Below are 144,179 nucleotides of genomic sequence, written 5' to 3'. Positions count from 1 at the left end.
CGTAGTGGGCAAAAGAACGATGGATTTAACCCAGATCTCTTGACTGGGGGAGAATGTCTGCATTGTCAGCATTCCGTCCATCATTTGTTTGTTGTAACGCTTTTCGCCCTAAGTGGGATGGGTATTCCCAGACGTGGGACCCGTGCTCACTGCGCCACTGGAGTCAAGCTATCCTGGCTGATGACGGCTGATAGCCAGAAACCGGTCCTAGGATGCTTGATTCCGGTCCAGGGAAGACATGGCTTGGCAGTTCGGGCTGGACTGTTCCCATGAGGCACAGGGTCAAGGCTGATTTGCATATGGCCATGTCTAAACTGGGGTGGCGTAGTGGGCAAAAGAACGATGGATTTAACCCAGATCTCTTGACTGGGGGAGAATGTCTGCATTGTCAGCATTCCGTCCATCATTTGTTTGTTGTAACGCTTTTCGCCCTAAGTGGGATGGGTATTCCCAGACGTGGGACCCGTGCTCACTACGCCACTGGAGTCAAGCTATCCTGGCTGATGACGGCTGATAGCCAGAAACCGGTCCTAGGATGCTTGATTCCGGTCCAGGGAAGACATGGCTTGGCAGTTCGGGCTGGACTGTTCCCATGAGGCACAGGGTCAAGGCTGATTTGCATATGGCCATGTCTAAACTGGGGTGGCGTAGTGGGCAAAAGAACGATGGATTTAACCCAGATCTCTTGACTGGGGGAGAATGTCTGCATTGTCAGCATTCCGTCCATCATTTGTTTGTTGTAACGCTTTTCGCCCTAAGTGGGATGGGTATTCCCAGACGTGGGACCCGTGCTCACTACGCCACTGGAGTCAAGCTATCCTGGCTGATGACGGCTGATAGCCAGAAACCGGTCCTAGGATGCTTGATTCCGGTCCAGGGAAGACATGGCTTGGCAGTTCGGGCTGGACTGTTCCCATGAGGCACAGGGTCAAGGCTGATTTGCATATGGCCATGTCTAAACTGGGGTGGCGTAGTGGGCAAAAGAACGATGGATTTAACCCAGATCTCTTGACTGGGGGAGAATGTCTGCATTGTCAGCATTCCGTCCATCATTTGTTTGTTGTAACGCTTTTCGCCCTAAGTGGGATGGGTATTCCCAGACGTGGGACCCGTGCTCACTACGCCACTGGAGTCAAGCTATCCTGGCTGATGACGGCTGATAGCCAGAAACCGGTCCTAGGATGCTTGATTCCGGTCCAGGGAAGACATGGCTTGGCAGTTCGGGCTGGACTGTTCCCATGAGGCGCAGGGTCAAGGCTGATTTGCATATGGCCATGTCTAAACTGGGGTGGCGTAGTGGGCAAAAGAACGATGGATTTAACCCAGATCTCTTGACTGGGGGAGAATGTCTGCATTGTCAGCATTCCGTCCATCATTTGTTTGTTGTAACGCTTTTCGCCCTAAGTGGGATGGGTATTCCCAGACGTGGGACCCGTGCTCACTACACCACTGGAGTCAAGCTATCCTGGCTGATGACGGCTGATAGCCAGAAACCGGTCCTAGGATGCTTGATTCTGGTCCAGGGAAGACATGGCTTGGCAGTTCGGGCTGGACTGTTCCCATGAGGCACAGGGTCAAGGCTGATTTGCATATGGCCATGTCTAAACTGGGGTGGCGTAGTGGGCAAAAGAACGATGGATTTAACCCAGATCTCTTGACTGGGGGAGAATGTCTGCATTGTCAGCATTCCGTCTATCATTTGTTTGTTGTAACGCTTTTCGCCCTAAGTGGGATGGGTATTCCCAGACGTGGGACCCGTGCTCACTACGCCACTGGAGTCAAGCTATCCTGGCTGATGACGGCTGATAGCCAGAAACCGGTCCTAGGATGCTTGATTCCGGTCCAGGGAAGACATGGCTTGGCAGTTCGGGCTGGACTGTTCCCATGAGGCACAGGGTCAAGGCTGATTTGCATATGGCCATGTCTAAACTGGGGTGGCATAGTGGGCAAAAGAACGATGGATTTAACCCAGATCTCTTGACTGGGGGAGAATGTCTGCATTGTCAGCATTCCGTCCATCATTTGTTTGTTGTATCACCCAAATTATAGCGTGTGGGAGTCAGAAGCTAGACTGCTCCCTGCGCTACTTCCAAGATGGCGGGCGCGCTGAAAAGCAAGTAATCTTTCCACTTATAGATTTATGTAAAATCGGCTACAGTTAAAAGCGTCCTGGTTTAAAGCGCAGTAAAAGAACCCATAAGAGAACCCCAGCATAAGTAAGATAAAACACTGTGAGAGATGACAATTATAAAAGTAAAAGTAAAAGCTACCGTTTAAAAAAAAAGGAACGAGTTAGATCGTTTTCAGTGTTCAGCAAGCAATCGCTCTCCGTCTCCCGGCTCAAGCCTCAGGAGATGTGTCAGTGCACCCTTGCGCCATCACCCAAATTATAGCGTGTGGGAGTCAGACGCTAGACTGCTCCCCACGCTACTTTCAAGATGGCGGGCGCACTGAAAAGCAGGTAATCTTTCCACTTATAGATTTATGTAAAATCGGCTACAGTTAAAAGCGTCCTGGTTTAAAGAGCAGTAAAAGAACCCATAAGAGAACCCCAGCATAAGTAAGATAAAACACTGTGAGAGATGACAATTATAAAAGTAAAAGTAAAAGCTACCGTTTTTTAAAAAAGGAAACTAGTTAGATCGTTTTCAGTGTTCAGCAAACAATCGCCCTCCGTCTCCCGGCTCAAGCCTCAGGAGATGTGTCAGAGGATATCATACATGTATGTGGTTAGAGAATTGGATGGAGTATACAAAGGATGATGGTGTTATAGCTTTTCCACAGCATGGTTCATTTAATGTAAGAATATTGTAGAATTTGAGATATCGAATGAATTCCTTAGAGCCGAATCCCAGACTTGCACAGTACGAAGCATTGGAGGAATGGGAAGTTGAGGCATTTGAGAGAGAAAGATATAGAAGTAACAAAAGTTACAGGAGTATGATGTTTAGATACCCTTTTGAGAGTAGAGAAGATAAGCTCAAAAGATGGAGGAGAGCTGAGATAACAGAAGGTTTGTACCCAGTCTTACTTGCTGAAGATCAGACAGGAGGCAAGTGTAAAGAGAAAAAGAAAAATATAGAAACTTCAAGCTTGAGGGATGATCTAAACGATTTTGAGGATGATGAGTTACTAGAGGATATAATGAACAAAATACCTCCACCATATGAAGAAAATTCATGGAAGGTGACTCCAAGTGCCCCACAAATGGGAACCCTATTGGCTCCACAAGTCACAAAAATAGCTAAAGTAGTATGAGAAAATGAAATGAATTTGTTGAATAAAGCAAGAATTGAGCAGGTCCAGAAACTGAATCAGTTGAGTCTGAATGCAGAAGCATTGACGGTACCGGTAACAATCGGTCCCATAGGTCCATTGTATGGGGGAAACAGAATTTATTACAAGTACATACGTTGACAGTTCCAAGAACCAAGAAGTTGTGTCAGGAGCGAAATGATGACGGTAGCAAATGAGAATAGACAGGCTGATCCGAATAACACATTGTTAGATCTTCCACTGGGTGAAATGATAACAGAAACCCCTAGAAGAAGTATCCAAATAGACCCAAGAAAAATAGGACCGAATGTCACTCGAGTAGCAGGGAGTTCAGCAGGTCCTTCACCAGAAGAATTGAATAATTGGATAAAAGAAATGGCAAACCCAAAACCTTAACCCCAGAGTACAAATTTGAGTCAATTGAAAGTAGATTTGGAAGAGATGATTATTGGTACAATAATTCCAGACAGATTGGAGACTTACCGAGATGAAGAACTATTGTTCTTGTGTAAAATATTTACTTGGAGAGCGAAGAATCTTCATTACAAAATATCAGAAGCTGCTAGTGAGTTAGACATAGAAAAATCGAAAGTGTTGCAGAAATCTTATAGAATGACCTTTACTGAAAAGGATCTAGAGAGTTTGAATGCGTCTGGAAAAAGATTGCAAATAAAAGAATTGATGAATATCTTGAAATGGGGAGATGTAGATCGATGGAAAAAAAGATGGACGAGAAAGAATGAAGAAGCAGCTGGTAAAGGAGCGTCTATGTTTGCGTTAAAAGAGACAGAGCAAGTTGAAAGGGTGTGTCCGATGACAGAAGTTCCAGGTGGTGGATATGTTCACATTCCTTGGACGAGACAGGATATATTGTCTTTCACAAATGATTTTCCTAGATAAAGGGAAAAACCTGTTGAGTGATACAAACAGGTATTTTAAAAATATACAAAACTCAATGTGTCCCGGTTGCCACATACGGTGCCGAAGTCTGGGGAATTGCCAGATGTTCTGATATAATTGCTGAGGAATATAGATTTTGTAGGCAGCTTCTCTGTGTTCCTATTGCTTCACCACATTTTATATGTCATAGGGAATTGGGGCTGCATTTTATAGGGGATTTTATTCGTGCTCGTCCAGCCCTCTTTTGGCTGGCGATTTGGAAAAACCCTGCTGCCAAATTGACTAGGGACCTCATTGAGGACTGTTTACGCTGCGACCGGGGCACGGCTATCCCCTGGTTATCAGGGGTGCTGAGCGTATTTCGCTGCGTGAACCTTGAAAACATTTTCCTAAAACCTACCAGTAGCGTGCTTCCCACTAAATGTGAACTTAAAAAAGTACTTTTTATGTCATTTAATGCTGAAAGGGAAGCGAGGGAGTCTTCGAAATCTAGTGTTTCCAGATACTTAGCCCGTAATCTTTCAATTTTTCCCACACCCAGTTATCTAACTCTCCCATTGAGCCACTGGGAGCGTGGCCTTTTATTCCGTCTTAGGGCAGGCACTATTAAATATGCACTTAGTTTCCCTTTATGGAACTTTAACGACCAATGTGCTGAGCCATGCCCTTGTGACTTTCAGAGTAGGCAAACAATTTTACATTTTTTATTCTTTTGTAAATTTTACATGAAGGATATTAAATGGTTTTTAATTCCGTATTTTAAAAAACTAAAACCTATTAGCCTGGATGTTGCATTTTTAATGATTTTGTCCCTGGAAGACCATGAACTCGTGTTCCGTGTGAGCTCTTTCTTAAAAACTGTGGTTCGTGCCCGGCTAACAATGTGTTAAAATTTATATGGACTACCCCCATGTATAAAACAGCATTTTATTGTATAATTGTATGTCTTTTTGTACTTTTATGGATTGTTAAGATTCCGAATAAAGTTTCTTGACTTGACTTGAGGTAGAGAGGTTTGTGAAGGTTTCAAAGGTTTTGTTAAAGGATCTAGATGTATTGTTTAAGGTTGTCGTTCCTGTGATTTATGGACAGAGTGTAAGATCACTGTCGATTGGCCAAAAGAAGAATATCTTAGAGACCCTAAAACAGGTGCACATTCAGATAAAGTAATGAAAAAGTATAATCAGGTAATCACTTATTTGAAAGGGAAGATTTCTCAGAAGGAAACAGATTGGGTTAAAATTGACAGGACGACTCAAGAACCAAAAGAATCAGTACATGCCTATTATGAAAGGTTATTGCAGGTTTTCAAGCAGTAAAGTAGGTTCAAGAATATTGGAGATAAAGATATGGGACATTTTGTGTACCGTTTTGTGTTTGGATTGAGACCAGAGATTAGCAATAAGATACTGCAGCATTTTATTTGCTGGCAGAGCAAAACAGTTGATGAAATCCTAAGGTATGCAAAGTATTGTAGTGACGAAAATGATACCAAACATAACAAGCATTTACAATGCAATGGTCTCGGCAATATTATAGGTAGAGCTATTGGTATTGCTCATTATTTTTTTATCATTTTTGTATCCCTAAATAAATGGCATTGTCATTTCTATTGGCATTAGCTTTTTTTTTGCATATGTGATACCTATTGCATTAGCAGAGAGAGAGAGAGAGTGAGGTATTGAAATAGAGAGTGAGGTAGTGAGAGAGAGTGAGGTAGATAGAGAATGAGGTAGTGAGATAGAGAGAGTGAAAGAGTGAGGTAGTGAGGGAGAGGGATGTTGTGAGGTAGTGATATATAAGCACAGAGTGATGTTGTGATGTAGTGAGATAGAGAGAGAGGTAGTGAAAGATAGAGTGAAAGTGAGTTAGTGAGATAGAAAGAGTGAGGTAGTGAGATAGAGAGTGATTGAGGTAGTGAGTGAGATAGAGAGAGAGGTAGTGAAAGAGAGAGTGAAAGTGAGTTAGTGAGATAGAAAGAGTGAGGTAGTGAGATAGAGAGTGATTGAGGTAGTGAGTGAGTGAGAGTGAAGTTGTGAGGTTATGAGCTTCTAATTCTGAACTCTGCATTTTATTAATTTTCGGTCAATGCATATACGCTGTTCTCTTAAACCTACTCTGCACATTTCTTTGAAACCTCGCTGGCTCAGGAAAGAGCTCCGTACCAGCCCAGGCCTTATAATCTTGAAATACCCTGAATGTACGGGTGCATTATAGCGGAAAAGTCGGCTGTCAGCCGGGGGTGATGACCTGACCCAGTGGGGGCGGCCGCCACTATCCCTGAAAGCAGTCGGGAGCGCTATTGACTGCAACTCGGATCCTACAACCGGGGCCTAGAGAGGGGTAGCAAGAGCTGCAAAATGACCGTGGGCTGAACGACCATTGATGGCAGCCAATGCCCACTAGAAGATCATACAAGCGGCAGAGCACTGCCTGAAGAGATCCGGAGGCTGCTCCGAGGACGAAGGAGGTGGCGGCCGCTGCGCGGATCCAATGGTGAGCGGACTGATGTAAAAGGAGATGGTCCGACTGGTAGACGGACCCCTGTGGGGTGAGCAGTGCTACGGCTGCAACGTGCAACGAGACCCAGGAGCTGACGAAGTAGCAGATGCTGGCAAGAGGTGAGCCCGGCAGTTACACCGGAGTCCCCGGGGGCACAAAATCGGTCCGCGTGAGACAGTGATGCAGCAGATAGAGCGAGAGATCCCCATGGGAGCTGTGTGCTTAACCTGGGTTCAAATAACAGAGGATCTCAGCTACACCTAGCAGGCATCCGAGGGGCAGTGGAAGATATACAGGCCCCAGAAGACCTGCATGACCACCGGAATGATTTTGGCCGAAAACGGTGATGGGCTGGGGTGGCGCAGTGCGATGCAGAAACGAAGCGGGTGGGATAGCCCTGCTCCCTCAGCCTGAACGTAGAAGCAGCAAAATTGGTCACACAGAGATGGATCAAAGCCCAACAGTAGTGTAAGAATAGAGGCAGTGGGGCCTCTAGGAAGGGGAACATCAACCGGATATAAAAAATGCTGAAACATACCCAAATGAAACTAGTCCCACGGCACTGCCTAAATACGACTGCTCAGTCCTGTGGGGTGCATCTAGCTTGAGCTAATGAGTCTCGGATATCAATAATGCATAGGAGTAGGACCTAGATCCTCTGAGACACGATTGGAGAGTCATTCACTCCGTGCTGGTTACGGACTGCATCCGGACAATATAAACAGTTTTAAGTAACTATAGCAGATATCAGGGAGCCAAGAGCAGGGGGAGAGGACGCCATGAACACCGCCGCCTTTCTCCGAGGCGAAGAAGAAATGCCTCGGAGAAACGCAGCGGTGGTTTCAGATTCGGGGGCATGTTTCTTTTTCTCTCCTCTTGCCATTGGCAGGAGGAGAGAAAAACACGCCTAAAAAAGGGCGTTGCTAAAAAGTGGAAAGAACTGCAAGAAACACGCCCCCGAATCTGAAAAAGACGGAGCCTATTTGGAGGGACGGCTCTCTCCTCCAATGGCTGGCCTCCGTTTAGGAAGCCAGCCAATGGAGGAGAGGCAAAAAGAGAGGCGGGCTAAGGAACCACTCTCAGAAACATTAAATCTCCGACTTCCGGTTCTGCCTTCGGCAGACCGGACGGTCCTCGACCTAAAAAGTTGAAAGAGAAAATGATGTGGGCACAAGTGAAGGTAGCAGAGCAGCAAGAAAACAATAATACTCAAACAGGTTACCAAATGAATGGTGAGAATCAGAATGGCCAGGTACCCAGTGGAGGTGGAGGTAGAGGTAAAATGAGCAGAGAGGAAGCTATGAAGAAATCTCCATGTCATATGTGTGGAAAGCATGGACATTGGAAGAACAAGTGTAGATCTGCTAATAAGAATAATGGGGTAAATCAAAATTTAATTCCACAGATGCAGAAGGAGGTGGGTTTAAACCAACAGCAGCAGCAGATAGTTACTCCACAGTTACAGGTGCCACAAGCTCCCATGCCAAATAATGTGAATGCTCAAGTGCAGAGGTACAGTGCGAATACTGGATTTCACTGAGGTGATCAAGTTGTTAAGAATCAAAGTGTGCAAATGGTTCCGCAATACTGGGTGCAATGCAATGAGAATGATTCAGACTCATCTCTTTGACGGTGCCTGAAAGGGGAGGAAGAGTGCGTACTTAGCGCATCCTTGGAGGTAGATCATTCAGGTCCATTTGTTGACGGAAAAGTGGAAGGAAATGATATTACATTCCTAGTGGATAATGGTGCTACCCGTTCTACTGTGAGAGCAGCAGAAATTCCGAACCTACCCCTCTCTGGAGAAACTATCCAAGTTGTAGGAGTCTCGAATAAGCATATTAGAACACCAGTCACAAAGCCAATAGAAGTTCATATTAGAAACTTCAGACATGCATCGGTTTGTGGTATGTGGCTTGAGTCCAGTAAATCTCTAGGTATAGATTTATTATGCAAGATGAACTGCACCATCTTTTGTACGCTGGATGGTATTGCATTTCAGACACCCGATGAGGATGTCAAATTAAAGATGATGATAGCGAAGCAAGGGACAGAAGTGGATGAGTTGTTTTCACTTCTCACAGTAGAGAATTTCCCTGAAGAATTGAAAAGTGCAGTAAGATCGGATGTGTGGGAGTTTTCAGGAAAAGAAATTGGCCTAATAACAAATTTAGATCCAATTCAGATTACAGTGTAAGAGGGTGCTGTATGTCCCAACACACCTCAGTACAAAATGAGTCCAGAAGTAATTGCAGGAGTCACTCCTGTGATCGACCAAATGATTGAACAGGGAATTCTGAAAGAAATACTGAGCAGTCCTTGTAATTCGCCTATTATAGGAATTAAAAAGCCCAGTGGAAAATACAGAATAGTGCAGGATTTGAGAAAAATGAATACAATTACCACATTCCCTGTGATGCTGAATGGTACACAGTGATTGATTTCTGCCAAGCATTTTTCTCTATTCCTTTTCATCCGGAAAACCAGTATTTATTTGCATTCCGGTTCGGAGACCATGTTTTGGCATGGTGCCGAGTTTCTCAATGGTACACAGAGAGAACCGCAATCTTTAGATCTTGAAAAAATGTCTGGAGACTTTAGTTATGCCAGGAAATTCAGTTTTGGTTCAATATATTGATGACCTGTTGCATCAAAGACACAAGAGGCCTGTATGACAGACACAGTTGCCCTATTGAACCATTTGGCGGAAGGAGGACACAAAATAGCCCCAGCAAAATTACAATTGTGTAAACAGGAAGTCCAGTACCTAGGACACAAAATACAAACAAGCATTGGCATAGCCAATAGGTCTCGCCTTTGGGACCTTATAAGTGTATAACCATGCAACAGTTAATGTTGTTGCCCCAAGGATATTGTGCTGCATAACTAAATACTTATAAGGTCCCAAAAGCGAGACCTATTGGCTATGCCAATGCTTGTTTAGGACTTGTGCCCTGCTTTCATGAGTTACATTGGAAGTAAGCAAGACTGACCCTGGTTAGGGGCAACTCCTTTGGGATGATGTAACTTACTGCTCCAAGACACAATGGAAAGGCAAACACTAAGCCATATAAAAAATAAGTTTAAAAAAACACATACAAAGAAACACAAAGCTTTATAAAGAATGCACATTTGGTATGTTGGTTGCCTGTGAAGCACTTTCTGCCCCCTCAAGCCAACCCAAAACCTGGGATGGGGGGCAGTTATAAAGTGCATATGGGCAAGATAAATGTATTCCTTCTACACAAGTAGAATCTTTGTGAAGTATTACAATGTGTTACAATAACATTACTGATCTATAGATGTGATATTATCGCTAAGCTAGCCAAGTATGTAGATATAAAAAAATAATTCGTTTTTGTGTTTTCATAAATGCATTTCTCAAAACTGAGCGTATTATCATCTGAATATGGTAATGCACTTGTTTAGTTTGGTTTTATTTTCTAAGACGGTCTCAAAAACCTGCTCAGTTTGTGCAGAAAACCGTAATACTTTAAACTTGCATGCATTTTCCAAGCTTAGGAACGTTGTCATTCAATGTGTTTCCATGTGTGATGTTTGTGTAGGCATTAAATCACGAGCCAGTGCACAACTAACTGCTAATGGAATCACACGTTACGCTGACTACTGGGTGTGTGTGTGTGATTATGTTAGATACACTTTTCTTCTTTAATGTTGTTACAGTTCTATTTCTGTTTATGTTTTATTTCGCATCAATGTGGTCTGTTTTGTTTATAGAGAGAGGATGGGTTATAGGAAAAGCTTGCGTGCATTTTCAAACTTAGAAATGTTTTCATGCAATGTTCTGTTTCCATGTATGTTTGTGTGGGAATTCAATTACGGGTCAGTTGTTCACTGGCTAGTATGGAACCACCATTTGGGTTGCTGTTGTAAATGTATTCTACTGTACTCGTAACTGTGTTCTTACCTCGAGAATACTCACCCGTGTTCCAGTTCCACCCTTTGATTCTAAGAACGGCAGTTAGCGGTTGGTCAGCTGGCGATGAGTTGCTCTGATCGTTTTTCTGCTATTAAATAGATATATGCCAACTCTTCCCATCTAGCGTCTTACTTTCAACAGTTGCCAATCCCATTAAAGTCACTTTCATTCTCCTACTGAGCCACCTTTGCAAAATAAAGCATAAGTGTCTGCAAACCTTGCGGTGTTTAGAAATGGTTTTGATCCTGAAGCTGCATGCTGCCAAGCAACAGTCTATTATGATCCTGCCGACGCACGTGGCGACAGTCTACTCTCTAGATTGTTACGCTTGGTATTACAACATGAGTATCTCGAATACAACTACAACTTCGGAGACAAAATATAGTCGAAACAGTCCAACTGTGAACTGCTCTCACGTAAAAAACTTCCATTTTATGTGTTGCCTTTTAAGAAAGATGCCACGAAAAATTGTCTTTGAAGTGATACTTTTTTTTAACACCACACCACATTGCATTCGATTACTATACTGCCAAGTAAACCCAAAAGTAATACTTCCTGATACCACATGCTGCAAGAAATTGCTCTTTGAAAATAGTCTTGCGCGCAATTATATATAACGAGCTAGAACAGTTCCCTTCTAGAAAAGTCAACAAATAAAGTAATGATTTTCCAGTGAGCAAGAAATTACAAACCTGGAAATAATCCAAAAAGAACAGATCCTCTCATTCAGAATACACGAAATTTGGTAAACACAAAAATAAATTACACTGACCATTACTTTTTTAAGGAAATATTACATATTAGATTTCCCTTCACAGGCTTCAATATTTATCATTCAGAAGGCCTACAAAGATTATCTTAAAGCAATAAATGCGCAAAGTTATCGAGTTTAGCCTCATGGGAACACTTGAAACAGCTGTCTCTTTATCCATTTAGAATGCAGCCACACTTAAACGTATTCAGAGTACTTTGAGGAAAGTACCGAACACCACTTTCTTGACCCGCATTAGTGAGTTCACACAGGATTTTGCTTAATATTCCAGCTAAGGAGGTTCGAGGGTTCATATTAGGAAGTCAGTGCTAACTCGCACCCCGAGTTCCTGCACACCCCTGGGCTCTCTCACCCTGATGCCCTTCACCACAGTGATGTTATCGTTCTCGTCAGCCCCGAAGGAGACGTGCCGGGTACTGCTGTTGTCCCCTATTGTGCCGGGGCTGGCAGTAGGGGAGAGGTGGGGAAGCTGCGAGCTGCAGGTCACCTTTGCCAGTCACAGGCGGCCACGGACTGTCTCAGTAGCGGGCAGCGAAAGGTGAACACACAGCGCGCCTGACAGATTGCCCTTCGCTTCTGCCAGGCCTCTGCACTACAAAACAATGTGCACCGCCATTGGGCGAAAGCTCTAGAAGGCTCGCACTCATTGGATGAGAGGCGTACGCGGTGCTCTGTTAGAACAGCAGACAGGGAAGTTTTTCAGCATGAGCCGGCTGGCATACAGTGGTGGAGTCTGTTTGGCTACCGCACGTGTGCGCTGTCACAACCCTGAGCAGTTAGCAACATTTCTGTTCCCTCAACAAATAACGCCCCATCACACATGTACCGCTCTATAATATTCTCCCAGACGGGTAGGTTTAGCTCTTAATAAACCTTACTAAGGAGATGCATGTTTTTTTTTTCTTCAGTTTTATATAGTGCGAATTCGACCCAAAGGTATTGGAGCGCCTCACTTGAGCACCAGTTAAATTACACATTCACATTCCAAACTCGCTCGTGACAGATGTGTATCTGGCGCCAGTGCTTTAATTGTAAAAGAACAAGCGCTCGCTTTGGTGACGTAGTCATTTTCTCTTTTTGTGCCGTCCCACTTGGACGGCCTGGCCTGCTTTCCTTCAGAAGTAAAAGGTTTGTTATCTTTATGGGGCCATGTGTTTGGCCCCATAAAGATAAGAAACCTTTTACGACGCAAGGAAGGCAGACGAGCCCGTCCAAATGGGACGGCTCAAAAAGTCAAATGAAAACGTCACTACCAACTCTTTTCAAATGGCTGGCCACCGTTTAGCATAAACGGTGACACCAGCCAATGGAAAAGAGGGGCAGGGCTTAATGCCCTTTACACAAAATACCCAAAATCATTCAATCTCGCCAGCGAGACAGCGCATGTGCGCAGCCTACGCCAGGCGAGGCCTAAAAAGGAGTTCGAAAAGTGACACCAGAGAGAATTAATGTGATCAAACAAATGAATCTGCTCAAAACTCAGAAAGAAGTACGAATGTTTTTGGGAATGGTTGGATACTGTAGGCAGTGGATCAGTAGTTTCTCACTGATTGCAAAACCTCTACAGAGGCTGACACGGAAAGATGTGAAAGATCCAATTGTTCTGGATGATGAGATTATGGAAGCTTTTACTAAATTGAGAAGTAGTCTTTGTAGAGCACCTGCATTGGGAATGCCAGATTATGCAAAACGGTTTGCGTTGTACTGCTGTGAGAGAGATGAGTGTGCACTTTCAGTACTAACTCAGAAACATGGAATGGCACGATGTCCAGTAGCATATTTTTCTGCTACTTTGGATTCAGTGGCTGCAGCTTTACCAGGCTGATTGAAAGCATTAGCCGCCACTTGCGTGAGTCTGGAACAAAGTGAAGCGATTGTGATGGGATATCCAGTCAAGGTGTATGTGCCACACTCTGTTGAGATTCTTTTAACTGGCACCAGGACGCAGCAACTGACTTCTAGTCAGCTGACTAAGTACGAGTGCATGATTCTGGGTGCTGAAAATATGACTGTGGTGAGGTGCACAACTGTAAATGAGGCAACTCTATTGCCGAATTCTCGTTGTGAGGAAGTGAGAGAGGAAGCGGATCACGATTGTTTGGATGTGACAGAACTGTGCACCAAACCCAGGCCTGATATAGCGCATGTTCCATTGGAAGATTCAGACGGTGAGATATTTGTGGATGGGTCATGTCATAGCTGGAGTTCCTGAAGCATCCTGTCTAAAAGGGGTAAATGCCACTGAAATTGCTGAATTGATAGCTCCGATTAGAGTGTGCAAAATTGCAAAAAGCCGGGGAGCTAGAGGGCGCGCATGCAAGATGGTCGCACTTGCGTGAGGCTCCTTGTCGCCTAGGCCCACAATCCGTCACAATCCTGGCCTAACGTCCGTCTTTCTACTTCAACAGCGTGGGAACAGAGATCGTAATGTCAGCTGTAACCCTGCAGCTAACTAAACAGCGTCAAGAAGCAGTATAACCGCTGTAAATGCCGAGTGACCTGTGAGCTCCTACCATGGTGATGCAAATGGCGGCATTTCCGCAATCGTAACAGATCGACCTAGAGGGGCAGGGACGGGGACTGCCAGCCTGCTGATCTTCAGGGGACCCCCTCCGCGGCAAGACAACTGTGCAGGACTCCGAGCTGCAGAGGCGAAGTGTGGTGCTGGAGAACATGTGCTTTCGCTGCATGGGATGCCACCTGCAGCGGCACTGAACGTACGGAAGACCGCGAGGCCTGTCCCCACTGATAACTGTGAGTGGGCTACTGTTGCGGTATGAGGGGGTGGAGAGGCTGCAGTAGCTCGGAGCCGGCCCGGCCCCCCAGTGTGACCCTCCGTGGCAAGACAACGGTGCAGGACTCCGTGCTGCAGTGTTGGAGTGCGGTGCTGGACAATGCTTGCTATTGCTGCGTGGGATGCCACCCACAGCGGCGCCGAACACCCGAAGATCGCGAGGCCTGTCTCAACCGATAGCTGTGAGTAGGCTGCTGTTGCGGTGCGCGGGGAGGGAAATCTGCACTGGCTCGGAGCCTGCCAGGCCCCCCAGCGTGACCCACTCAGGGGCTGCCTTGAGGAACAGCTGGAATAGAGATCTCCACAACGAATACTGCTGGTGGTAGCGTACACGGAGTCAGTGGCCTACCGGGACCGGGTGAGCATCTGGAGGCAGGGTGCTCGTCATAGTGCGGCCACAGGCTGGGCGCATTCCAGCATATCTGCGGCAACGGAGGCTCACAGAGGGGAAGTCTGGTTTGCTGCATTGGAAAAGGCAGGGAACCAGTGCCTCTTAAAGAGCTCTGTGTGCTCCTCGGATTTTACCCTATCCTGCATACTGTTAAGGGCGAGCTGGGCTGCTGACTACACCTACGGGGACGAGGTCCCAGGTACATGAGACGTAGGGAGCGCTTGGCTGCAGGGCTCTAAGCACAGTTTTCCACCGGTAGGGACGACAGGGGCCACATCCAGACTCATTAACGGAGCGGGCTCTGCTGGGAGTTCCGATCCTCTGAAGGGCTGTGGAGAGCCGCCCAGGTGCGCGGGCCAGGAACGCGCCAACAAAAGCTGGCACTGTTGAATCCTAGCCTGAAGATTTATTTGGCAAGGCCCGAGTCTGGCGTGATCTGCCAGGATAACTCAGTTTGTCCCCCTGGGTGGCCCAGCGCAGCAGGCATACCAGGTAGGGAGCAAACTATGGGCAAAACTGACAGCAGACAGTCCAAACTAACTTTTGAGGCATGTAAATTGACCAGAGCTGTGAGTGATCCCGAACAAGCCATGGCCGACGACGCCAGCTCAGGCTCCCAGACCTCCACTGATGATCTTAAGGAACTGCTCCTTACAATGAGACACAGTCTTACATCAATAGAAGCCAAGATGGACGTTATGAACACACGGATGGACACCGTCACTCACAAGCTCAACCAACACGACGAGCACATCAAGGAGACGGAACAACGCATTTCTAATTTGGAAGACACATCCGCGGGGAGGGTGGAGCAGATTCTCAACATGGAGCGCCTGCTAAAGGTTATAGCGGCGAAATATGAAGATTTGGTGTCGAAATCGCGCCACACCAACGTAAGAATTCTTGGCATTCCGGAATACGCCAACACTGGTCGGATGGAGGAATTTGTTTAATGCTTGCTCGCGACGATATTTGAAAGAAGCGCCTTCTCCACGATGTTCATATTGGAAAGAGCACATCGCTCCCTGGCCGTTCGACCACCATCTGGGGCTCCCGCGAGACCGATTATTGCTCGAATGTTGAATTATCGCGACCGCGACACAGCCCTGAGTCTAGCACGAGAACGCAAAACACTTTCCTTTGAGGGCTCTGAAATTGCTATCTTCCCAGATTTCACACTAGCAGTTCAGGAAGCCCGGAAAAAGTTCCTGCCCCTCAAGAAGAAACTACAGCAGGCCAACATCCCCTACGCCATGCTCTTCCCTGCGAAGCTCCAGGTGACACAGCAGGGCAAACAGCATTACTTCACCAACTCGCAACATGTCACAGATTTATTGACAACCACTCCCTGAAGATCCCCTCGAAATGAACTATCTCTGAGCCCGACTCACTCCAATACAGTCCTATCTGACATAGAATGATGCCGCCAGGAATAAGATGGTCTCTCCAATAGCCTGCTCTGTTGCTTCGGGTCTTGTCCCGGCGGTCTGCTTAACGGAAAAGGCGGCAGAGCCACACAAGGCTCACCTGATCACTGAACACTGGTATCGCCTGCTTTTGATGCCATCAGGCACTGTGGCTGCATTCTCCACTCATGACATGGACATGCATTTAGGACGAAGGGACACTGACTTAGTGCCTGGGTACCCTCGTGCCCACGAGGGGAGACTCTTGTGCCCTCAAGCGTTTATTCCCAAAGGGTCATGGCTTTCTTCTGTTAGATGAGATTCCAGCCACTCACGAACTGACACATGATTCATATGTAAACCAAACAGGTGATGACAAATGAGACATGCATGATGATTCCTAACATCTTCTAGTTTGTTTAACTTTTCCTTGGTTTGCACGGGCTGTTTTTTCCCTGCATTGTGCACAGGGTGGGAGGGGTGGGATTGTACGGCACAGCAGGATTGGGTTGCTGATGTGGGAGGGAGGCAGGATTGGACTGCCGAACGGGGGGGAGGGGAGGGACTGTTGGAAAAGCTCAACAACACTTTATACACAGCCACTAACACAGGCTACTGTTCCGTCCGCACAGAACTTCTTAACTTCTTAAGCTACTTTACTATATAATGCAATTTCATTACTCCATACCTGACTCAACCAAGTCCCCCAAGCTATAACTTCCTCACTTGGAATGGGAGGGGCCTGTGGAACCCCAGGAAACGGTGACATGTACTAGCCTACCTGGATGGACACAACATACACTGCGCTTTGCTACAGGTGTGTCAGGGGTCACGGCAGCTCCATTCGCACAGGCAGGCGCTAAGGCTGGCAAAGACTACATTTCCCAGCAGCCTCGGCATGCCGCCTGACGTCGGACGCCGCGACGATCACTACGTCCCACGTGATGCGGAAGCAGTGATTTGGCGAGGCAGCGGGAAGAAATGCTGCCGATTATTCTGCCGGATTCAGGATCCTCGCTGGCCGTTTCCTTGTCCCTGGGGTCGGGTAAGGGTGCCCGTGGCACCGCTCGTTCCATTCATTGTGTTCACTGGAGTCTGTGAGTTCCTTGGCAGCCTTTCTCTTCCACTGTGGATGTCCTTTACGAAGAGAAGCGCGCTGTGTATTCCTTGTCATTCCACATGAGAGCTCATATCATAAATTGCCAGAAGCTCTTATGAGGGATCAGGGATTTTCGTCCTTTGGTTATATTTACCGTGAGAACCTCCGTACTTGTCCTCAGAGTGCTCTGTTTACCTCGTGAAGGACTGCTTTGGGGCATATGGTGTGTCTTTCCCTGCGTTGGCGAACTCTTCCCTGAATCTTATTACAGAGTTCATGCGAGGGAAAAACAACCAAATCCTTTACGAGTTAGGGGTTGCCCTCAAACCGCAGTTATCCCATGTGACATTGCAATATGTATGAGTGACGTAACTCTACAAAGTATTGTACCTGTTTCTACTGGATGACATTGGCGAACTATTATTGTTAGACATTGTGTGCATCACTGTACAACTTGCCTCATAGTGACTATTGCAGCCAAAAACACATGTTGTTTATGATATTCTTTCATTCTCCACAGGGGTGACTTACAGAGCTGAGGTGTTTCCCTCGCATTCTAAGGTATATACCTGGCGCCTGAACAGTTTAGGTCTAGGTGTTCTCCAGCAGGAAAGGTGTGTTCAAAATTATCTTTGTATTTTTGCAGCTTATCACATGCATAGAGGCTTCACGCTCAGCACCCCTGTTGGCTGGTCATCGTTATTTTCCTTTACAGGTTAGTGGAAGTATGGGTACTAGAGAACTATAGAAAGAGAGAGAAGAGGTGAAAGGTTCTTTTAGTACTCCTTGTTCATTTTTGTGTCTTACAACAGGTCTCCCTCCCTGCTGTCCCCATCCTTCCCTTCCCCCGCTTAACCACCCTTTAGTCTGTGTATTATTTGTATCCAGACTTGGGGCTGTTGAGAGGTGGACCACTAGAGCATCAATTCGATCATGAGGATACGTTCAGGCCTGGGACAGAATAATCGGCCCACAAATAGATTTATCCTCCCAGTCAAGTTGATTCTACAATGGCCACGTTAGAGGACATCATGGCGGCCCTTGCTTCAGTACAGGTAGAACTTACAGCTTCACGGAATGAAACCGCGGCGTTACAAGCAAGGGTAGACCGACTGCAGCGTAATCTGTTTGACTTTGGCAATCCTTCACAACCCACAACTAGTTCTATGGTAGAGGAAATTCCAACCCCTATCCCTCTTGCCCCACCTGAACGATTCACAGGGGACATTCATAAGGTCCAAGTGTTTTTAACTCGGATTCTATTACACTTTAGCTGCAAGCCTAAGTTGTTTTCAACCAACCAGGCCCGAGTATCGTTTCTGATTTCATACCTAGCCGGAGACGCAGCTCAATGGGCAGTCCCTTTGGTCAGACAAGATGATCCGATGTTACATGATTGGGACACTTTTAAGGAGGAATTCGAAAAAACCCTCGACCGCAGAGCCGACATCTTTTCAGCAGATAGAGAATTATTGGAGCTGAAGCAAGGGAACAAAGACCTATTAGGGTACCTCAACACCTTCCAACAGTTGATAGCAGAAACTCAGTGGCCCGAAAGCAAACAATCTGCTATCTTCTATCAAGGCCTTAGAGATGAATTAAAAGACGTGATCGCACAGGTAGATCCCCCAACCTCAGTCATGTGCTGCATTGATTGAATTGACCATGCGATTGGATCACAGATTGAGGGAACGCAGAGGGGAAGGCAAGAAGAAAGAAAGATATCCCGCTCGTTTTGAGAGAACAAGATCCCTAGAACCTGGTGTGTCTTCTCCGGAACCAATGGAAATCGGAACGGTGGAGCCCCATTGATGGTGGAGGAAAGAGACCATCGGAGAAAAAACGGATTGTGCTTATACTGTGGGAAGAAGGGCCATTATCTGAGGGAGTGTCCGATAAAACCCAAGTTCAGTCGCACACGTGCAGGGGCATCTATGTTGAATACTCCGAAGACATTGATGGAAAACTGAAGAGCTCGAAAATTATCGAAGGGGAGTCTTCGAGTGCACTGTGTATCCCTTCCCTCAAGAATGAACCTGGCATTAATAAGGAACATTTCTTCATAACTATACAACTGCATATCAACAAAGAAACCTGTACCACACAAGCCATGGTGGATTCTGGAGCCACAGGGTGTTTTATGGACAGTACCGAAGCCCACAGATTAGGGGTCCAACTGGTGTCCAAAGCAATACCGGAGGTGGTATTTGCAGTAGATGGCAAACAACTGGAGTCTGGTCCCATATGCCAAGCCACAGAATCATGCATTGTCGAATGCCTACAAGGACATCAAGAACTCTTGTCTTTTAACATCATTCAAGCTCCGTTATACGGGGTGATATTGGGATTACCTTGGCTCTCCACTCACAATCCTGAAATCAATTGGAGTCAGAGAACTATGACCTTGAATTCTGAGTTTTGTAAGGAACATTGCTGGAAATCTCTCACTCCCATCAAAGAAACCCATCTCCATATCGCCACCGCTGCAGAGAAGGAGATTGAACTGCCTTCATGCTATTGACAGTTCAAAGATGTCTTTGATGACCAGAAGGCGGAAGTGCTACCTCCCCACAGGCCCTATGATTGTAGGATCGATTTGATGCCGGGTTCCGTGGTACCATGTGGCAGAGTGTACGCTTTAACAGAGCCTGAAAACAAACATCTGCGCCTGTACCTGGATAAGTATTTGGCTATGGGGTTTATCCGTCCATCCTGTTCTCCCGCATCTTCCCCTCTATTTTTCATACCCAAAGCGAATGATGAGTTAAGGACATGCATTGACTTCCGCGCATTGAACAACATCACTATACGTAATCAGTATCCTCTCCCGCTGATTCCGGTACTATTGGAGCAGGTAAAGGGAGCCGTGATTTTCACCAAGCTGGATCTTCGTGGGGCCTACCATCTGGTAAGGATGGGTCAGGGAGATGAATGGAAGACGGCATTCAAGACGCGGTAAGGACTATATGAATACCTAGTAATGCCTTTCGGCCCCTGTAATGCGCCTGCAGCCTTCCAATTCTTCCTGAACGACGTATTAAGGGAATACCTAGACCGGATAGTCGACGTATACATCGACGACATCTTGATTTACTCTACGCATGAAGAAGAACACGTGAAGCATGTGAGTTTGATCCTACAGGCTTTGCGAGAAAACCATATTTTCTGCAAAATAAGCAAATGCGAGTTCCATGTCTCCACGGTTGAGTTTTTGGGTGTCATGCTCACTTCCTCAGGTCAGGAAATGGCGGAGGGCAAAGTGAAAGCAATCACCGAATGGCCTTGTCCAAAAAATATTAAAGATATCCAGTGCTTCATGGGATTTGCGAATTTCTATAGGCGTTTTATATTCCCATTCTCCAACAAAGCAGCACTGCTTACTCGCCTAACGAAGAAGAATGTGCGGTTTCAATGGACACAGGAGACACAGAAAGCCTTTGATATACTGAAGGAAGCATCCATAACTGCTTCCATTTTGGTGCATGCCAATCCCATCTTACCTTTTATTCTGGAAGCGGATGCCTCTGATGTGGCGATTGGAGCCGTGCTGTCCCAGCGAGACACCACCACAGGACAATTGCATCCAGTTGCCTTCATGTCCAAGAAGTTGAACGGAGCAGAATAAAATTACACCAGCACAGAAAAAGAATTGCTTGCCATCAAAGAAGCATTTGGAGAGTGGAGGCACTGGCTGTTAGGCGCACATCATACAGTCACGGTATACACTGATCACCGTAATCTCCAGTTTTTAAAGACCACTCGCCAATTTACCCCTAGATTACTCATATGGATGATTTTTTTTGAAGAATATGACTTCATCGTAACATTCCGTCCTGGAAGCCTGAACAAAAAAGCAGATGCTTTATCCAGGCAGGAATCCACTGCCGTACACTGGACCCAGCCGGAACGATCTATCCTTGACCCGCAAACGGTTCTCGGGGTTGTGCATATCGACCAGTTCCTACAAGAAGTCGGAAGAGGACTTCAGACCTTTCAATGGAAAGATTGGCTGAAACACCATCCAGAATGGAGAAACAAACAAGGAGTGGTTATGAAAGGGACTCAGGTTCTCATACCCACTATTAAATTAAGACAAAAAGTCTTCCAATGATGCCACACAGACCCTAGCGCGGGTCATCAAGGCAAGGAAAAAACTTGTGTAAAGATCCTGCGTCAGTGCTGGTGGCATTCTCTTAGAAAAGACATACCTGAATGGATAAAGGCTTGTGTGGTGTGTGCTCAAACCAAGACCCTACCGGGGAAACCACAAGGGCTATTACAACCCCTACCTACTCCAGATGTTCCATGGGAAAGATTTTCATTGGATTTCATAGTGGGGCTTCCAGCTGACAAAGGACATACAGTCATTATGGTCATCATTGACTATTTAACAAAAATGGGACATTTCGTAGCCTGCAAGGCTCTTCCCACAACAGGACATCTAGCCAAACTGCTGATGGAGCATGTAGTGAGATTGCACAGCTTGCCTAGAGTGATTGTGTCAGACCGTGAAACCCAATTTACAGCCAAATTCTGGAAGGTGTGGTGTTCCTCGTTACATATCTCGTCGGCCCTGTCAACTAGCTTTCACCGGCAAACAGATGGGCAGACAGAAAGACTAAACCGTACATTAAAACAGTATTTCAGGTGTTATATTGACTATAATACCGACACCTGGGTGGAGTGGCTATGGTTAGCAGAAACCACATACAATAATGCCCTACACAGTTCCACTAAACATACTCCTTTCAACAGCACATATGGTTTTCACCCTCGTTTTCTACCATTCAGCGCGCCTGGTAGGTGTGAGCGTATTCCAGAAGTGCAGGATAGGATAGGGCAGATACAGGGAATTCTGCAGCACACGAGGAAACATTTGATACATGCTAAGGTGCTGTATAAAAGACAGGCTGACAAACATCACAGGCCAGGGCCTGCTTACCAGAAGGGGGATTTTGTGTGGCTGTCGACACCTAATATCCGTTTCAAGAGATATAGTGTGTTCAATCCCAGCTACATAGGCCCCTACAGAGTAGTGAGACTTATCAACCCAGTGGCTGTGAAGATAGCTCTGCCCTCTCACATGAGAATCCACCCTGTGTTCCACGTCTCTTTGTTGAAGCCTACGGTCCGGCGCATGCTCGACCGGCGCCTGTTTGGGTAGATCAGGAGGAGAAATACGAGGTGGAGAGAATCCTTGGTTCTAAGATCTGCCGTAACAAGCTTTGGTTCTTGATCGCCTGGAAAGGATATGGCGCAGATGAGAACTCTTGGGAACCCAAATCGTCTGTGCATGCCCCCAGACTGGTCGCTGCATTTTACGGACGACACCCCAACAAGCCGTGTGCCTGCCTGTGCTCTCCGGGAGGGGGATGTACTGTCAGGGGTCACGGCAGCTCCGTTCGCACAGGCAGGCGCTAAGGCTGGGAAAGACTACATTTCCCAGCAGCCTCTGCGTCCCACGTGATGCGGAAGCAGTGATATGGCGAGGCAGCGGGAAGAAACGCTGCCGATTATTCCGCCGGATTCAGGATCCTCACTGGCCGTTTCCTTGTTCCTGGGGTCAGGTAAGGGTGCCCGTGGCACCGCTCGGTCCATTCATTGTGTTCACTGGAGTCTGAGAGTTCCTTGGCAGCCTTTCTCTTCCGCTGTGGATGTCCTTTACGAAGAGAAGTGCACTGTGTATTCCTTGTCATTCCACATGAGAGCTCATATCATACCTTGCCAGAAACTCTTATGAGGGATCAGGGATTTTCGCCCTTTGGTTATATTTACTGTGAGGAACTTGTCCTCAGAGTGCTCTGTTTAACTCGTCAAGGACTGCTTTGGGGCATATGGTGTGTCTTTCCCTGCGTTGGCAAACTCTTCCCTGAATCTTATTACAGAGTTCATGTGAGGGAAAAACAACCAAATCCTTTACAAGTTAGGGGTTGCCCTCAAACCGCAGCTATCTCATGTGACATTGCAATATGTATGAGTGACGTAACTCTACAAAGTATTGTACCTGTTTCTACTGGATGACATTGGCGAACTATTATTGTTAGACATTGTGTGCATCGCTGTACAACTTGCCTCATAGTGACTATTGCAGCCAAAAACACATGTTGTTTGTGATATTCTTTCATTCTCCACAGGGGTGACTTACAGAGCTGAGGTGTTTCCCTCGCATTCTAAGGTATATACCTGGCACCTGAACAGTTTAGGTCTAGGTGTTCTCTAGCAGGAAAGGTGTGTTCAAATGTATCTTTGTATTTTTACAGCTTATATCATGCATAGAGGCTTCACGCTCAGCACCCCTGTTGGCTGGTCATCGTTATTTTCCTTTACAGGTTAGTGGAAGTATGGGTACTAGAGAACTATAGAAAGAGGGAGAAGAGGTGAAAGGTTCTTGTAGTAATCCTTGTTCATCTTTGTGTCTTACAACGGGTCTTCCTCCCTGCTATCCCCATCCTTCCCTTCCCCCGCGTAACCACCCTTTAGTCTATGTATTATTTGTATCCAGACTTGGGGCTGTTGAGAGGTGGACCACTAGAGCATCGATTCGATCCTGAGGATACGTTCAGGCCTGGGACAAGGTGACTCACATAGGACCCAACATCCCATCCACCTTCGCTGCCCGGTGGGCTTCGTACAGATGCTTTTTGACATATTCCACCTATGCCCGTGGGACGGTAATCCTGATTTTAAAAAGACGTCCCTTATGTACCCATTGGAGCACTCGCCAACCCTCAAGGGCGCTACTGCCTTACGTGGGGACGGATGGCATCTCAATCCATAACTATTGGATGCTGCTATGGGCCTAACCACGATGATCCCAACTTTTTCAATGTCCTTTGGGGTAAACTTTTAGACACGGGCTCCACTCATTTGGCTTGGGGCAGGGATTTCAACGTCACTATAGATCTGACAATAGATCGGCAACAACCGCTCCCATACCGCACACGGTCTGATAGACACATGGATAAATCTACAACCCACTGTCAGAGAAGGCACATGTTACTCTTCCACACACTCAACATGGTGGCGCATAGATGGTTGGCTATTGACCAGGGGTCTAAAATCATGGCTCACAGCAGCGAGACATCTCCCGCGCACCTACTCTGATCACGCTCCCGTGTTGATATCCCTTACTCTGCCTTGTTCATCGATGCCTTACCAATCTTGGAGACTCCTTGTATCTGCTCTGCTCGATCCCCTGTCCACTCAGAATTAGAACAAGAGATCACAGACTTCTTCCCACGCAACATAGACACGATGCCTCAGATTTCTATGGTCTTGGAGGCGTTTAATGTGACAATTAGAGGGGTCTGCATTGCAAAAGGGGGAGGCATCTTAAAAGACATCCGGAAGACTCTTCATTCCTTAGAAACCGATCTTAAAAAATTGGAGGTGCAAATGAGCTCCAATCCCAGCGCTGCTTTACAAGGGCAGATCAGGGATAAGCTAACAGATTATCAAGAGAGCGCAGAACGGGAATGCAAATTTAGAGGAAAGTATCACAGCGCCCACCGATATGGGGAAGGGGAGCGCCCTGGGAAGGCTCTGGCAGAACTAACCCAGAAACCCCGTTTTTCTGGCACTGTGTTGGAAATTTTTGACCCAACGCGTAGGGTGCACAGGGACACTCCAGATATATTAGATGCCTTCCATGACTTCTGCAGCTCTCTGTATGAGACTCATCGGGCGCAACCGATTGATTTCAAGCCATTTTTTGAGGATGTGGCGCTGGGATGGCTGGGAGATTCCCAGAGGGAATTCTTGCTGGCAGACTTTGAAGATGACAAGATACTATCCGCCATCATGCAGCTCCAGTCTGGCCGGGCCCCCGGCCCGGACGGCCTGCAGAATTCTATAAAATATACAGCAAGGCCCTCATCCCTATCTTAAAACACGTATATGATGAGTCTCGGAAGAGGGGCACGCTTCCGCAATCAATGCAAGAAGCACTCATCATCTCTCTGCTGAAGCCGGGGAAACCAGGAAATAAGTGCGACACCTATAGACCACTCTCACTCATAAACTGTGATGCTAAAATCTTGGCGAAATTTCTCGCCACCCGAATAAGCCCTCTGATGACAGCGCTGGCCCTGACGGACCAATCGGGGTTCATCCCTGGCAGGGCAACTTCGCACAACCTTCGCCCTTATGCAGGACATTGACCCGGATCAGGACGCAGTGGCGGTCTTCTTAGACGTCACCAAAGCCTTAGACTCCCTGGAATGGGATTATTTGGCTTTTGTTCTGAACCGGATGGGCTTCTCTCCCCTTTCTAGCATGGATCCAATTGTTGTACGCGAAACCACAGGCCACAGGCCAAAATACTTATCAAGGGCATGTGCTCTCCCCGATTCCACATCCCGAGAGGAACGAGGCAGGGCTGCCCGCTCTCCCCGCTCCTATTTGCCCTGGCCATGGAGCCATTGGCAGTTAAGCTCCGGCAACACCACCGTGAACATGCCCTCATATACCCTGAAAGACAAATCCTCATATCCCTGTATGCAGACGACCTTACCTTATATTTGCGTGATCCCGAGTTGAGTCGGAATCCTATATTACGGGTGTTCTTGCAGTTTGGCAGGCTTTCGGGGATCGATATTAATTGGAGTAAGTCACTGATCTTCCCCCTTACAGACGTGGTAAAGAAATACATCCCAGACTTTCCTTTAACCTGGTGTGAGGGTGAGATAAAATACCTCGGAATAGTCATTACCAGAGTCCATTGAGGGCCAACTATGGCACTGCGCTGGACACACGAACGGATTCCATCACAAGATGGATTGCAATGCCTCAATCGATTGCTGGCCGCATAGCTTTAATAAAAATGATTATTCTCCCTAAGATGCTCTATTACTTCACTAATATACCCTATGCGCCCAGTAAAGCCTTCTTCAAAGCCCTCAAAATGCAGCACATTCGATTGACTTGGGGGGCCAAACAACCCCGGCTGAGGTGGGAGACTCTGACCCTTCCCTTCGATCAAGAAGGTTTTGAAGTGCCTGATATGGAGTTATATTATTGGTGTGCCCTGGCACACTTTGCTGCTTTCTGGATGCATCCCCCACCATTCATGCCACATCTTGCAGTAGAGCATTGGCCAATGGTGCCGACCCCGTACTCGGCTTACATAAGCGCTCCTATCAGTCCCAAAGACACTGATCCCACCACTGTGGAATGCAGAAATAGAGCTTGTAGGGCAATAGTTAAGCACAGGAATATAGACATGTTATACTTTACGCTACTGCCGCTACCAGGCAGGCTAGACATCCCAGTTACGAGAGAGGAACAATACCGGCAAATGCTTCGCAAATTTGATATTCACACCTGGGGTGCACTATATGATGAAGGCACTTTCCAGTCACGGGAACACTTCTTTACCAACTGCCAGGCCACCACCATGGAATTGTTTATGTTCATACAGCTCCAGCAGGATGTTAAGTCCGACACGCCTAACTTTCCCACTGAACCACCTACCTCTGCCCCGCTTCACACGCTATTACAGCGGTCTCCCCCAACACATGTAGTATCCATGCTATACCGAGCCTCTCAAGCGGATAGTCCTTACGCCTCTAATGGAGCGCAATCAAGATGGGAGGCTGAGTTAGAATCCCCCATCACTGACGATCAATGGAAATTTTGCTGACAGCAAACAGGTAAAATCTCGGTAAGCAGTAGACTGCATATAATACATTTCAAATACCTTCACCGCCTCTACTACACCACTGCACGACTATGCCGATTCGGACTTCGGGAAAATGACAAATGTGACTGATGTGGGAGGGAGGGAGCAGATGTCTTACACATAGCATGGGAATGCGCCCCTATTTATTCATACTGGACCACAATAACTGAGACCATTAGCCAGAAGACAGGGCAACACATATCTAATACCCCACTTCTCACACTATTGGGGCACACACAAAACCTCAAGGCACCATTCAGGACGTACATATAGTTGGGGTTACTCCTGACCAAACGGAGGGTGACTTGCAGGTGGGGTAGAGGGAGAGCACCAAAGTTTAAGGACTGGTTGCGCGACCTCCTCTTCTGCCAGGAGCAGCTGACGGTGTACGCTGAGCTGATGCCACCTACGTCTTGCCCACGAGACATTTGGGAACCCCTAAGGGCATATTTGCGGGTGCAACCTGACGCGAAGGCAGAATTAAGGGACAACACTGTCAACCTGGAAACCGCACTCCCAGAAATGCGATGAGGGGGAGAGAGATGGGATTGTACTAAACTGGAATGCACAGGTTATGGATGTTATCCAACGCATGTCACCTGCGGAGGAAAACTGTAGACAAATGGATGTATATCAGCAACAAACTATGAGATTTTCTGTTTACACTATACTTTCTATAACACTGGTTATGTTCATATAGTTTGTAGGGCTGGCAAGCTGTCGGCCCATATGTGTCTGATTCCTGGTGAAAATCAATAAACAAATATAAAAACAAATAATAATTTGCCAAAAGCCTGAGGGTGACTATATTTACGTATAGCCAATACGGGTTCAGGGTTGTCCATGATTTTGGTCAGCTATGGATGCAAAGGGGATTTCTGACTTCTTCAGATTCCCCTATCAGAAACAGCAAAACTGTAAAATAATTATTGGATGCTTTGCAATTGCCCAAAAGAATTGCAGTGGTCAAATGTGCCACACATAAATCAGGAGAGGATTATGTAATGGAGGGCAACAGATACGCTGACCAAACAGCACGTTTCTGTGCACGAAACTTAATGGCCTTAAACAAATAAATTGAGAGGGGAAATCCCGAATGCCATCTTATGTTTACAACCACATTTGAAACTTGGGATGAAGTTAGGCAGATGCAAGAAGAGGCAAGTGATGAGGAAAAGGAAAAATGGAGTAATTCAGGCTGCAGAAAGAGAGCAGAGGACGAATTGTGGGTCTATTTAGATGAAAGACCAGTCTTGCCAGATTCTTTACTTTCCTATATGGCCAGAGTGTACCATGGAATTGTACATATTGGAAGAGATGCAATGAACAGAGCCTTTAAGCAGTCATGGTATAACCCAAAGTTCAGGGTCATTGTAGAGAGCCTTTGCCAGAGGTGCGTCACCTGTCAGCAGCAAAATCCAGGCAAAAAGACAGTTGTTAGTTGGGGACAAATTGGAAGAGCAGGAGGACCATTTACCCGACTCCAATTGGATTTTATCGAACTTCCCCCATGTAATGGGTTAAAGTATGTGTTGGTTGTCATCTGCTTGTTCTCTTGCTGGGTGGAAGCCTATCCCACAAGAAGTAATGATAGCCTCACAGTAGCTAAACTGCTTTTGAGAGAATTGATTCCTAGGTTTGGATTTTCAGTCACTTTAGAGACAGATAGAGGAACTCACTTTAACAATGAGATAATTCGGATGATTTGTGCAGCATTAAAAATTGAGCAGAAGCTGCATTGTGCCTATCAACCTGAAGCAACTGCAGGTTAGGGAAGTGTGTGCATCCACAACACTGAAATAGCCTGACGCTTTACCCCTTGTACTGCTCAGTCCTAAGTTTTCCTGACAAAAAGAAAGAATTGAGTCCTCACGGAATTCTAATGGGAAGAGCAATGAGACAAGCATACATACCAGCAAACAAACTGATGAGTATATCTGATGATCTAGTACTTGACTATTGCAGAGGATTGGCTGATCTGGTGCGTTCTGTGTTTCACCAGGTTGGAGAAGATCCACTACAACACAGCGAAATCAAGCTCATGATCTGAGTCCGGGTGAATGGGTTCTCGTCAAAAAGCACGTGAGGAAATCGTGTCTAGAACCCAGGTGAAATTGACCTTATAAAATTATACTGGTGATGACAACAGCAATGAAATCTGGTGGGTTGCCAAATTGGATTCATGCGAGCCATACCAGATGAGTGCTAAGTCCACTTGAAAGACCAAAAGAGCAAAAACTAGTAAATCAAAGTCAAAGACCAGTGGCCGAAATGTGTGAAGATGGCGAATCTAGAGTGACAGATGATGAACAACCGAGCACAAGTCAAGTAGAGTGGGCAGCAGATATTGGGACTCAAGAGACTGCAGTGGAGCCAGAAGAAAGAGTTCACGGCTGAACCAGAAACAAGTGAATTCACAGCTAAACCAGAAACAAATTAGACTACTGTTGAACCAGAAGGAAGTGAGTTCACAGTTGAAAAAGAAATTACTGTTGAATCAGCAGATACAGAAGTTGCTGAAAATCAGGAAGAAGAACAGATAGAAGAAAGGCCAAATAAAAGAACCTGTGAATCAGATGCAGAAGGTAAAAAAGTAGTTAAAACTAAGAAACCAAGAAAAGGTGATAATTGGCCAAGTGGAGTGTAAAGGTTGAAGTGCACTCTTGTGAAGAGAAAGTCAAAGAAAAGACCAGAGCAAAGTAATGAGGTCTCAAGTCAAACAGAACAAGAAGAGTCAGTAGAAGAATTAGTACGAAATACAAGGAGAGTAAGAATTCCAAGCAATGAAATACACAGCACCTGAATGGACTTACGTCATTTTGGAAGAAATTGAAAACTCAGATCCAAGTGAAGAAGTTGATGAAAGCAAATTGAGACCACCTTAAGAGAACTGTGACAAGTTGAGGTGCAACCTTGCCAACCGAAAAGAAAACAAATAAAAAGATTCAGAAAACCCAAAGAAAAGAAAGAAAAGAAGGGGGTAAAGAAGAAAGCCTTGAAGTGTAGGATTCCACTATTATTTTTTAGAAATGTTTTGAGCCGATTAGAGTTGATAGGTTTAGATAGATTTGTATTTTATAGAATACAAATTGTCTGAAGTAGAAGTGACTGAACATCCAAAATTTAGTCTAAAATGTAGATGTATTAAATCTTGCTAATGTAATGTCATTCCATTAACATTTATGTGGCTATTATTAACTGTCCTTGTACCTATTCTAATGGTAACTAATAATGGAAACAATACTAGTGATGTAACAAGTGAAAGAATGAGTGATGTCACTAATGAAACCCCTAAAACTAATATAGAACCAATGGATGGAAGCATTCTCCATCATGATAAATCAATTAGTGATTTCTCGTTAAATGTCTTTACTAAATTGTTATATGAATACATAAATACAATGAACATGAGTGTTTGTTATGTGTGCATGCAATTACCTTTGTCTGTCTCAGAGGGGGTGACCTATCACCATCTACCCTTAACATATGGTGTGTCTTGCAGTGTTTGAACTATCCTGTTTTACGTGACGGGAAGCTCGAATATCAGTATTCCAATATAGATTTAGTATATTCAGAAATACCTGTTATTAAGGAGCTGAATAGGATTTTAAGTAGTAAAAATGCACGTTATATGGGAGAGTTCTTCCATATTACCAAAACTTTAGATATAGAATATGCTTATAAAAATAACCTAACTTGTAGTTTACTGATTTTCATAGAAATGGTAGAAGATAGAAGAGAAAGTTTTCAAAGAAAGGCTGCTGAACAGAAGTCACAGGTACCACCGTGGGCTTTTAGAGAAGGAAAATATGAAAAAGGCGAGACATACGCTGTAATGTCCCTGGACTGATCTCAAAAAGGAAAAATCTGTTGCTTAGAATGAAAACTAACTATAACAATTATTTAATTGGTACTAGTGAATATGAGCATACTATCCAACTTATTGGAGGTTGGGGATTGAAAGGTGGAACTGATCCTATCTTTCCAGCAGTCTATTATGTGTGTGGTAAGAAAGCCTACTATAGGCTGCCTGCACATTGGTATGGTAGTTGTTACTTTTCAATAGTTTTCCTCACAGTCTATCATGTAGACAGAAACAATAATAGACTAAGTGAAATAAAACTAACACATAACAAGAGAGCAATTTTATCAGAAATTGTAGGTGATATTTTTGGTGCACGGATACCCTCGGTTGGAGTTGTTCTGAATTCTCACAAAATTCGAAAGTTGTCCACAGTGGTTGATCGTTTATCAACAGATACTGCTGGTGGGTTCTTGATGATTGACACAGAAATGGTTGCAATCAGATCAATGACTTTGCAAAATTGACTTTCCCTTGATATTCTATTGGCAAAAGAGGGTGGAGTCTGTGGCATGTTGAAAATTCAACACTGCTGTATATATATCCCGGATAAGAGTAAGGAATTGAGGGATATATAAAGAATATTACAAAATTACATGAAGATTTGACCCAACTGGAGGTTGACGGTTTTTGGAAGAAACTTGATAAGAGTTTCTCCTCTGTAGGTAAATGGTTTTCTACCTTTGGAAGTAGTTTATTAAGAAAAATAATAATGCCAATTATTTCAGTAGCCACAGTAGCCTTAGTGATAATAATAACATATAAATGTTGTAAGTGGAAGAGTGGAAGAAAAGAAGCGACAGAATCAAAGAATCAATGAAGAGCAAGAAAGAGAAAAAGAGAGGAGATAGAATTAGAAGATACAAAAGGAGAATACTATGACATGATGAAAGATTTAGACGAAAGTGCCATAAAAAGAGAGAAGAATACTGAATTTTAGATGAATGAAGATGGTACCCGGTATGGTAGGTATTTTATGATGGCTCCACGAAGTCATCAGAGGGGGTATTGATGGAGCAGGATTTCGCAAAAAGAAACCTGCTCGAATGAATACCTTATAATACGCACTAACAGTAAGTAGTAGTAGAAAACTAACGTGCACCTTACATAAACACGAGGCAAATAGCTTTGCGCATGTATGCACTAGATGTGAAAAAATATATGAAAGAACTAAAACTGTATTTACAGTGTGATTGAATGACACGAGAAATAATGCATGACTAGGCCCCATGTCCATTTCGTAGTTTGCATGTTGCATCTTGCCTTAAAATAATAAATAATACTGCTTTTGCTTAAAGCTATGCTAGGAAAAAACGTTAATCGGGAATAGTGCAAAGGTGGGTGGTAAACAGTTAAAAGTACATTATCATATAATTAACGAATGCTTATGTTCCATTTGCTATAGTGAGCTGGATGAGACGCCATTTTCCCTCATCTTAGCCAGATAGAGGAGGAGTGAAGAAAGGAGTGAAAATGATCTGTCAAAGGCAAGACAGAAGTGCTGAGCACAGCAGATGTGTCACAAAAGAGTCAAGGCCGATATGCTGAAGGAGAATATTGAGTGCCTGCCAAAGGATGTGACCGACAGTGGGACCAAAGACTCTTTCCGTAGACATTGCTGAATATTATGAATATAAAAATGTTTAAATGTATCTTATGACAAAATCGTGAGAACAAGTCAAGAATTAAGCCATGGGAAAGGATGTAGAACAATAACATGACTAAAAATTGAGTGAAGTCACCGTGGTGTGACAGGGCTACCTCCTAAACTCACCAATCAACTGTCGTGTTTTGTCAAATGTTTCAACTGATGTGGGACGGACATGTAGGTTTTAGGGTATAACTGGAGTGCCTTTAGGGGTGTGGTGAGTGGTCTTGCGGGGTGTAAGAGAAAAAGGGTGAATGCGTCGCTGTTCGTCGGTTTGCAGAGAGGCCTAGCTGTTCCTGTCCCTCTCCTGCTCCTGGGTTCTGAAATCTTTGTTCCCTGATTCTATTTCAGGGAACCTCCACCATTACTTTGGCCAGGGGGGTGGTTTTCCACAGACCTTTAGGTTTGTATTATTCTGACTCGTTCTTACAAAATTACTTGCAAATGTATTTTGTCTCTGAAACATTTTTCTCTTCGCCTATCCAGTCTGTCATGGGTACATCGGCACGTATAATTTTAGATGAAACTGTTGTCTCTTCATCTATCCCCTCCATTAGATGTATTTTGTTTCGCATTTAATTTTGCTGAAACCTAATATCTCTTAATCTACCCCCTCCTTCATGCGATGTCATTGCTTGTATAATGAGTTTGTATCTTTTTGAAATTGCTGATGTTTTCTCTCACTTTGTGGATTTCATTGTTTGCATTTGTGACCATATGCAATGAGCATTTAATCATTTAATTTGAGATAAAGCCTTATTAACTTTACCGAGAGTCTGTGATTATTTAGCTGACTGAATAGTTAGTTAGATAGTATTATCATTACCATCAACTATTCAACTAATTGGTTCATCGACCAAATAGAAGGAAAGTTGATGTATAAGTTAGATAAGTATTTTGTGATGTCACACATGGATAAATAGAAGGAAGAGAATTGAACGTATATAAATTGACCCCAGCGCCTCAGGGATTTGGTGAATGTGTATGGGCCATTGTTCTGTGATATTATCGAGTATTGATCCCTGATCAGGTATTGGCCTAGCGCTGGATCATGCCTAACTTGGGAGCTTGGTTTATAGACTATTCCCCAGTGCTGCTGACTCTGGAGATCCCTGCATTAAAATGTTATGTTATGTTATTTAGGCTTTTAAAGCGCACTGTTACCCAAGGGTGTCCTGGCGCTGAGCACTATCTAACTGGCGCCCCTCTGCCCCTGAGCTCAGAATGAGATTAAACTTAGAACAACCAGGTTTTCAGACCTTTCCTAAAAGAAAGAAGATCCGTGGCAGACCTTAGATGTATAGGAAGGTCGTTCCAGGCATTGGTGGCTCCTCGGACACAGCCCCTACCACTCCAATTAGCCTTCTTTGCTCTAGGAACGATCACTCGCTTAGCTTCCATTGAGTGCAGCATTCTCCCCGGGACATACCATTGTATGCTCTTTTTTAGGTCTTCTGGGCCGATACCCATCAGGGACTTAAAAACCGTACAAAGAGCTTTAAATTGAGCCCGTTGTTTAATCGGGAGCCAATGAAGGTATCGTAGGCCATTTCTAACCGAAATAAACCTTGGTGTGCCCGTTAGCAGCCTGGCAGCCACATTCTGCATCATCTGTAAACTGCTAAGATGTTTCTTTGGAATAATCAAATACAGGCTGTTACAATAGTCCAGACGGGACAGAATGAGGGCTGAGACAACTGTTCTGAAGCTTTCCCATGCAAGGAAGGCAGGGTTCTCAGGATGAAAAAACGTGTTGAAACCACCCCGCTGACCTGGTCCCCAAACGTCAGTATGTTGTACATGATCACCCCCAAGTTCTTGACTTTCGGCGATGGGAGTGGGGGGTTGCCCATTTCATTGGACCACCATGCTGGTGAGCAGAAGTTGGGGTTATTCCCAAAAATAATCACCTCTGTTTTGCCTGCATTCAACTTCAGGTAGTTCGCAGACATCCAGCCAGTTACTGCTAACATGTAGTCGTGACAACTAGGGGCCATTTCAGCTTCTTTGCCCCGCTGAAGGGACTGCACGATTTGTGTATCGTCTACATAATTAGTTATTAGCAGCCCAAAGGATCTTATGAGGGCAGCCAGCAGGCTAACATATATATTAAAAAGCGTCGGACTGAGGGACGACCCCTGAGGCACTCCACAGGGGAGGGAGAACGGTTTTGACCTGTCCCTTCCTGACCATACACTGGTGTTGACCATACACTGGTGCTTACGTTTAGAAAATCTGGAAGGCAGCATGTTCTGCAAGTAACTGCAAACAGAAATCACAGACAACGTTGAGTCGGTGAGCAGTATTGGCAGTGTTTGGGAGGCCATTAAGGTCACAGTCAGAGAAGCACGCATCTCAAAACAAAATGGCATACTTAAGTCACTCCATACACATTGAGGTAATATTAAGTGTGGCATTAGGAAATTGGCACAATAGCTCACTAAGGTCGATACCGGGGTTAAACCTGGATCAGAATAGAAGCAAGATCACTGATTACTCAGAGGTGGTAGAACAAGAGAATAAGTTCCAGGGTAAATATGTCAGAGCAAGAGCTTACAGGGAAGGTGAGAGACCCGGCAGCTCTCTAGCTACACTTCATCAAATACCCATGTGCAGCAAGTGAGATTTTATAGATTCATGACCGAATAGGTAATAACCATGAAGACAACGCACAAACACTACATACCTTTGCCAAATACTTATATACCGTCAGGACTCAAGATGCTTATCACAAATAGCTGACTACCTGGCAGATTCCGCCTTGATCTGGCAGGATGTTGCTCAGAGGCTATGGCTGATGTAACCATTCACGCCTGACAAATCTTAAAAAGTAATAGGAGAGCGCCCAACTGGTAAAGCACCGGGTCTGATGCCTCTCAGCTGAATATTATAAACACTATATAGATATCCTTACGCCATATCTCCTTGCTGTGTATGACGAAGCAAGAGAGCAGGGAAGTCTTCCCCCTACTATGAGCGAGGCAATGATCATAGTATTACTGAAACCAGAAAAACCTCAATACAGGGGTGACTCCTACCGATCCTTCACTGAATAATTGCAATACAAAAATATTACCTAAATTGATTGCCAATGCTAACCTACTTAACTTACAACTGCCTTACATGATGAGAACGGATCAGTCCAGTTTTGGCAAGATGGAAGGTGAGGTATGTACTCTTGTACAAGTAGAAGTATATTGCTTACATTCCTCCAGCTGGAGGGAGGAGACCTAGACACTTGAGTGAGGAAATCAAAGAAAGGGCTCCTTTAGATATTCTAAGAGACCTTTTGGTTAGCAAGGCATAGCTGGTTAGTCTCCCTGAACACCGCTATTTGGTGGATGGTAGGAGTGAGGTGTGGGACTGCAGACCCTGTTGTGAAAGGTGAGGAAGCTTGCCCTTTATCTTTCCCCGATTACTGGGCTCAGCTGGGCTGATGACAGACAGGTGTGGAAACCTCACTATTCTTTTGTCCCTTTTGTGGGTGCTGCAGGGTGGAGCGACCTTGCTGTGAGTAGCATCACTCTACACAAAGGCTGTGCCTGGGGAAAAGAGTGGAAAATACCCTTCAAAGAAAACCTAGTCTGTTGGAAATGTGATTTGCCTTCACTACCCTATTGTTGCTGAACCCATTTTTTTTGGCTTGAGCACTCTGCACACTTTACTCCTGCCAATCACTGGGAAAGTGCTTTTGCTCTCCTTTCCTAACCTAGTAAAATCGTTTACAGCCGGTTGGTACCTTTAATTCACTTATAATTCCCTAGTAAATAGTACTGCATGTACTCAGGGCATGCAAATTAAATGCTATTAGTAGACAGCACACTCATTGTACCACCTGCTAATGGAGAATAGTAAAGCATGTCTCAGGCTGCCATTGCAATATTTAGTGTGCTTTTAAACTGCCATTTAGACATGGCAAAATAAACATTTGGCTGGGTATAGACCACAGTTACTCATAGTACGGCCCGCGGGCCGCCAGCGGCCCGGCAAGCCTTCCTTGGCGGCCCGCGGACCTTGCAGACATCCTACCTGGCTGTGTTGTAAAAAAAAAAAAAAAAGAATTTGCAAACACTGCCGGGTGCAGCAGCCCGGACTCTGAGACTCTGCTCTGTGGGGCCGGGGGATTCCAGTGATTGTCAAAGTGGAGATGCAGGGGCCTAAGAGGTGAAATACAACAAAGCTTTATTTACATGTAAATAATCTTTTAAAGACCTGTGAAGTACTTGGGTGCAGCTGTGTGTGCGCTGGGAAGCTTTCTCAGTGGGGCTGTGTGGGCGCGCTGGGAAGCTGTCTCAGCCCGGGCCGAGGGCTGACACACACACACAGGGGGTGAGATGACAGAGGGTGATGGAGGGAGGGAGAGGAAGACCGAGGGAGAGGGAGGGAGACAGAGGTTGACAGAGGGTGATAGGGAGAGGGAGACAGAGAGGTGCAGTCTGGGGGAGACAGAGGGAGGGAGACAGAGGGAGAGGGAGGCAGAGGGAGGGAGAGGAAGGGAGACAGAGAGAGACAGAGACAGGGAGGCGGAGATGGAGGGAGGGAGACAGAGGGAGACAGAGGGAGGGAGAGAGACAGGGAGACAGAGACGGAGGGAGGGAGACAGAGGGAGGGAGGGAGACAGAGGGAGGGAGGGAGACAGAGGGAGACGGAGGGAGAGGGAGGGAGACAGAGGGAGAGGGAGGGAGACAGAGGGAGAGGGAGGGAGACAGAGAGAGAGACACAGAGGGAGGGAGACGGAGAGAGAGAGACAGAGGGAGAGGGAGGGAGACAGGGGGTGACAGAGGGAGGGAGACAGAGGGAGACAGGGAGGAAGACAGAGGGAGAGGGAGGGAGAGAGACAGGGAGAGAGAGAGAGACAGGGAGAGAGAGGGAGGGAGACAGAGAGAGAGAGACGGAGGGAGGGAGAAAGATGGAGGGAGATGGAGGGAGACAGAGGGAGAGAGGCAGAGGGAGAGGGAGGGAGATGGAGGGAGAGAGACAGAGGGAGAGGGAGGGAGACAGAGGGTGACAGAGGGAGGGAGGGAGGGAGACAGGGAGGGAGACGGAGAGAGACAGAGGGAGCGGGAGGGAGACAGAGGGAGGGAGAGAGACAGGGAGAGGGAGGGAGACAGGGAGGGAGACGGAGGGAGGGAGACTGAGGAAGAGGGAGGGAGACGGAGGGAGGGTGAGGGAGGAGGACAGGGAGGGAGACGGAGGGAGACAGAGGGAGACAGAGGGAGACAGACAGAGGGAGAGAGACGGAGAGGGAGGAGGGAGGGAGACAGAGGGAGAGAGACAGAGGGAGAGAGACGGAGAGGGAGAGAGACAGGGAGAGGGAGGGAGACAGGGAGAGGGAGGGAGACAGGGAGGGAGACGGAGGGAGGGAGATGGAGCGAGACGGAGGAAGAGGGAAGGAGACGGAGGGAGAGGGAGGGTGAGGGAGGAAGACAGGGAGGGAGACAGAGGGAGGGAGACAGAGGGAGGGAGACAGAGGGAGGGAGACAGAGGGAGGGAGGGAGACTGAGGGAGGGACGGAGACTGAGGGAGGGAGGGAGACTGAGGGAGGGAGGGGGACTGAGGGGGGGGAGGGAGACAGAGGTTGACACAGGGTGACAGAGAGAGGGAGACAGAGAGGCGCAGTCTGGGGGAGACAGAGGGAGGGAGACAGAGGGAGAGGGAGGCAGAGGGAGGGAGAGGAAGGGAGACAGAGACAGAGACAGGGAGGCGGAGATGGAGGGAGGAAGACAGAGGGAGGGAGAGAGACAGGGAGAGATAGAGGGAGGGAGACAGAGACAGAGACGAGGGAGGGAGACAGAGGGGGGGAGGGAGACGGAGGGAGAGGGAGGGAGACGGAGGGAGACGGATAGAGAGACACAGAGGGAGACGGAGAGAGAGAGACAGAGGGAGAGGGAAGGAGACAGGGAGGGAGACAGAGGGTGACAGAGGGAGGGAGGGAGACAGAGGGAGACAGGGAGGGAGACAGAGTGAGAGGGAGGGAGAGAGACAGGGAGAGAGACAGGGAGAGAGACAGGGAGCGAGGGGGGGAGACAGAGAGAGAGACGGAGGGAGGGAGACAGAGGGAGGGAGATGGAGGGAGAGGGAGGGAGATGGAGGGAGAGAGACAGAGGGAGAGGGAGGGAGACGGAGGGAGAGAGACAGAGGAGAGGGAGGGAGACGGAGGGTGGCAGAGGGAGGGAGGGAGACAGAGGGAGGGAGAGGGAGACAGGGAGGGAGACGGAGAGAGACAGAGGGAGAGGGAGAGGGAGGGAGACAGGGAGGGAGACGGAGGGAGGGAGATGGAGGGAGACGGAGGATGAGGGAGGGAGACGGAGGGAGACAGGGAGGGAGGGAGACAGAGGGAGAGAGATGGAGAGGGAGGGAGACAGAGGGAGGGAGACAGAGGGAAGGAGACAGAGGGAGGGAGACAGAGGGAGGGAGACAGAGGGAGGGAGACAGAGGGAGGGAGACAGAGGGAGGGAGACAGAGGGAGGGAGACAGAGGGAGGAAGGGAGAGAAAGGGAGGGGGGAGACGGGGAGGGAGGGAGACAGGGAGGGAGACTGAGGGAGGGAGGGAGACGGAGGGAGAGGGAGGGAGCGGGAGAGAGACAGAGGGAGTGAGACAGAGGGAGAGAGACAGAGAGGGAGGAGGGAGACAGAGGGAGGAGGGATACAGAGGGAGGAGGGAGACAGAGGGAGGGCGACGGAGGGAGGGAGACAGGGAGAGAGACAGGGAGAGAGACGGGGAGAGAGAGATGGAGAGAGAGAGATGGGGAGAGAGAGACGGGGCGAGAGAGACGGGGAGAGAGAGACAGGAGAGAGAGACAGGGGGAGAGGGGGAGGGAGGGAGGGGGAGAGAGAGGGGCAGGGAGAGGGAGAGTGGAGGGAGGGGGTAGGGGGAGGGAGAGGGAGAGGGAGAGGGCGAGGGCGAGGGAAAGGGCGAGGGCGAGGGAAAGGGCGAGGGAGAGGGAGAGGGAGAGGGAGATGTGTGTATGCCGGGTCTGGTGGCTCAGTGGACGAAGGCGTCTGCTGCAGGGACCTGTGTTCAACCTCATGGTCACAATTTTTTTTTGCTTTAGCCCCGCCCCTCCCCCTCTGACCCCGCCCCCACCGGTGCTGCCCTCGGCCACAAACCACACTGTAAATTTGGCCCCCGAGAGAAAGTTTGTGAGTACCCATGGTCTAGACCTTTCTTTTAAATACTATAAGGTCCCCTAAGGCAGGTCCTAAAGGCTGATGGGTAAGGGTGCATGGTGTTTACAAAGCAGGACATGTCTCATAATCACAACATGTGTGCTCATGTTTTATAAACCCTGGCAGTGAAAAACTTCCAATTTCACCTTTCACTGTAACAAGGCTAGCCTTCCATTGAGTAACACTGGGTAAATGGCTCTCCAGTGGTGTGGCATGTATTCCTTTCAGACACTGGACAAAGGACCTGGGTGGGGTGAAGAGCATTGCTCTCCTGAATAGGATGCCCCCTGGAGATTGTACCCAGTCCCTTCGTGAGCTTCAAACAGTAGCCTGAGGGCTGTACCCAGCCCCTACCCCACTACAGAAGATGCTTACCCTGTCACTGACAAATGCAGCTCACACCTATGGCTGCCTGCATTTTTTCAACAGACAGATTGGAGCCAAATCAATGGAATAGGGGAGGACTGACCAAATTCGTTTTAGGATAAGACAAAGGGGTACCCCTACCCACAAGCTGTCACTGGGTATAAAAGTGCCGTCCTCAGAACCTGAAATCAGAATACTCCTCAGCCTAAAACGTTTAAGAAGAAGGACTGCCCTGTTGTCTGAAGAAGGAAAACGACCTGTTTACCAGTAACACAGGACCACCAAGAAGAGACTCCAAGGGTCAAATGGTTGACCTCCTGTTTGAACTAGAGGGAAACAACAGATGTCCAGATATCTCTTGCTTTCCAGCTGACCAGACCCAACTGGACCTGACCTGGTCCCTTCCGCAGGCCTTTGTGGAAGTGAGTCCTAGACCCTATGCTGGAATCAAAGTGTACTCCTCCCTGTTTATCTATAGGTTTCACCGGATCCAACACAGCACGGTGCAGACCAACACAAGGACTCGTATACTATCATCTCGCAACTCCTGATTTTGGCCTTTATCAGATCTGCACAGAATGAAGCAGGGGCTTGCATGACTGCACTAGACAGCCTCTGATCGGCTTCACCAGATCAGACGCAGGACGACATGAGGGCCTCGCCTCATAGCCCCTGACAGGCAGCTTAATCAGGCCAGACACAATCTCAGATCGTAGCACCATGTAGCTCCCGATATTCAGCTTGATGGGCCCGATGCACGGCCTTAAATTGCAACACAGCACAGTCCCACACCACGGACAAAACGGACAACCCCCAGAAGGCTGCACCTGGCCCCATACCCAACCTGCACTCAATTGCAGTCAGCCTCAACTTGTGACTTTCTCCCGGTCCGGCATACCCAGATAATCATAGTTGGCACTATTTTTACCGTTAAAAACTCATAACTCCAGTTCTACCGTTTGGATTTTTGTTGTTTTGGCATCATTTTATTTATTATAATATCCTCTACTTCTCTAAATTGGCTTGGGATTCTGTTTGTATTGTGTTTTCAACAACTGTTTCAGTACTGAACAAATGCTCTACAAGTTAAGCTTGACTGCTTTGTGCTCAGCTACCAGAAGGTTAACCACAGGTGTGCGTTTGTTATTTGAGGTGGGTTTTCACCACCCTCAACTAATTACCCAATCTCTTACATACTCCAAACCAGTTCTACAGTTTGAGATAGTGGACCTTCTGTTTGAAAGTTGTGTATAAACATGGGGGCCAAACCACACCACTTTGTTCCAGTTCAAAGTCCTCAATGCTCCAGAGTATTCATATGGCAGCTGTGCAACCAGGGCTGTTATCTGCCTGACAGCTAGCGTCCCAGAGGGGAGGTGACATCACCTGAAATCTGGATCTCCTACTGGAGGATCTGTGCACCTGCCCTAAAGTGCTTCGAAGCCTGTCTGCCTCTTGACAGAGGGAAGAAGTCTGCCTGGCCCTGCAGGAGGAGAGACTGCCGAGAAGGAGCATGGTCTACTGGTGTCACCGGTGGCTGTGGGGCACCCAGAAGAAGCAGATTAAACTGAATTATCTGGGAGGCCACGGTACCTATGGAAAATTGAACTCTCTCACTTCAATTTCTTGCTGGAACCGCAACCCTAAGTTTGTCGAAGGCCCAGTCAGGGCTGTAATTGCATGACCACCAGAGAACCATTTTCCATAGTGCTGGAGGCCTGTCTGAGTATTCATTTTCTTAATTGCTGAAGGCCAATGCAGGCTACATCTGCCAAATTGCTGGAGGGCCAAGCAAGGCTGCATCAGCTGATGTGCTGAAGGTCCAGTGGGGGGGGGGGGGATACACAAGCTATCCAGTTAGCCCAGATGTCCACTACAACTTCTGACTGTACCGGGACCCCATTGGGACTACACCTACCTATGGTCCAGTCGAGACCGCTTCTTCTTCAGGATCCCCGATCGTCATGCATCCAACTGAATCAGTCATGACAGAGCCACGCCATCCACCTGTCGTGTCTGTAGGAGAAAATCTGGGTAGGCGTTATACCAAACGTGGCCCTGCATTCACTGCAGCAGAACTCCACGGCACACTGCTGGTTTGCAAAAGATCTTTCAAATGCCTGCCGGGATCCGCTGGAGTCTAAGGAAGCCCTGAAAAGACCATGAGAGAACTCTTTCATCTCACAGAGATAAGACTTGGGGCTGAGCTCCCCATAAACTGTGGGTGATTTAACAACACCTAAGCCTGATTCACGCTACTCTCGATAACCCCTAGAGAGAAGGGGAGACAAGACACAAGCTTGTGCAAGAAAGAAGTCAACACTGAGCATTAGTGAATAATTAACAGTGGTCTTACTACATTGATACTCATGTTATACACACCTGTGTCATTTATATTTTGTTTTTATGTCACATTACATCTGACTATAAAATTATAAGTGGTTCTACTCAGGGGAGGTTTCTTATCTCTTTGGGAATTGTTAGAAATTGGGTTCCTGGTTGACTGGTGTATAAACCCTTGTCAAGCAGTAACCACAATCCTACTCAGGGTAAAGCACAAGTGCACCCTAAATTAACATGGGCTCACCCCCTGGTAGCCTGGCACGAGCAGTCAGGTCCAACTTGTAGGCAATGCATAAACTATTTCTGCAACACTTCAAACAGTGAAAACACCACATGAAAAGATTACACACCAAGTTAGAAAAACAGACGTACGTGTAATAAATAAAGCAAGACCAAAATTTAAAAAATCTAATCAGTAGAACTTGAGAAATTGATTTTTTTAAAGGTTAAAATAAGAAATAGCACAAAAAGCATGAAGCGCTAATGTGGGTTATCTGGTTGCGTCGGACCACGGCAAAGTCAAAAGTTCAAGCCAACCACAGTGGAGCACAAATCGACTACAGGGACCCAGTTAGGCCTGCTGAACCTAAATCTGAGTTGCAGAGCGTGCGTGAAGCTGCGAAGATGCATTATGCAGCAGAGGCAAAGCGTCAGATCCAAGATAAGATGAGGCTGAGATGTGAAGTCCTGATGCGTTGGCGTCAAGGATCCTTCAACGGGGTCTTCCAATACAAAGGCCAGTGCCGAGGATGCGAGGCACCGCTGAGACATTGTATCGGTTCTAATGAGCGCTGAAGCTGCGATGTGGAGGTTCGTCGTAGTCGACGAGGTGGCCATTGAAGAGTGATGTGAGGGTTTTGCACCAGAAAAGGCATTGCGCAGTATCGCTTCCGAAGGTAATGCATTGGTCCCAGATGCAGGATACAGCCGCGATGCATGTCTATTGCGACAGGTCCAATCCATGCAACAGAGGCTATGCGTCTGTTCTGCTTGAAGATGCGCTGCTCAGCCGAGGAGACCACACATCGCTGATGGGCGCGTCCCGCTACAAATACGAGTAACCTCATTGTATTCCGCGGTCCCACGCGGCATTAACTGCCAATCACCATCTGTGCTCACCTCCTCCCCAGGAATGTGTTCGATCAAGTCATGGTCCTGAGGAGAACCCCGAAAGACATACAGGGTTCTGAAACGCGTCGACCGAACATAGCTAGCTGTAACAACCATCAATTCACTGATTAATAGAGTGTAAAAACAGGGCAATTACCCTGTTGTTATTGTAGTGCTGTCTAGCTGGGTATGTCAGGTTGCAGTTTTTGTAAACCATAAACTGTTCTTCTCCATGACATGAGTTAAATGTTGACCGCGCATGTTCTAAAAACATGCGCGGTCAACGAAAAGGTGTAACAAGAACATCAAAACTACTTTAGCTATCAAAGAGTTTTTTCTGAATGCATTAACTTAAAACGCACATCCAAACAATCTCCTGTTCATACTATTATTGTGGCCTAGTTTGGACGTATACATGGGCCCAACACCTCCTTGTTGAAAAAAACTTTCCAAAAGTGGCATTTTTGGAAATGCTATTTAAAGTCCGACTTCACCATAAGTTGCGATTTTAAATTGGGATTCCAGCTACACCAGGCTTGGGGTTTTATCTCTTCCCATTTGGAAATTACACTTAGAAAATGTAATAAGGTAATTCCAATAGTATGGGAGATATAGACCTTGTTGTAGTGAAAAATGACTAATAGTTTTTCACTACTAGGACATGTAAAACTTAAAAGTACCAGTAGCAGCTGCCAGCTATGGAGGGGGAGGGGGGGGGGGGGGGGGGAAGACGGCAAATGGGGACGGCAAATGGGGGAAAAAGTATATAAACTAAATTCACGCCGACATGCATTAAATTATCGTTTTAAAGTTAAAATGTTCAACTTTAAAATGGTAATTTAATGCATGTTGGTGATTTAGGGCATATAAACATAAAAAACATTTTTTTTAAATGAAATAGAAAACACTTACCTTGTTGCACGTCCTTGCTACGTCCAGGTGTTGTTCTCTCCTCTGGCCCAGCCAACTCCCCTAACCAATCCTGGCACAGCTCTCATGCTGTTAACCAGCATGAGCGCAGTGCCAGAATTGGTTGGAGCAGGGTCTCTCCTGGTTCCAAAGAGCACTGGAGGCCTTTGCTAGGTCTCAACCCAGCTGTCAAAGCCAAGGAGATGTGTCGGTTCTGCTAGGGGACGCATCGCTCAGCAAAAGATGCATCAGTTTCACAGAATGAAACAACTTAGACAGCTGGGTTGAGAGTTTTAAAGTGCACATGTCTGGCTGACCGCCGCAAGACACCCAGCCAAAGAGACATGCACACTTTAAAGTGCCCAGCCCATCACTCCTCTCTGCAGCTGCCCGTAAGCAGCGGCCCCACCCCAGTCCTGGGACTCGGCTCGGGACAACAGTTTGCAGTCAATGAAAACTAAAATGGTAATATTATCTATTACCATTTTTTTTGTCTGGGGTCATTTTAATTAGTGGGGTGACGCCCCTCTGCCTTAACAGAGGAGCCACCCTTGAAAGTTACATGCCCTGACTTTTAAATACATTGCACTCTGCCACCTGGGTTGTCCAGGGCCTACCTTAGGGGTGAAATATATGTATAAAAGGGAAGGTGTGGGCTTATTTAGAGGCTTATTTTGCAAGGTCAAAATGGCAGTGTAAACTACACACACAAGCTTGGCAATGCCAGGCTAGACATGGTTAAATGGCTACTTAGGTGGGTGGCACAATCAGTGCTGCAGGCCCACTAGTAGCATTTAATTTACAGACCCCGGATACAGTGGTTACCACTTTACTAGGGACTTATAAGTACATTAAATATGCCAATTGGAAATAAACCAATATTACCATATTTAGGGGAGAGAGCACAAGTACTTTAGCACTGGTTAGCAGTGATAAAACAAGATCAGGAAAAATGGAGTGAGGCAGGAAAAGAGTTGGGGGCACCACCACACTAAGGCTGTTAGGTCTAACAGGAATTATTTGTGGAGACCCCTAAAAGTGACCACTGTCTGCCACAGCCCCAAGCCCGGTAGGAGTTATGTGTAGGGTGATGGCAGTGAGAGAAGGACAGTCGGGCCCTACCGTACCCCTTAGCCTCATTAATTGTCTGATGGCTTCTGCAACTCCGAGTCTGACAAGCAGCATATATAGGGTGAAGTAGGCACAGGGTAAGAGTGTCGAGCGGAGTCCACACACAACAGGCACTGAATTTTAAGTGATGCGAACAAGGAGAGGCATGCCTGCAGCCCCGAAAGTGCATCTTACTGGAAGGGACCTAAATCCCAGCAGGCATTACATGTGAGATGTGTAGGGCTTTGTAATGAGGACTACAACGTTCCCTTCAATCCTGACAGGCCTGCTCCCTATTAGGACCCCGAGTCCTGTAGGCTCCACATGTGGGGGGGTGAAGGTGGAAGGGAGAAGTCTAACAGATTTGCCTGCAATCAAAAGCCGCATTCTGTGTACTGGTACCTCAAGGCCTGCCACGCATCACGTGGCATGAGTGGACGAGTGGCCAAGGCACATAAAAGTGATAACTGATTGCTAGCAGACTTTATACGCCAAGATGTAGGGGAGCAGGTAGGTACCCCAGGTGAGGAAAAAAGGATGGTACGCGTGGGTTACAGGAGATAGTCAGGGGTAACAGAGAGCTGTCCCCTTCAGCCTTGAGGCTTGCCAATTGTTCCAAGGGCCCACAGATTGATACGAATAGCGAGAAAACAACTAGCTTCGGCTGATTGACAACTTTTGCTCTGTTCCACATAGCATTCTGTCTCCTCCTAATTGTTTATGTGGGCAAGGACCTGCCAGTGCTGAGCCCCTGCAAAGCAAATAAAAACGGACATTGAACCTGGACCCTATGCATTTGGCGTTTTCTGGCTGAATAAAATAAAATGTGCCCGACTAACTGTTACACGTCAAGGCTGCTAGGCAAGTCACCTGAAGATCCCTTTGTGACACTGGGAAGAATTAAATGGTATCTTGGGCCCAGAGGGTAACTTGATAACTTACACGGAAAGGGCAAAAATAACAAGCAATCACGGTGAGACTTATAAATGTTTATGGCGCAAGATAATATCTACAAAACTTGTGAATAAATACCTTGCTGCCAACTGATTTTACTTATTCCATGTCAAAACTATTGATGGATCTGTCAAACATGAGATTCGATTTCATATCTATTAGTTACAAAGGTCATGCGTCTTGGATACACTTCTTAGGTCCTCACCTTTTCAAACCCACAAAGATTTGCCCAAATGCATCACGCAGACGCTTTCAGACATTTCCAGAGCTTGTCCAGTGCAATATGGTTAGATCCAGCCGGCGAAGATTCAACATGATCCATCTAGTCTTATGCGAATCGGCCTCATAAAACGTTGAAAACTTTAGCGCAATATTGGAACATGCCACACGGGGGCGCGTCTGTTCCACACGTCAAGCATTTGGTTTATTTTTCGACAACTTACATAACGTTGAACTTAGCTTATGTTTTGAATTGACAGCTGTGATTGTGGGTATATTGTTCTCTGGCAAACAGGCATGTACGGATCTACTGCCTTCCGGTGAACCTGCACAGGATCCGTAGCAAGGAAACCAGGAAAATAAATCAGGCCTGTTTAATTTAACCTGCAAGCCTTTAGTTGGGAAGAGTCTGTAAAAGGGGTGTGGCAAAGAACCGTAATTACCAAGCGGTGGCGCCTATATAATTCTGTGCATTGACGGGCGCTCAACAGTTGCAGCACCGGTGTTGGGATTGCACAGAACCTGATGTGCTGGCATTCAAAACGTTTTGAAGAGGTTGGCACCATGTGGGCCTGTCTAGAGCGTTGTTACTTAGGCAGAGTCTGGCCTGCTCCAAATAATGACCTACAGGGTACCAGCTGCATCTCAATGTGTCAAAAACCGAAGAATCAACACACACACTACATTAATATGTGAACTACTAACCTGAACTTTCATTTTGCTCCAATTTCCTAACTAAATATCCCTGTTTCATCTTGAAAACAATAACGCATTCTTTTAAAACTAGTCATGCATAGGGTTTTCTCTTCAGACTTTGTCAGCAGGGCATCCAAGTCGTTTTTGCCAAATGAGGGGACACAGTTTTGTTTTGACAAGCATAATTTCCCAAAATGATCTTTCAATATCCAAACCAGGTATAGGGCCAAAAAAACCACATCCATTCTTGAGTGTGTTGGTGTAAGAAAGAGTGAAAAAGTGAAAGTGCTTGTGAGAAACAGAAAGAATGATAGGAGCAAGAGATGTCTCAACGTGAGGGAGGAAAGGGTTTGCGAGGAGAAAGGATTTGTGTCTGTGAGAGACGCCTTTCATCTTAAAATGGCTCCCCGTCAGCACAAGGTAAACCGACACTCAAGCCCTAGTCACCAGCCGGCTGGACTATAGCAACCCACCCTGCGCAGGAATCACCACCCAACTCCTGAAGAGACTCCAGATGATACAGAACTCCGCTGCTAGGCTCATCCTCGCCCTCCCCAAATGGATCCACATCCCCCCCACCTCCAGAATCTCCACTGGCCCGTCATCCAGAAAGATGGCAATTCAAAATGCTGACACGCCTACAAGGCCCTCCACAACCAAGGACCAGCATACATCAACCAGCGACTGAACTTCCACCAACCCTACAGACACCTACGCTCCGCATCCCTCGCCCTCACCCTCCGAAGCTACAGTGGAGGCCCATCCTTCTTCCTCTTCACCTCTGTACATCATCCTCCACACAGGGATTCAGAAAGGAACTCAAGACCCGGCTTCGACTGATCCCAGCAATAACCTAGTGCCTGGATACCCTAGCGGATGATTAACCACACTCTATGAATCCGATTTGATTGAGAGAAGTGAAAGAAAATGGGATGGCAAAAAGAGAGTGTGGGACAGAAACAAGGGTGTTTGAAAGAAGGGTGTGAGAAGACAGTGAAATTAGGAGATGTAAAATGAAAATGTGAGTAACGTGTGCAAAATATTAAAAAAAGGAAGATAACTGTGAGGAAGAATAGTGTGTCTTGTGAGACTGAGGGAAGTGAAGATAGAGAGCAGGTTATTCGAGGATAGACCGAGATGGGTGTGCAAATACAAAGTGCGAAGGAGGACGAGAAGTGAGATAGAGAAAGGGAAGTGAAGGGTTGAGAAGAGAAAGGGAGAGGTTCATGCAATTAGGAAAAGGGGAATAAAAAAAAGAGCCTGAGAGAGTAGCAGTGAGAAGAAAGGACAGTGTGAGATACATGAAAGTCAATTTTTGGGGAAGAGACTACTAGATGTATGCCTAGCATGTCTAGGCATGCTGCAGCCTAGTGTGCTATGCTGGTTATACTAGGTGGTGCAGCCTTGCCGAGACACTTAATAGTTGCATCAATACCAGTTTAACACCCAAACATGCACCCAGCAACTGAAAGGTGACAGATTAAACTTTGCAAATGATCTGCCTCTGCACAGAATTATATGTAGCACTTTTCATTAGTTTGAACTAGCAAACACTTTTTTTGTAAAATCTTCAAGTTATGCAGCGGATGGTTCATTATGTGGCATATGAGTATAATCTATGATTATGAAGAAATGCTACAGCTGCAGAAACGCCCCACTCCAGTGGCCCTGATTATATATCATAGTGCCAACTGTGAGAAGTCTGAAATGCAAAATAAAAAGAAGGTCCTGACTTGCTCTCTTTGTTCTTGCAGGGAATCAAGGGTTAACAGCCCAGTAGGTGGGAGGGCAACTAGAACATTTCAAATGCAGATGCCATCATCTCCTGCTAATGGGCTAACATTAACACCCCTGGATAATCAAATGGGCGTGTTAAAAACAGAACAACACAAGCAGCAACTGCAGTATCTGAAGTTTCACTATTGAGGCTGTTGTGTGGTTTAGGTGGAAGCACCCGACCTGAAACGGGACCTGCCTTCAACACGCGCAGCCCGACCTGCACGGCGGTGCGGCTTCGGAAGGGTCGCCAGTGATTCTGTGCTCCACACAGGGTGCCGCCGCCTGGCAAGTATTCTGCTGCCACTCTGACATCCAGACATACAACACAACAACGAAAAGAGTCTAAAACAAGTCAGGCCTATTGAGTTTGCCACGGTTTCACAGCAGCAGCAAATACCTGATTCACAGCGATCTTGTTGTGAGTAATTAGGATTGAAATTGTTTCAGTTCTGAAAATATGAAGCTGTGAATTAAAAATTACTAACTCTGTAAAGGAATGTGTTCTTCGAGAGTCCTAATAACTTCCCTTCATACCACATTCCTCTACAGTCTCTTAAACGGTTAGACACTTGCACCCCTTTTTCCCTGTCTGCATATCGCACACATTTTCTCCTTCCACTTCAAAGCTGTCTTGTCACTCTCTTTGGCACGTACTTCCTTTCATCCCCTTCGCGTAACTAGCCCTCAGCCAATCAATGGCAGTGATTCAGTCCATGTTTTCATTTCACATATTCCAAGTCCTCTTGCCTAACCTAAGAGTCTTTGCTTCTTCTGTATTGTGCTTCTGAAGTGTTTTTCAACCTATGACTCTTGCATAGTGCGTGCTGTGAACAGTGGATGCCTGAGAAAGTTCAAATTGAGGCTGGGGGATTTATGATGGGGCAGGATAGAGAGCTCTGGAGCAGAAGGCGACCGAGGTTCTCACAAGGCTTGTCAGTGAGTCATTAAGACTGCATGTATATCCAGTCGTTGACCTACCTGCAGAGCGATGGGCAGGTGTGTCAATTGTAATTGTGATTCCATGTAAAAGTGTGTGAAGGAGGTGTACAGCTGCTGAAATACTGACAGCGCCAAAAAGAACAAGCATTGGCGTAGCCAATAGGTCTCGCTTTTGGGACCTTATAAGTATTTAGTTATGCAGCACAATATCTTTGGTGCAACAACATCAACTGTTGCATGGCTAAACACTTTTAAGGTCCCAAAGGCGAGACCTATTGGCTATGCCAATGCTTGTTGTCTATGTTATTGGCCTCAAAATATCAGATACCTCCCCTTAAGTGTTTTTGCACCAACTGATAGTGAAGTCTAGGACTTACAACGTGCCCATGCCCCCTCCTACTCACACTTAATAATTATGGACAGCCCCAAGAGGCCACATTTCCCCTCCAAATATTACTTTTAAAAAAAAAACATTTTTTAAAAAGTCTAGTGGGAATTGAAAAACAAGCCAGTACAACATGGTGTGTGCTTGCAAACTCGAGATTATCTGGGGTATTCTGATCACTGCTCCCTTTTAATCTTCACCCCCGTACTCTTTAAATTGTACATTCCTCATACAAAGTTTACAGGTAACAAGTGTTATCTGTGCAATCTTCCTGTAAAGCGATATGCGCAAGAGAAAACATTGTTAAAAAAAGTATGTCTTCAGAATGTTTAACATTTAAATATGCTTATAAAGAAACACCATTATGATACGTAAGTATGTCTATCTCCAAATGATGTTTAAGCACCTCACCTGCCCCAATTTTCTTATAATAAAATCTGTTTGTTTGAGCATTTGGTTTTATAAACATATTGACTTCTGGAGAATGAGCACACGTGCCTGTCTAGCATGGGAGTCATTATTTCGTTGGCCTCTAGCAATGTATGATGTACCGGGGCTCTCAGTTGGTGGGGTGGAAGTAAGGAGCGTTGGAGGAGCTCTAAACCGACAGAAAGAAGTTGGTGCTGCTGGGAAAGCTGTTGTCTTTATTGCATTGGCCCAGGACAGGAACGAGTATCAGTTACAGAAGCCAGGTGTCGAACATGATCATTCTATTGATGGGACAGGACAGTCGGGTGGGGCTATGGAAGGTGCATCCTCGCTCCTCTCTGTGCTTTCTTTTTTCAGGAGAATCAAAGCCACCACGGGGTAGGTAACAAGAAGTCTGTGCAGCACACGCGGGTGCCAGTAACTGACAAAATACTTAATTGCACAGAAAGGGAGGCTCGCTAGCCCAGTTCCAAGGGTAACAGTGCTCTCCAATAGGGCAGAGAGCCTAAAAGGATTCACATTGGGTATAAACAAAAGACCTCTGCAGTGAGTGAGCATTAATCACTCAGCTTAACCGTGCCAGGTTCCATGCATATGGATGATAATGTCCGATCCTTGCGGGGATGCAGATATATCACTGATGTGCGTTTCATTAACCAGAGATGCGAAGCACTTGTCAGGTCTGCAGTAGTGGCGTGCTCTGCAGTTCATAAGGATCTGCTTTTCAACATGGAAGAAGTCTGTAAAGATTTGTATGTGCCGTGTAAATATACAATTATTGGGGCTTTGGGGGGGTCAATCTGTGCATGTCAGTGCCAGAATACCCCCCTGGATAACAAGTGTGCTCTACACATAAGCACAACATGATCTCTTTTAGATGAAGCTTCTAGAGAAACAGGGGCAGAAACGAATCATTGGCATACACAGATTAGCAATGTCAGTAAATATTATATATCACTGGATCTGTGTCGCGCTGAAACAAGTAACCACATACCTGTTCCAATGCCCGTTAAACTTGCCTTTTCAGCTGAGGCCATGTTACTTGTAGTATTACTTCATCGTGATATCTGGAACATTGCAGCGAGGCTTGAAAAGGAATATGCACAAGCACGCGCGCCTTACGCGGCAGCGTGGGGAGAGGAGAGTGGAGGGGGCCTGCGCGATTCCCTTGAGGGAGCGAGCAGCATGGTGCTATAATTGCTACCATATGGTGCTGCTGCTCGCTCCCGCAAGGGAATCGCCAGACGTGCACGCGTTGCCATTGGAAGCAATGCAACGCGTGCACGTTTTTGCGCGCAAAGCTGTGCCGATGGCTAAAGGTCTTTTTCCTATGCAGCGCATGCGCGCTGCGTAGGTGAGACCTAAAAAGCAATGCTTACAGGTGAATGTGTGTGTCCATGAGTGAACAAAAAGACAGTGCAGACGAGGAAAGGGATGACTCATAAGAGAGGCAGGCACAGGATTTCAGAAAACTGGAGAAAAAGGGCTTAAGTGTAAGAGTGAGAGACTGCAGAAAAAAGTGGTGGGAAAACGAAAGGGATTGAGACCCTACTTTTTAGAGACCCCCCCCCCCAAACTTATAAATTCCACGTAATCCACTGGTCACATGCATTCCAACAATACTGATGCAGGAGGTGCGTCCCAATTAGGCTAAAATATTATTTTAACCCTCTTGAAGAAAAGGTACAAGAAAACAAGACAAAGATAAAAACCTCTATTTTAAGAGCTAAATAGAGGTTGAGCTACATGGGAGACAGACAACAGGGGCTTGCACGAACTGTCAAGCACCCCCTTAAACAGGAGGAGGCTTGGGCTGCGCACGGGCACTAGCCGAATATTCCAAGTACTCGTGCTGGGACAGGACACCAACACATCTCTTCCTGCTTTACAAAAACAAGCAAAGACGACTCCAGATCATTAGATATAAGGGATGCAATTGCAGATCTCGTTAGAATGATGGCATGAGGTCTGAACATAACATTCTTTGATTACCATCTGGTGGAAGTTCTGGCGTATAACCATGGTGGTTTAGGTCACCCACTGAAAAAGCATCACACCTTCCAAACTGAATGCTGGGGGACTGGGACGCGGAAGCAGTAACAATCTCCCAAGGACTACAACCTGACTCGACTAGCTGCAGGAACTGGTCTTCTCCTGGTATCAGAGCACATTAGATGACTATTACCATGCTCACTGTTACTTGCTTGATGCACTCCTTTACTAAAGTCTGACCAGCACTCAAACCTGTCATTTCTGAGTGTTCCCGAAAACAAATGAACCAGTTTTGCTGTTACTTACATGCATTTTTGGCAAAAAGTACGAAAAGCATATCTCAACTGGTTCACATCAAGTTATACAAGGCATATATCGATACTCGACCATTAACTGTCCAGGTAATGTAGAATCCGTTCTCCATTCGCCGCTGCTGCCCTTAACAGTTTTGAATGACTGACAGGAAATGTGTACTTGACTGTCTGCAAATAGCTTAAATGCTTAAATGTAGCACACCTCATGGGTGACAACGTTATACTTCTGTACTATTATTCTCTTACCTGAGTTATACTTTTAATCCAGTTGCTAAGGAGACGGCTGTGAAAGAATTGGGCAAACAATTTTCCAAATACTGCCTACAACAAACACTGGACGCGGTGTTAAAATCAATTGATGCACAACGTATACATCTAGTGATTTAACGATTGCGTATTACTGTGAAAAGCTGTATTTTTGCATCTATAGTCAAGGTGCTGGGGAGGGGGGTTTGCAGGGTAGACTCACTATTTCAAGCCATAATACCATTTATTCATCCGAGATGGAACTAGCAGGCCCAGCAGAGACCTTGCTGGCCTGTATCTAAGAGAAAGCCCAGCATGGCAGCTTTGCATTATATACAAGTGATTCTGTGAGCAGCCACAAGCAAAAATGGGAGGAAAGCTTTGAACGCCCTCAGAGTACCGGCTCTAGAGCAGGAAGGAGGACAGCCGCTGAAGCACAGCAGACCTGCCAGGGAGGCGTGGGTGATCCCTGCCTGGAAGGAGTGGGAAAGACCCTGTGAGATAGGTCTCGAGGTGACAAAAAACGGCACTATCAAGGAACTGGACTTTTTGGCCCGAAGGTCGATGGTTTAAGGCACACGCACAAAAGATCACAAAAGGGACCTCAGGTACAGTAAGCTTCTTAAGAGGATAGGCTATCATGATAGGAATGCTGCAGGATCTTCAGGAGTCTAATTTCCACAACGAGGTGAAAATCTGGAGTAAGCAACTGGGAAATTGAAGAGCCGCATGGTGACAACTGAAGACCATGTAACTCACATCAACAATAGAGTGCAACCTTGAAGAAAGGACTGAGAAAGTAGGAATGCTGGAGAATGTGATGAGTAGCTAATTTGTGAGGATTACTTGGCACCTCCGACCACAGAGGGCGAATGTCTTCATTGAATGGCACTCCTTCCTGCAGGATGAGGTGCTCGGGACTGACTCCACTTGTCAGATTACGGTGCGCAGGCTCAAGGGGCTTCCATCAAGGGCCCCAGTGGTTAAAGGAACAGGGTCAAGAATGCTGTTGGTGAACCCGATATATTTCAAGCACAGAGAAATGGTCACTAGAGCAGCAGCCAAGAAGCCTGGCCTCTGTTTCATGACAGAAAAGTACATATGCTCTCATTCTGTGCCAATCAACATTACGGAGGAGACAGGAACATCAAGCACTAAACAAAGAGATGGTCTCCAAAATCCTCGAAACTCACATGCGCTTCCCAAGGATGAAGCATAAGGGGAAGACCTTTTGGTTCACTCAACCCAAAGCATCCCAGATCTACAAACGGTATGAATGGGGGAAGGGCTGCTCAGAGTGATGTATTATGTATTCCCCACATTGTTTTCATATGAGGCAAATAGCCTCCGCTTTTCTCAAGTGTCCCCTGTCTGATGTTAATCTTCCATTCAGAGGCAAGATACACTGTTTGACAAGAATCTGAAAAAGATCAAATGTGAAAAATGATTATGGATCCTGGAGACACTCTTTCTCCCTCCCCTTACATTATTTCAGTGGACTGTTTGGAAGAATAACATTGGTGAACTTATTTCATCCTCCTTAAAAAAGGTTAATCGAGATGGTTTGTCTCATGTTTTTATTGTTGTGGCAAAATGTGTTTGTCTTTTACGTTTTTATAATGAAGACATATTTGTGATTTCATTTTACCTTAAATTAAATTTTTTTTTTATATCACCTTAATATCAGGAGTTCAGTTGTGTGAATATTAATGAACTATAATTGTCAATAAAATTGCCACTCCTTTCTCACCAACTGGCCAAATATAGTCCTGGGAAGAGCCGAATATGCCAAAGAAGGTGAACATTCACTCGGTGCATCTCATAAATTGGTCCTAAATCTCAAATGGTACATTCCCTCTGTAATTGGCTACAGGATCCCAGTTTGATCAAGACACAAAATTATCATTGCAAAAACCTCGAGAGATGCAGTACTTGAGAGTTCGGTCATTTACAAACGACCCTGAGCTCCATTTCAGAACTGGCATTAAGTGCATCAATTACAAATCTCTTTTGTGTTACTCTCCAAACGTGATTTCTTTGGTGGCTTCCTGTTCTTTGTGCAGGTCTCTTGCTTTGTTTTTCAATGCCTCTGCTTTGGCGTCATTCTTATCTATGCCGTCTCCAAGTTTGTACATTCGGCTGGCGTTTGCACATGCCCACATATGTCCCAAATCACAAGCCTTAACGGAGTAATTCAGAGCCTGGGCCATGTCTTTGGGCATCCCTGGAGCGCCTTGGATGTACAGTGCACTGAGATTGAAGCAGCTGGGTGAAAAATTGCCATCGCAGGCCATGGTATAGTAGTCTCTAGCAATAGCTGGCTCAGGCTTTCCATCAAATACCCTTCCATCGTGTGCCAACAGCCCAACATTGTGGCATGCCTCGATTGATTTCTTTCCGCCTTTCTTGCAGGACTTTAAAAAGCAGTCATAGGCTGCTTTCAGATCTGGAGCTAATCCACCTGTAAGCAGGAAAAAAGCACAGGATAGTTGTGGGATGCATAATTGGCAAAACATATAAAATTGACTATGCAACTAAAACTATTGCAAAGATAATTTCCATAGTTACCAACGCAAAATCAACTCCGCTTAAGCTGCCACGTGACACTACGCAAAATACATGAATGAATGAACAGAATTCATTATTATACCATGTTATCAGCCCCAGAGCCCAGCAGATCATGGTGCCTCTAGGTGTCAAGCCATTTCCATCTTCTGCAGCACAGATAAAGAATAAAAAAGTGTTCACAAAGCAGCTTCCCAGGTAATATCTATGCCCATCAGGGGGAGGAAGATCCGAATAACTCTACACCTAAAGTAAGCTGCATCTGTAAAATCTAAATCTTTTAGGAAAAAGCATGGTTGAGGTTTTCATTTCCAATCAAATACAAATTGGAAGGCAGTTATTTCTCTAATTAGAACAAAATCAGTACACAGAATAAAACAAAACATGAGGCTAGGATACAAAACAAAATAATGCTTTGCATAGTGTATACTTTATGGTCTGAAAAGAACATCATCTGGGGTGTGAGAAGCAATGGCAAGGGTTTGGGAGGAGGGCACAATGCAGAGTGCGTGGGGTGAGCGGAGGGTATTTGAGGGGTGAAGCCGCACATGAGGGAGCAAGTGGAAGAAGCAATAAACGAGCTGGGGATAGGAGGAGTGAGCAACACGGACCACACAGGAGACAGGTATTTGTTATGCTAATATTATTATTGAGCGTAGTGTTCGCTTATCGCTTCTTGGTGCTAAAAGACTGAATACCGAACGGATAGCTAAATATTCAGATTATGTAGACTGTTACAGGGTAAAGAGGTAGGTTTTCGGAAATTTCCTTACATGGGTCATCAGAAGTTGACTTAAAAGAGGCAGAATATTCCATATCCTTGTGACTGCCGCATTAAATGTTCTGTCCACATAAGTACCAGTGTGCGATTTAGAATCAGTTAAAAGATAGTGGTGCTCCGATCGCAGGCATCCAATAGGTTTTCACTATACATAAGGTTTTTGCAATGAGATCTGGAATAGGCAGGAAAAACAGACTTGTGGACAATAATCATAGATTTGAACGGGATTCTATTGTGAACTAGTAACCGGTGCAGCTTTTTAAGGGAGGCTCGGATATTATTACATTGTTTTTAGCCGGTTATCTAACAAGCAGCAGCATTTTGAACAAGTTGACAATGGGCAATGAGATTGCTGGGTTCAGACAAAATACAGCATAATCCAGTCACAAATGTACATTTATGACAGAAATGCAAAGATGTTAGTCTATGAAAGGAAGGATAACACAAAGCAATTTTAACTGGAATAACCAAATACTAATGATTTTTAAAACCTGAGTTTTTAAGCCAAGAGTCTAGGTGCATGCCTCGATTGTTAACTGTAAGTGAGAAAATAGGACAAGGGCCCATGATAGCGGACCAAAGCAGATTTCCACTAGTATGGTTTCCAGAAGTGAGCAGCAGTTCTGTTTTGGAGAGTTTAGCTTTAAGTAGTTGAGGGACATCCACCAGTAAGTAAAAGATGAGCTGCCTGGAAAAAAAAAAAAAAGGTCTGTGTTGCCATAAGGTGAAGGGGATACTTTAAAAATCATTTGGGCATCATCTGATGTAGCACTAGTGCTAAACGATGCATAAAAATATTAGAAATTAAATAAGAAAAGGCTGAACCTTCAAAAGCACTGCAACTAAGAGGACGTGATTGAGAAGTAATTTGTTGTAAATTGAGGAACAGTTGATGCCTAACTCCTGATGTCTGGTAGTAAGGACTGAATGATCAATAATTGTTGAACGCTGCCAAGAGATCAAATAAAACCATAGCCACGAACCCTGGCATCAACTAATCTACAAAGGTCGTTAAGGACGGAAACCACCACCAATTTTGTGCTCTGACTGGGGTGGAAGACATACTGGCTAGGATCCTAAAGTCTGTTTCCTAAATAAAAATGTGAAGTTGAATAAAAACCTACCAGAAGCATGGTGCTATAAGAATTAAATAGAGTGATGATTATTCAGATAGATAGGATCAAGACATTTTTTCCAACTTGACTTCTTCCCAGGTTCTAGGGACCATTCCTGTGTTAGAGAACAGTTACAAATAAAAAATGCACTCATCAAGTAAGGGCAAGGCATGCTTCTGCATTTGTTTTGCTGGTCAGTGACTGAGAGAACTTGACGGTAGATTTAGGTGAATCTTGTGCAGTAAAATAGAAACCGTAATAGGTGTAAAGGTTTCTAGCTCTGCTGAAAGAGAAGGGGAAGTGGGGGAGGGGATGCACAAGAAAGAGGGAAAAATAAGCACCCTTATGGATTGATTAAAGAAGAAAAAAGAAGTAGTTCCCTGAATGTGAGTAGTGGACAGATACAAGTCGTCAAGTCAAAAGGATGGTAAAGCAGCTGTGCTCCATGGGAGGAACAAACACAAAAAGAGGAGGGAAAGCCATCAATTGAGAAGCAAGCAAATGGGAGTGACAATAAACCACCCAATAGAATGCAACGGGCTGGCATTTAGCCCACTGTAAGTTTTTGGTACTGTCCACAAGAGGACTTTCAACAACAAACATCTAAAATATATGTCTGTAGACGAGACCTAAAAACAAGCAGGACTCCACTTTGCCATTTTCTGATATGATCAATGCTCCTGCGATCTTACATGACCCTTGGTTTGAACTCCAGCACCCAAATCCAGTGGTACTTGGCGATTGAGCCACACACAAAAAAAGCACTTCTGCGAGAGAATAAGAGTTATGAAATACCACCACACTTGTATGGTTGCCGAGAGCTAGCAAGAAGAGAAGAGAGAATAGGGACAATAGAAATGAAGGCTTCATGCTATACATACACACTAAAATACCCCCTGATCCTCTGAAACTCTCCTGCCCCACACAGAGGCAAGAGCACATGCAATGCTACATGAAGAAGAGCCTCTATCAAGAGGTAAGGAACATCTCAAGGGTATAATGTCTTATGCCCAAGGAAGCATGCAAGGTGACTGGAATGCCTGAAGAGAATCCTCAGGAAATTATTGTTCTTGGCAAAATATGTCAAGGATCACAAGAAATGGAAAGACAGAGCCTGGTGTTTTGCCAGGAGAAGCTTCTGTATCAAGGGTCATCATGTACTATCAGGAACACAGCCAGAGAGTTCAGAACTTTGCACGTCCCACTCCTCACAGCCCCAGACAAAGTTCAAGGTCTGATGTACGATTCTTATGACATTTTGGAGAAAAGGACTAGATAATCTGCAAAAGCTGGTCCAACAACATGCAGCAGCAAGGACCCACAGAGAAAATGGTAGACCATTTATCAATAAAAATTCAGATAAAATATTGGGGCAGATTGTGGACATGCAAGGTCCACAGCAAACGGCCTGAAACCATACGTGAAAGCCGAGCCAAACAAGCAAACAGTGAGAAAGATATTAAAAATATAAATCATTCAGAAAGTATCTGGTTCATGTGTCTCCAACGAGTAGCTTGTGAGCCACTAGTAGCTTGCCAGCTATCTGTGAGTAGCTTTCCTGTGTGCATACCAGCCTACTAATATAGAAGGATTGCTTGGTTGAATTATTATAGGTACACAAAAATTAAAAAGCATTTCTTCAAGACGGAAATATGTGTATTTTCAAAACTCATAAGCTAATGTTTGGGGAAAAATTATTGAATTCTATGTCAGGACCGGAGGCGAGGATTATGCTATTCTTTCTTCACTTTATTGAATAGCAGCCATTCAAAGTTAAACAAACCACTATTCCCATGAACCATAGGGAATAACAACACAAAAACAATAGAGTGTCCATGGATAGATAGTTGTCCTCCAATGCAACAATCACAGAGCTCCTAGGAGTATGTAGTCCTCTGTCCCTCTTCAGTCTCCCTCTTTCTTCGCTGCTTGCAGCCAGATAAGTGCTTCCCTTTTCTCTCCACATAACTTGTGGGATTGTTTTACTGTGAGGCGTTTTTTTGCCATATCATTGTTTCCATTTAATTTGGCGTTCCGCTATGCTTGTGTGCTGTGCTTTTATTGCATTTCTGTCATAACTTGTTTCGCGCTCAGGCACGCTGCGCGTTTGATTTCAGGCACAGTTACAGAGTTTTGTTGGGTTATTGCGGATGCGCGTTGATAGCTTTCGTGTATGCGAGCGTGTTCACCGCTACTCAGTTTGCTCGCCCGGCCGTGGGAGCCTTCACTCTCCCTAACGGCTGTTGCTTCTGTGGTGCAGGCTCGCGGCGCCTCCTCCGGCCGCCAGAGCCAGTGCGCATCCTCTCGTTCGTCACACGTCTCTGGCATTCCACGCATTGCTGCAACGGAGACGCATGCCGATCAGAGCGATGCCTGCCAGTACGCCCATGTGTGGTCTGCTTCCAGCTATTAAGCAGTGTTTCTTTCAATTTACGTCCCCGCGAACGCTCGCGCATATAAAGCGAGTCGGTACCTGCCGTTAGGCAGTGTTTTGACCGGAGGGGTGTTCCCGCCTTGGAGGGTCCGTAATTAACTAGGCCTTTGCCACACTCTAGCCAGAGTCTGTATTGGGACAATTTACTTTTGGCAGGCTGCCCTTTGTTTCTACTGCACCAGGGCTGACAGTCCCAGGGTTCTGCCCAGTTTAAACGCGAGCACTGCCCGCTTTGCATTCAGGCTGACTCCCAGCCCCCTTAAGTTGAGGTTACCCCCTCGTACATCCACCCACTTACCTGTGTGGCACGTCATCTTCTGATCTACTGGAAGTATATCAGGATGAGCCCTACCAGGGATGACCAGTGGGAGGAGGATCCCCTCACTTCCCTCCAGTGGGACGAGGACTTTTACAACGCTGTGGACAATTCTATACATTAAGCGGTAGAGCAGGCCATGGTGCCCTTAGAGGATCGTCTGTCTCGCCGCATTGAGCAGGCTTGTGAAAAGATAACCAGGGCGTCCCAAGCCCTTCCTGCTCCTCCGCCCGGCGCCGGTGGAGCCCCCGCCCACTCACAATCCCCGCCTGCCAAGCGCCCTAGGGACTCTGGATTTGGATGCTTTCAGCCATCTTAAGCAGGCGTTCTTAGCAACCCCAAACAGATGCCCCCAACGGCCCCAGGGGATGATGCGACAGGCGATGCGGATGACAATGCTGGTCCATCCCGTCCCTGGCGCCCGGCCGTCCGGACCCCTCTTCTGAATCGCAGAACCTCTGTTCTGACATGCTCGACGCTGACGACATCCTTCATCCCCGGTCCTCTGACTGGGCCCCCTCCGAAAAAGTGGCCTAGTACGTGGCCAGCAGGATCCGCCGGCCGTTAAAGGCCACAGCCAGAAACTATCTAAGGGCGGAGCGCCCCCGTCCCTTCGCTGGAGGGCAAAGTGGCGGCTACCCCGGAAACAGATCCACGCATGGCCACTTTTCTTCAAAAATGTATTAAGGACCCCAAGAGGGGTATCGACAGATCCTGGGGTGCTGGCCAGGACAAGCTCCTCGATGGTCTAGGTCCCAGTACGAAAATATTGGACATGGCTGAGGTGGCCAAACTGTTGGGTTCCCTTATCTCTCCCGAGAATCTGTCAGCCTGGGCCCAACGTGTGATCGTCTTCCTGGGGGACGCCAACTGCGCGATTTCCAAGGAAAGGCGCAGGAGCTTATTCATAAAGGTTGACCCCAAGGTCGGGGACATGGCCGACTCGGAGGCTGGCTCCGCAGCCCAAGGGGTCTCTTCGGAGTGCCCTTTATCAAAGAGTTGGGCAGATTTGTTAATACATTTACTTTCCTTAGACAGGGCCCAATCTTCCATTCGCAAGGTCTTCGCCCTTGGGTTTTCCAGGGGGCCGGACGAGGCAGGGGCCACTCGTCCAGCCGTCCTAATCAGGGCAGATGGCAAAGCTCAAGGAACGGACACTATCAAGACCAAGCCAGATTGGGCAACTTTTACCCGACCAGAGGACGTCAAGGCAAACACAGAGGCGGGCGAGGAGGTAGAGCTTCCAACTCTTCCTGTGAGTGTTCTCCCTTCTTCCCTTCTAAAAGTGGGGGGCTGTCTGGCGCGTTTTTTCCAGGCCTGGACTTCTGTCACAGGGGACGCCTGGGTTCTGCAGACTGTCCAGGGGTGTCAAATAGAGTTTCACAGGGAGCCCTCGCAACGGGCCCTCCGCGCCCTCTCTCCTTCTCGGCCTGAGACACCGTGCTGGTCGACCAAGAGGTTTCCTCTCTTCTAGACAAAGGGGCGATCGGGGAGACCCGTCCGCACCCCAGAGGTTTTCTCAGCAAACTCTTTTTACTGGACAAGACGGATGGAACCCAGCGTCCGGTCCTAAACCTACGAGAGTTCAATGGGTGGCTCGTGTACCGTCACTTCAAGATGGAGGGGATCGATCTTCTGCGCAACCTGCTCAGATCCAACGACTGGATGGCGCGCCTCGATCTGAAGGATGCCTACCTTACGATCCCCATTTTTCCCCCCTTACAGACGGTTCCCGCAGTTCCCCTGGCGGGACAAGGTGTACGAGTTCACCACTCTCCCTTTCGGCCTGTTTTCCGCACCCTAGTGTTTCGCCAAGGACCTTCAGCAAGTGATCGAATGGCTGCGAGCGTCCGGTAGGCGCAGGATTGTGTACCTGGACGACATAGTGTTGATAGCGGTGTCCACGAGCCTTATCGCTGCAGCTTCAGACAACGGTCAACCTCCTTCAGAGCCTGGGCTTCATGGTGAACGAGGCAAAATCCACTCTTGTGCCGGCTCAGAAGGTGGTGTTTTTAGGGTTCATGATCGACTTCGTGGAGTCCACCCACAGCCTTCCATCTCGGAAACTGAAGAAGATCCGTCACGAGATCAGGAGAGCCCTTGCGCAATCCCGTCTGTCTCTCCGGCAACTTGCCCGGACCGTGGGGCTCCTCCCGGCCTCCATCCAGGCGAACTTCCCAGGTCCTCTGCATTACAGGGCCTCCAGCGCCTCAAAGCCCGCTACCTTCGCAGGGGGTCTATCCTACTCTCAGAAGGTAACCCTATCCGCTGACGCCAGGGGGGGGGCTCCAGTGGTGGCTTGCCAATATGGAAGCCTGGAATGGGCGGGCGATCTTCGGTTCCGCGCCCGATCTCGTTATCAAATCAGACGCTAGCCGATCCGCCTGGGGCGCACAGTGTGGAAAGTTCGCTACCAGAGGTGTGTGGTCTCCACAGGAGCAGCAACTGCAAATCAACTGTTTGGAGCTCCTAGCTCTTTCGTGATCAAGTGCTGGACCAAGGATTCGGTCCGATCCTGTGTTCTCCTCAAGATGGACAACATATCTGCTGGCCAGTACATCAACCATCTTGGGGGCACACATTCGCGAGCTCTGTCGGACCTGGCAGCAAACTTCTGGCAGTACTGCCTGGATCACCATGTCTCGGTGACTGTGTAGTATCTTCCGGTTCAGGACAACCAGGTGGCGGATTTCCACTCGCGCCATTTTCACGACACAAGCCTGTGGAAACTTCATTCGGGAGTCTTCGCGGACCTTCAGAGCATCTGGGGCCGTTCTCGGTGGACCTTTTCGCCTCCCGCTTAGACTTCCATCTTCCCCGGTTCTTCAGCTGGAGGCCGGATCCTATGGCGACTGCCACGGATGCGTTCCTGCAGGACTGGAGGGTAGAGACGGGGTATGCCTTTCCCCCGTTCGCCATGTTAACGAGGGTCTCGGCCCAGATTCGTTGCCAGAGAGCAGACGTAATGCTGATATCGCCAATCTGGAGATTTCAAGTCTGGTTTCCGGGTCTTCTGGAACTTTCCTGGGATTCTTCAATCCCACTCCCACAAATTCCGACTCTCCTGCTCAGTCCCAGAGGGGTTTCCCACCCGCTCATTGCTCAGGGCTCCCTTGCACTGATGGCGTGGCGGATTACAGTGGACGATGAGCGGTCCCACACCTTTTGGGAGCGGCTGAGAAATTCATGTCCAGGGCCTGGGCCGACGGTACAATCAAGCGGTACTCCACGTGGAGACGATGGGTTCACTGATGTATGCAACGGGGTTTCAATCCCATGGCAGCAGATGTGACGGCTATACTAAATGTCATGCCTGCCTTGGCGGAGGAAGATTTGGCTTACAGAACCATTATTACCTTTCGTTCCGCCATTTCTGCCGGCCATACCACGGTGGATGGCTCCCCAGTGGGGGAGCATTCCTTGGTTTGTCGCCTCCTTTGAGGCATCCGCCTCTCTTTGCCTCCTGAGCCTCGCTACTCACAACTGTGGGACGTTAATCAGGTCCACAATTTGTTTTTGTCCTGGCAGCGTAACAGATTCCTGTCCAGAAAGGAGTTATCTGCCAAACTGGCCATGCTCCTCTGCCTCATATCCTGCCGGCGCGTTTCAGATGATCGAGCCCTGGACGTTTCGGGCAGGATCTTTTCTCCCTCCGGGGTTACGTTCGTGGCCCGGAGGCGGACGAAGTGCGGGACAACCTCTATATCGTACCCTGCCTTCCTGGACTCCCCTAAGCTGTGCGTCGTAGCCTGCCTTAAGGCTTACGTGGAAATGTCGGAGGAGTTCCGTCCCTCAGGTGAGCGGCAGTTGCTTATCGCACTCAAGAAACCTCCCCCATGATTGCTCGTTGGGTGATGAAGGAGGCCGGAATTGACCTGCAGGCTTTTGGTGCCCCCTTTGCCAGAGGGGCCATGGCCTCTAAAACGTTTGCCCTGGGAGCTCGTCTGGAAGACATTCTCAACGCAGCAGACTGGTCATCCGACTACACCTTTAAGCAGTTTTATTTTAAACCAGTGCTGGATATGGCACAATTGGTGGTGAGCAAGCTTTAAACAAGCATAATCCTCGCCTCCGGTCCTGACATAGAATGAAAAATGTCCTAGCTAACGTAACGGAAAGTTTCAATTCTATTAAGGACTCGGAGGCGAGGATTATCCCACCCAGGGTACCTGTTTCGTGGTTACCTTTCCCGGCCTCGTAATGGGGTAAGTAACTGTTTTTCTGTTTTGTAATTTCTGTTGCGTGCTCATTGATTAGGAGTTGTGATCTTTACTCCCTGGCAGGGTTAAACCTGAGCCACTGCTGTAGCTTACATTGTGCTTTGCTTCTGCAGACGATGCCGGCAAACAAGACTCGTGAGGATTTCGGGCTGGTTGTCTTAGTGCGACGAAAGAGGGAGACTGAAGAGGGACAGAGGACTACATACTCCTAGGAGCAGTGATTGGTGATTTGGAGGATGACTATCTATCCATGGACACGCTATTGTTCTTGTGTTGTTATGCCATATGGTTCATGGGAATAGTGGTTTAACTTTGAATGGCTGCTATTCAATAAAGTGAAGAAAGAATAGCATAATCCTTGCCTCAGAGTCCTTAATAGAATTGAAACTTTCCGTTACGTTAGCTAGGACATTTTTCATTTTCAAAACATATTTAAAGCTATTATATGAGTTGAAGAGATTTATCAATCATAATATTACCTTGGTGCCAAGGGTATTGCATCTTTTGCCTTTATGTATTACCCATGTGCAGTAATTTCAAATTGCCAAAACCTGTTTTACATTACTACTGGAAATTCTGCCTAAAGCACTGATGTGATCAACGCTGACAATCTTAGATTGGGTGGTCACTGTTACAGCATAAATATTAGTAGCTCAGGATCATTTTCATTGAGCAGAAGTAGCTCTTATTACAAAAAAGGTTGGAGACCCCTGATCTGGCTGAATTATGCCTCCAATAGATGGAGGTCGAGTGAGGCCAGACTCACACCAACAGATATTATGCACACCCTCCGCTTTCCCTACCATACAACACCTTTCCTTCACACATCCACCACATCGCAACAGATAAACTGAACAATACAAACCATCGATTCTATTACCAGAATCAACTTTCTATAACCCTCATTGTTTTGCACTATTGTATCTCCTGTGAATCTGTAACCAAGCATAAAACAATGTGGTCTCAAGGTAGTACAGTATGCACTGTAGGAGGCTCCACAAATAAATTCATAAATACTGAACAAGTAGATTTCCCTTAATATGTACAATGCCAGGCTCATAACAATGTCATGCCTGCACTCCCCGAAAGGACTTTGTGTACCTACCTTTCCCAGTTATATAATACGCTCCAAGTTTGTAACAGCTTTCACCGTGCTGATTTTGTTCACAGTTGGCCTTCAAAACTTGGGCCGCAGAGTTAAAGTTCTTCTTTATTCCTTCAAAATACTCAGCCAGTCGATGGCATCCTGAAGAGAAATAAGCGAAGTCATTAACAAATATATTCAGGAACTCTGCTGTTTACCATATTACGCAAACATTAGATTTATCTATGTTAATTTGGATTAGTAAACAGATGGTTTCCATGTCAACTGAGTGCTCTGCTCAAGTCTTACAATGCCATATATTCAAGATTCACATAAGAATGTACCCTCCTCCTACTGTTGTTCATTTTTATTATGCACACCGGTTTCATAGACCTGGAACGCACTGTTTTACAACATTACAGGCTTCAAGGGATTAAAACCCAGTGCCATTTGCTTTTCTACACAAATTGCCATATCTATATCTGAATGAATGAATATATTTATAAAGTGCTACATTCACTCCAAGAATTATCTTGGCGCTAGCGGGAAGATTTATCTGCAGGTGCTAAGGAGTTAGTTTGTGCCCTAAATATTTCCTTTTGAAGTAATCGCCATGTTGCCAGCCTCTTCTATGTAAATACAGTGTTCGGGGGATACTTTGGCACCTTCCTATGCCCAACCACAACACCGGGTCAAGTTTCACAACATATGTAACAAGACGGGGTAGAAGAAAAACCGCATGTCCTCTGTAGCGGAAGACCTACCGAGAGACTGGCTGTCTGTTTCAAGGACTCCGTCACCAGCTATTTGCAATAACACACACGGGCTCCGCTTCTGGCGTTGAAATGCTGCAATGCGAAGGGCCAAACACGAACCCGGCGACCACGGCGCTGGTGGGCAGCCGCGTGTTTACTTTCGCATCGCGCTTTCACTTTAAGTGAAAGCGCGATGCGAAACTAAACATGCGGCTGCCTTTGCCAAAGCTGAGTGAGAAGAAAAAAGTGTGTGGGGACAAATGAAGCAGAGAGTGTCACGCCGCTGGTAAAAGATCAAATCCGGGTGGGCGTGCCCGAAAGGAGACAAGGCGGCAACAAGGAGGGACTAAGAAGCCTCCTTTACAATGAGAAGCCTACGTTTTGCATGCAACATGACGAGAACCAATTAGAAAGATGGGCGGGGCTTCAACTCTGCCTCAGAGAGCTTCGGAATCTGAATTGATTCCAAGAAGCTCTTGAATGCCGAGCGCAGCGCATGCGCTGCTTTCGACAGCCGAGACCTAAAATCCAGACAAAGTTTGGATCAATTGAGGGAAAGTAAAAATTTAGGATAGAATTGCAAGTACGGTCTGCACAGCTTTCTCCTGGCAGAAGGAAACATGCATTGGCAGCCATCAAGTCTCTCTTTGCCAATGCGCTGCAAGCAACAATGTAGGCTTGCCAGTGCCGGATGGTTTTAAACAAGTATTGACAAAGCCAACAGGTTTCAATTTTGTTTACATTTTGCTCAGCAGTGCGGGCTTTTATGCAACATGGCTTTAAGTAAAAAAAGATAAAAAAAGCACCATGACACAGCGAGCATTGTCCACATCATAGTGCTTTTTTTCACTTTAAGCTATTTTGAACAGCAGCTTGCACTGCTTGTGCTGTTAATTTAAGTACACACGACCTCTTGACCCTCATTAATTGCTTGCTTCACTTTCAAGGAGTTTATTACTGACTCACGGGACAAACAAGAAATTGGTGAAGTATAACTTTGTGACTGTTTTCTTTTCTTCATTATGAATTGCCAGTTGCATTTTCTTTTTGAGTGTGTATGCCTTGCTGCTTTCTTCAAGGACGTTTTGACCACTGTACTCTTATTGGAAGCTCCTTTAAGCCTCATTTCTTACTTATTAATCCCAATTCTCATTTCACTAATGTCTAGAGGAAATCATTCACACCAACAACCTCCAAAATTTCTAGACAGTCCTGGGAACTCAAAATTGGAATGGAAACATTGGTTTAAAGTGTTCAAGAATTACTTAAGTGTCTATTGATAGCGTGGAATACAGTTCTGACAGGAAACAAACTATACTATATGGTTGTCTGGGCACTGAAGGGCAAAAGGTTTTTGACAATCTACCTGAAATTCCTGCTCCTGGGGGAGAGGCTGGTGATACATGGAATATTTCCATTGAAATTAATGTCGTTTTAGAGCGTTTCAAATTTTATTTCAGGAAACAAGGTTCTGAAGAGAGTATTGAACAATATGTAGCCAGTCTTCATATTCTAGCCAGTACTTTTTGTTTCAAAAATGCTCGCGATCAATACTTAAGGGATAAAATTGTGCTTAATTGTTTTTCCCAAAAATTACAGGAATATTTACTGTGTTGCATTAATACAATCCTGTAACAAACGGGTAAAACTGCGCAAGACATAGAACGCTCTGCAACTTCTATTAAGGCACTAACCAATGCATCTTCTGTGTCTAATATTTAAACAGCACATAGGTGAATGCCGTAAAGAGTATTAGAAGTAATATGTTCAGCAAACCAAGTGCTTGTTACAGATGTGGTTCATACAACCACCTAGGTAATAGCTTGAGCTATCCTGACATGGGGAAAGGATGTAATAAATGCAAAAAAATAGGTCATTTTATGAAAGTATATGCAGAAGTTCTGCTTCCAATGCAGTTAAATTGTATACCTGACGTCAGTCAGCATGTTACCTATGAAAATGATGAAACAATGTTACAATTTTAACCTCAGAAGCAAAATTTTCTGACAAATCTACTTCTTTGGTTGAGTATGTTGCTTGAAGTGTTGCAAGAAAGAATGGACCGTTTTGCAAAGTCCAAATAGGTACGTGGGTTTACAGATTATGGTAGATTCCAGTTCACCAGTAACTATGCTTTCTGAGGAAACTTTTGGATTACTTTGGAGTAATAAAGCACTAGAAGCTCCAGCTATCAAAGTTGTAGCCTATCGGGAATCTGAAATTCTTACCAGAGGGTATTTTGTGGATGTTTTGAAGTTTTCGGGGAGATCCATTTCCACAATGTTTTATGTGGCTGTGGATGGACATGATATCATGGATTGGAAAGATCAAGGGAGGCTTGGCATGGTTTAAGACCGGGTACTACTGTGCCCGTCATGGATTGTAGAGAGTCATTCTTGCAAAAGCATGCTGAGGTGTTTTCCATCTCTATTGGCACAGTGAAAGATTTTGAACATGAAATATTTTTTAAGCCGGGTGCTGTATCAGTTAAACACAAAGTCAGAGATCTTCCATTTTCTATTAGAGATAATCTCAGACTACATTTGTATCAGTTATGTGCAGAAGAAATAATTGAACCTGCCAATGCAGGCGTTATTGCTAAAAAACAAAAATATATATGTTTGTGTGCAGAATTACACTCTTTGAACAAAAACATTCTAGTTGATTGCTAACCCCTGCCAAAGATTAATAAATTAGTTTCCACTTTGGATGGGCCTACCGTTCACAGTAACATTGACCTGAGAGCTCCATACCATCAAGTCGTGCTCAAGAAACAATCTCAAGCTCTTTGCACTTTCATCACACCCTTTGGAACTTTTAAATATTTATGGTTGCTGTTCGGTTTTGCATCAGCGGCAAGAGTGTTCCAAAAGTTAATGTTCACCTTGTTTAAGGAAGAACACAGCTTTTTAGCATTTTGCCAGAGATATTTGTGAACACAACTGCATCTTGGACAAAGTTCTGAAAATTTTGTCTAATCATGGCATGACTGTGTCAAAGGACAAGTGTACATTTTTCACTGATAACGTAAAGTATTTAGGTCACCATATTACTGCAAAAGGTATTAAACCAAAAGAAGATCTTATCAAAGCCTTAAAAGGTGTACCTGCACCTATCAATAAGGACGAATTAATGTCCTTTTTAGGGTTGAGAGATCATTATGCCAGATTTGTTAATGGTTACGTCACTCTCATGGAACCACTTAAAAAAAATGTTTACGAAAGAAAGAACATTTTTGTTGGGGTACGGTAGAACAACGTGTCTTCCAGGAGATAAAAAATATTTTATCCAATGTGCCTGCTTTGAAATCGTATGTGAGTGGTCATAAATGTATTGTAACTGTGGACGCCAGAGCTGTAACACAGGCCCCCACAGCCCCCGCGATGCGGGGGGGCCCCAAGCTCCAGGGGGCCACCTCAGCAGCTGCACAGCCCTTTGACAAGGCGATGATTTATTCACAAGCCTGTTTGGTTGAATACTTCTCAGTGTCTGGTCACCAACTTTTGCAGTAGCTTGTATGGTTATGAATTAGGTGGTTTGGGAACGTTTTATTTGTGCAGAAGGACCGGTTCAATGCTATTCATTTAGTACCAATTCAGGTTTGTTCAGAGTGAGCTGTCTGGTTCTTTATTAGATTTTACTGATACCACACACGTGTTAAAATTGTCTAACTTGATGCAATGCCAGCATGGTTTGTGAAACAAGATACAAACAACCATCCTTAATAAGTTTTAAAATGAAATTCTAGACCTGAAGCAAGAAGGGACAAAATGAAAGGTGTGTGGCATTGTAACATACATATTATGAAATAATGCTGCTAAAATTGTTATTCTCAATAATTGTTATCTGAGAAATGTGATCAACTCATACTGTAGATAATGTGTCTACAGTTAGGATAATGAATATCTTTTTCTGTGCTGCTAGCAACTTGTGATTTGCGCAGAATATCATCAATAACTGCTTTCAAACTTGAAGCCAAAAGATTCCTAATTCTTACCTTAATTTGGGCGATGTGCATTCGCGCGCAACCTTTGATCCTACAACAGGCGTTGATTGACTCTACATCCTTTTTACCATCCTGTGTTTCTGCTCTCTGCCCCTTCGGATGTAAGGCTTGCCCCCCGTAGCAGCCTGTTCTTGACCTTTATTTCATTACTCGCTGTGTACTATCTGTCTGTGATTATTGTGACTTTAATTGTTTGGTATTCTTATCTGATATCGTTACTGGAGCTGTATTCTCCCTCTCTTCTTATTGTGTATCACTTGTATGTGATTTTTTGTGACTACAACTGGTTGGCATTTTTACTTGAATAGTAATCTCCCTTTTTTCCTTTTGTAAAGCGCTCTGATATCCCTCGGGATCTGGTTCGCGCTATATAAAACTTTATAAAATAAAAAATAAAAAACTTTCCAATTAGGGTGGGGGGGGGGGGGCATGCACGCTCACTCTGTACAGCAGCAATCAAACAGCAAACACCCTTCCATAGGGATTAGCCACGGTCCTCCTTCAGGTTTTTATTTTTAAAAAGGGGCTGAATTATACATTGAGTGATGTCACTGACCATGTCATGAGTGATGTAATATGTGACGTCATCAGCAGTGCATTGCGGCCGCGCGAGTTATAGTTAGCTGAACTAACTATAACGGGGGAATTTCAATGGTTTTGTACATGTGAAAAGTCCAGCTAACTATAACACCCCTGAAACCTATGGTTTTTTCAGTGAATTTCTGAGGTTTTTTAAATGCTAATTCCTAACTATAACGTGCCTGAAACCTATGGTTTTTTCTGTGAATTTCAAAGGTTTTTTAAATGCTAATTCCTAACTATGCCTACAGAGATAGGACATGTGAAGAAAGAAGAAAAAATGCACAGAAAGAAACAAAAGAAGTGCAGAAAGAAGCAACAGAAGTCCTCAAATACGAAGATAAGTGCAGGAAGAAGGATAACGTGCAGAAAGAACAAAAAGAAGAGCAGAAAGAAGCCTTGTTGCAAAATCATCCTGTACCCTCAACTTTTTCAGACGGATACTGGTGGTAACTGAGTCTGACTAACCAGTCCTAGAGCCAGTGCTATGTTAAAAGACACTTAGAATACAGTGAAAACACCTACATACACTAGGGAACATTATGCGTTGGGGTCCCCCTGTGATTAGCATGACCTCCTCTGTAAGCCCCTAGTGTATAATAGGGCATGGGGATTAAAACTACCTCTTAAAACAGGCCACAGGGCGTTTTTGCACACGTTAACTCAGGCCTCGTCCCCTCCCTTCACCACTGTGTAAACACGCCCTGTGTCCATTTTTAGTTGGGAGATTAAGTTCATTTGAATCCTGAGGGTCCCTAGGGTCCAACTAGCCCACTAGGTACCTCCAGTAAGTGCCACAGAGCTGCGTTGCAGAGAGGTGTAAAAAGTGGCACGGCCTGGACCACCTCTCTGCAATGCAGCTCAGTGGCGCTTACTGGAAGCACTTGGTGGGCTAGTTAGCCCCCAGGGGCCCTCAGTATTGAAGGGAAATTATATCCCCAATTTAAAACGTGCCATAGTGCGTGTTTGCACACGTCACCTCAGGCCCCGTCCCCTCCCTTCACCACTGTGTAAACGCGCCCTGTGGCTGTTCTAAGTTGAGAGATTAAGTCCCCCTGAATCCTAAGGGTCCCTAGGGTCAAACTAGACCACTAGGTACCTCCAGTAAGCGCCACAGAGCTGCGTTGCAGAGAGGTGTAAAAAGGGGCTTGGCCTCAGAACACCTGGCTGCAGCGCAGCTCCCTGGCGCATACTGGAGATGCCTGTTGGGGGCGCGTTTGCAGAGTGCTGCACGGAGGGGGCATGGCCTCCGGCACGATGCCAGTCTTTTATTTATTTTAGTTTTTTAAGAAGGGGGGCTGTTTGGTTCCCCTTCTTATTCTAATTTATTGGCCCTGATGACCCCATCCCCCAGGGCCAGTCTCCTAATTATATTTTTTTGACCCCAATCCCCAGGGCCGGCCACTGTTTTTTATTATTTTAAAAAAATATATATTTATAGACACACCTAGGACATGCTGGACAAACCGTACGTACCTATCACCATGACGATTTGCGTGATATTCATTAAAAGGCGACTATGCATGCAATGAATCCACGTGGAATGTATTTACACCACTAGTGAAGCTCTGACATGTCTGATGCCCTACCGTGCCTAATCCTGGTAGACACCCTTGTCGTTTATTTATACAAACATGGGTAGCTATTGACGTGCACATTTAATACACATGCACACCAAGCCATTCAAAGGGGATTCGACAAAAATTCGACCAAAACTATGCAAGAAACCCCCCTCACGGTAAATAAAACACACATCCACTGCCGGATGTGTAATACTTTTTATTTTACTCTCTGGAAAGGGGACGAACATCACTTGAGAGTCACAGCGTGCTCCTGACAGAGCCCAATGCTGTGTTACACCCACCATTGCCTGCCGAGTGCCACACACCTCTGTGTTGTATTCCACTAGCTAGTGCATATGCTATGACACTCTCTAGCCCATGTGCACTGTAACACCACCCCGTGAATATGTCATGCCACACTTGTCTTTGCACGGGTTATATTGCCCCATCTAACGTGCCTTTCTCGATGCCTATGTTATAACGCACAGTGCTATGCCATACATATTACAATCTGGGATCCATATCTTTGTCACAGTGCATATGCAACGTTACACTCCCCAGCACATATTTTATATTACAACTTTAGAGACTAGTTAGGTTACACAACACTGCCCTGTGCATATTACACTCCAAGGCGCATATCGCATAGCACGCGCTAGTGCCTGTGCTATCTCGCGCTCTCCCATGAATCTGTCATTGCGCACAATGTATTGCATATTATATTTCACGCCCGGTTCATCTTATATCACACTTTTTGGTGCATAGTTTATACCATACACTATATCTAGTTTTCATTTTCAATCGTGCTCTCAGGACTATGTTCTATATAACACTGTGTTCACCTACCCTTTTCACGGGCATTACATTTTGCGATAGGGGGTGGAGGGTCAGGGGGTGTTTCTGCCAAGTGAGCCCGGAGTCACAGTCACAAACGTCCTCTTCTTCCTGAATAAAAGTGAGATTATGCTGCATACTTGTTCATATTTTAAGTAGTTCGCACAGACACAATGTTTTAAAAACAATAAAGTTCCTAATACCCGCCTTCTCTGAACAGTTAGCTTGCTGCCCCATCCCCTTCCTCCCTATCCTCTGTTGTGTGAATCCATGGACTAGCCTTCTCCCTCCTGCCATGCATGGTCTGATGTGCTGCCACTGCCCTCAATTTAGTATGATGTACCAGTCCACTCCTCCTGCCCTCCATTGCCCAATTCTCTGCCCCATCATTGACCTCCTGCTTAAACTCTGTGCTTAGCTTGCTGCCCCTATTCTCCTTCCCCCTGCCCTCCGATGTCTTTGTGCATGCCCCTGCTCCATCCTTTTTGCCCACCATGTCCCATGGACCTGCCACTCCTATCTACTCTGAGTGTTCTGTTGAGCTGCCACTCCCCTCCCACCTGCCTAGCATTGTCAGATGACTGTAACCTGTCCCTGCCACCTCCACCCTGCCTGTCCACATGCCATGCCCCTATCCTCTTCCTCCTGTCCTACATGGTCCATTGTACTGCCACACCCTTCTGCCCTCCCTGGTCTGTTGTGCTGCAACTGCTCCTCCTGCCTGCCCCGTGTGGTCTGTTGTGAGGTCCCTTCCCCTGAACTTTCTTGTCTGTGCACAGGTCCTGACCCTTCCTTCTATCCTCCATCGTCCTTTGTGCATGCCCCTCCACCCTCCTTCTTGCCCATCATAGCCATTGTGCTGCCACTAACCCTCCCACTTGCCATGCATGGTCTTCTGTGCTGCCATGGCCCCTCCCACCTTCCCTCCATGGTCTGTGTGTATGCCATCACAGTCTCACTGTTGCTCTTCATGGTGTGTCTTGCTTCTAGTGCCCATCCTGCCTGACCTCCATGGCTATCTTGCTGCTCCTGCCCTGCCCCCTTGCCCCCAGCCCTACTCCCTCCCTCCTGGCTTGTCTGTTCCATTGTAATGCCCCTGATCCGTCCCTCCTGCCCTTTATGGTCTGTTATACTGCAGCTTTCTCTCCTGTCTGTCCATTATGGTCAGCTAGCTACCATTGCCTCTTGCCCCTCTGTTCTCTGTTGTCCATGTGCATGGTCCTGTCCCCTCCCTCTTGCTTTCTATGGATTGTTGTGCTGCACTACCGTCCTGCATGCCCTGTGTGGTGTATTGTGCTGCTGCAAACCCTGATGCCTGCCCTGCAGGGTCAGTTTGGTGCACCTCTCCATGTCCCTCCTGTCCTCTGTTATCCAAGTCCATGTCCCTATCCCATTTCCTTCCATGATCCAATGTACCATACTTGCGAACATTTTGAACTTGGTAAGAGGGAGATTTTGAAAAAAAACTGGGGTATTGATTTTCCCCTTTGAGTTACATTGAAAAAGAGGATATTGTAGACAGGAGACAGATCAAATAAAGCCCATTTGAGCTTAAAAACATTGGACGTTTCCTGGCTGAATCGGGTCTGTTGGCATGTATGGTTGTACTACCATTGCCTCTTCCTTCTGCCCACAATGGTCTATTACATTGCCACAGCCTTGAAGGAGGGTAGATTTTGTATCACAGGGGGCCCCTGGCCCGTTCTGTCCACACCTGAAGTATGAGACCCTTGTCCTTGCCCTGCCAGCTGCATTTGTAGGCCATATTAAATTGACCAGCGGGTCCTGTGTTGCTATATAATTATCCTGAGACATCCTTACCACTCAGCCAGCATAAAACCCCTGTGTAGGCCCTTCTGTTCAATATGTAGGCCTCTTTGTTAAATTGACCATAGCTCTGCAATTTTAGTGTATAGCAGTCTGAAGGCAGGTCTGCGAGGCCTTCTGATCCAAACTAGTAGCCCCCACCCTACCCGAGTGCTCCGTGCTCGGTATCAAAGTTCAACATCCCCCTGAAGCTGTCGACATACAGTAGGCTGCATCCTGGACTGGTACTTGCTTCCTGGGCAGGTTTCCCGCTTTTAAGGAAGTGGCAACCGCAGAGCGTCAAGTTAGGAGAACTGAGGAGATTTTATACATGAATATATTGAATTCCCGTACAATACCCATTATTTTCTGCTTGCTCTATGGAACTTACGATAAGCGATTGGCCTGAGAGACTGACCTTTTCACCCAGTCCATTGTCAGCATTAAGTGGGTAAATGACGAAATGTCTGGTAAAATCTGCAGACGAAGCTTTTGGGTAGCATACGTAGGTAGATGTAGCGTGCAAAGGAGCCCACAAAATGATATAAAAAGGGAGCACCCACAGATATCGACGGACTACCTCGCCGTCTGTATGTAGGTTAACAGGCAGTGCAGGTTTTCCCCAAGAGCTGGGAGCTCTTGTCTTCCTTTGCTTAAAATGTCTTGCTCTGCTTTGCTTGAAGTATCTTATTCTATTTTACCTATATGAAATGTCATGTTGTGTTTAACCATTGTTCTCTTTACTTTTGCATTTAAAAGATTTTGTATTGTAATTGCAGGAATGCTTGCTCTAAGAGTAAACGTGAGTGTTCCTAGGTAACATTTTCCTTGGTGTAACTTGTTTCTCATGATGCATTTATAGATGTGTTTTCTCTCTCTCTCTGTCAGTACATTAATTGAGATACAGAGAATATTATGACAGCTGTATGATTATCTGGATTCTGTATTTTGTACTTTATGTCTCTATTCTGCGGTTTCTTTGAAGTTGCATCTTCTCATTAAACTGCCATTGTATTCTGCCTCCAATTCCATGTCTCATATGTCTGTTTTCTTCATTTTTGGAGCAAGCGTTCCTAGGCACCCCGGCTCAAATTAAGGTGCCCCTTTTGTCCCTGACTCACTCTCCTGCTCAGTTCTGTGGTGGCTCCCGGGGATCTGGGGACCGCCCCTAGCTTCCTTGACCCGTAATAGATATTCCCTCCAACAGCCTCTCTTGCAAGTCCTGTATTGTTGGTTTGTTGCCCCTGCCCCCCTTTCCACTGCCCTCCATAGTCTGTTGTGCTTCCACGGCCCTTCCTGCCTGCTCAGTGTGGTTAAATTGTTGCCTTTGCACCCTCCTACCTGCCTTCAATTTTCAGAGTCCGTGCCCCTGGCCTCTGCCTCTCAACAGTATCCTAATGAACAACTAGATTGCTAACATTCTATATTTATTACAAAAGTGTGGAACGCCTGACATCATCTTGATGTAATCAAAACTGTAATACCTAGAGCATTTCCTTTAGAAATTACATATATGAGAGGGTCTTATTGGCATCAAAATTATGGTTAGTGCTCTAAAAGACTAAAATAAGGACATATTTTCTGAGTTTTCAAATAGCGACAAAGCACTTTTAAATTATTTGTTATCTTTATGTTTTTTTATCCAGTTGACCACTTGATTAAATGTTGCACTTAGGGGAGAGGATGTGGTGTTACTTCCAGAACTGCAGACTTTGCAACTGGGGAACCAGGTTGAAGTTTCTGCTTCAGCTCGACATTCTGTGATTCTGGTCAAATCACTTAGTCTCCCCATGTCTACAACCAAAATGAATTTGTTCTTGTGTGATGTAACCAATGCTCATGAAAAGCACTCCAATACCTGACAAGTCTGCACTATATAACACTGCAAAAACACAAAATAATAAGTGTTTTGCACACTTCTGTCATTGGGCTATATTTGGGCTACATCTGGGTGATTTTGGGCTACATTTGGGCTCTTTTGTCTCCGGTGGCCATCTTGGGAGATTTATTTGTTATGAAGTTTCCTAATTTCCTCATGTACTGCAGTCTCCTCAGTAGGAAATGCTTTCAGTTTTTTACTTTGATTCCATCATGAAGGTATTCAGATATGTCACACATTTGCCATAAATTCTGAATGTTAGCACTCTAGTTGCTCATTAGATCACTGTAGTAAAACTACTGCACCATGGAAGTCTGCTCCTGGTATTAAAAGTGCATGTTTCAGTCTGCATGTCAGAAGTTTTTAATGAAATAGAAGAGGATTTGAGAAGTCACTCAAAATGTGCCCTCATTTTCTTTCTTCAGCATTAATCATAATTTCTATGGCAAAATGAACCTCCTCATTGTGTTCCTTTTTAAATTAAATGTTTTAAGTGTTACCAGTTTATTCCAATCAAGATGGCTTCAGGTGTGCCTTACTTTTGTCATAATGAAGACAGTAAGCGCTCTAGTTGTTTTTAAGAACATTCTGGGACATTCTGTCATTGGGCTATACTTGGGCTACATCTGGGTGATATTTGGGCTACATTTGGGCTCTTTTGTCTCTGGTGGCCATCTTGGGAGACTTATTTGTTATGAAGTTTCCTAATTTCCTCATTTACTGCAGTCTCCTCAGTAGGAAATACTTTCAGTTTTTTACTTTGATTCCATCAAGAAGGCATTCAGATGTGTCACACATTTGCCATAAATTCAGAATGTTAGCACTCTTTTTGCTCATTAGATCACTGTAGTAAAGCTACTGCTCACCAGGGAAAACTGCTGCTGGTATTGAAAGTGCATGTTTCAGTCTGCATGACAGAATTTTTTAATGAAATAGAAGAGGATTTGAGAAGTCACTCAAAATGTGCCCTAATTTTTCTTTCTGCAGCACTAATCATACTTTTTATGGAAAAATGAACCCCCTCATTTTGTTCCTTTTTAAATTAAATGTTTTAAGAGTTACCACTTTAATCCAAGCAAGATGGCTTAAGGTGTGCCATACGTTTATCATAAGTAGGACTGTTAGCGCTCTAGTAGTTCTTTGGAACACTCTGGGAAGCTGCAGTAGAACACAAAGGAATCAACTGACAGTCTCTGCCCTTGTTGGATGTACATGTTTTACTGAGAATGTCAGACTTCATTCTCACATGACTGAGAAAGATAATGTGAATTTACAGAAAATAAGCTCTCAGTTTAGCCTATAGATCACCTTCCAAACCTCTGTGGTAAAAGCATGAGAAAATATTTTTCTCTCAATCATGATATCCCAGCAGAAGGCTTTTTCACATGGTGAAATCACCTTAGAACATACCACAATTCCTAAAATGAGTATGGTACCATCAACAAATGATTTATAATGTAACTAAAGTCTTAAAACCTTCTATTAACTGCAATGCTTTTTAATGAGGTGCTATCATGTATATTGGTCCCAAGATGGCTGCAAACTTCTTGGATGAAGTGCTGACAGCCAATCAGATCTCAGGATGAGATGTGTGGTTAGGCTCCGCCCACATATATATATGCTTTTAAATGCTATTTTCTCAGGAAATACTGAACAGATTTACACCAGACCTGCAAAAGGCACTTCCTTGACCTTATGGCTACCTCTCTGCCAAATTTCAAGTAATTCTGTTCAGCCGTTCGGGCTGTAGCTGTGTCTAAAGGTCCTATGGAAAAATGCATGGGGAAAACGCGTTTTGGGACCCCCCTTTTTTCTCGGCCCCTGCTTGACGAATCCCCCCCGAGACTTTCAGGGTAGGAGCGGAGCGTAGCGCCCCACCTATTTTGAAAATTTCGCGAGGATTCGTCGACCGGCGCCAAAGTTATTCCAAATAGAATGTTGCGGATTTCCTATGGAAACAGGGTCCTAACTATATCTACCTACTGGCGACCGCCAGTAGGTAATGTATCTCTATCCATCTATCTATATGTATCTCTAGCTATCTCTCTATGTATCTCTATCTATATCTCTCTCTCTATCTATACCTATATCTATCTCTATCTATCTGTATCTCTATCCATCTATCTCTCTCTATATGTATCTCTATCTCTCTCTATATGTATCTCTATCTCTATCTCTCGCTCTATATGTATCTCTATCTCTCTCTCTATATCTATATCTCTATCTATATGTATCTCTATATATCTATATCTCTCTCTCTCTCTCTCTCTCTCTCTCTCTCTCTCTCTCTCTCTCTCTCTCTCTTCTCTCTCTCTCTCTCTCTCTCTCTCTCTCTCTCTCTCTCTCTCTCTCTCTCTCTCTCTCTCTCTCTCTCTCTCTCTCTCTCTCTCTCTCTCTCTCTCTCTCTCTCTCTCTCTCTCTCTCTCTCTCTCTCTCTCTCTCTCTCTCTCTCTCTCTCTCTCTCTATATATATATATATATATATATATGTATCTCTCTCACGCTCTATATGTATCTCTATCTATCTACATGTATCTCTATCAATCTCTCTATCTATATGTATCTCTATCTCTCTCTCTATATGTATCTCTATCTACCTTTTTCTCCCTCTCTTTATCTCTCTCTCTATATGTATCTCTATCTATCTATTTCTCCCGCTTTATCTCTCTCTCTATATATATGTATCTCTCTCTATATATATATATATTCATTCACCCAAAAAAAGTGAAAGTGACAAGATAGTTAGGTGAACAGTTGAGCGACAATGAGATGTTTTGAACTCAAATAAACTACTGAAGTTTCCCAGTTATATTTATCTCTCATAACTATAACGCGTACCCACGAGTGATGTAATATGTGCGGTAACTAGCTATGCATGGTAAGGAGGGCGCAAGTTATAACTAACTTAGGGCACGAGTTCTAGTAACTAGAGATCACTATAACAGGTGACAAGGGCTCAGCTGTCTGGGTATCCCTACCATCTCTCCCTATATTTCTTTTATTTTTTAAACTCAAGACACAGGACTAAGTCCTGAGGTCTGTAATGTCTGCCTGCAACATTTTTTTTAATGTTGCAGGCAGCCAATTAGAGTACTCGCTCCTTCTGGAGTAATTGGCCTAAGGTGAAAAATTCCCCCTGGGCCAATCAGAACACCTAATTTTTTAAAACTGAGTTCAAGGAACTCTCGCAAGAGTCCTTCGAACCCAACCATCTAGATACACAAATATTTGTGTACCTTAATATCTCAAAAACCACGGAACAGATTTACACCAAATCACACAAAGCACTCAATTCAGTTCATAACACTTTAATTGGAACGTAAATAGCCATATAATGTACAGAAATACAAAAATCCTTCATGAAATACATACAAAAAATAATTTCAATAACAAATCAGCATTTAAAAGAATCAACAATGGCAATCCACCAAATGCCCTTATTGAGTTACATCTTCCCACTACGTCTCCCAATAATCACAATCAACCCCTATCGCCTCCCACAATCAAAGTCATAAATCTATAACCCACACCCAGATTTATAAAAGAAGCTAAAATAACACATAACCATCCATGGATTTCCTGCATCTCATCACTGCTTTAAACAAACAATTTGTAATGCAATAGGTCTCGCATTTACGCCTGTTTAAGCTATTGGCATTGTAATTGACAATGCATTTTATTTATGTTTTAAAAACCAAAACATAAATAAAAGGCATTGTCATTTACAGTGCTGATAGCTCAAAGTAGCTTAAATGCAAGACCTATTGTATTGCAAATGCTTATTTTATTTTGGCCTCAGTGTGCCAACCCCCTGCCCCCCCACCACCACTGGGCCTAGGGGGGCAGGGTATCCCTACTCTGTTACCTTATAATATTTTTATTTTTAAACATCAGGACAGGGGACTGGGTCCCCAAGTCCTGCTATGGCTGTCAGCAACATTTTTCTCCATGTTGCTGGCAGCCAAATGATAGAGCTTTCTCCAGCGGTAGTGTGTCCCGTGAGAGCAAATTGGCCCCTGGACAAAAAAGTTCCTTGTGCCAATGTGAAAGGACTATTTATTTTAATTGGGTTTGAGGGACTCTTGTGAGGGGGTCCCCAGGTTTACACATACTGGAGGGGACCCCCTCAGCCCCTACTGATATGAGCATGAGGGGCCCCTGCAGCATATCTTGCTGGGGGGCCCCCTCATGTTTTGTTACGCCACTGGGCGTATAGCACTTTAGAGAGAGAAGCACTTGCTTGCACGTGGGCCATTGCAAAATTCAAAACCTATGTCTTTTAGTTTGTGCACAGATCACAAACCTTTTATGTATTTATTAGGGGGATAAAGGAACGTCTTATGCCTTCTCCAGACTTATCAGAATTTTGTCCAAATTACAAGGAAATAACTTTGATGTCATGTATATATACCTGGAGCTACCAACTCTAGAGCTGATTATCTATTCAGATTAACTACTCCCCCGGAAGGAACTCAGGATATTAACTTGTTTGAGAATGAAAGAATTATAGCAAACATGGATTTTGTACAGCTGTGCAAGGGTACCATCTCTGAAACATAGTGGGTCACAGCTTGCAATGAGGATGCGATTTTGAAAGAGGTAAAGTGAAGGTGACTTATTTGTGTTTTGTCAGCTAGCTGATCAGCTTACTGTAGAAAATGAATTTTTATGAGACCTGAGAAATTTGTGGTTCCCAGTCGGCTTAGAACTAAAATTGTGTCAGGTTGCTTATGTGAGACATTTTCATAGTTTCAGTGTACTTATGAGTGGCGTTCCACAACTATGAGTGACACTTTTCTCATGAGCAAAATCAAGCAATGGCGTCCAGGGAAACCTATAAATATCAGAAATTACACCCAGTTGAGCAAGGAGAAACTATAACATCTTGAATCTGCTGCAAAGCACCAGAAATGGAAGTGCCCTTGTCACTTCAGCAAGACAGATTGCTTTAGAGAGGTTTGTAACAGGTGCACTAACAACTATCTCGCCATCTTCCGAACCCATAATGCCGTTAGTACTACAAATAACAGACAACATAATCACATGCACCTACTGGCGACAGCTGCCCCAACTCTCTTCGAACAAGAAAAGAATGCGAGCTGACAAGAAAAGAACGCGTGCATACGCACAGGGCTTTAGCCGATGCATGTGGCTCAGAAGGAGCTCGATAGTCAGGTTGTCTGTTACTCAAAATCTCCAAACACAGGTTCCCAGAGACAGAGACAGTGCATGGAAGAGGGGAGCCTGCACCATGTGCCGCAAAGGTGAATGAAGGAAAGCAGAACACAAGTGCAGAGAGGTCGATGTTGTGCCGCGTTTGCAGCGCTCCCATCTCAAAGCAGAGTGAATAGCTGTCGCAACCAGGGATTGACTGCGCCTCCCCGAGCTCTGTCTGTATCGTGCAATCTTATTGGTGTAGCGTTGTACCCTCAGCTATCCAGGTGCACATGGGGGCTCAGCTGGTGCTTGCAATGTTTAAGCTTGCACAATACCCTTACAGTTTATGTGCCTTCCCCTCAGTATTAAATGCAAATGTACTATATAACGGACTGTCACAGAAGTTGCATCACATGGCCCTCACAACTGCCACTGCACGAAGCTCCTTCCTTGATGACGTGCCCCATTCAGGAGAGCATAAGACGGCCTGAGAGTGTGCAGTCACACATACTGCCAGAGCAGCACCAGGCCTGCGCTGTTTGCTCAATCAGGGGTGCTTGGACTGCGCTGCTGTACCTCTTGCATCTGTGCCTCAGCACCAGTGGTGTCAAGGAGGCGCTATAAATGCGTGACTTTACATTTTAGTGCAGTGATGTGGACCACCACACTAAAATGTGTTAGTCTAACGCCTGATGCGTGCTACTTGGCAGGGCTGGTGCTCACCTGCCCACCCACTCACGATACACAAACCTCTGATGTGGGCTTCAGGGAAAGAGCTCAGGGACTGACGGTCGTACTGGTGCCATCGGTGCATCCATGGGTACAGTTCCCTTTGTCGCCAAAAAGAGTGGTGAGGAACAACATAAAGCAAATGGGATATTACCGCCAACCAGAAGGCTAATGCCCAACATGGACAGCAGACAAAGGACACTGCAGGGAGAGCACACCAAGGAAAAGTCCAGTGAGTGACCAGGAAGTTTGGGTTCATAAGGCCCAATGAGGAAAGAGGGGCGTGGTCGCAAGCACAGCCTAAAAGGCGACCGGGACAAGCAGTCCCCAGCTTTGTCGCCGGAGGAAATTGATGTTGCCACCGTACGAGATGCCGCACAACAAGATGCTGGTGTGAGGTGTGGACAGCAGTTTGCGAAGCCGCGTCCCCGTGAGTACGGGGTGCCCAGGAGAGGGCCGACACCGGCAAGGTGGTGACAAGCAAAGTGTGGCGCACGAGCCATACTGGCACCCGCAGCCAGGATGGCAGAGCCTGGGAGGAGGCAGTGCGGCCTGGGACTGCAAGAGACATCGAGGTCACCAGCGCCTGAAGTTGGGTTGGCTTATAGGTCAACAGGGTGGTGATAGAGGTTTGTGTTGCGCTGACTTCAACCAACGAAGAGCACAAAGATAGGCCACTTTGAGAACAAAAAGAGGAGGGCCTTGGAGTAGCAGACTTAGGCATAGTTGTCCTGGGGCTGGGACTAGGTTACCCTTCCCGGAACCCTCTTCCCAACTACTGTAATGCCCAGTATGAGCGGGTGCGGGAAGCTACACAATGCTGACCGCGAAGCGCTCAGGAAATTCGGTGGCAGAGGTTCGGGCACTGGGATGGCTTGGTAGGGAGAGAGCGAAAATGAGCCTACCTTGTTCCCAGCACAAAGCGGGCCTTGGGGTATGGTGTCTTAAGTGCTAGAATTTGAATTCAGCACTGCAATTACCTACTTCTCGACAAGGCCGGAAGTAGCTGAGCTCTGGCCGCAAATCCTCTGCCCCCCCCCCACCACGCCCCTTTTTGTTAAGATGCAGGACCGTCTAGGCTTCATAACGCATAGAAAAGAAAACGGGCGCAGGAAGCAAGAATACTAAACAGTTATGGCTCATTCATGAACCGCATGTATCTTGTGTGAAGGGCCTATGCTCCAAAGGTATTATCGTGCACATAGACACGACTGAGAATGAGCTCCTCACGTCTTGACAAAAGGTGATTCAAACTATCAATCAGTGGTTTGTGACATGCAGATACTCACACGTTAGGGTCTCAAGGGTCAGGGGGGGCAGCTCTGTTTGGTGCTGGGATCATCTGGAGATCCAGGTCTTGAGGTCCTTCCTGAACTGGAGCAGTGTTTGGCTTTGCTAGAAGTGGAGGAGGAGGAGGTCGTTCCGAGTCTTTGCTGTGAGGTAGGAGAAGGACTTTCCACCCGTTCTGGGCTTGTAGATGCGTGGGATGGTGGCAAGGGTGAGGTCAGCTGATTAGAGGTTTATCTTGAGGGCGTGGAAGGAGAGGCGGTTGTTTGGTATACCGGTCGGATGTTGTGGAGGGCCTTATATGCGTGCCTTAGGAGCTAGAAGGTTATTCTTCTTTCGATGTGGAGCCAGTGGAGATCTCGGAGGTGCTGGGTGATGTGGTTGTGATGGGGGATGTCTAGGATTAGTCTGGCTGCGCCGTTCTGCATGGTCTGATGCTTGCGGAGGAGTTTTTTGTTGATTACGATGTATTTCAAGAGCCGGTGTTCTGAATGAGTTCAGAGAAGAGGAAATCCGTCTTACCTTCAGATCCAATTGCCCGCCTCTTTCAGCCAAAACTCGGTCATCTTCCAGCCAAGCTCTGATTCTGTCCGTGGACACAAAGATCACCTATTATAAATAGTGCAAAAGGAATACAAACCACGTTTTCTCATTCCAAGGGGGTAGGCTCTGGTTCCCTGTGGCTTTCTGGTACAGGCAGTTTTCCCTCCCACACCTCATCAGAAATGCAGCACCTGAGACGAGCGCGCGCCATGTGGGAGCTGGGTCTCCCTGACCTTACATCGAAGGGGCAATAGCTAGTACTGCTGTGGAGGTGGGTGTTGTCTGCAATGGTGGTCACTTACATTTTGGGGTCCGTTGCGAGCCCTGTAACGCCTCTTACTGGTGAGGTCATGGCGAGAGAAGGTTTCCTCCAAAGGGAGGGTTGGTGTAGTATAGTACTTCTTTAAGTTAGTAGAACTTTAGGGAGAAAGAGCATCATGACGTTTTATGGAATGGATATTTAGGATGGAATGTAGAATGTAGGTGGGCAGATGAAACAAGAAGAGTTGTGACCAGCACCCTTGTATTTTACCTCTTTACAACTTTAATAAATCTTTATTAATGCCCACAAAGTGTTGGAGGATTCACTACAAATTTGGCGACGAGGATGGGATACGAACCCACGTGTGTTTTGTGAAGGCGAACACGAAGATGTTTACAAGTAAGACGGCACATTATTCCTAACGTACATTTCAAGGGGGTTTTTTTAGAATACAAGGGTGTTTGGTTAATTTTACACGCTGTGGAACGTTTATAAAAAAATAAATAAAAAAAAAAGGAAACCCTTTTGAAGATTTTACCCTGAACACATTTAAATTAATCGCAAGTTCCACGATCCAACTTTCACAACATGCCTGATACGGCTAATACAGCCACTGCTAGCCTGGAGCCTGTTATCACCTCAAATCCCATGCACATCAACTCGCCTAGAGAATTTCTCACTGTACCAGGAGATCCACCAGTTCCTTGGACAGACTGGAAAGAGTACTTTATAAATTATATTGCGAACATGGAAGACTCTAATGGCGTATTTTCACCTGAAAGAAAGAAAAGGATGTTATTGTATAGTTTAGGACCTGAGGGTTTGAGAATATACAATGAGAATCAAAAGCAAGAGAGGGAAGGTGGAGATATAGATGTTTTCAAAGCAGCAATTGTTGATTTAGATGAATATTTTTCTCCCACTGTATGTATTGCTGTAACCAGACATAGTTTCTTCCAAAGGAAACAGGAGAAACATGAGAGTGTTGAGGAATATGTTTCTGCCCTAAAGAAAATTGCAAGCAAATGCAAATTTGCTCAATTACATGACGAATTGATTAGAGATCAAATCGTCATGTACGCAAAAAATAAGGCGTTACAAGACAAATTGTGGGTTGAAGGCGAAAGCAGTCTCAAAGATAATATAGTAATGGTTAAAAAAGCAGAACTTTCCGAAAGATGTGCAAAAGTGAGTTTATCGGTTGAAAAAAAAGACACCGAAGTAGTAAATAAAATTTCCGAGGGTAAAACAGTTCAAAAATCTTACAGAGATCCCAAAACTGAAGTTAAAAAGAAAGATAGGTTTGAACAAAAGAAGTATGGGAATGTAATTTGTTACAGATTTGGTAGTGGTCTTCATGCGGCAAATTTTGATAGATGCCCTGCAAGATCCGCTAAATGTCTGGAATGTGGTATTGTCGGTCATTTTGCAAAAGCCTGCCGGAGAAGGCCCAAAAAGAAAAGCAAGAGCAAAGTTGCGTGTATACACGATTCTGAACAATATGATGATTCAGCATCTTCAGACGAAGAGCTTCAAATTCAATTAAAAAAAAAAAATGTTGTGTTAAACATTACTGATGATTGTTCCTCTAAACCTATATGCACAATGTCACTGGGTGGAGTTGATGTCCAGTTAGCTGCCGACTCGGGGTCTCCATACACAATTGTAAACAAACATGTATGGGAAGAATGGTTTGTTTCCCACATTGGAACAAATTTGGAGCCCAGTGACATTGCCCCAGAAAGCTACACTGGGGAAAAAATTGATATACTAGGTTTCAGAGTTTTGATCTTTAGATTCAAGGGAAGACATGCTACTGGAAAATTATATGTTTCCAAGGATGGACCTTCCGTCCTGGGGTGGATGGATCAGAAAAACCTCAATATTATACTTGACCCGAACAGTAAAGAGCAGGTATTGGTAGCCTGTGAAAGTGAGAACACAAAAAAATGGGTGTTGGAAGATTTTCCAAAGGTCTTTTCATCCCAGATGGGGGAATTTAAAGGTTTCACACACAAAATCATTTTAAAAAATGGAGCGGTACCCAAAATACACAAGGCTCGGAATATACCATTCATTGTTAGGGAAGAGGTGAAACAAGAGCTGGAAAAATTACTAGAGAATGGTGTTATTGAAAGAGTGGAGGCTGCTGAATGGGTTTCTCCATTGGTCGTTGCTCGCAAGGCAAATGGAAAGGCCCGTTTATGTGTTGATTTGAGATATTTGAATAATAATATTTTAGTCGACCAATTTCCACTCCCCAGAATTGATGAAATGCTATCCCACACCCGTGGTGCTAAAGTATTTTCTACCCTAGATCTATCGGCTGCCTACCATCAGGTGGTGCTTGATCCTGATAGTAGACATCTGACTACGTTTTGTACCCCTTTTGGTTGTTTTAGATTTACACGAATGCCATTCGGGTTAGCATCAGCAGCGGCCGTTTTTCAAAGATTGATGTCTAACCTACTAGGTCATATACCAGAGGTAATTTTCTTTCAGGATGACATTTTAATCATGGGTAAAGACAAACTCCATCATGATTTTAAGTTGAGACAGGTGTTAAAAATATTAGAGTCAAATGGACTAGTCGCTGAAGGTACTAAATGCAAATTTGCGGAAAGTAAAGTCACTTATTTAGGTCATGAGATTTGTGATTCCGGCATTAAACCCAAACAAAAACTAGTTGAAGCCATCATCAATTCGCCGGCACCTAAATCCAAGGATGATCTTAGATCATTCTTAGGATTAGCTGAATATTATTCAAAATTTGTCAACCATTTTTCACATAAAACTTTTGAAATGCGACAATTAATGAAAAACAAAACACCGTTCATATGGAACACAGCCTGTCAGAAAGCGTTTTTAGAAATTAAACATGCTATTACAACTGCACCCACTTTGCAAGGTTTTGATCCTTTTGCTGAAACATTGGTAACTACGGACGCCAGTGGCATGGGACTTGGGGGTGTTCTCTCCCAAGTGACAAAGTAGGGTGTAGAAGTTATAATATCGTTTGCCTCACGGTCTTTGTCTCCTTGTGAAGAGAAATATTCGGTAATTGAGAGAGAGACGTTAGCATGAGTGTGGGCAATGGAACACTTCAGAAAGTTTATTTGGGGTAAAAAAATTCACACTTCGTTCGGACCACAAGCCGTTAACTAAACTTCTCACCACGGAGGGTCTTTGCAGAGCGTCAGCTAGAATAGCTAGGCTTTCCATGAGACTCCAAGATTTTGTATACGAAGTACAGTATGTGCCGGGTGTTAAAAACATCATAGCAGATTTTTTAAGTAGAATGTCCTTGCCACTTAAGGAAGTGGATCAAAGCAGCTGGAATGACTATTGTGTTGCAGGAGTTTTTTCAGAGTCTTGTGGGCTACAAATTAATGAATGGAAGCATGAAGTGGATAAGGATCATTTACTCATGGAAGTTGCAAAGAAAATTTCTAATGGGTGGTTAACTACAGACAAAAGTAATCCTCAACTCAGAGCATTTTGGGAAGTAAGAGATGAGTTAAGTCTGGATGGTGAATTTGTCTGTCGAGGCGAAAGAATTATCCCTCCTGTGGGAATTAGACTAAAAATCATCACAGTAGGTCATGAGGGCCATCCAGGAGTATCTAGAACACAAAAAAAAGATAAAAGCACTTTACTGGTGGCCTAAAATTGATTTAGGTATCGAAAGACAGGTCCGGAATTGTGTAAATTGCGATGGCGCTGACAAAAGTCAGAAAACACTCAATCCTCCAATGTCATCCTTAGGATGTCCGAAACTACCTTGGGAGAATTTAGCCTTAGACATTATGGGCCCTATATTGTGGCAGGATGGATTGTGCAAATATTTATTAGTACTAGTAGATCTGTTCTCCAGATGGATTGAAGTCAAGGTGGTAGAATCCATTAGTACTAATGTTGTAATCAAATTCCTTGATGAATGCTTTATCAGAGAGGGAGTACCTGCGACAATTCTAACTGACAATGGAGTACAATTTAAGTCAGAAGCAATGAAACGTTTTATGTGTGCCACTGGCATAGAACAGAAATTCACGGCATTGTACCATCCCAGGGGAAATTCAGTGGTAGAAAGAGTAAACAGAGTAATTAAAGGGGCTTTACAAATGGCCAATAAAGGAAGAAAAAATTGGTATCTAGAACTAGATAAATTAATTTGGTCGTACAGAATTACTAAACATGACACATGCGGTGAAAGCCCATTTGGGCTTATGAGAGGAAGATTTCCTTATTGCAATATTAACCCAACATGGATGGGTAGGAGTAAAAAATATGTGTGGGAATGCGATAGAGTAAGAGATTGCATCGTGAAGTCACAAGAAAAGAACAAAATGTATTTTGATGCTAAACATGGTACTAAAGAGGTGTATTTGCATGTTGGACAATTAGTCAGGATAAAGGAGGGGAGGAAGGTGGGAAAACTCCAACCACGTTTTTCTGCACCCAGAAGAATTTCCAAAGTAATGCGGAACACAGTTATGCTAGAAGATGGTACTGTTCATCATATGAACAGGGTTGCAATTGCAAGAAGTCAACTCCATGACATTAATAATGACATTGAAGAAAGGGGTATGGGTGATGACTTTTGGTGGTTAAGCCCAGAAGTGAGTTTGAATTCTAGTACTACTCATGATAGCTCACATAACAGCAACCCTAGTAACAACACTCTTAGTAATGACATGAGTATGGAAATGTCGAATGAACAGTGTGGAGTTTCTGAACACCAAGCTGATGGAATAAACCTTGAGTCGTCCCAGGGAAACTCTTTTACCAACTCTGATGGTGTGGTTCAATCCGAACAAACCAGTGATGTGGATAACAATCTTGTAGTCACTAGGTTTGGCAGAAGAGTTATAAAACCCAAAATGTTAAATGAATATGTATGCAGTAATTCAGAATGAAATTATTTTGTGTTATCAAATGTATAAAGTATGTACGGTATCAAGTTATGTCACGTGATAATAATATGCTTGCTTATAATTTTATTTTATTGTTTTGATTTATTAAGAAAGGATGTGTAGTATAGTACTTCTTTAAGTTAGTAGAACTTTAGGGAGAAAGAGCGTCATGACGTTTTATGGAATGGATATTTAAGATGGAATGTAGAATGTAGGTGGGCAGATGAAACAAGAAGAGTTTTGACCAGCACCCTTGTATTTTACCTCTTTACAACTTTAATAAATCTTTATTAATGCCCACAAAGTGTTGGAGGATTCACTACAGTTGGGCTGAACAAGCACCGACAGAGTCTAGCTCCTGTCCCGTGAGGGAAAGAGTATTGTGTTCTGTTGTTCCTTGACACAGTGCTAGCAGTCGGTTGTTCATTTTGGGCTTGTGAATCCATATACAGTGCGTTTCTTTTGCTTCGGCGAAGCACTCTAATACCTCTGGGTGGATGTTAAAGTACACGATGCGCCAGAGGGTAAGGTATGGTCTTACCTCCTCTAAGTGTAGGGACGGAGGGTCCACAGACTGTTTCACTAATAGGTATTCTCCAGTTTGTGTGAGTTTTGGAAAATAATAAGGGGTGTTAGTTTGATATATTTCCGCAGTAGTGGAAAATTGAAAGAGGGCATTGCACGGTGCCATTGTGCTGCTCTGAACCTCGCACACACAGAGGATGCATTGTCACAGTCCGAGGGGCCTCACAGGCTCAAAAGGTAGCGAGGAGAATCGATGTACAGCAGCTGGGTGCATGATGCAAGTCTTCAAACTGCTGGTTCGAGGAAACAGCATAAATCAGGAAATAGTGGCTGTGAGAGACTTGTGAGTTGCTGTGGCCCAATGGTGAAGGTCTGGGACTCTTATTCTGAAGGCTAGGATTCAATTCCTGAGGTTGTAATTGGTCAGAGCCCAGTTAAATGTATGGAAAATGGAAGGTCCTTCCAGCTCTCATCTCACAGGCGCCCGCCGAATGAGCAAGTACTCGGCTATCCTTCGGTTTACATCAAATAAGTGAAGTTGGGAGAGGAAGCTTGTAGTAATCACTCCAGTAGTCTCATATAGTAGATATGATATTTATTTGGTAACCTCCGTCAGTAAATCCCATCCTCTTCGCCATATTCTGTAGTAATCACTTCAGTAGTCTCATATAGTAGATATGATATTTATTTGGTAACCTCCGTCAGCAATCTAGTACAGCTCATAACTCATCTCCGCCTCTCTGCCATCTCACCCGTTCCCTGGTTACATCGAATACAGAACGACAGTACATTCTACATTCTACAATTCTTTACTCTACCATTACAACATAGTATAACAATATAAATACCACATTACTACAAAGCTCTACGGAATGGCCACGCATTAACTGGCCAGCATTAAGACAGATGATTCGACAGGTGATACTCATAGCAGATATAGCTTAGGAAGCGATCCGAGCAGTTGTTGAGGCCCAAGACTTCTCCAATAGCAAGTGAGTTGAAAAAATGAATTTGCCTGAGCACAGTAAGGAATGCAGACCTCACGAGAATAATACCGCAGTCATAGCTTGTTGTGGTTCTTTAGAACCTTACACATTGCCGCCTCTGCAATTTTTAGCAAGCAATCTTGGCAGTTGGTGGGGCCCAAGCCTCTCCAATAGCAAGTGACAGTTTTTGACAGATCGAGGAGCAGTGCGGAAGGTAAACACGCCTGCACCAAAAACTGAGTTGCCAGGCAGATCAAAAAGTGTATTGCAGTGGGCTACTGCTTTGTCAAGGAGGTACGGGGGTTACTTGCAGTAATAGATTAAAAGCTAAGAAAGAACAGTGAGCTATTATCTGATAGCAGACAGCTGCATGCAACTATAAGGTATAGGTTAAAGCATTACGATTTCCCAAGTCCTTCGTTAGCCTAATGTTTCAAAAAGAGATAATTGGGGTAGAAATCAGTTCTTATAATAAGGAGAACTCCCAACAATGGAGCTACGTTTAAATCCAGAGTTAGTGCTTCTCCAAGCCAAGCATTCAAAACTATACTGCCTATCAGTATGGAAGTCTTGTGACCACTACACCTTGTAGCTGTCTGTCTTATGTAACACAGACTACAGCCTATTAAAACATAGAGCAGTGACTCTATCAATGTAAGGTTGGCGTGTGGTGTAAAGTGCTGACCCCTACACTGGTATGAAGGGAGAAGTGCCACGGTCCTCATCAGGAGGCCAACCCAGCTTGCACTGCCAATTGTCACTATCAAGGAGAATGCAGTTGAATTCACTTATTTAGAGGCTAACAATTGTGGAGCTACGCTGCCTGTGAGAATATTGCATACCGACAGCAGATGGCGGGCTGGGATTAAAAGTCAAGTATTTAGCATTCACAGGTTCGAATCCCAACGCTTACTGCTACTGGAAGCAAACACTAATCTTCCACAACTGTCAGCGAACACTCCAATTGCATTATGTGATGCTGGAACCTGGCATTATTAATTGATAGGTGGGATCCTTAGCTTGCATCCCTGCACATGCACTAGACGGGAAATGCACTGGTATAATCCAGTGCTAGTAAAGCTGGTAGGAGAAGCCATAGGGCTGCATGGCTTTTGTGGTGGTCACAGCTTACAGTTACACGCTTACTGCTTGGGCAGGCCATTTCAGGTGTGCCAAATAGCACAGGGGCAATATCGGTAGGTAGTAGTACATCAGGTCTCCTGTGCATCGCACTAGTGTTAACCAATTAATTATTAGATTTCCTATTGCGACAAAATGGTTTCCCTTAGTCACAGGGGTCACCGAACACACTCCATGACAACTTATCGGGCATTCTTAATTATTACACAAGTGCACCGTTCAATAGACAGAGTGCACACTGTGGATTAGAGGCCAGTTTGTGATTTTCTAAGGAGCCACATTAATTCATGTGATAGCCGCAATTCACCCGTTTTAACTTTATCAGAGAGGAACGTTCTGGTCAGGGGAATTCATTTAGCCTCTCGGCTGCAGTGTCAATGACACAAGATATTAAAATATTGCTTGATATTACCAACAGGCTAGTTAATGGAAAAAGGTTCATGAGCAACACGCTGCTCAGTGGAATTCCTGACTTGCTCACAGAAAGATGGTAGGTTGGCTGTGGTGAACCTTTGGTGCGCAACAGGGTTAAAAGTGTGTGGGGGGAACCCCCTGAGATTCATGAGCTAAGCTTAGGAAAACGCAGGGCGCCAATTGGTTCAGCGTGGTGAAGCGGCCAATCGGCAGGGGGCCCCGTGGGTGCGCCCCCCCAACAGGTTATGTGCCTTCGGGTGGTTTACCGGAGAGTACACAGATGACAATGTACATCGATCTAGTGGAATGAGCGGTGTACTCCTCCTGAACGTGGTAGGGACACTGGGGCGGCTGGTTCTACTAGTTGTGGGGGTGGGGGAGCTGTTGGTGGTCGATAAACCACCTACAACGTGGAGTCATGAGGTTTAACAAGAAATACCTTCACATAAGGACGTACAAGGTACTTGGGATGCCTTACGGCTGGGACTCTTTAGACAAGTGCAATTGCCTGAACAAGGTCCCTGGGATGCCTTAAAGCAGAGATACTTGAGGGCAGACAAAAGGGTATGAAACGGTCAGCGCTGAGCGGACATGGCACTTGCAGCCCAGGCATGGCCATGAGGCCACGTATGCTAGACCATCGGTAGCAAGTTGAAGCCTCAAAGCTGCAACCCGCTGTACCAAGTAAGTGAGAGAAGTAGAGCTGTCACGACAGTTGGAGAGCGATTTATGGCAACCTTGAAGAGACATCATGACTGGAATGAGGATGCATGGCAGGATTAATTACGTTATGGTTATTAAATGCAATAAATTATAGGATGTACACTGTATCTGTTATGAAAATGCTTTATGTTGTAGTCCAAGATAAGCCAGAAATGAGCATGTCGATGACCAATGCCACCATGATAAGTGTGTACCAAAATAGAATGCAAATGAACTGCGGCCGTTCTAACACCACAAAAAAGGTCTTGGTATAAATAATTGATGGGAGAGAAGGAACGGCGTGTGGGCCAGTGAGTTGCTCGCACAGCTGGGGAGGGATAGATGCAAATTCCTTTAATGTAACAGACAGCGCACAGCCACTCCTGCAGTCCTTCCCAGTTCTCACCAAATGCCGAGAGCTTGTGACACACTGCCGGAATGGTGAAGCCAAAGTTCTACATAAAGGGTTCCACAACAGAACCCAAACACACAGAACACTCATCCTGCCTAAATGTTTTACATACATTTCAGAACCTGTAGTTAGGTTTATCCAATTATAAGATCAGGGCCCCTCATCCTATAATGAAGATTAATAAGTGGATAGGAAAAAATATATATATATATATATATATATTCACTGAAAAAACCATAGGTTTCACACATGTTATAGTTAGCTGGACATTTTATTGATAAAAAACCAATGAAATTCCCCCGTTATAGTTAGTGCAGGCAACTATAACTCACGCGACCGCAATCCTCTGCTGATGCTAATACTGTATTTAGACACTTATTTGCCCATGTCTTCTTCCATTAAATTTTAGCTATACATATATTACAAATATTTTTTTTTCATAAAGACACATATGTCATCAGCAGAAGATTGCGGTCGCGTGAGTTATAGTTGCCTGCACTAACTATAACGGGGGAATTTCATTGGTTTTTTATCAATAAAATGTCCAGCTAACTATAACATGTGTGAAACCTATGGTTTTTTCAGTGAATTTGCAAGGTTTTTTAAATGCTAATTCCTAACTAGAACGTGTGTGAAACCTATGGTTTTTTCAGTGAATTTGTACGGTTTTTTAAATGCTAAGTTACTTTACGCCATTCGTGGCGTGCGCGCCCAGTTAACGCAGTTCGTTCCGTGCGCGCACGGTGCGCTACGCGCACCGTGCGCGCACAGTGAGCACGCGGTGCGCGAAGCGCACCGCGCGCCCACTTTACACAGTTAGTGCCGTGCACGCACGGTGGTTGTGCCCACGTTATGTGGGATGGGCCATGTACGCACGATGCGCTTCGCGCACCGTGCGCACATGGGGGACATATTATGCGCATCTTTGTGAAATTTATTCTTTGTTTATTTCTTACCTGTAATAAGCCATGCACAAATGGTGACCTTCGGGCACCATTTGCACACGGGGTGGCGAGGGTGTAGATAATTTTTTTTTAAATTTTTTTTTACCGTAAGCGTAATCGGCGATTTTCCGAAAAAAAAACAAATTTTTTTTGGGCTTGGGGGTTGTTTGGGGACCCCTATATCAATGCTGGGTGGTTAGGATCTCAAGAAACTGCCTCTTTAGACATTTTTTGGCATCGTTTTTGCTGCCCAACTCAGAGAGCGAGAGAGAAAATGGCGGCCGCCGCTTCCTGGTTTCGACCGATTCGAATGTTTACTAAGATCTAACAGCCAATCAAAATCGCGCTTGCGCACGCCACCGTACGCGTACGGTAAGCGCACCGTAAGCGCACCGTAAGCTGGCTCAGATATATATATTGATTTAAAGGCTATTTTCTCTGAATCTACTGAACAGATTTACACCAAACCTACAAAAGGCACTTCCTTGACCTGAGGACTACCTCTCTGCCAAATTGCAAGTAATTCTGTTCAGCCGTTCGGGCTGTAGCTGTGTCTAAAGGTCCTATGGAAAAATGCATGGGAAAAACGCGTTTTGGGACCCCCCTTTTATCTCAGCCCCCGCTTGACGAATCCCCCCGAGACTTTCAGGGTAGGAGCGGAGCGGAGCGCCCCACCTATTTTGAAAAATTAGGGAGGATTCGTCGACCGGCGCCAAAGTTATTCAAAATAGAATGTTGCGGATTTCCTATGGAAACGTGGTCCTAACTATAACTACCTACTGGCGACCGCCAGTAGGTAATATATATATATATTATCTACTGGCGGTCGCCAGTAGATAGTTATAGTTAGTACCGTTTTTCCATAGGAAATCCGCAACATTCTATTTGGAATAACTTTGGTGCCGGTCGACGAATCCTCGCGAAATTTTCAAAATAGGTGGGGCGCTCCGCTCCGCTCCTACCCTGAAAGTCTCGGGGGGATTCGTCAAGCGGGGGCTGAGATAAAAGGGGGGTCCCAAAACGTGTTTTTCCCATGCATTTTCCCATAGGACCTTTAGTCTGAGCTACAGCCCGAACGGCTGAACAGAATTACTTGAAATTTGGCAGAGAGGTAGTCCTCAAGTCAAGGATGTGCCTTTTGTAGGTCTGGTGTAAATCTGTTCAGTAGGTCCTGAGAAAATAGCATTTAAATCAATATATATATCTGTAAGCGCGCTCCGTGCGCTTACCGTAAGCTTACCGTACGCGTACGGTGCCGTGCGCGAGCTCAATTCTGATTGGTGGTTACATGACTGTAAACATTCGAATCGGTCGAAATCAGGAAGTGTCGGCCGCCATTTTCTGTCTCTCGCACTGAGAAACAAAGGTGGGGAACGTGAAAAGGGGGCAACAAAGAGAGTTGCAGACCCCCTAGTGTTTGTCAGGGGGTCCAAGAAGGACCCAAAAGTACGAAAAATACATTTAATAATTTTTAAAAAAAATTGCCGAGTGCGCGTACGGTAAGCTTACCGTACGCGCACGGGAAAAAAAAAAAATAATAAAATAAAGAAGTAACAGGCACATTTATTAAATAAATTAAAGGACCCACAAGGGAGAAAATAACAAATGTTACTGTGTAATAAAAGGCGAGGCGCGCACGGCATGGACTGCGCAACGTGGGTGCTCGGTGCACAGGGATGTGCGCGCAGTGAAAAACCAGAAAAAAAAATAAAAAATAAATACATAACTTAGCATTTAAAAAACCGTACAAATTCACTGAAAAAACCATAGGTTTCACACACGTTATAGTTAGGAATTATCATTTACAAAACCTTGCAAATTCACTTAAAAAACCATAGGTTTCACACATGTTATAGTTAGCTGTACATTTCACTCGTAAAAAAACAATGAAATTCCACGTTATAGTTAGATCAGGTAACTCTAACTTGCGCGACCGCAATCCACAATGTGTAATTTCAGATGTCATCATTGATGTCATGAGTGATGTCACTGACCATGTCATGAGTGATGTAATATGTGACGTCATCAGCAGTTTATTGTGGGCGCGCAAGTTATAGTTACCTGATCTAACTATAAAGTGGAATTTCATTGGTTTTTTACGAGTGAAATGTACAGCTAACTATAACATGTGTGAAACCTATGGTTTTTTAAGTGAATTTGCAAGGTTTTGTAAATGATAATTCCTAACTATAACGTGTGTGAAACCTATGGTTTTTTCAGTGAATATATATATATATATATATATATATATATATATATATATACGCATGAAATGAAACTGTAGCACCGCTAAAGGCCTAGAACAATCAACCTGTGATCTCTGCAATAGACTAGAGCGGAGGGGTTACAGCCCAGACACACTCACGAAAGCCAGAACCAAAACAGCAAACATATCAAAGAAGGATCTTCTCTTTAAGAAAGCAAATATAACTGAGAACGAGAACAACCCTAAAAAAAAAAAAAAAAAAAAAAAAAAAGACAAAAATCGACATTCCCAGACTAATCACAGGATTTAATGCATACCATGCTAATGTGCGCAGAATAATACACAGGCACTGGAACACTGTACGCAATGACCCTGTCATAGGCCCCATTTGCAGCAAAACACGGCAAATCACTTTTAGGAGAGCCAAATCTATGCGACAGGAACTAGTCAGCAGTGCACCGTTTGTGACTAAAGGTTGCACCTGGCTTAAAGCACTCAAGGGTTTCCACAAATGTGCGAAGTGCAAGGCGTGCAAACATGGTGTCAACACCAGAGAGGTCCAGATGCCCTTCCGACAATCCCCTTACGTATTCAGAGGCAGCTATACCTGTAAATCTGACTTTGCAGTCTACGTCATGTACAGCACCTGCGGCAAAGTGTACGTGGGTAGTACCATCTACCCAGTGCACGTCCGCATTTTGCAACATCTTAGGGCCATCTGCAACAATGACCCTACGTACCCTGTGGCCAGGCACATCAATACATCCCATAGTGGTAAGGCGCAGGATTTATACTGCTTTGTGGTCGACACCGTTCCAAAAAACTCCAGGGGAGCCAACAGACAGTTGGCCCTCAGAAGGCTGGAATCACGCTACATCATCCTCTTCAATTCCAAAATCCCTAATGGAATGAATGCGGATGAGGCCTTAAGTGTGCATCTGTAATTTTGTTTTTGCTGCTTGTCCCGCTCGAAGTCCAGACTCTGTAACGTTAGGTCACATTCACTTTTATTTTACCCTTATGCTTATGTTTTTCACCAGTTCGCACTCACGAAGAGGCCTCTCTTTATATGCGACATCTGTTCCATTCTCTGTACACAGCGTCCATCCACCAGATTGTAGTGCAATGATTCTCCGGTCACGGGAGCAGCAAGCGTGATTATCCTAAGCCCACTGGGGCTATACAGCTGTGCCTCCTTGGCTACATAGCTTCAATCTGTCCGCAAACCTATAGTATCACATGCACATCCATTCATTTGATAATTCTTGATATACAAAAAAACAGGAATGCGCACGCACTTAACTGCCAATTCATAGGTTTATATATTTACATATAATGATTATTTTACATAGCACGCGACTTAACTTGCACGCACGCTTCCCCGACCTCCTTCCATCTTGCTTCCATAGTCTAGAGGTGACAGAGGCAATGTTATTTCTTCTATGTCAATACATGTTGACAGGGATGATGTCACTAATGTTTTAAATTTCACTTGCTGCTTTTTCACTTATCTTCTTTTAAATCATTGTTGTGCAGATAATGTTAAGATACATTAACAATAGTCCTGATTATTTCTGTTTTAATTGTTTTCACATTACGAGAAAAATGCATTTTCCTGTGCAAATAGTCATAGGAAACTTCTATGTCTATTACAAGGCCGTTGGTTGCTGTGACAACCCTGTGTGAACAGTGCATATAACCCAGTGAATATGAATGTACCTGATGTAGTGATCAAGGCGGTACGCCGCCGAAACGCGTCTAGGTCGTTGTATGGATTAAAACTTCTTTATTGTCATCAGTTCATGGAGTCAGTGCCTGTCTGTTCGCCGCCGTCAGGATTGGAATACAATATATATATTTTTTTTTTATTTTTTTTAACCGAGTTTTATATAGCGCAAACTCATACATGCCAATAGACCCGATTCAGGCGCGAGACTACTGATTTTTCAAGCCAAAAATTGCTTTATTTTAGCTGTCTCCCACCTGAAATTGCATTTTCTACAATACAAGTCCATAGGGAATTTTCATTCTCCCGATATTTTATTTTAAATCTCCCACATCCCTGTCCTAAAATGTTGGCATGTATGCGAACTTGAACCGAAGGTATCTGGTATCAGAGCGCTTTACATGAGCACCATTTGAGTTACATGAGGACACATTCATTTTTATTAGGTCTCGGGACCATCCGGTCTGCCGAAGGCAGAACCGAAAGTCGAGAGATTTAATGACTTGGAGAAGAGGGGCTTGAACCAGCCCCTCTTCTCCCCTGTTCTCCATTGGCTGGCCTCTTGAATGCTGGCCAGCCACTGGAGAAGAGGTCAGTCATTCAGATCAGGCCCCGTCCTTTTCGGATCGGGGGGCGTGTTTTTTGCAAGAAGTCTCAAGGAGGAGACAACAGCAAAACACGCCCCCGAATCCGAAAAGGACGCTGCCTTTCTCCGAGGCATTTCTGCTCTGCCTCGGAGAAAGGCGGTGGTGTCCAGCATCAGGTTCGTGCAGCTCGCAGCTTCCTCCTTGTTTACTGTGCAAGGACGTCCGACTCGGAGACTCCAGTTTCGCTTTAGACACGCCAGCCGGCCTCCGTGGTTACCAGGGGACAGCATTAATTCTTGGTCATCAAAACGCAAAGTAAAAAAAAAAAACGGATTTCTCAACAATGGTTTCCACTCTTTTTGGGCGACCTTATGCACCCGTTTTCCCTGCCTATGTCCTCAGTATGTAAAACTGAAAGACAAATACAGCGAGCTGACAGAGCAGGAAATTCTATTCACGTGATAAATCGAGCATTTCTAGTCAAACAGAGGCGTCAAGTTACCTGCGCGGTGCACATTTACCGACTCCGACTCTGACGCTTAGGTGGTGGTGCCGGGGGTAAGGAATACTATTTTGGGGGTGCTGCCTCCTGGGGTCTGAGGAAAGAGGTCCGCTCACGTGCGCTTTGCTATCGTGTGGGGTGTTAAAAACATTCCATTTAACATGCCCCGGAAATAAAAGCCTTTTACGCAATGCCCTTCGGCACATTCAAAGGTAGAAACGGGCGGGTCCTGTTTAAAACCCTTTCTACAGGTGAGGGGTTTATGAGGGCAAAATAAGAAACAACACACGAATCCACAAAGGATGTTGCTCCAGCGCTTTCAGCGGAGGAGAAAGTCGCCACGCCCCTCCAGCGTCCAGCTTCAACTGTAAGTGGCAGGAATTTGTAGCGCTGGGCGTCATTTATCCTGTTTCTAAACGCTTCCAAACCGAACCACGATTGGCCCGGATCACACAATGTGGTCAGGGGAAGAAGATGGGATTTGAAACCACGTTTTAATGCTCCGCAGTCATTAAAGTGGCCACCAGACCGTAACCCACCACCACCACATTCCACCCCCACTGACTGAACGCAGCCGGGGCCACGCCCACCCAGCGTGCTCATTTGTGTTCCCTCGTCAGTGACTAGAGCTCCAGTTCTTTGCAGCCTGTACTTAACCACACGTTGAAAAGCCTACGTCCAGCCCCTAGCGTAAAGTTACTCCTGTGTAATTGGACAAACTCTTAGCGTACAATTGTGTAGGTGTAAATAGATTACACCAGGTAAGTATCCTTTTCTGAATAATGTGTCTTATCTTTATGGACAAAACGTGTTTGTGAATTCGTCACCCAGACTTAACCACTACCGAGCCTGGCTGGCTGATCCGAAGCTGACCCACGTGTATTCTGCACTTCTCAGATTCCATCTCTCAACCAAGGCCTTCCCCTCTCTGGGGGTAGTGGTGCGCGAGCCAATGACGGCTTGAGCATGGTTCCAGTCAGATGTCCACCACTGACTCGGCCTGAGCTCCCCTTAGTGCCTCGAGCCTAAGAGAGCCGAGCCCAGAAGCTGTGGATTCTACCTCCTGCATCCATGCTTGCCCTGGTACCTCATTCTCCGGGCCTCTCTGGGTGTTCCGGTTTAGGGGCTTCTCGGTGTCCGCCTCTGCTTTCACAATCAAGATGCAAAAAGCCTGTGTGACACGGGCACCCAGGGGCTTGGAGGATGGTGTGATAGCGCACAGAGGGAAGGGAGGCAGAAAGAAAGAACTGGGTGCAAGAGGGATGACAACCGGATCTATAGGAGTAAGAAAGAGGGGAGGAGAAACAGAGAAGGGGGGGGGGAGAGGGGCATAGGGAGCGAAAGCAAGGGAAAGCGGGAGATGATTTAAGATAAAAAGAAAGGGGGCGGGAGAAATTATATCCAATAAGAAAAGGTTTTGAGCATGTCATGTCTCTCATAAATGTGTTATTTTATTTAATAAAAGACAAGACGTACTTTCTTACGAGTGCAGACATCCATTATCCTCCTGCTATCAGAGCTACCAATTCCTGCAAGTCGTGCTATAGTCAGGGCCACTGGAATTATGCGATTTTGAATCTGCGGTGTTTACCGTATAGTTGTGAATTTACTGCATTGCCTCGTTGTCTATAATCTACTGTGTAATCTGCATCTTTAATTCAATGACAAAATAGCAAGGGGCAGATTTATAATAACTGACGCAGCCCTGCATATCAGCAGGGATGCGCCAGTTATTTTGCGCCCCAGCTCCGCCATCATGGATGCGGCGCACCATGGGGCAAAAATGGCACAGATGCGTGACGCATCTGTGCCGAAAAGTGGCGCATTGCTGGAGTTGCGTCGCAAGCGCGACGCAGCTCCAGCAATGATCTGGGGGGCCCTATCTTTACAATGCTGTGTCAATCCTTACGCCTGCTTCAAGCAGGCGCAGGGTTTTGACGCAGCATGGGCCTAAAAGTGACTGAGTGAAATCTTGTAGATTTCACTCAGCCACTTTCAGGAGGCGTTCCTGCGCCGGAACGCCCCCACCTGCCCTGGAACGCCTACATGTGGCGCAGGGCTTTACAACGTGACGCATCTCCCAGATGCGTCACGTTGTAAATACCCCGCACCATGGCGCAGGATTTGCGCCGCTGCTGCGTCACAAAAGTGACGCAACGGCGGCGCAAAAGTGGCGCAAGTACAACATAAATCTGCCCCCAAGTGTATATTGTCACATGATGTGCTGCAAGAGTCTGCTAATTGATTGAGTTAGCCGTAAGGCTTATTTTGGTCGTTCATTGCCGCATAATTCTTTCCAGAGGCCCTTGTGACAGCTCGTACATACAGCACCTAACTGTCCAAAAGAGCTGGCGGTCAAATCGTATAGTGAGTATATTATAGCCACGGGAAGGAAGCAGTTCAGTCGGACTGGGAATTCCCCAGCTCCTGAGAAAATGAGTCGGCCTCTACATTTAACACTTTATAAACAAACACTGCAGAAATAAAGCATCGTCTGAACACATTGCTATAGCGCCTACATATGAAACGCCTCCAGGCACTGAAGTCTGACACGTGATTGTGAATGACACTGGGCTTTCAGTCGATTTCTACGCGATAAACCCTCTAACACGGGCGAGACCAGATCACTTCTGTGCACAAGGAAATTACACGAGGTTGTAGGAGTTCGGGAGGCAAGAGTTGGGTAGAAGGGTGCCAGGGATGAAGAAAGAATGAAACAAGCATTTACAATGCAACGGTCTCGGCATTGTTAAAGTTAGAGCTATTGGCATTGCTCATGACAATGCCGTTTCTTTAAATGTTTTAAAAACAAAAAACATAAACAAAAATAATGTCATGAGCAATGCCAATAGCTCTAACTTTACCAATGCCGAGACCATTGCATTGTAAATGCTTGTTAAACATGGGGAGATTAAGTGATTTGCCCAAAATCACAGGATGTTGCGCGACCTTGTCAAGATTCTAACCCAGTTCCCCAGATTTGAGGTCGACCGCCCAAGCCGTTAGGCCAACTCCTCTCTCAATTGTTTTGTTATTGCATTTATATAGCACTTACAACCCCTGGCAGGAGTCAAAGCACTTTTTTAAGCGAGTAACACGCTACTCCGGAACCTATAAAGGATTAGTGGTAAATTAGTATAGTAAAATATAAAAGTAATTTGAGTGGTGGATCTGTTAGTCAGTTTTTTGGATTGAGGATAGTGAAGGGATAGACGCGGGAAAAGGTATACATTTATATAACGCTTGATACCGCTGATGCAGCGTACATATGAAATATAATCGCTCTGAGAATACAGATCTTTCCCTCCTAGACAAAAAAGAAGCGTCTACATTGTCTTACTCAGCACACGTTTCAGGTCTTTGACCCCATCTGCCGCTCCTCCTTGCAAATCAAGAGGACACGTGCCCGTCAAAATCCCAGATTTTCAACAAAATAATGAGTTCATATGAAAATAATAAAAACGGGACAACTTTTAACTCAAAAAGTTTCACCCCAGTGCACAGGTGTACCGCTTCTCTTTCATCAGACAAACCAATCCCTAGTCTAGACGGATCCGTTTTTAAATACCTCGCAAGAGGTCGGCACGACAAATCCCCACCTCTCCCCCTCCCATTACCAGACAAGTAATGCCTCACCATTTGGATCTTTCTCCTTGTAACACTGGTAGCTATACTCCGTACCCACATTGGTCAAATATTCCTGCACCTCCTCCTCGTTCTGGAAATCTACCAGCCCAGCCATCTCCTGTCAGACGACACACGCAACGAGAGTAACAGACTGTACAACCAAGGGCATGCAGCCGTGGATGCCGGCAAACCGGAAGTGAAACTTGTGACCTCTCCGCACTTTGCAAGAATGGCGGCCATCTTGAAAATAGTTCATTTAACAAAGATGATACAGCCCTTAGACTAACACAAATATATTTATCAAAACGGAGGAACCCAAAACAATGCTTATAATTATGAGGACATTACAAATGAAAAACCGCAACTTAATAATCATTCCTGCGAAATTTATAGGCTGGCTTTCTAACAGCTTTTTTAATGGAGATATCATGCCCTTTAATGAAGGTGTCATGCACTTTAACTCTTGTTGACACTGAAAAACAAAACATCATGAGAAAAAGTACATAAAAGTACAATTACGTGCCTTTCTTTCAATAGAAATATAAGGGAGAAATACATTCTCCTGATTAAAAATCATACATGCCAACATTTCAGAAGAGGGAAGTAGGAGATTTACAAAAAAGAAATCGGGAGGATGGATTTTCTCCCTTTGATTCTATTGAAACAAAGGCAATTTCATGAGGGGGTCAGGCAAAATAAAGCCATGGCTGAAAAAAATCACACATATATATATATATATATATATATATATATATATATATATATATATATATATATATATATATATATATATATATATATATATATATATATATATATATATATATATATATGTATGTATGTATGTATGTATGTATGTATGTATGTATGTATGTATGTATGTATGTATGTATATATATATATATATATATATATATATATATATATATATATATATATATATATATATATATATATATGAATGAAATGAAAGAGGCATTTATAGAGCGCATGGCTACCCTAGGGCCTCCCAGCGCTGAGAACCCGACGGCGGGGGGCAGATAAATTAAGCCTTAGGAAAAAAATGCGTCTTCAAAAGCCGTCGAAAGGGCAGGTATTCCTCCTCCAAACGGATAGAGTCTGGGAGGGTGTTCCAAGTCTTAGAAGCGACATAGGAGAAACAACGACCTCCACATCTGGTCCTGACAACTCTCGGTACCGTGGCAAGGCGCTTATTTTCAGAGCGAAGGTGCCTTTTAGGATGGTATAGAGAAACTATCTTTTGAAATATAGGAGGACCATTCGCGGCCATGATCTTGTGAGTGACACAGAGGGCCTTGAATTTGATCCTTTCTAAAACAGGGAGCCAGTGCAATTGTCTAATAGCCTTTTTTGCTGAGTCTAGCCGCGAAACTTGCAAGAGAATTCTTGCCGCACAGTTCTGGACCTTCTGTAATATGCATATTGTAGACTGGGGGGCTCCTAAGTATAAGGCATTAGCGTAGTCCAGACGCGACAGTATTAGTGCCTGGAGGAGTAGTCTTCTTGCATAAAATGGGAGAAGAGGCAAGATCTTTCGTGCTGACTTCAGAATCCCGAAGCAGCACCCAGCTACCTTGCTAGCCTGTGTCTTCATGTCTAATCTTGCGTCAAGCCAGACTCCTAAGCTCTTGATGTGTTTTTTAGGAGTGGGCGGGTTTCCCATACAACTAGGCCATGCTAACGGCGTGTCTGGAGGCAGGGGTTTTCCCAGCAGCATAAGGTCTGTCTTTGATCCATTGAGCTGGAGACAGGACTCTTTCATCCACACAGATATCTCCTCCAGGCATCTGGAAAGATTACTTCCTGGATGTCCTGGGTTTTTAAGGGAGACAATCAACTGAGTATCGTCGGCATACATAACAATTTGTATGCCGAATGCCTCCACTATTTTAGCCAAGGGGCACATATAAATATTAAAAAGAGTGGGGCTAAGTGATGAGCCCTGAGGCACTCCACTCTTCAGAGGCACATTCCCAGAAGTCACATTCTCCTCAAAGAGCTGGAATGTGCGACCTTCCAGAAAGGAGGCTATCCATCTCAGTGCGGTACCGTTTATCCGCATCTCGTGACATCTTGTAATGAGAATTTGATGGTTGGCGGTATCAAAAGCCGCACTGAGATCAAGGAGGATTAATGCAGCTGATCCTCCTGAGTCCATAATTTTCCTTGCCTCCTCTACAACGGCAATCAGGGCGGTTTCCGTGCCCTGTCGAGATCTAAAGCCAGTCTGTGTTGAGTGCAAACAGTCATGTTCCTCCAAGTAAGTGGAAAGGGTAGTATTGACGTACTTCTCTGCTATTTTAGCTATTCCCGGGAGCAGGGAGATAGGGCGATAGTTGGCCATTACCTCCGGATCTGATCCAGGTTTTTTTAGCAGGGCCTTTACCATCGCTTCCTTCCATAGTGAAGGAACTTTGCCTGTTGACAGTGAGGAGTTAATAAGGGTTGCAATAACAGGGGCTACTTCTGGGGCCACCTTGTGCAACACTGTGGGGGGCGCCTGGTCTTTAGGGGAGCCTGATTTAAGTTTGTTAAGTACGGACATCACTGTATCTGAATCCAGGGGCGGAAAGGATTCCAGACTCTGGTCTCGGCGATCTCTAATTTCTTGCAACGAGGCATTAAGGTCAGAAGTGGTGACTGTCGAAAAGGCTGAGTAGATCGCCTGTACCTTATCGTGGAAATATTCTGCTAACTTGTTACAGCGACCTTGTACATCCGTAGAGGTCATCGTGGTGCATGGAGGGGTAGTCAACGATTTAAAAATTTTAAAAATTTCTTTAGGAGAGTTAGGTGCTGATAAAATCTTTGCTTCATAAAACTTAGATTGTGCTTTCCTAATCTCGGTTTTATACAATTTTAGCGCATCACGATAGACTTTCTTTTTTTCATGTGAAAAGTCTTTCCTCCACTGCCTCTCGAGATGCTTACAATTCCGTTTAAGATCTCTCAGCTCCGTAGTGAACCACGCAACTTTTTTTGGGCCCTTTTTGATATCCCTGAGTTTTATGGGGGCTAATACGTCCAGTGAATTTTTAATCCAGAGATTGAATTGTAAATTTGCCTTCTCAGGGTCAGGGTCTAGACAGGGACGGGTTTCTTTGAGAATGGCAGCCCATTCTTCCACAGAAATATTAGACCAATTCCTGTTCATAATTTTGGAATGGTTTACAACTTTCCTACTCGTGGAGGCTGACCAGGAAAATGAGATAAGATAATGGTCAGTCCAGGGGAGGGGCTGTGGGTCATCTACCTGAATGAGGGTGTTGGTAAAGATCGGGTCTAACAGGTGACCTTTGACGTGAGTTGGACCCGTCACTTTCTGAGAAAGGAGTAGCACTTCTAAGGCGTCAGATACTTCTTCCACATACGTGGCCGTGCGGGATTCGAGGTGTAGGTTAAGGTCTCCCAGAACAGTGAAGTTTGGCAGGGAGCTAACCAGTAGAGAAGTAATATCCACCAAGTCCCCAAGAAAAGATCCAATCGCACCTGGGGGTCGGTATATTAACATACCTGAGAAGGTGCATGTGGGTGTAAATTTAATAGAAAAAGAGCAGCTTTCACAATCTCGGATGAGCCAGGCAGAAATCCTGCAGCTAAAGGAATCCCTATGGATAATAGCAAGCCCTCCCCCCCTGGTAAGGGAGCGATCTTGTCTTTGGATAGTGTAACCTGGGGGGAGTGCCTGAACAACCGCTGAATTAGACCAGTCCGTCAGCCAAGTTTCGGTAAGAAACATTATATCCGGGCTGGTATCTTCTAAGAGCATTCTTATTTCAAGCGAATGTTTTGGTAGTGAGCGGCAGTTTACCAGCTTCATTTTGAAGTCCGAGATTACAGGACATTTCTTCCCTGCCTGATCCTCTGGGTTCAGGAGGAAATTGCATTGAGTGCAGTGAGTCTGGTCAAAGGGGGGGCCCAAAGAGTGATGACATTGTTGTGTGCCACAAAATTTTCTTAACTGATCGGACGTATAGGGGTGCAGGGTTACAGCCGCGGGAGCAGGGATCATGGCCTCTGGTCTCGGGCGGGCGCATATATTCACTGAAAAAACCATAGGTTTCACACATTTTATAGTTAGCTGGACATTTCACTCGTAAAAAACCATTGAAATTCCCCCGTTATAGTTAGTTCAGCTAAATATAACTCACGCGACCGAAATCCACTGCGGATGACGTCACATATTACATCACTGTATTCACTAAGATACTGTTAATAAGTCAGTTATACAAATAATTTTACAAAAAAAACTGACACTTATTTACCCATTTATTCTTCCATTAACCTTTAGATATACATATATAAAAAATATGTATTTTTCAGAAAAACACATATTCACTGGATGATGTCATCAGTGATGTAATATGTGACGTCATCAGCAGTGGATTGCAGTCGCGCGAGTTATATTTAGCTGAACTAACTATAACGGGGGAATTTCAATGGTTTTTTATAAGTGAAATGTCCAGCTAACTATAACATGTGTGAAACCTATGGTTTTTTCAGTGAATTTGCAAGGTTTTTTAAATGCTAATTTCGAACTATAACGTGTGTGAAACCTATGGTTTTTTAAGTGAATTTGCAAGGTTTTTTAAATGCTAATTTTTAACTATAACGTGTGTGAAACCTATGTTTTTTTTAGTGAATTTGTAAGGTTTTTTAAATGCTAATTTATGTATGTATTATTATATTTTTTATATATTTATTTTACAATAAACTACCTATGTATATAGATATAGATTGACTGTATCCTGTAATATGGAATGGATCGTTTAAAATGTTTTTTTTTTTAAGGGTTTTTCACCGTGCGCGCACCCCGCGATTTTTTGAAAAAAAATAAAATGTTTTTTTCACCCTTCGGGGTCCTTCAGGGACCCCCTGACAAAGGCTAGGGGGTCAGGAACTCTCTACCCTGCCCCCTTTTCACATTCTCCACCTTTCTTTTTCACTACCACACACAAAATGGCATCCGACACTTCCTGATTTCGACTGATTCGAATGTTGACTGACATCTAACCACCAATCAGAATTACGCTCACGCACGGCACCGTGGGCACACGGTGCGCGCACGGTGCGCATATAGATATTTATGTACATTTAACTGCAATTTTCTCAGGAACTACTGAACAGATTGACACCATATATGCAAAAGGCACATCCCTGACCTGAGGACTACCTCTTTGCCAAATTTCAAGTAATTCTGTTCAGCCGTTCGGGCTGTACCTTCGACTAAAGGTCCTATGGGAAAATGCATGGGGAAAACGTGTTTTGGGACCCCCCTTTTGTCTCAGCCCCCGCTTGACGAATCACCCCGAGACTTTCAGGGTAGGAGCTGAGCGGAGCGCTCCAATAGTTTTGAAAATTTCGCGAGGATTCGTCAACCGGCGCCAAAGTTATTCAAAATAGAATTTTCAGATTTCCTATGAGAACTCGGTCCTAACTATAACTATCTACTGGCGACCGCCAGTAGATAATATATATATATATATATATATAAAAATATATATATATAGAATGGGAAGAGTATAACTACTTGAGATGCCAATTCCCCCGTATTCCCATCCTTTACTTACTGCCAAAACTACATAAGGATCCAGTAAATCCTCCAGGAAGACCTATTGTCTCCTCGATTGGTTCCCTATTAGAAAATACTTCGCGCTTTATTGACCACTATTTAAGACCTTTTGTGGTCAGTTTACCAGCCTATCTTAGGGATACTACACATTTCCTAACCGTTATAGATGGCATTCATTGGGAACCTGATTTCATCTTGGTGACCTTGGATGTATGCAATCTATATACTTGCATTAATCATTACTTTGGTCTCCAAGCAATCAGGCACTGTTGGAAAACCACTCCCACACTAGAAGGGGTGGTGGTGGTCTTCCGGACACACTGTGGTAGCTTGGCTCGAGTGGTCAGGAATCAGGCTCCGTGCTAAGCATACAACATACCCAAACAATAACCATGCGTGCATCCGTTCCAAAAACGACTCTACACCGTAAAAATTATGAAAATAACTTTCTTTATCTTCTTTTTCTCTTAGTTGCTGATTGGAGAAAATAAATAACAATCACAATATACAAACTTTTTAGAAAGTGCAGGACAAATAAATACTGGCTTAATGATTCAATAAATAGGGGTGATCATAAATACTGAAGGCATAAATAAAAGTGCAATACCGACAGGCAATTAAATATTCTGAGGCAATAAATACTGTAACCAATAAATATTGTGCATCAATAAATACTGTGGACCAATAAATACAGTGGAACAATAAATAGGTTAAATACAATAAATACAATGCCCCTAATAAATACTTAAAAGCTGACAGTGACACTCATGGAATCAGATCACTTTTGAATTCCTAAGGGCTGATTTGGCGCAGGCACAGCTTGTGGGGATGTGGAAGGCTTGAGGGTGTCTACTCCCTGGCTTGGTCAAGGCTGAGGCCTAAACTGAGGTAGATAAAAGGGGGAAATACCAGAGACCTGGCTCTCTCTCTCCACACAACTTCTCTAGATTAGTCCCAGTTCACCCTTGGCACAGTCAGGTTGGTTCCAGCACCTCCCTAGCCCCTTAGAGCAGTCTCTCAGGTCTCCACAGGGCCTTAGGCGCCCTCTACTCCACTTACTGCCCTTTTTCTGATGCTCCGACGCCGCTGGAGTCGTATCGATGCCGTGAGGCGGTTCCGGTTCGATGTCGGCGGCCTCGGCACAATGTCAGTTCTTTGACGACGCCGGCAGGCGGATCCGGTCTCGATGTCAGCGGCCTCGGTTCGATCTCGACCTCCGATTCGATGGCGTCGGGCAGTCTTACTCGATGTCGACTTCGGGCGGCTCCGGTCCGATGGCGACCTCGGCTTCGATGACGTCGGCCGGCCTTGCCTCGATGTCGACTTCCGGCGGCTCCGGAGTGCGATCCTCACTCCCGACCTCCGGTGCTCCTCACAGGTTTCCGGCGACTCCGGAGTGCGACCTCCACTTCCGACCTCCGGCACGATTCTCACAGGTTCCGGCGACTCCGGAGTGCGATCCTCACTCCCGACCTCCGTTACCCTTCACCTCGGTCTCCGACGACTCCGGAGGGCGGACTTCACTCCTCCGATGTCGCCGCTCACTCGACCTCGGGTGACTTCCTCCTCGACCTCTGGTATTCCTCACGACCTCTGACGGCGCCCTCTCTCGACCTCTGGCGGCTCCGGGTACGACGTCTGCTTTTCCAGTCAGCGCCGCTTCTCCACCTCGGGCTCCAGGTCTTAGGCTACTCGACGTCGGACTTCAGGGAAACCAGCTTCTAGGTCAGGATCTTGCTGTTCTCTTGTTTCTAAGGCCTGTTCCTGCTGTCCAGGTCCTCAGGATGGTTTTTCTGACTTCTTCCCACACAGGGCTCTAGGCTGGGCTCCGTCAGTAGGGACTAGTATCAAGGGTGGGTTTATGGACCCCACTCCAGGCACAAGTTTCCACCCCTGCTGCTTCACTCCTTCCTCCTTCACGTTTTTGCTGCTCACTCCTCACCAGTCAGGTGCCAACTGCCAGCTCCAACTGCCAACTCTCTCTCTTAGCTTCCCAACATTCTAAACCGCCTCCAACTGTCACAGGGTTCTGGAATGTTCTGGAAGGTGCTAGCAGGTTCCAGTGGATGCTGGTGATGTCACAGGTGGCCACCATTTTGTGCTTCAGGCCCTCAGACAGAAGTTTCAGGGGTAGGTAAAATGGCTCCCTGAATCTGCATCAACATGAAAAATGAAAACAAATGAGGGAAAAAGGGCCAAGTCCTACAGGCACTATCTTAAGACCCGTTCCATCTCCCTATGAATTATTACGGGCAAAACGTAATTGTAGCTCACTCAGCTTGTTTGAAGAAGAAAAGGCTACTATGATCTGCCGCTTCAAAGAGAGAGGCTACAATACCCAAACCATCTCAGAGGCATGCAAACGGGTAGAATTGGTTACACGGACTGAGCTACTACATCCAAACAAATCTGAACCAACTTCTGAAACAATAAGATTTATCACCACCTATTCAGGTCAAGCCCAGAATGTTCGCCAAATATTAAAAAAGAACTGGCACGTGTTATTAACTGACAATAATCTTCAGAAACATCTAAGTAGTTGCCCCCAAATTACATTCCAGAAAAGTAAATCACTTCGGGATGAAATATGTTCTAATTATGTTACTAGTAAGGATGTAAAATTATGTACTAAGTGTCCTGGCTTTTGGTGCTGTAAAAAATGCAAAGCATGTAAAAATAGTTCTGATTGTAAGACACTTGCTCTTATCAAGAGTGACAGAGAATTTAAAATCAAGAAATATCTGACCTGTAATACTACATATTGCATTTATGCACTTATCTGTCCCTGTAACAAGATCTATAGTGGGAGCACTATTCATTGTGCCAAGAAACGAGTGTTGGAACATGTCAGAGCTATTAGACACAACAATAGACAGTATCCGGTAGCCAGGCACTTCTTTGAATATCATTCTCAAAGGGAGGAACTATTGAGAATGGCAGTAATTGATGCAGTTCCCATTGGTGTAAGGGGAGGCAACAGACAGTTAACATTACGCCAATTGGAGTCAAGATATATCATTGACTTAGAGACTATGTCTCCTTTGGGACTGAACTCAAGTGAGGAACTGGTGGTACATTTACGGCAATAATTAAGTTCTGAACATCAAGTTTCTCCTCTGTAACTGATAGCATTGTGATGTATATAGTATGATTTGAATAATGGGACTTTGATGAAAGCTGCATTTTTCTGCTTTTTAATATTTTTATACAACTCATGTTTTGTTATTATATAAATTATTTCTCTCTTTTGTACATTTTCAGATGAGGTATTTCAGATCAGGCTAATCATGTTGAAGCAAGTACAAGGGAACACAACGTTCTAATTGGGTTGCCAAGTACAATTTTGCCCACTTGGGCGTGATTTCAATGGAATCTTGCTGGTATTTTACTCATGCAATCATTTGTACTCATAACTTGGGTGTTTGCAGTAATAATAATGCTTTGATATTTTGTGATTTGCAAATCCTGGGGACAGCTCAATTATTTTCAAGACGATAGTCGGTTGTGGATAATTTTAGCCCACTGGGGCTTTATTTTCTTGGTTCTCTCTACCTTACTTTATTATTATCATTTAAGTAAGGATGCCTCCATGATTAGGAACAATCTTATTATTATTGTTTTTCATTGAATCTTTAATGTTACACGATGGCCATCATTGAAATGTACAAGTAAGAGCCTTAAAAGAGTGTGTCCTTTTACTTTGTTTATTACACGTTATGAAAATAAAAAAAGATGCTGTTTCTGCGTTAGCCACAGCGTGAACAAGGCGAAAGCTGAAACGCGTTGCTGGTGCAGTCGGTATTATTCACTGCATTCCAAGGTGTCCTTGCGTTCTTTTGTAAACTTGAAGAACTGTGGAGTTTTATATTTCAGGGTACCGATACCCTGTGCGAGGACCGCCCTTTTTGACAGCCCCTATTTACTTATCGGGATTGGTATCTATATATATATATATATATATATATATATATATATATATATATATATATTTATTTATTTTTTTCCCTGAAAAAACAATAGGTTTCAGGCATGTTATAGTTAGAAATTAGCATTTAAAAAAAATTAGAAATTCACTGAAAAAAACCAAAGGTTTTAGGGAAAGTTGTGGTTAGTTGGACATTGCACTCAGAAAAACCCCATGAAATTCCCCCGTTATAGTTAGTTCAGCTCACCATAACTCGCGCCCCCGCAATGCACTGCTGATGACGTCACATAATACATCACTCATGACATGGTCAGTGACATCACTGATGACATCTCACATGACATCACTGATGACATCACTGATGACATCATCCATGTGATAATTTCATGCATCTTCTCACACCCTAATATAACTTTAGATACACCCACTCTAAATTACAGACTGCCATTCTCAAAACCATAGACACTCCAACAGCAATAACTACATACCCAATCACTGATTCTTAGGTCTACACACACATCCACTCACTCACCCGTACAGTCACTCATACTTATGGTCACTCAGTACAGGACTATCATATGCACTCATACACCTATATAGACACTCACACGCCGCCACTCATCCATAGAGGTACTCACACACCTAGTCAGTCATGCAAATAATTATTCACACTCCCATTTACTCACCTATACAGTTATACACACACCAGCTCACTTACTCATACAAATACTAGCACATTCTTACGTTCTTTTACAATCACTGATACAAGCAAACACTCATCCATGCAGCCACTCTCACAATCACACACTCTCACTTATAGCCATATATATATTCTAACGCACATATATACTGCCTTTCATATATGTAGTTACTCACACATGTACCACTGAGATATACATTCACTCACTAACACACCCATACACACACTCACCCACCCATACAGTCCATCACAGATGCACACTTCAAACTATGCATCCACTTACACATCTATGCAGAGTCACAACCACCCCAAACACACAAACACTCAGGCACCCATACAGATACTCAGACAACCAATCAATAACTCATATAGACACTTATGTAGTTATTCACAAACCCATGCAGTCGCTTACACACCAACAGACAGACGGATACAGAGATTCACACAGTTTAGTCACTAACCCATGCATTCAGTAAGATAAGTTAATTCACTCACTTATAGAGTCAGTCACGCACCTACTAAAACATCCATTCAAACACTTATACACCCACTCATTCTTCAATACGCCTTTCCCTATATATATTAAACATATTTAAACTTTACAGAAACACACAGTCACTGGATGATGTCATTAGTGATGTCATTTGACATGTCATCAGTGATGTCACTGACCATGTCATGAGTGATGTAATATGTTACGTCATCAGCAGTGCATTGCGGGGGCGCGAGCTATAGTTAGCTGAACTAACTATAACGGGGGAATTTCACAGGTTTTGTACGAGTGCAATGTCCAACTAACTCTAACTTTCCCTAAAACCTATGGTTTTTTCAGTGAATTTCTAAGGTTTTTTAAATACTAATTTCTAACTATAACGTGCCTGAAACCTATGGTTTTTTCAGTGAATTTCAAAGGTTTTTTAAATGCTAGTTTCTAACTATGCCTACAGAGGTAGGACATGTGATGAAAGAAGAAACAACGCACAGAAAGAAAAAAAAGAAATGCAGAAATAAGCAACAGAAGTCCACAAAGACAAAGAAAAGAGCAGGAAGAAGCAAGACGTGCAGGAAGAACCAACAGAGGAGCAGAAAGACACCTTGTTACAAAATCATCCTGTGCCCACAACTTTTTCAGACGGGTACTGGTGGTAACTGACTCTGACTAACCAGGTCTAGAGCCAATGGTATGCTAAAAGACACTTAGAATTCAGTGAAAACACCTACATACACTAGGGAACACTATGCATTGGGGTACCCCTGTGATTAGCATGACCTCCTCCGTAAGCCCCTAGTACATAATAGGGCAGGGGGATTAAAACGACCTCTTAAAATGCATCACGGGGCACGTTTGCACACTGGTGATGGGAGGGGGGGCCTGAGGTGCCATTTGTGCAAACACGCCCTGTGGCGCGTTTTAAATTGGGGGATTAAGTCCCCTTGAATCCTGAGGTTCCCTGGGGTCCAACTAGCCCACCAGGTACCTCCAGTAAGCACCACAGAGCAACGTTGCAGAGAGGTGTAAAAAGGGGAATGGCCTGGGCCACCTCTCTGCAACGTAGCGCAGTGGCGCTTACTGGAAGCACCTGGTGGGCTAGTTGGCACCCAGGGATCCTCAGAACTGAAGGGGAATTAATTCCCCAACTTAAAACGCTCCACAGGGCGTGTTTGCATACGTCACCTCAGGCCCCACCCCCTCCCTTCACCACTCTGTAAACACACCCCATGGCACGTTTTAAGTTGGGGGATTAAGTCCCCTCGAATCCTGAGGGTCCCTAGGGTCCAACTAGCCCACCTGGTACCTCCAGTAAGCGCCATAGAGCTGCGTTGCAGAGAGGTGTAAAAAGGGGCTTTGCCTGGACCACCTCTCTGTAACGCAGGTCTGTGGCCCTTACTGGAGTGGCCATCAGGATTAAAGGGTGTTAGAAATGGGGGTCTCTAGTTGGCAATGGCTGGCCACTGTCCAAGTAGGGACCCTTCTTCCTAAGTCAGAGTAAGCAGCCTACACCCTTTGATAACCCCTGTTCAACCCTGTGGTAACGTAGCATGAGCAGTTAGGCCTATCTCAGAGGCAGTGTGTGAAGCATTTATGACCATAAACAGTAATACAATGAGGAACACTACAAATGGACACCACTCAAGTAGTTATAAAAAATAGGTATATTTATATAGACTTAATCACAAGACCAATAACAGTAAAAATCCACAATACTAGAAAAATATGGTTACTTTAAAAATGCTGCAAAAATAGTTCATGGTGCACAAAATGATGTTCAGTTCAATGCAGTGGTCTCTGCGACCCTTTTACTCACAAGGTATCTGGATTCTGTAGCAAAGCAACAAAAATGTCGCTAAGGAGTTGTAGCGATAAATTTCCTCACGCTAACCAGCGATGCGTTGAATCCTTACCGCAAGGGAGGATGATGCGCTGGGTTGCGGGCAGGGCAAAGCGACAAACTTCTTCACGCTAAGCCGGTGATGCGATAAAATCCTTGCCGCTAAGGGAGGATGATGCACCGAGCCTGTTGCGTGTGCGATCTTTGCTGCGATAGAAGAAAATGGCGCTCCGCGAGGGAGCGACGATCCTGATGCGATGCGGGGAAAATGGCGAACGCTTGTCGTCCGTGCTGCGATGAGCTTGGTGCGATAATTTGGGGTTAGCGAGCGCTTTCGGGCACGCTAACAAACAATGCGACAATCCTTGGGTCTAGCGAGCGTTTTCAGGCCCGCCGTCAGGCGATTCAATAACTGTGGTTAGCGAGCGTTTTCAGACCCGCTGACAGGCACTGCGACGATCTTCGGGATAGTGGGTGTTTTGGGACCCGCTGACAGGCTCTGCGACGATCTTCGGGATAGCGGGCGTTTTCAGGCCCGCTGACGGGTGATGCGATAATCTTCGGGATAGCGGGCGTTTTCATGCCCGCTGACAGATGAAGCGATAATCTTCGGGATAGCGGGCGTTCTCAGGCCCGCTGACAGATGAAGCGATAATCTTCGGGATAGCGGGCGTTTCCATGCCCGCTGACAGATGAGGCGACGATCTCCGGTAGCGAGCGCTCGGAGCCAGCAGAGCGACGATTTGTCTTACGCTCACCAGCTGCAGCGACTCGCTAACAGGCGTTAGCGACGATTTTCAGCACTCTTTTCTCAGCAGTAGAACTAGAGGCCCTGGAACTCACAGGAGCCTCACCTGCAGATAGAAATCCTCGCTGGGAGGACACAGGAGGCTGGTGGTGGAGTCTGATGTGCCTGAGACTCCTGCAGGAGGCTAGCTCTCTTCTAGCCCTTGGGTGATTGCTGTAGCCACAAAATCAAAGTTCCTTCCAAGTCCTTTTCCTCTGCAGGCCAGTCCGAGAAACAGCACACAAGCACAAGGACAGTCCTTTTCCTGCAGATTCCTGTAGTCACACGGACAGAGGTTCTTCTTGTTGTCCAGGAGCAATACAAATTGTAGGGGTTTGGGCACAAATATTTATACCCCCAAAGTCTTTGTTCTTAGGAGTCACAAGTCTCTGAAACCAGCCAGAACCAGTTCTGCCCAGCCCTGGAGCACTTTGTTGACCAGGCTGCATCCTTCCTTTCAGAAAGAGGGGGTCTGCCTTCAGACGCACAGTGGGAGGTGGAGCCAGCATTCACCTTGCCAGGCACAGCCCTATTCAAGTGCAGGAGCTACCCCTCCCCTCACTCCCAGGCAGATCTCTCTATTCAACCCAGGTCTGACTCAGCCTGCCCTGTCCCTCCAAAACCAGACAGCCAATACACATAATAGCAGAGCATACTGGAAGGCTTAGGCAAGAAAGTACCTATACTCTAAAAGTGGTAGTTTCAAACAAAGAATATAAAAATAACCTTCACTAAAAGATGTATTTTAATATTCTGAGCTCAGGCATACTAAATACGTTTTTCTACCATGTTCTGTTGGTCAGTTAGGACTATAGGATGTAATAGCCCAGACCTCCCTTTCTGGCCTATGGAGAACAGGTAGCCTTACAGTAGTGAAAAATGAAATTGGGTGTAATTCACTACTAGGACATGCTACACACATCAGAGCATGTCCTACCTTACACATTCAATGCACCCTATCATAAGGGTGGCTTACAGGATGCCACTGGAAGGTTCAGGAGCTGGGAAGTGGGTGCACTTCACAGCCAAGATGGCAGTTCTGGACTGCACGCAGACACTGCAGTGGCAGGTCTGAGACACACTTTACAAGCTGCTTCTGTGGGTGGCACAAACCAGTGCTGGAGGCCCACCAGCAGCATTCGGTTTACCAGCCCTGGGCACACAAAGGCCACACTACTAGGGATTAACAGGTAAACCAAATAAGCCAATCATGGATGTACCAATTCACATGTCATCTTTACAAAGGGAGCATTCGTGCTGTGCCACTGAATGGCAGTGGCACAGCGCCCAGAGCATCTATAACCAGCAAAAACAGAGGAGACACAGCGAAAAAGGGAAGGGAGACTCACGCCAATGGTGCCAGGTCTAACAAAGGGGAATTAATTCCCCAACGGAAAATGCGCCACAGGGCGTGTTTGCACACGTCACCACAGGCCCCGCCCCCTCCCTTCACCACTGTGAAAACACACCTCATGGCACTTTTTAAGTTGGTGAATTAAGTCCCCTCGAATCCTGAGGGTCCCTGGGGTCCAACTAGCCCACTAGCCCACCAGGTACCTCCAGTAAGCGCCACAGAGCTGCGTTACAGAGAGGTGTAAAAAGGTGCTTTGCCTGGACCACCTCTCTGCAACGCAGTCCTGTGGCGCTTACTGGAGGTTCCTGGTGGGCTTGTTGGCCCCCAGGGGAACTCAGGATTGAAGGGGAATTAATTCCCCAACTTAAAACACGCCACAGGGCGTGTTTGCATATATATTACCTCAGGCCCCGCCCCCTCCCTTCACCACTGTGCGAACGCGCCCCATGGTGCATTTTAAGTTAGGGGATTAAGACCCCTTTAATCCTGAGGGTCCCTGCGGTCCAACTAGCCCACCAGGTACCGCCAGTAAGCGCCACAGGGCAGCGTTGCAGAGAGGTGTAAAAAGGGGCATGGCCTGGACCACCTCTCTGCAACGCAGGCCTCTTGCGCTTACTGGAGGTACCTGGTGGGCTAGTTGGCCCCCAGGGGCCCTCAGGATTGAAAGGGAATTAATTCCCCAACTTAAAACGCGCCACAGGGCGTGTTTGCACACATGTCACTTCAGGCCCGCCCCCTTCCTTCACCACTGTGCAAACGCGCCCTGTGGTGCGTTTTAAGTTGAGGGTTTAAGTCCCCTTGAATCCTGAGGGCACCTGGGGTCCAGCTAGCCCACCAGGTACCTCCAGTAAGCGCCACAGAGCTGCATTGCAGAGAGGTGTAAAAAGGGGTATGGCCTGGATCACCTCTCTGCAACGCAGCCCTGTGGCGCTTACTGGAGGTACCTGGTGGGCTAGCTGGCCCCCAGGGACACTCAGGATTGAAGAGGAATTAATTCCCTAGCTTAAAACGCACCACAGGATGCGTTTCTACACATGTCACCTCAGGCCCCGCCCCCTCCCTTCACCACAGTGTAAACACACCCCATGGCACGTTTTAACTTGGTGAATTAAGTCTCCTCGAATCCTGAGGGTCCCTGGGGTCCAACTAGCCCACCAGGTACCGCCAGTTAGCGCCACAGGGCTGCGTTGCAGAGAGGTGGTTGTTTTTACAACTCTCTGCAACGCAGCCCTGTGGAGCTTACTGGTGGTACCTGGTGGGCTAGTTGGCCCCCAGGGACCCTTAGGATTGAAGGGGAATTAATTCCCCACCTTAAAACGCGCCACAGGGTCTGTTTGCACACATGTCACACCAGGCCCCTCCCTTCACTACTGTTCAAACGCACCCTGTGGCGCGTTTTAAGTTGGGGGATTAAGTCCCCTTGAATCCTGAGGGTCACTGGGGTCCAACTAGCCCACGAGGGACCTCCAGTAAGCGCCACAGAGCTGCGTTGCAGAGAGGTGTAAAAAAGGGGCGTAGCCTGGACCACCTCTCTGCAAACGCAGCCCTGTGGCTCTTACTGGAGGTTCCTGGTGGGCTAGTTGGACCCCAGGGACCAAAGTTATTGGGAAAAGAATGATACGAATTTCCTATGGATAAAAGGTCCTAACTATAACCACCTACTGGTGACCGCCAGTAGGTAATATATATATATATATATATATATATATATATATATATATATATATATCGGTCGAAACGCGTCATGCTGCTATTTATGGAGGAATAAAGCACTTTCATCTTTAATTCACGTAATTGAGTGGTCTGTACCTGATTTGCGAGATCTGCATCTCTTCAGGATTTTGGTTTCTAGCTATATATATATAAATATGCAAAAAAAGAAGCAGAGAGCTCTGGGTAGTTCTCAAGTTTAGGTGGAAATCAGCTCCTGCATAGAGCACTCTCAACACCAACGACACCCTAGATCTGCTCATCTCAAATGTCTGCTTTTCTATCAAAGTTTTTAAGCATAGGATTAGCACAGTGCTATCCACGCCGAGATAGAAATGGACAAAGTCTTTTGCCATTTCTACAGCAAAGTCTTTAAGCATAGGACTAGCACAGTGCTGTCCTTGCCGAGCTGTAAAATGACAAAAGCCATTTACCACTCCAGGCACAGTATTACAGCTTTGAATTGGTAAAAAACCAACCAAGCCAACCTGAAATGAGTAAAAGCAACCCCTGACACAGTGTTTCACTCTAATTAGAGCTCTTCAGAGAGGTATAGCTTTGTCCAGACACAAGAGAGCACCCAGTATAAGTCAAAAGTATACCCTTTCAGGCATAGAGTGCCGAATAAATTATGCAAAAAAAGAAGCAGAGAACTCTGGGTAGTTCTCAAGTTTAGGTGGAAAGCAGCTCCTGTATAGAGCACTCTCAACAGCAGCGACACTCTAGATCTGCTCACCTCAAATGTCTGCTTTTCTATCAAAGTTTTTAAGCATAGGATTAGCACAGTGCTATCCACGCCGAGATAGAAATGGACAAAGTCTTTTGCCATTTCTACAGCAAAGTCTTTAAGCATAGGACTAGCACAGTGCTGTCCTTGCCGAGCTGTAAAATGACAAAAGCCATTTACCACTCCAGGCACAGTATTACAGCTTTGAATTGGTAAAATACCAACCAAGCCAACCTGAAATGAGTAAAAGCAACCTCTGACACAGTGTTTCGCTCTAATTAGAGCTCTTCAGAGAGATATAGCTTTGTCCAGACACAATATCTATCTCGGCGTGGATAGCACTGTGCTAATCCTATGCTTAAAAACTTTGATAGAAAAGCAGACATTTGAGGTGAGCATATCTAGAGTGTCGCTGGTGTTGAGAGTGCTCTATACAGGAGCTGCTTTCCACCCAAAACTTGAGAACTACCCAGAGTTCTCTGCTTCTTTTTTTCCATAATTTATTCGTCACTCTATGCCTGAAAGGGTATTCTTTTGATATATATATATACATACATACATACATACATACATACATACATACATACACACATACATACATACATACATACATATATATATACACACAAACACACACATACACATATGTGGTGCAAGTCGGGGGTACAAGCGGGTACAGTGCATCCAACCACTATTTTCACAGGGTGGACGCTGATCACCCTGCCAAGAAGTTGGGCCACCGAGACATGTTCAGCAGCACCTTCACGCTGTCTGCTTTCCAGTCTCAGCAGCATCGTTCAGGAAGTAAAGGGTCTTTTTAGGTCTCGCCTGACCCAGCGCATGCGCTGGTCTGGCGAGACTTTTTGAGAGGGCTCCAAAAAGTGCTACCAGGCCAGCCTAGAGCTACAGTGCATGTGCGTGGGCGCGTGTGCCGCGCTTGACCGCAATTACTTTCACTTTCGCGGCCGCACGGCCGCTTTGATGTTTGATCGCGATTGCCATCACTTTCGCGGCCGCATAGCAAATAGGTCTCTCTTTTGGGACCTTAGAAGTATTTAGTTATGCAACTGTTGCATGGATAAACACTTATAAGGTCCCAAAGGGGAGAGCTATTGGCTATGCCAATGCTTTTTTATTTAATTATAATGTTGGTATGCGCTGTACTTAACTGCACTGTACTTAGCTGCTGGCGGCCCGCTGTAGTTTTTATTATAATTTTTCTTCTGTTTGTATGCGCTGTACTTTCGGGCAGTATTGGCAAACACTTCCAGCACCACACACCACGCGTAAAGGCTCCTCTGGTGCGCGTTTCACAAGAGAGACGTTTCTTTTCAGTGAGAGGCACCTCGCCTTCCATTTCAGCAGAGGGCTTATTTTGAAGACTCTACCTTTTCTCGGTGACTACCCGCCTCAGGCAATGATATGGCGCTGTCCGGCATGATAAGGAGCTTGAAACCGCTTGCCGTGCACGGGAACAGATTGTAAATGCCACGTTGCTGGACACCGGATTGTTTTTACAACTGCGGATCAAGTCCAAAGATTATCTGCCCTCGGGTCAGCATTTGCGCATCAGTCAGAACTGGCTTTATAATTTGGAAGAGGCGACTGTGGCACTGTGCTGTTTACACATGTAATTGATTTTATCCGTTTTACAGTACCCTCCGGCAGAACCCCATTAGCTCTGGTGCACTAAAAACACAGTTTGCCGACAGTTACAAAACTGTCCAGCTTGCCTCCGGTTGCAAAATTATATTTGTATATTCCGCGAGGCTTAAAAAAAGGAAGGCAGTGAGTTCTGTGTTTGCATAAATAATGCGTTTTTCACTTCAGAAATCCCCCATTGTTTCAAAGCTTACGCCCATCCCTACCGTCCCCACATGTTTAAAACATAGACTCTATTATGTTTTTCAATACATTGTCATGGCATCCTGCTGAAATGTGTGTCATTTCCCGCACCACCCCCTCCCCCACGCACGCTTTCTTGTCCTACTTCATCAAAAAGCCTTAACTGACGAAATGTAGTGAGGAGAGTCAATTGATGAAGGCTGGAAACCCTTTTTACTTTACTAAATGGGAAGGTTAATCAGTCCGGCCTGTATACTTCTGCGCACGCTAGCTCCATTGATATTAGACAACCAGGCCTTGCTAATGCACTTCCTGGTTTCTCTCTAGAACGGCCCTTTAAACATGAAAAGGTTGCTCACCACTACGACCTCTTTCTTATCTGCTAAGGTGCCTCATCTTAAAACCCCAAAAGAAAGAACACTAGCTTCAAGAAGCTGAACATGGATCCGTCGTGTAAACACTAGATGCTTCTCTTATCTGATGTCCTTCCCATTGTAAATATCCGCTCGCAATCCGAAGATTACAATTTTGCATTTTGGGTGGGAAAATCAGCTCTTCGCCCTTTTAAGGTCGATACAATCATTTGAGTTGGGCGGACATTAATACCTGTTTTCAGAGAGCAGGGCACATTATAGTGTATTTTATACACATGTAGTGCTTGTACATGTCACAACTCTCCATGAATGATGGTCGAAGATGGGGTTAGTGGCTATTTTTTTGTCACCATGTCACTACATAGCACACTAGTTTTCTTTGCGCTGGCGTTTTCTGATGTGAACCAAGTTGTTCTCAAATATAAAGCTCTAGATTATTGTTTGCCACAAAAGCACGGTGTAAAATTACCATATGTAAAGTATGATATATTGTTATGCGTGCTCAACGCGGTTAATCATTAGACTAGAATTAGCTTTAATGGGAGCAGCCACAGCTGCTCTCTAGGATGATTTCGGTATCGTATGCATGCTGCTGGTCCACCTCTGGGCTATTGGCCTTTGCTGAACGGACAAACCTGATGGGACAATATCTGTCAATATGGCTATCTTGGCGCATGGCCAGTGACAAATAATGCAAACCTGATGGGGCAGTATGATGCTTGCATTTTCAAAATTATGTACATCGAAGCCATCGCTGTTGCATATTTATCTTATGCAACTAACAACCATTGACAAAGCCAATAGTCCTGGCTTGTAGTAGATGTAATGTCACTTGTTGTATATGGATGAAATGACGAAACAGCAAAATACCAGTGGGGCGACACACTATGCCGAGCATGGATTTTCAGTTTGGGTTTTTAAGTCACGTCCTTCATTTCATCGACCACGCCCCTCTGGGAGCCCCCACAAGTTTTTTCATTCCACTTGATGCCCTTCCTCCGGTATAGTGACTTACTGCTGAACAGGGAGAACAAGTTCACTCAGGCCATCATACCTGCCAACTTGAACAACCTGCATTGGCAAAAGGTAATAGCTTTCGCCAAAATGAAATCTATTGGGTTTGGCAATTGTTTTTGCATATTGCATAGCAGTTGAATTCCTGTAAACAATGACGATTAATGTAAACCGGATGGGGCAGCATGATGCTTGCATTTTCAAAATTATGTACATTGAAGCCATAGTTGTTGCTTATTTATCTTATGCAACTAACAACCATTGACAAAGCCAATAGTCCTGGCTTGTTTTAGGTGTAATGTTACTTGTTGTATATGGATGTAATGACGAAGCAGCAGAATACCCGTGGGGCGACACACTATGCTAAGCATGGATTTTTAGTTTGTGTTTTTAAGCCACGCCCTTCATTACATCGACCCCGCCCCTTTGAGAGCAACCCCCAAGTTTTTTCATTCCACTTAAAGCCCTTGCTCCGGTATAGTGACTTCCTGCTGAACAGGGAGAACAAGTTCACTCACACCATCATACCTGCCAACTTGCTAATAGGTTTCGCCAAAATGAAATCTATTGGGTTTAGCCATTTTTTTATTTTTACATATTGCATAGCAGTTGGGTTTCTGTGAAACATGGCCTAATGTAAAAAAAAAAAAGTGCTATGATGCGCACACCATTGACTGCGTCATAGTGCTTTTTATTTTTTTTACCATAAGCTATGTTGCACAGCAGCTCTAGTGCTGTGTAATATGTAAAACAATTGACAGAGTCAATAGATTTTGTAAAGGCTTAACCTGCTGGCTTTGCCAGTGCTTGTTGTCGGTGTTTGGAAGGGGGCAAGAGTGTCTTGAGCAGCCTGGTCAGGACGCAGCTGCAGCTCATTTAAAATAAGCATTTGCTTTGCAATAGGTCTTCCATTACTGAAAGTTTGAGTTATTGTTGTTGCATTATTATTTGCAACGCCAATAGCTCAAACCTTCATTAATGCGAGACCTATTGCATTGCAAATGCTTGTTTAATTTCACCTCCAGCTGGGCCAAAGATAAAGGAGTTAAGGGGCCACCAGGCCTCTTTTTGATCGAGTATCCTGACTGGACACGTCCTGGAACCTCACACTTAAATGGAAATGCAACGGAGGGGAAAAAAAGCACACAGTTATCTCTTCACAGGTACTTGAGAGGCATGCTTTTTTCTTTGTTTAGTCCCTGTATATAAGTATATGCATTGTAAGAATGTCAGATGTGTTGGTCTGTCCCGGTATTTACAGAAATAGCAATTTAAATATCACTATTTTATTTCTTTTATAGCTCTACTCATCCCAGAGCAGCGTGTCAGAGCGCTTTTCATAACATACACATTACACATTGACAATAAATGATGTAAGTGTGGAAATCAATGTACAGGATATGTTACATGAGACAGTGAGGGTTATAATGTGTAGGCGTCACATGTCCTTCAAAGCTCACTGTGCTATATTAAAAGGATTTCATTTTATGAACTGCAAGTAACAAAACGATCTCTGTGTTCAAAGCAATACCCATTTACCTAGCTACATAAAATAAAAATCCGTCATCTTCATATTAAATGATGTACTTTGTAGGAGACACATTAATCTTCAATACTACTTTGATTCAAATCTGGGACTATAGAAAACCCACATCCCTCCTAAAAATGAGCTAACCTCCAGAGTTATATCACCATTATTATTAATCCCTGAGATTTACTGGGCACCTCTGCAGCAGATGCCTTTATCCCATAAAATGTTTAAAAATGCAGACTTTGCAACCAATTAAGCAGAACAGATCTACTACAATGCTTCTGCTTGTTGCAATTTCTTTGTGGTAGGCTTTTAAAAAAAGTATTAGTTGAGGTCCAGATTTTGCGGCAGGGTTACCCCACGTTTTTGGCACAACTCTGAGGCAATATCAAATTAGTTAAATGCCATAATGCACTCATATATACTCATGATATAACTGATAAACGTGTGAGGTATTAATATCTGATGTCACATCTTGTGATACCATTTATTGTGATGTTCCTTCCAGTGAGGTCAGTTCCTGTAATGCCAAGTGTGATGTCATGCATCGCGACATCATGCGCTGTGATGGCACGTGCTATGATGTCACTTGCATACTGCCTAAGTTGGTTAGTCCCCTCACTTCTTTTTTAAGGACTTGTGCCCTATATATATACATATACCACAGCACTGAGAGTCTATCTGTTGATGTCGGTCTATGAGTGTTGACTTTAATTGACTTACCGGCTTTGTTAAAAGCAATGTGCCGAAACACGTCTGCTGTGAATAATTATTGCAATATATCCAGCGAGCGCTCCATTCTGTTTGTTTTTGGATATTATTCCCTGAGTCCACCCTCACTTCATGGTAGAACCTGTCTCAGGAGTTTGGCAGTAGTTAGTGGAGATGAACTTTGGTGAAGTTTTACAGTCTGACAGAACCGGAGCTGCTGAGTACTTCCTTCCAACCAAGTAGGTTGTGAAAAATGCATGTTTATGGATGTCGGATCATAGACCAACACCAACGGATAGACTCTCAGGGCTGCGGTTTGCCGAGGGATAGTCGATTGAAGTGACATGCGTTTCCAGGAATGGGACTGCATCGGAATGGCCATGTGCATTGGTATATTGGGCATCGTGCTATACATCTATTGAGAAATGAAAACACAAATATTAGAACTGTCCACTCAATATTGCAGTCATAAAACAATAATAAGTGATGAGGACTCTGCAAGTCCATGCTCATTGGTCACTTCCTTAACCAATGGGAGTGATGCCTGGGACTTTTAAAACATTGTGTATGAGTGATGACTTCAATGAAATTACTGGCATTGGAAAAGGCAATGTGCCGAAAAGCATCTGCTGTGAATAAATATTGCAAGATATCCCACAAGTGATCCATTCTGTTTGTTTTTGGATATATATATATAAAGTTTTGCATAGCGCAAACATGACCCCGAAGGGTATCAGCGTGCTTCACATTTTAGTAAAGGGAAAATGGCAAAGGGGGTAACAAGGACTATCATATTTAGTTAATACCATAGCGTACTAGGGTATATCAGACGACCCTGAGCTTCACAGTTGTTAGACCAATAAAGAACGTAGTCAGAGAGGCATTGAGAAAAACAGACGAGCCATAACCATTTAAGGCAACAATTATTCATTAGGATTATTTTTACTTCCTGTTTGAAGGCAGCCGTGGAGGAGACTCTGCGGACTTCCGGTTGGAAAGAGTTCCAGATCTTCAGGGCCAAGCCAGAGAAAGCTCTGTGCCTCGTTCTCTTTTTGCAATTGATGGTCTACCCCCTCCAGATAATTCTTGCTTTTGAGCCAGGTAACCAGGAGTTTTGAAATGGAGGGCTTTCTAAGTCAAGCAGGCAATCTTTAGCTGTATTCTTGCTTCGTAGGTCACCAAATTTAGGGATCTTAGGGCTGGGGACATGTGAGCATTTTTTTTTTACCCTCATTCAATCTGGCAGTGGCATTCAAGGAAGCCCTAAGTGGGGCCAAGGTATATTTGGGGAGGCCACAGAGCGTAGCCCTGCCATAGTCAAGCCTCGGCAAGACAAGCACTTGAACCACCTGCTTAAAGTCATCTTGTGGAAGGAATGGTTTAAGATTTCTAAGAATCCTCATCTGGTGGTTAGCACCCTTGCACACCTTACTAATATGATTCTTCATGTTCAGGTGCATGTCCAGGGTGATTCCGAGTGATTTAGCTGAATCAATGATGTGAGGAGAACAGTTGAAGGCAGTGAGGTGTTTCATCCAAAGGTCTATCTTGGGGGTGTAATTAGGAGGAGATATGACAAAGGAATTCTGTTTTGGCGGTGTTGAGCAGGAGGTGGTTCTCAGTAAGCCAGTTTTGGGTATTCGTCAGGGTAGAGTTGAGTGAGGTGAAGTCTTCAGAGGAGGTGATTTTCAGATAAAGTTGCGTGTCATCAGCATACATATCAAAAAGAATGTTTTTTTTTGTATTGCTTTTTCAAATCATTGTATACATAAAACTTTTACAACAAACTTCGGGCATAGAAGTAGATTCAATTAGCTAGTACATCATTTTTACAACATTACATATCGCGGTCAATTATACAACAGTAAATTAGTCATCCATTGACATGGTAGCTACTTGATGAGTGCAAAGGTATTTCGTAAGTGGAACCCAGAAGTCCCTAGGTCGGGAGTAAGAGGGCAATTCTTCTTCATAAGTCTGCAAGGTGTCTTTGCAATATGTCATATCCCATATCCACTGTTTGTATGTAGGGCAACTATTACCTCCCAGTGCATGGATATCTGTCTTTCATCTAAGAGCAATGCTATTACACAGAACTTGCGTTTCAAGGATCTTAACTTTGGTACTAGACCTAGTAGACAAGTTTTAATTGTGCATTCTACCTGTGTCTCAAGCATCGCACCAATCATATTTATGATTTTGTACCAGTATGTTTTAATATCGGGGCAATGCCACGCTAGGTGCAGAAAGTCTGCATCATCAGCTCCGCATCTTTGGCAATGTGCATTCAGCTGAAGTTCAAAATGACATAGCTTTTTTGGGGTATAGTAAGTCTGATGTATGTACTTATAATGGATAATACACGAATTGCCGTTTGAGGTGAGCATGTTAGTCAGGGAGCAACATGTTGCCATTCCTTCTCAGTGAAATGATTATCTAGTACCATATTCCACCTGTCAAGTGCATTAGATGCCTTTCCCCCTATATCTGCCTGGAGTGATGTGTATAGGTTTTTAACCAGATGTGTATTGTGCTGGTTTTAGATAATAAGTTGTAGGGCTTGTAGGGTGGGTGGTTCCTGTGGGTATGATGGGTATAGTTGTTTGATAGCACCTTGCAGTCTGTGATATGTGAATGTATCAAGTAGAGTGGGATTGCGTATGTAGTCTAACTGGCCAAGATCTATGAAGATGCCATCGTTATATAGATCGTTCATCGTAACAATCCCTACTTGTTGTAGTTGATCCATTCCTACCTTTTCCTGCGTAACAGACAGGGCCGGGTGGTGCTGTAGTGGCAATGCAGGCGCATAAAGTGGCAGTTTATTTGCAAGTCTACCCATCCTCTGCCAGGCTAGGTTGGTTGTACGGACCGTGTTGATTTCGTTTTTGCAAACATGTTCGCGTGAGTGCGGTATCGGGTATATGTCACCATCCTCAACCGTGGTGTGAGGCAAATATCTAACCGGATGATACCAGTAGTGTGCGTACTGTGCCTGGGCACATAAATGATACAATAGAAAGTCAGGAACTTTGAAGCCCCCTTTCATATAAGGCAGAGTCAGTGTATAAAGGTCAACACACGCCTATTTGCCGGCCCATATAAGTCGAGTAACCATGGTGGAGATCCTTCTAAATATGGCCATCGTGGTGTAATGGGAATGTTAATGAAGAGGTAAAGAAGTTTCGGCAATATGACCATCTTAACGACGGCCATGCGATCCGCTAATGAAAGTGGGAGTTTAATCCATCGCTCCACTTTGTCTTTTGGTGTACTGCTGTTCTGATGACTGCGCCATAATTTTCACGCAGTACCATCTCCGGATTGCGATGAAACCATATTCCCAAATATTTAACAGGGTCCGTCTGCCACTCCAGGGGGAATTCCATCGGACATGACACGGTAGAATCGGTTAATGGTATGATGGTTGATTTAGTCCAATTGATTTGGAGTCCTGAGTGTCCCCCAAATTGAATATACTCCCTAATCAGGGGGGATAGATTCAAAGCTGGGTCTTGGATATATAGCACCATATCGTCGGCGTACAGTGAGATGTTCAGGGGACGTTGCGGGAACTGCAAGGCCGTGGTTTTATGGCATTGCATTATTTTACACGCCAAAGGCTCTAACGCGATGGCAAATAGTAACGGCGATAATGGGCATCCCTGAGGGGTGCCCCTGGTTATATTTATTGAATCAGAGACATATTGGTTTACACGTATTCTAGCTATCGGCTGTGTATATAAGAGTCTGATCCATTGTGTAGAAATGGGGGGCAACCCCATCCTCTGCAATACTGCAAATAGGTAAGTCCATTCAATTGAATCGAATGCTTTTGCCGCATCCAGTAATACCGACGCTGCTTGCATGTCCGGGTCCAGCTGATGGGAGAGGGCAAATAGAGTGCGGATGTTATGTGCAGTGGAACGGTGGGGTATGAACCCTGATTGATCGGGCAAGACTGTGTTGGCCTTTAGAGGTTGGAGTCTAGTGGCTGCCAATTTTGCCAACATTTTGGTGTCTACATTAATCAGCGACAGTGGCCTATAAGAGTCACAGTATTTAGGGTCCTTATCCGGCTTCAACAAGGCTATGATCATAGCCTCCCTCAGAGTAGGTGGCAGAATTTGTTTTTCATTGGCGTCTCCATACATCTCCACCATATGAGAGGCTAAGATATCGACAAATGTTTTGTAAAATTCATTGGTGAAGCCGTCGGGGCCTTGCGCTTTGCCATTAGGGAGTGATTTTATTATGATTGTAACCTCTTCAACCGTGATCGCTTGGGATAAATATTCTAGTTGAGAGTCTGAGAGCCAGGCTATGGCCACATCTTCGAGGTATTGCAGGATGTCAGGGGATGCAGCTAACGTTCGGGTATGATATAGATCTCTGTATGCATCCATAAAGGCTTTCAGTATCCACTCTGTGTCATAATGGGAGGTGTTTTAGCGATCAATAATGTTAGACACTATATGTGTGGTTCGCCCGGTGCAAATCTTGTGAGCTAGTATGTTGCGCTCTACCTCCTTCCCCAAAGGTTCTGGCCACTGTTCATTTACTTATATAGTTAAGTTCTTGATTGGCATAGTCTTGGTATTCTGTGATTATGTTACACATCTCACCTAGGAGTGTTATTTCCTGAGTGTGTTCATATTGTTGTTCCAAGGTCATAAGTTTTTCTTCCCGCTGCTTAAGTTGTTGGCGTATATCTTTAAGAATACCCGAGGTTGTACTAACACATACTCCGCGAATCTTCGCCTTAAAGGCCTCCCACAGTAGACTAGGATCGTCCACTGACAGCTTGTTTAGTGTGAAATATTCCTCAATGGCTTTCCTAATGGTGGAGTCATATGTGGGGTCAAGTAATGCTTTAGCATTAAATCTCCAGATATAAGGAGGTGGAGCATAAGAGGGGAGCTTCAGTGTCAGGAGGACTGGCTTATGGTCAGATAATGTTTTTGGTAAGTGTTGTATGTCAGTGGTCCAAGTGGATATTTTCCCTGTCACAAGCCAATAGTCAATGCGTGACCAACTGCTATGTGATGTGGAGTGGGGTTGCGTATTCGCCATATATCCACCATGTTTAATTCTGTCATACCCTCTATTACCCCCCTCACCGCTTGTTTATGTGGTTCCCTAGTTGTTCCTGATCTGTCAACTTCCTCCACGAGTGATAGAGTGGGATCTCCACCCCATATGAGTTCTGTGTCAGGTAGTTTCCTGAGGGTGCGCCATATATTGCAAAAGAATTCAGCATCATCTATATTTGGGCTATATGTGTTAATTAACACCAGGTGATGCCCTCGTAAATGTCCCAGAACAATAATGTAACAGCCTTGCTCATCAGTTATGGTGCGTTCTATAATGAAATTGACTCCCCTTTTTACTAAGAGGAGAACCCCCAGCGAGTAAGAAGAGTATGAAGATGCTATAACTGTTTCGGCCCATTTATTGCCTATTGAATAATTATTAGCCTTGCTCAGGTGGGACTCTTGTAACAGAGCCACGTCTACCTGATGACGGTCTAAATAAGCAAATACTTGTCGTATTTTTTTAGGGTTATTTAACCCCATAACGTTCCATGTTATGAATCTAATCTGAGGTGATTTTAATTTGGTATCACGTGATACACCCAGGTCTGTAGAGTGTGTGAACAAATGGTGAGTTTCTTTTGTGTACATGTCGTGTAACACACATCAATACCACCATATGAGCAAATCTTGTTAACATTGTATTATACAGTTTGATGTACTTCAATAAAATCAGCCCGTAAACAAACAAAAACGTACCCGTAATCCCCCCACCCACTTCGGCATACCAATTACGCCAAATCCATACCCATATAACCAACAGTGCCATTGCACTAACCAGTGTGGGGAGCACCCTCTCGGGGCTGCTGAGTGCTCGTCTCAACATCTGTATAAAAACAGATGCGGTCGAAGTTCACATTTTGTGTGGTGTATAAACTAGTTAAAACCAGCACATCGTATTTCAGTGGATGTGTTCTTAACTTCCAGTTCCATAAATGTTGCCCGTAATAGGGAGGGACTGATGATTTTTGGTATAAGCATCAGTGTGTTATGCAAACAAGACAACTAATCAAGCAAATTACTCGCAAGTTGGACATTATCTGCGCCATTATCATTATCATGCGTCACATGAACCAGGGGTCATTTCGTAATGGCGGGATGATATGTTATAGTTAGATTCGCAAACATAACATGAGGTGGGTTAAGCAACTAGTTGTTGACTATAGGCGTACCATGTAATGACAATCTTAAGGACTAGAGAGTGCGTAAGTTTAATAAGCTCCCTCTTATGAGAGAGCACATGTGTGTGTCCAGTGTGTGGTGGCTAATTCTTTTATAGCATATTGGAGTCTCTAGTCACATATAGTCTTTTGGGGATAGATCCCAACGGCGTAATAGTGATGTACAGGCAAGGAAAGCCTTCAGATACAATACGTAACATGACAAGTGGTGAGAAATACCTACTTTGATCAAAGTTGCAGAGCACAGAAAATACATTACCACCTAGTGCCACCAATTCACTCTGAGTCCGGATCAGGCATAAGCGCACGGTGGGTCTTTCGATTAGAAAAAGATTTTTTTGATGAAATCCTGTGCAACTTTGGGTGTTGGGAAGTTCTTCCGGCGCCCTTCGTGTGTGATGCGAAGTCTCGCCGGGTACAGCATGGCATATTCAATTCCCAGTTCCCTTAATTTCTTTTTGGAGGAGGCAAAGTCCTTGCAGGCCGTTTGCACCGCCATCGTAAAGTCTGGGTAGAAGGAGATATTATTACCTTTGTAATTTATCTGTTGTTTCTCTCTCGCCATGTGTAGGAGAGTGGCATCAACTGCATAGTTGCCCCCAAATCTTTGCTGATTTTTTGACTGTTTTCTGACTCTAGCCAGGCTGTGACCCTGCTATCCAGGACCCCAGTCTATCTGCTTCCTCTCTAAACTGATGTGAGTACCCTAGGTACATACCAATTGGATACTGAGGACACCCTATCAGCCCCTTGTAGATGGTACCCTAGGTACCCAGGGCATGGGTCCCTCAGAGGCCTACCAGGGGCTGCAGCACTTATTGTGCCACCCCTGGGACAGCCATACCAACTGACACCACCAGACCACTACTGTAGTCTGGGTAAGGTGGTGCTTGCACCCCTTACAGGGATATAGGTATCCTATATCCCACTTAATACAACACATGTATCCTCATAGGTCACCCCTAAGGCAGGGCTTGCTAATCCTACAAGGCAGGGTGCTGAGATATGTGTGAGGGGGAACCCCTACCTGAGTAGGGCCCCTCTAAAACCTTCGTAAAACTATTGCTGGGTTGTTTGTAGTGCAGCCATACCATATACTCTTAACCGCATTATAAGTAATCACGATAGCGTGATAACTTGAGAGTGGCCGCACAGAACCATGCCGTGTTTGGTGTCAAACATGTAGGAATCATACCCCCCAATCCAACCATGGGAGTGAGGGCATGATTCCCCCCTGCTAGAGGGGCGATATGGTAAAAGCGGCAGATTTTAGACACCAATTTAAAAGTGCACACGTAGTACAAAATGGATGCTACCCGCCACCCACACGACTCTGGCTGCCTGCTGCTGGGCAGAACTCCAGCCACAGCAGCTGGACAATAGGGATCTTGTTGCAGGGAGGTGCTCCCACCTCCCCAGGCAGACTATGTGGATTGGAACTGGATGGGTGCACCATAGGATGTCTTTCAGACTTGCACGTAGGCTTCTCCAGTGCCTACTTCTGCATACACCACCTCAAACCGGTTCAGGGGCATCCTGTCCCCTGCCCAGGCGGGAAAACATACAAAGGGGAGAGGGTGTAGCCACCCTTTCCCGCCTGAACTCTCATTGGTGGGCTCTGACTTAGACACTCCCCTAATCCTTGAATAAAGGTGGGTGCAGGATCCCCAGAGCCTCAGATTAATCTTGGACTTCACAGACTTGAACCTTCGACTTGCTGCCGCACAGCTGAATGAAGAAATCTCCCTTGGGGTAAAGGAGTTACCCCCCTGCTTGGCAGGCACCTAAAACACTGTAAGTGACCCAGTTGGAACTCCGCTGCTCCTACGGACATCGAAGACTTCTGCCTAACCTGAGGTGGGTTTCCAAGCATCCCAGAGGCCAGTGAGTGTGCATAGCAAAGCTCAGCACCATGGACCCCGTGGGTGCCGAGATCCCCAATACCCCAGGACACCGGCCATCTCTTGCACAGCACATGACCCCGACCAGTGGGGAAGTTGTGCTTTGTCCCATTATTGAGCCAACCTCTCAGCATCATCTGTGCCAAAGATCGACGCCCTAGCCCGCTCCGGCGACCCGTGGGTGCATCTTTACGCACGCCAAAGTGCTGCCTCCCGCGGTCCCTTGTCTCTCAACTGGTGGGCCCTAGCAGAGGTAAATCTTCACTTTAAAGGGCTCCCCTGGTTGCTCCAGGCCTGCTCTACAGTCTCCTCGCTGGAGACCTTGCTCAGACCTCGTGGGTCTGCACCGTAGCTGTTTTGTGATCCTTGCGTGTGTTGCGGTTGCCAAGGCTTAGTGGATCCAATCCAGACACTGATACCACAGCGGCCTTCATCGTTTGTGGGACAGTCGCCCTCCAGAAGCTGGCCTTCCTTGAAGCCTCTTGGACCCCGTGGCTGCCGATCCAAGCTACCCATCTTCCACCTGGAAGCACCCGACATTGAAGGGCTCTTTCTCCTGAGCCCCCTGGTCACTGTGCGGTGACCCAGACTATGTCCCCTCTGCTTTCAGGTCCTTTCCTTCAAGATCTACATCTTCAATCTGCACGACATCGACGACGTTTCACGCCAGCAGCAGTTCTTCACCTTTTTCCATTGAAAACGAGATTGCGACCCGACATCGAAAACAACCTATGCACCCGGCTTCCCTGGGGCAGGTAACAGTGGTACCTCGGTACTGTCGTGGGTGTGGCCCCTCCAAGAGCTTAACTCTAAGCTGCTGAACTTGAACGGCTGCTAGAAGTTTTTTAATTCTTGCAATTTACAACCGCGACATTCTCCATAGGGTTTAATAGAGATCCCGACAGTAGTTTATACCACTGCACGCGTCTCCCGTGGGCCCCCTTTCTCACTACCTTGGGTGGTTTCTTAAGGGGCCAGCGATCCTAAGGGCCCTAGGCACTGTCTGTAGAATTGTCGTGGTTCTTATACCACTTTTTTATTATATAGTTTGGTCCCCCCCGGGGCCCTATGATTCCAGTGCTATTTATTGTAACTATCAATGCTTGTTTGAATTGTATCTTTAAGTCCAGTTTCATAAAGAGACTAGTGGGATCATTCTTAGAATAAATACATATATTTTATATATATACTTCTGTGGACTACTCTTTCATTTGGTTATTCAAGAGGTTATCTATGGTAAAACAATAAGCTTAACACTCCTTCAAGACTTAGCCTGAAGGCTGCTCTCCACAGCTACCACTAGGATAGCTTTCTTTAAAGGTTGTCTTTTAACCTATCACCTTAAGAGTCGATTTGGACTGGTGCAAGGTGTCGCCTATAACTAGTGGACAGCATATGCCAGGCCAACTTCTCACACCATCCGTAGGATTATGTCTCTGTCTCTGTAATTTAGGATACGCGCAATTATGGGTCTTGGCGGGTTACCGGAGATTGGGGGAGGTGCAAGAGATCTGTGTGCTCGTTCAACAACAAGCAGGTTAGAGAAGCTCTCAGTGCCAAAGATGTCTCCCAGCATGTCCTCCACGTAGGTTTCCATCCTACCCGTGTTGGTGCTTTCTGGAATTCCAATTATGCGCACATTATTTCGGCGGGACCGAGCTTCCAAATCTTCATTTTTCTGTTGTATAACCGCCAGTAGTTTATCCATCTCTCCACATTTGTGTGTCGTTGCACTAGATTCATCTTCGACCGCAAATATGCGCACTTCTGCCTCGGTCAGTCTTTCACCTTGCTTGTCTAGTTTTGACACCATATTGTCTACTCGTTGCGTTGGGGAGTAAAGTTTGCCATTGATGGCTTGGAGGCTCTGTTGGATGGGCGTTGTCCATCTTGGATTGCTGTGCATGGTCTGAGTCCAGCTCAGTGTCCGAATGCGCCGCCATCTGTTTGTTGGAACGTTTGCTTTCAAATGTCAGCTTCGGTTGTTGTTTGTCAGGTTTACTCATTGCAGCTGTATCTATTTTGCTTTGAGATCGCTGTTTGAGACTGTACTTCTGCATTGGTGGATAGGGGTATCGCGGTGACCTGCTTCCACTGATGAAATGGGTAGCTGCCTGCCTGGATCACCTTCGTCGTGGGCACGCCTTGGGAGTGAAGCGGTAATTAAATGGCGCCTATGTGACCAGCCACATCCCAATATGTGAGCTCTCTTTGTTAATGCCTGTTCAGTCATGCTCGTAGGCAGTTGTGGTCTCAAAATCTGGGTTAAAGGAGCAGATAGAGCAGGGCGCCTTTTGCCTACACAGCTGTAAGACACCAGTGGCGCGGTCTAGCCTCTAGATGTGTCCTCTGTTATCGTGTCTAAGTAGCATGAAAGCCTGCAGTCAGGATGTCAAGGCTTAACAAAGGGAGTCTCGCATCGCGGCTCCTCTGCCCTTGGATTACCGAGGCTATATAATTATCACTGCTCTCTGTGTAAATTATGGTGTCAGGCAGAGGTGGCGTGCTTCAGCAGGTCCCTATTATCTACTCACATCAGCGTGGATTGGCACATACCGCAGACCAGTGTCACCAGCGTGTAAATATTATTAGGGGAGTTGCAGGTGTGGACTGCTGTCCCAGCACGTACCGTTCAGCTGCCGAGGGTCCCGCTTGACTCCGATTTCATTCCTTGGGCACCTCCTCAAATACGTGTCATCTCGGATTGCTGTCCTCCTTTTCTAGGAGTTTTGTGGCAGCGCTTTGTTTGGGGGGCAGTAGAGGTGGGAAGAGTGCCTCGCTTGCACTGCTTCAGTAACTTTTCTTCTATGCTCACTGCCGCGCCGCCATTTCACAACGCGGCTACGACATTGCAATTCCCGCTGCCGCCATCTTGAATATGCATTCGCGGCTGGGAGGTCCCAGCTGCCAATGCTGTTTTTTCGGTCGCAGCTGCGTTCTTCTGACATCCGATGGTGGTATTATATAGCCTGTGGGTTCCGACGTGCTTATTGGTGTTTCTTTCTTGGCTGGGCACACCAGAACCGACTATTTTTGACAGGATTGTGGTCCCGACCGGCGGAGTGGCAATAATGTGCAGCCATTCCGCAGCGCGCCCTCTAGCACCCCCTCCTATGAAAAAGAATGTTCATGGAATTTAGTGCATTTGCTAACGGTTCCAAGAATATATTAAAGAGTATGGGAGATAAGGTAGACCCTTATGGGACCCCCAATGAGACTGTAGAGGGCTGGGATAGGGATTTATTCATATCACAAGAGAAGAGGGGGACCAGGAGCTAATTCAGGTCCAGTGTCCGCGCTCCTTACAACTATGTATGAATCAACAAAAGGACACTGTTCCTATAGCAAGGTGCAAAATGTCACCCATGCATTCAAAGAAAAACAGAAAAATCAGGAAAAAATAGGGTAATCCTAGGTAACTGGGACCCACAAGTGAGAGGGAAAATCACTCTTTGTCCTTTCATGCCCTCACACACCCGAGGGGTGTCATGCTTCATCATCGGGCGTTTGTTCCTTGTAGGGCTGACGCTGCAATTCCCTACGGGCCCCCCGAAGAGTCACTTTATCGGAGATCTTTTCAAGGACTGCCGGATGGTGTGTGGGGTATGTGACTCCTAAAAACAGGGGTAAAAAGGGGGTGCGTGCAAAGGAGATAAAAAGATAAAGGGTCATCATGTAGCAAAAATATAGAAAGATGTACCCTTGATAGACAAGTACTGAAGAATAAAATAACCCTAAAGGCACATTCTGCCTAGGTTAAAGAGGTCATGGGTCATAGGTCAACATGTTTTGCACCTCTATCGCCAGAAAGGTCAGTGGCGCTTCGTCATGACCAAAGTAATAATGAAAACAGTGCATGTGAAACCAACTGTGAATTAAAATACCCTCTAAATCAGGGTGGAGCAGAGACCTGTATAGACTCAAACAGGCTACCGCTAGGTGGTGGGAAACACTCTTGATCCAAAACCTAGGAAAAGGAAAAGAAACAGGATAGATAACAGATATGCGCATTAGTACAACTTAATGCATCATAGTGTGCCACCTCTGTGTGCACAACAATCACATAAAAAAGAACAGCATACACGAGATATATAAGCACTTATCTCGTACTAATTAAAGTGGTAACTCAGTAAGGCATAATATGAAGCCAAAAAGGCATGCAAATAACCCTAACTATGGTCCCATCCTAAAAAACCTCACTGTGTCCTACAGAAAGTTAACCAAAGTGGGCCTAAATTAAAGGAAAGGGGCAAAAAAACAGCTAGAAGTACACATATTAAATACATGTGAATACCTCAGAATTGAGTTATACAGTCCCATGGGTGAGGGAACAAGATATAGCTGTACCCTAAATCATTAGACTCACTATAGACACCATACATAAATAATCAAACTGCTGATGTCTAATAATACCAGTAACAGACTAGATGGTTAATTCTGGAGAAGTCCTTACCTCGCGTTGGCAAGGGGAGTACCTCCACCGACTTGAAGCACTGGACACCCGCACATTATCGGGCTAAAAAGGAGAATGAGAATGTGTTGGCAAAAGACATAATTAACGACATCCTGAGCAAGCTGCGCTCGGAGTCAAAGGATTGACACTGATTTGTCCAATTTATGGTTAGATTAGCGTGCACGCTCCTGAACACCTGGCCCGACCGTGCTTTCGCTGGAAATTCATTAAAGGTGGCAGGGCACGGTCCAGATATAGCAACGCGGTCAGGTGGATGGGCAATTTCCTTTTCCGGGTTGCATGCATGACTAGGAAAGAATGTGCGCATGCGTTCATCTTGAAAGACACGGCGCCTGCGTGCCCAGGGAAAACAAATCCCCCTTGCCTGCATATGGGCATACAAATAGGAGGTATATTCGGCTATTCTAAAGTCGAGTAAAATGGTGCTTAATGCATATAGACTCGCACAAATAGTGCTTGTAAGAACCACCGTCATAAATTCCAAGAATTAACTGGCTGGGATAGGGATTTATTCACCTTGACTCTTTGGGATCTATTATGAAGGAAGGACGAAAAACATTGCAATACCAGACTGGAAAGGCCCATCCTGTGTTCAAGAATGGATAAAAGGTTGTTGTGATTAACAGTGTCGAATGCAGAAGAAAGGTCGAGGAGGATTAGGAGGCAGGGTTCGTTTTGGTCTAGCATTTTTAAGATGCCATCCTTAATGTGAGTGAGCGTCCATCCTTGCTGTGACCACTCCGAAAACCAGCTGTGATTTTTCCAGGAGCTTAGCCAGAGTGAGGATGTTGGAGATGAGGCGAAAGTTGTTGGAATCGATTCTGACTGCATTAGGTTTTTAGGTCTCACCTAGTGACGAAGCGCATGCGTTGCTCACCTTGGCGAGACCTTTTGCCATCGGTTTCTCTGCCGAAGGGGGACAGGAGATGTGCACGCGTACGGACAGGAGATGTGCACTCCGTACGCGTGCACATCTCCTGTCCCCGCGTAGGGCTGGCACACTTTCACTTTCGCGCAGGATGCTTTCAGGCTTGTTTAATCATCCAGCAAACAGGAAGGGCCGGAGAAAGTCAGCCGGTGAGGGGGAAGGGGTGGGGGGGTCACGGCTCCACTGGCACGGCCTCCCCAGCAGCCACACTCATTGTCTCCCCTTCGCAAAGCTTTTCAGGAGCCGCTATCCCTCCTCTGACTAGCCAAGAATTTACAATTCTTAGCCATGTAGGGATGTGAAGCCAGCGTTACTCAACAGGATATTGCGCAGACAGAGGAGCCCTGGTGTCAGGCTCGCGCTGTGATAAATCTCACCTCAGGGGAAGCCCGACAGCTACGCGCCACTTGCATGAAGGGAACCGGCCAAAACACAAGATAAAAGGACAGGCCAGCGGGAGCGAGTGCAGCCAGACGGAGATAAGTGAGTTTGCACAGGTAATAAAGTGCCTCTTTACATACTTTGCCATTTGCGAAGCGCCATTTTAACTCTCCCACGAAGCAGACAGCCACTTGGTGCCTCACCCAAGGACGATCTGTTTGCACTTAGGGATTTTCACGTTTACCACTTTATGGTGTTTTTCTCTTTAATTGTAATTGTATGACGTATGAGCTTGTTAGTCAAAGTGTGTCACGTTCAGGTATGGTGTATTGGTGTATTCCCTTGGCTTCATGCCACATGCCCGTGCTAGCGACCTTTGACTGGCTAATAACACATGATAAAGCCAATGTCCTTTGGAAACAATAGACACATTGTAGGGAGCAGGTGCAAGAGATTAGTCACCCAGAGCACCTGCGCTAAGGTCTGTGCAGCCCAGTACATTTCCAAGGTCGACTTATTTAATGAGCGCGTGGGTTTGGCAGTCCCAATCAGTCATCAGCCTACACCCTGTGGTTCATTTACTCATTCATTCTCTTTTCAGCATTTTCACCCCCTCATGCATTATTTATCAATTCATTCATTTATTCATGCATGCATGCATACCACCCCAACCCAGCTGTTTGTATGTATTCGAAAACAAATGTGTAAAAACACCGAATGAGACTCCCATATTGCTCAGCGCATCGATGAATGAATGAATCAACAAATAAATGAATGAAATACGCGCACATTGCTGAGAAGTGCATGGCTGGATGAATGGATGAAGGAATGAATGAACTGAGGACATGTTACTTGACAAGTGCATTGGATGAATGAATAAGCTAGAATACATATTGCTGGCAGGTGAATGAATAAAGGAACATACTGATTGCTGACCAGTGTGTTACTGAACGAATGAATGAATGAACCAATACTATATTCAGACTTTAGTTCACTTGTTCATTCATTCGTGCATTGGTCAGAATCCTTCATTGGTCAGAAGCCTGTTTTTTATACCCATAAATTGTCCAGGAAATCACTGCAAAGCTTTCAGAATTTCGTTAATTCATACCGTTAATTCATCAGTTCATTCACCTATCAGCAAGCATTGCTCATCTTCAATACCTCATTTATTTTTCCATCAAGACCCTCTTTGCCTCATACAATATTACATTCATCTCTCTTTAATGTCGCATCATTTCCTGTTTCAATCCTTAATGCACCAGTTTCAGTCCTTAAGGCACGTATCTTCGTCTAGTGTTTTAATTCATTCGTATATGTATACATCACTGTGCCACTCAGTGTCTTGTGACTTCATTTGTGTTTGTTAATGATTTGTCTGTCAGACATCTGTCCCACTATCAATGTTTAATCCGTCCATTCATTCATTCATTCATTCATTTACTCACTCATTCATTCGTTAAGTGAAGTCAAGTATAACTAGGCCATAAAAGATACAAGCATTCATTCACCTGCTCACTCATTCATGTTTCATTCATTCATCTGACAGTAGCAAGTACCAAGTTTTCAGAATTCCATCCATTTTATTGCACTATCATCACTTCAGGATACTCTTTTACCGTTTCATTTATTTTTCTGACAGCAGGGTCTGCTAATGGTAAATGCATTCATAAATGTAATTTACCAGCAATCTGTGCCCCCCTGTTGGTGTTTAATTGCTGACTAGAGGAAAAGAGAGTGGAAGTCGTTGATACAGGAGGGGTTCATAAGTCTGTGATCTTTATTTTTCAGTTGAAAGTTAAGATTTAATAAAAAAAACCTAGATTGTTTCCCCCCCAAAAGAATAGTGTGGCCAATTATTTACCCACACTGTGCAGTGTATGCTCAGCAGTGTCGGTCTTTTCCCATCAACCACCGAATAAGAAAATGTTACGATAAAAGTATAGTTTGAGTAACAATGTATAGTTACCATCCTGGTATAATCCACGCAATTTAGTAATTTTAAACTTGTGTTCTATATGGAGCATTAAAACATTTTTTTTATCATCAAACATACTTGTGAAAGTGAAGCCTCGTTTCCTGTTATATCGTTACAGCACCAAAATGTATGGCTTTTTTTTGCATAATATGTGAAGTGCTAATATACTGGCACATGCATCAACAATGCCATTTGCGATTCCTTATTAGCGAAAAATAAGGATTCGCTAATAAGGAATAGCAAAAGGCTATGCATGTAGAAATCGCTTACAAAATAGCGATTTCTAAACATTCCTTAATTGCTACTTGCAAATTGCGAGTTGCAATTAAGGAATTACCTCCCCATTCATTCCTATGGGCCTAGAGGCCCATAGGACTGAATGGGAAGACTTTCTTAATTTGCCATTCTCAATTAGAGAATCGCAAATTGCTCATGCAATTTCAAGGGTGCCAGGGTGTCAAAAGGACACCCTGTTGCACCCCTGAAATCTGCATATGAGTACATCTTGCACACACACATGCCCCAAGGGCATGTGTGTGTGTAAAATGGAACTTTGAAAAAAGCACTTAAGTGCATTTTTCAATGTTTTTGCAAATTACCATGAAGTTCAACTTCATGGTAATTTGCTCCCCCTATTAGCGAAATCGCTAATATTTTTACTTTCATGCATTGCATTTAAGGAATCTCAATTTGAGATTCCTTAAATGCAATCGCAATTTAAGGATTCGCAATTTAGAGATTCCTTATTTTGCTATTTTTGCATTTGGGATGATGCATCCCAAATGCAAAAATACCGGGAGCAAAGGGTTAGATTCTGAGAATCTGCCCGTTTGCGACCGGTTTTTGTTTTGATGCATGTGGGCCATAATGCCTAATTGTTGTGAGGCCAAATCGAAACAAGCATTAGCAAAGCTAATAGTTCTCTCATTTGTAATGTGATTGGCAAACTATTGCTTTGCCAACGCTTGTTACTAAAGCATTGCTCAACAAAAAATGTCAGTGGTGTACTATAGTGCATACACATTTACCAGAGGCGATCTTAGAATGGGTTTTATTATAAATGTTAAAACATGGTTGCCAGTGCATATGAATGAATGCACAAGCCTTGTAATGCACCATAAGCCTTCTTGAAATGGGTTTTCTGAACCAAAAATCCTTTTAAGATGGTGAGTTTGCATGTGTCGTGAGATAACAGAGCACATTTACGCATCATAACACACCAGTGGCCATTTTGTCTTTTTTCATTTAAGTTTAATTCATAACTCAAGGAAAGCCAATGGCCATTTATGTTTTAAAAATCAACACATAAACAGAAGGCATTGTCATTTACAATGCCAATAGCTGAAATTCTCGTAAATGCGAGACCTATTGCATTGTAAATGCTTGTTTAAGAATGGGTGAGACCTGAGCTGCCTTTAGGCATTCAGGGATCGTGCCTTGTGATAATGAAGCATTAACAATCTTTGTCCAAAGGGGGATGAAGGCATCCTTGATTCCTTTGAAGACAGTCGGTATATATATATATATATGTATATATAGCGACCCCCCCCAAGCAGAGTCATTACCACGGAGTAGCTATTTTTTGCCTGGGGAGAAAGGAGGCAGAATTGTACTGCCTGATAAGGGGACACAAGTGGTAGGAGCCAGATGATCGTATCCTTGGCAAACTGCGGCAGAGTGTGGCACATCACCCTGTCTGGGGACACCACTGGGAGTTTTGGACTCACTCTATCACTGCATGAGGTTTCCACATTGCACTACACGATCCAGCATGCAGTCTGCCTGGAGATACTGCGCGAGGAGGTGCATACCTC

At 45.1% G+C, this 144,179-nt stretch overlaps 1 protein-coding gene across 1 annotated transcript; it reads right to left on the bottom strand.

Annotated features, from left to right (window-relative positions):
* Positions 1–54,793: 54,793 nt before the first annotated feature.
* On the bottom strand, positions 54,794–104,011 carry COA7 (cytochrome c oxidase assembly factor 7). Its single transcript, XM_085602611.1, has 3 exons — positions 103,838–104,011; positions 65,767–65,907; positions 54,794–55,691 (listed from the first exon to the last, which is right to left on the bottom strand). Exons 1-3 carry the CDS (start codon positions 103,941–103,943, stop codon positions 55,246–55,248), a joined length of 693 nt encoding a protein of 230 aa, XP_085458737.1. The 5' UTR covers positions 103,944–104,011; the 3' UTR covers positions 54,794–55,245.
* Between the last annotated feature and the right edge of the window lie 40,168 nt (positions 104,012–144,179).

Source organism: Triturus cristatus, chromosome 4_2 (assembly GCF_964204655.1).
Source record: "Triturus cristatus chromosome 4_2, aTriCri1.1, whole genome shotgun sequence".
NCBI classification, from domain to species: Eukaryota; Metazoa; Chordata; class Amphibia; order Caudata; family Salamandridae; genus Triturus; species Triturus cristatus.
This window is presented reverse-complemented; position numbering and strand designations above follow the sequence as displayed.

Excerpts from the sequence above, each read along its gene's own strand:
- COA7 (XM_085602611.1), bottom strand. The coding sequence starts at position 103,943 with ATGGCTGGGCTGGTAGATTTCCAGAACGAGGAGGAGGTGCAGGAATAT. Across the intron at positions 65,908-103,837 it reads CAAGGAGAAAGATCCAAATG|GATGCCATCGACTGGCTGAG; the intron begins GTGAGGCATTAC and ends ATTTCTCTTCAG. Across the intron at positions 55,692-65,766 it reads GTATTATATAACTGGGAAAG|GTGGATTAGCTCCAGATCTG; the intron begins GTAGGTACACAA and ends TCCTGCTTACAG.